Genomic DNA, 144,179 nt, shown 5'->3' with positions numbered 1-144,179 from the left:
CAGCGTCATTGAGATACTGTTGGAAGCTGAGCCCATGGTGTCTCGCTATCTCTCCCAGTAGCCTCCTATCAGTATTGAAAAGAAGATATAATATGCATCCCTGCCGCACCCCCAGGTGAAAGACCTCAGACAGGAGACCTTTCTCATCATAGGATATGACATATCTCATCAAAGGATATGATGTAACCATGCTATGATGTCAGCAGCACCAACCATCTGCTATCTAGCAGATTCATGACAGGTTGGTATTAAAAAGCAGAGCAGCCAGGTTAGCCTAGAGATGCTGGTATAAATTCATTCAAGCACTGGAAAGAGATCTACCTGGAAAGGATGGAGAAAAAGAGCATATGGACATTGGGGAGATAGATTGGAGCAAGAAAGTCAATGAAGAATCAAGCTGGAGGGACAGAGAACACTGAGAGATGATGCTTGGGGACAGTGGACACGAAGGGAATCATGCCAGAGGTTGGTAGATGCCAAATGATTGCATTCAGAAATGAAAAACAAGTGTGATGGAATATACCCCTATATTCACTCCCTATACGCTATTGTAAAAATCTTTGTGCAAAGTATGCCTTGTAAGGTATCATTTGAAAACTCATAAATTGCTAGTCAGTATTGTCCTGGTAAAATATGTGTGGCATGAATTTGTCAGATTCCCCTGTCAGTTTTTTTAAATGGAAAAAAAATAAGTTCTATTACATATAATTACCACATCATGAGCAATACCTGAATCCTGAACTTTCAGCACTGCAGTACAAATTGCTATCACATGAACTACAGGACTGACTACAGTAACTCCTCACTTAATGTCCTCACTTAATGTTGTTTCAAAGTTACATCACTGCTCCATTAAGGAACATGCTCGTTTAAAGTTGTGCAATGCTCCCTTAGAACGTTGTTTGGCTGCCTGCTCTGTCCCCTGCTTGTAAGATTCTGTGGAAGAGCAGCAACTTTACAAGGGAGCATTTCACAAGTTCCTTTTCTCTGCCTCCTCCCTCTTCCTCCCAGTGATTCCCCTGCTGCCAAACAGCTGTTTGGTGGCACTCAGGGCTTTCTGGGGGGGAGGGGAAGGAATGGGGACGAGGCGTGCTCTGGAGAGGAGGTGGAGTGGGGGTGGGAAGAGGTGGGCCTGGAGCATACCCCAGCAAAGTCAGCGCTTGTTCTTCTCCGGGGAAGCTGCTGCTATGCAAGGTGCTTCCTAGCGTCCTTGCCTGCAGCAGGCTGTGCCTGTGTGGAGTAAGCCAGGGGCACCTCCCAACCACAGTACAGTACTGTACAGTATATAATTCCTTTTGTCTGCCCCCCAAAATTTCCTTGGAACCTAACCCCCCACATTTGCATTAAATCTTATGGGAAAATTGGATTCGTTTAACATCATTTCACTTACAGTTGTATTTTTCAGGAACATAACTACAATGTTAAGTGAGGAGTTACTGTACATTAGTTCATAGCAGGACAAGGCTGTTACTGCAGAGCTGGGGGTGGTAGACTGCTGGGTCTGTAAGAAGAGTCTACAAAGGCAAGCACTCAAGGTAATGCTAGAAATAAGAATTAAGGTTGCTCGTACAATGAATGGACCTGTGTTTTTCCCAAGTACTGACTTGTAATACCTCATCACAAAGCAACTTTTTAATGCAAAATCACCTGAGATAGCACAAAGGGTTAATCCATGAATATATTATGTTCCCATTTTATTTTTGATTCCTATAAATTACTATAAATATCTTTCTTTCATGGATATATTGCTATATTTATAAAATCATAGAAATGTAGCTTTGGAAAAGACCTCTAGAGGTCATCAAGTCCAGTCCCCTGCACTGAGACAGGACTAAGTAAACCTAGATCATTCATGAGAGGTGTTTTTCTAACCTGTTCTTAAAAACTTCCAGTGATGGGGATTCCACAGCCTCCCTTGGCAGCCTATTCCAGAATTTAACTACTCTTATAGTTAGAAAGTTTTTCCTAATACATAACCTAAATCTCCCTTGCTGCAGATTAAGTCCGTTATTTCTTGTCCTACCTTTAGTGGACATGAAGAACAATTGAGTAACAGCCCTTAACATATTTGAAGACTGTGATGAGTCCCCTTCTCAGTCATCTTTTCTCATGACTAAACATAGTCAGGTTTTTTTAACTTTTCTTCATAGGTAATTTTTCCTAAACCTCTTAGAATTTTTGTTGCTTTTGTCTCAATTCTCACCAATTTGTGCACATCTTTCCTAAAGTTTGGTACCCAGTGCAAAGTGAAGTAGAACAATTGCCTGTTGTATCTTACAAACGATTCTCCTGTTAATACACCCCACACTGATATTTGCCTTTTTTTTGCAACTGCATCACATTGTTGACTGATATTCAATTAGTGATCCGCTATAACCCCCAGGTCCTTTTCAGCAGTATTATCACTTAGCCAATTACTTCTCATTTTGTACTTGTGCATTTGATTTTTCCTTCCAAAGTGTATTACTTTGCACTTGTCTTAACTGAACTTCATCTTGTTGATTTCAGACCAGTTCTTCAATTTCTCAAGATTATTTTGAATTCTAATACTGTCCTTCAAAGTGCTTGCAACCCCTCCCACTGTGGTGTCATCCAAAAATTTTATAAGCATACTCTCCACTCCATGATACAAGTAATTAATGAAAATATTGAACAGTAACAGACCCAGGACTGACCCCTGTGAGACCTCCACTAGATAGGTCTCCCAAATTTAATAGCAAACCATTGATAACTACTTTTTTAATACAATCTTAATCAGTTGTGGACCTGTTATGATAGGTTACATCCCTGTATTCATATCCTGCATACAACTGTAATAATCTTTCTACAAGGTATGCTTTGTGAGGTATCATTTGAAAACTCATAACTTGGTCAGCATTGTCATGGTGAAATATATGTAGCAACACTGTATGTGAAGTTATAAGATTTCCCTGTATGTTGTGATTAGCACACATTCCAAACCCAACAGCCTCACCAGGCAGAAATTGGCAAACAGATCTGCCCTAAACAAAGGGATGTATGCTTGTCTTACTTTGCATTTAAACAGTAAACAGCAACATAAAGCAGAAAAGGGGAAGGGGAAAAACAAAAAAAAATGCTCTCATGGGTGAAAAAAAACAGCAGGGAACATCCTTCCACACAGACTGTTTGCCTCCTGGTTCTCAGCTGGAAATGTTTTTCAAGAGGGCAACTTTTCAAGGGGGGAACAAGACAAACTTTCCTCGCTGCCCATCTCATTCTCTGTACCTCAGAAGACAAAGAAAACAGCTGTTGGACTATGGGGGAGGGATCCTGACCTGCAAGTTTGGTCAGTAATGCTGTTGGAAGCTTGTGGTAAGAAACTTTGCTTTATATCCAATATAGTTTGTTAAATTAGACACTAGTAAGCATTTTATCTTTATTTTTCTTGTAACCCTTTCAGAATTTTATGTTCTTATTGCTTAAAACTCACTCTTTGTAGTAAATACATTTGTTTTATTGTTTTTTCTAATTCAGTGTGTTTAAGTTAAGGTGTCTGAGTAACTCTATTTGAGGTAATAAACTGGTGTATTATTCCCTGAAAGGAGTAATGGGTTTAATAAATTTGGACTGTTCAGAAGAGGTCTGGGCAGTACAAGACATACAATTCTGGGGGGAAATTCAGGACTGGGAGTATGTTGGGGTCATTCTGCAGTATAACCAAGGCTGGTGAGAGCCAGAATGTAACTCAAACATATCTGGCAGGCTGCAGCTACACACAGACATTCAGGATATGACTTGTATGCTAGATGGCTGTTTGTGACTGGCCTGGGGTGAGCTACTGCAGCAAAGCAAGGCATTCAAGATTGCAGGAGAAGGGTGACACAGCCCCCCCACTGGTCTGAATTGTACCCTGGTATGTCACATGCAGTTTATAGTAATATTATTTAGATCACATTTTCCTAGTTTGCTTCTGAGAATATTATGTGGGACTATATCAAAAGGCTTATTAATATCAAGATATATTATACCTACTGCTTCCCCTCTGGACCAGTAACTCTGTCAGATAAGGATATTAGGTTAGGTTGACAGGATTTGTTCTTTATCAATCCATGCTGACTATTCCTTATAAACCTTAAAGCCTTCAGGTGTTTACAAATTGATTGTTTAATAATTTGTTCCAGTGTCTTTGCAGATATCAGTTAGGGTTACTGGTCTATATTTCCATGATTTCTCTTTGTTCCCCTTTAAAAGATAGGTTTGTCCTCTTTTCTTCTGGGAACTCATCCATCCCTTCTTGAGGTCCTTAGTTATTAGATCTCCTTCCGTGCTAAGTATAGGATCAACATTATCCTTCAACTTTCTCTTGCCCCAATGTATTTAAAGAACCTCTTCTTATTGCTTTTTATATCCCTTGGCGTGTAACTCATTTTGTGCCCTAGTATTTCTGGTTTTGTCCCTACATGCTCGCACTATTCTTTTGTACTCCTCCTTAGCAATTTTTCCATGTTTCCACTTTTACTACTTTTCTGTAGTTTCCAGGGTATAAATTCATTTTAATTAATTTTCTCAATTCACTGTTTAATGATCATGTTCAAGTAGGGCATAGGCAACAGCTAAGATCCCAATGGTCAGATGCACCAGCAGTTGGTCTGCTCCCATTCACTTAGCCATGCTGTCATACTGTCAGAGATGCTTCTAAGGGCAACCAGACTAGGCAACATTGATACTTATATTAAAATGATAGGGAGCAGGGTACCTTCATTTCCCGTGTGGGAACTAAGTATGCTGTTCCAGAAATGTTTCAAAGGATGGAGTGCACTTCTCTGATGTGGGGGCAGATATTTTCTTGGAGGACCTCAAGTGGTGGGTGGAGTTCCTTTCTGGTTATCCAGCAGGCTGAGGGTGGCTGTCAAGCTGATTGCTGTTGTCCCCTGTGGCAGGTTCTAGTGCAGTTGGTGAGTTAGAAAGGGTCCAGCAAAGGGCCCTGTAACTTAATGGGCTCTATGAGCAATGGCCCTGAGCACTGCACTGCATGGTGAGGGGTGTGTCTCTCTGTATCATGCAGCTTGTGGCTCCCCTTGTCTGCTCTCTCCTACCTCTGTGTGTAAGAGGGGAGTAAATTGGGAGGGTGGCTTCTAGTCAGGGTCCATTGGCAATCATGAGGGTACAGCGTTAGAGTACACTGGGTCCACTGGTATCATGCTGGAACAACCCCGCTGGTAGTGTGAGGTAGTTATCCCAGCTACACAATACTTGTATATAAAATTGCAGGCTCCATATTTCACAATATTGTGGTATCTGCATCTCATTGTTTCTGTATGACATAACATAGAGGGAGGTGGATGCTCCTGCACTGTTTTAGCGAAAAAGCAAAATGAGCAAGGCCTCGTCTTTACTGGGGATATAAAAAGGTGTGTCCTTAACTTGAGTTAGCTAACATGAGGTAAAATCTTAATGAAGGCAAGGCAGTTTGTGGTTACACATGGGTTAGCAGGTTGAGTTAAAACTTAGCTCCCCCATAGGCTTTAAATCTGCGGGATGTGTAAAATGGCATAAGAGTAGGGCTGGCTGAGAAACTACCTGCTCACCTGCTGGGTTTCTGTCAAAAGTTTTGATGGAATCAACATGTTCTCACTGAATGTTTTGACTCTATTGAATCCTCATTTTCTGACAGAAATGTGTTCTGCTGGAAAAAATTGACCAGCTCTGTAGAAAAGTTCTTCTTTACCTCACAGGAGTGTTGTAAGCCTAAATACATTTAAGGTTATGAGGAGCTCAGATACTATAGTAATGGGGATCATATAGGTACCTTATATAGATGAGTAGGGTTGGCAGGAGGGTGTATGTAGTGTAGCCAGCAAGCAGTTCCATTCCATGACTGCTTAGGCCAGGCTAAACCTAGGTGTTAAGTGCTGCACAAAGGAAGCCACCTTCAGTGTACAAAAACAAATGTTTATTGGTACTACATAGAGCCTAGGAACTCTGAAACACATGCTTGAGTGCCATATACTGGCATATTAGCTCTTAACTGTTTACATATGTACAGATATAGATCACTCCTGTAAAATACAGTACTTGTGTGGAGCAGGGACTTCTTGTCTGTGTTGCAAGAGGACACAGAGTGGGTGACAAGCAGCCCAAATAGCATTTCCCCCAGAGTGGAGTGTCTCTATCCCTTCCTCTTGCCTAGTCCTGGGCATGCAGGAGGGAGATATAGGCAGTTCTAGTAGCAGCATCTCAGGCCTGGTCTACACTAGGCGTTTAAACCGGTTTTAGGAGCGTAAAACCGATTTAACGCCACACCCGTCCACGCTAAGAGGCCCTTTATATCGGTATAAAGGGCTCTTTAAACCGGTTTCTGTACTCCTCCCTAACGAGAGGAGTAGCGCTAATATCGGTATTACCATATCGGATTGGGGTTAGTGTGGCTGCAGATCGACGGTATTGGCCTCCGGGCGGTATCCCACAGTGCACCACTGACCGCTCTGGACAGCAATCTGAACTCGGATGCAGTGGCCAGGTAGACAGGAAAAGCCCCGCGAACTTTTGAATATTTCCTGTTTGCCCAGCGTGGAGCTCCGATCAGCACGGGTGGTGATGCAGTTAAAAATCAAAATAAAGAAAGAGCTCCCGCATGGACGATGCGGATGTGATCGCTGTAAGGGCAGGCAAATCTGTTCTATCAGCGCTCCGTTACAGAAGATGAAATTCAAAATCATTTTTAAAAAATCTCCAGACAGACGCCATAGCAGGGGCTCAGCGCACTACTGCATGACAAACATAACGGAAAGCCAAAGAATCAAATGGACGCTCATGGACTGGAGGACTCAAGCTATCCAACAGTTCCTGCAGTCTCTGAAAAGTATTTGCATTCTTGGCTGAGCTCCAAATGTTTCTAGGGTCAAACACAGTGTCCGCGGTGGGTCAGTGCATAGCTCGGCAATTTACGCACCCCCCCACCCCCAGAAGTGAAAGGGAAAACAATCCTCTCTTGACTCTTTAACATGTCACCCTATCTTTACTGAATGCTGCAGATAGACCCGATGCTGCAGCACTCAACACCAACATCCTTGCTCCCCCCTGCCATGGGTGGCTGATGGTGCAATATGACTGGTATCCGTCCTCGTCATCAGCCTATTGGCACATGGGGCAGTGCAAAAGGGCTGGTAACCATGCATACTAGCATCGGTGAGGTCTATCAAGGGTGCCTGGCCCTAATTTTTCCTGTAGATGGTGCAGTATGGCTGATAACCATTGTTGTCATAGCAACAGGGGGCTGAGCTCTGTCAGCCCCCACCCTTCATGTGTAAAAAAAAGATTCAATTGCCCCTGGACTAGCAGAGGGATGCTGGGCTCCTCTCCTCCACACTCCTTACTGTCCTGTCTGGACTATCATAGCAGCTGGAGGCTGCCCTCCACTCATTTCTCACTAACAAGTCAATGTGTCTTATTCCTGCATTCTTTATTACTTCATCACACAAGTGGGGGGACAATGCTACAGTAGCCCAGGAAGGCTGGGGGAAGAACAGAATCAACAGGTGGGGTTGTTGCAGGAGCACCCCCTGTGAATAGCATACAGCTCATAATTTCTGCAGGATCTGACACAGAGCAGCTGTGCTCTCTGATACAGTGGTTCTCTAGTACACTTGCCCATATTCTAGGCAGGACTGATTCTATTTTTAGATACCAAAAAGGAGGGATTGACTCTGGGAGTCATTCCCAATTTTGGCTTTTGCGCCCCTGGCTAAGAGCAGCCAGGGGCACTTATGACAGCAGCAAATGGTGCAGTGCAAAAGGACTGGTAGCCATGATCATCTTTTTACCAATTTATGGATTGGTAGATGGTGCAGTATGGCTGGTAACCATCTCTGCTGTCATGCAAAAGCAAAAGCATGCTGCTGTGTAGCACTGCTGAATCGCCTCTGTGAGCGGCATCTAGTACACATACGGTGACAGTCACAAAAGGCAAAACAGGCTCCATGATTGCCATGCTATGGCATCTGCCAGGGCAATCCAGGGAAAAAAGGCGTGAAATGCTTGTCTGCCGTTGCTTTCCCAGAGGAAGGAGTGACTGACGACATTTACCCAGAACCACCCGCGACAATGATTTTTGCCCCATCAGGCACTGGGATCTCAACCCGGAAATTCCAAGGGGCAGGGGAGGCTGCGGGAACTATGGGATAGCTACGGAATAGCTACCCACAGTGCAATGCTCCAGAAGTCGATGCTAGCCTCGGACCGTGGACGCACACCACCGATTTAATGTGTTTAGTGTGGCCGCGCGCACTCGATTTTATACAATCTGTTTTACAAAACCGGTTTATGCAAATTCGGAATAATCCCGTAGTGTAGACATGTCCACAATAAGGGCATGAGGGAATTAGTATCTGCAATGAGAGGGCAGCCATGAGAACAAATCAGTAGCTACAGTGCATCACTTCCAAAGGTGGGGCAGCAACTGATCCTTCTTCCTCGCAGGACACTTGAGCAACCAGCACTTATGTCAATTCCAGGGATGAAACCAGCCATGAGGGAAGTAGCAGGGTGTGTCTCCTTTCAGGGCTGTAGAGCAGCATGACTAGGATGCCCGCTCTAGGGTATTAAGGTAAGTCTCACGGTTCCTCGGGAGCAGCATCAGCAGAGCAGCTGCAGCCATTTGTCTCCCTTCCTGCTGCTCTATTTACCAGCCCAACAGTGAGATTAATGCTGAGTTTGGAGCTAGGCCTCATGGTCACTCTGCAGCAATAGGAGACCATCTAGAGCTGTGTTTTGGGCCAGCAGTGATGTCAGTAGTGGGTGGAACCAGGGCTTGGTGTTCCCCTGGCAGAGCTAGCAGGACTCCTCTCCCTGCAGGGCTATAGAGCAACCCAGAAAGAGCATCAGTTGGGGGATGCAGTGAGGACTCATGTGTCCCCAGCAGCAGCAAATTGTCTCTTCCTGCAGGCGATAGAACAGCCTGGCCAGGTACTAATTCTGGGATGGAGCAGGTCCCGAGGAAAAGAGGCAACAGCAGCAGCAGCAGTGTCCTTCTTGCAAGTTGCAGAACAGCCTGGCAATTATGTTAAATTGGGGGCTGGAGCCAGGCCTCGGGTATCCTCAGCTGCAGAGTGTGTCCCCATGCAGAGCTCTGCAGCACACTTGTGTTAGTGCTGAGCCTGGGGCTGCAGGCAGGGTCCCTGATGTGCACTGTCATCTAGTCCATCCCCTTTAAATACACTGGCACAAGTCTGTGTGCAGAGAAGGCCTTAGATTCACTTCTGAACTTGAACAATTGCACATTATTTACTAAAAGTGTCTAACTAGTTTGGTTTGCAGATGCTGTTGCTTGATAACTGTAACATTTAAGCTGATCTAGTTAAGCTTTTCAATGAACACGTTGAGGCTGTGTATTAGTGTCTGTGAGAAACTGAGCTGCTGCTGTTCCACTGCAGCTCTTTTTTTGCAGGGCGGGTCAAGCAAGATAACACATTTATTAAGTTGCGACAGTTCTTTGCAACGGAAGTCTCTATAGTCAAACCCACTTGGTAGCCACTATCTTAATGGAAAATCTCACTTCAGTGGGGGGCTGGGAAACCTCTGCACCCATTTTGCACAAACTGTGTACAGTTACGCCAATTTTAGATTACCACTAAACATTTTCCTGTTTACTGTCAATTGAACTGCCTTTATTGCCTGCTACAAATAGTGATATTAATATTGATTACCCAGTAGAGTGGAAACAGAAAAAAAAAATCTGTTTCTTTTCTTTCAGATAGATACACTATGTGATTCTATGTTCTCAGATTAGTTTCATGGTTTATTTCAGTTTTATAGAGTTACTGTATATACTATGCCATGGGGAGATGGGAACAAAAACTTGATCTTCTTTTGTAGAATTGAATGAAAACTACATCCACTTTGCTTATTATATTTTCACCTAGAGGAAAGTCAAATCACTTTAGAAAACAATGGTTAATGTTAATTCTAAGTCAAATAAACTAAAATAGAAGTAATTCTCTTTCTCTCTCTCTCCCCCTCTCTCTTTCTCTGATTTGTTAATTAGATCTGGTCAAAATAACAATTATTGTCTGTAAAACAATTTGAAGGAAATTAAATAATGTTCCCAATATTTTTGGTAGTATGGATTTTTTTTGTTTTCATTTATTTAAATAAAATTCAGTTTCCTTTTGAAATGAAAACATGATTTCCCCCCCCCCCCCGTTTTCATTCTCCCCTTGTCAAGCACTTTCAGTGAAGAAAAGAGGGACAGGGAAGAGGGAAGGAAATTAATAATGAAAACCAAAAGTTTTCAATTCAATTTAAAATGACAAATTTCATTTTGAAATGAGAAATTTTGAATGATATTAATTTTTCATGAAAAATGTTTGTATTGTTTGAAATGGATTTGTAATTTAAAACTTTTTCAAAGAACAGACTTTGATCACTTCTACTTTTAGTCTTTAAAATGCTCTGTAAAAATTGGATCCAAATTTTAACGACAAGAAGAGCTGTGAGCGCAGTACTGAAAATCAGACCACTTGGTTAGATGGCCAACTTTAAGAAACCAAATTTGAAAATATTGACCTAAAATCTTCATAGAACAGAAACAATTGAGAAAGACCCTGGAGTAGATCTATTAAAGAAACTAAGCTTTGTCTACGCTTAAAATTTAGGTAAACATCACTATGGTCAGGGGTGTGAAAATCCACACCCCTGACTGACATAGCTATGTTGACATAATCACCAATGTAGATGTAGCTATATCAATGAAAGAATGATTCTGTCAACGTAGCCAACCTTGTTCAGGGAGATGATATTCCCATACTGACAGAAAAACCCTTTATGTCAGTGAAGGCTGTTAGGGGGCTTATTCCTTCACCCTCTCACTTCCCTGGTCCTTCTCGCATGAACAGAGAACAATACCCAAAGTCCAGAGGCGCAAACAATTCAATGTTTATTGGGGTGAACTTCCAGCAATCATGATTCCAGTTTCCTTCCCTAGTGTCCCCCTTCTGAGCTCTGACACCACAGAGCCTTGCCTGTGTCCCTGTTCCTGTTCCCATCCCTCCCTTTAGCAAAACATGATCCCAATTCCCCCTTCTCCATACCCAGTCCCTGTTCCCATCCCCCCTTACTTCCTGATTGACTGCAGACTATATAGTAAAACTTGAGTTCTGCTTAGCCATACCTTAACCAATCTTTTTACTGAAATGTAACTAACCAATCCTAACATATTATAACATGGTTATTTAACCAATTATATCCCACCATCTTAATTGGTAAGGGCACTTTCATGGAACTTTGTGACTTGCTTGCCCCTGCCCTGAAACGCCATAATACCAAGATGAGAGCAGTCCTCACAGTAGAGAAGCGAGTGGCGAGAGCCCTGTGGAAGCTTGCAACGCCAGACAGCTACCGGTCAGTTGGGAATCAATTTGGAGTTGGAAAATCTACTGTGGGGGCTGCTGTGATGCAAGTAGCCAAAGCAATCACTAAGCTGCTGCTACGAAAGGTTGTGACTCTGGGAAACGTGCAGGCCATAGTGGATGGCTTTGCTGCACTGGGATTCCCTAACTGTGGGGGGGCGATAGATGGAACCCATATCCCTATCTTGGCACTGCAGCGCCAGGGCACCCAGTACGTAAACCGGAAGGGGTACTTTTCAATGGTGCTGCAAGCACTGGTGGATCACAAGAGACGTTTCACAAACATCCACGTGGGATGGCCAGGGAGGGTTCATGACGCTCACGTTTTCAGAAGCACTACTCTGTTTAAACGGCTGCAGCAAGGGAATTACTTCCCAGACCAGAAATTAACAGTTGGGGATGTTGAAATGCCTGTCGTTATCCTGGGGGACCCAGCCTACCCCTTGATGCCATGGCTCATGAAGTCATACACAGGCAGCCTGGACAGTGGTCAGGATCAGTTCAATTACAGGCTGAGCAAGTGCAGAATGGTGGTGGAATGTGCATTTGGCCATTTAAAGGCGCGCTGGTGGACATTACTGACTCGCTCAGACCTCAGCCAAACCAATGTCCCCTATGTTATTGCTGCTTGCTGTATTCTCCACAATCTCTGTGAGAGTAAGGGGGAGACCTTTATGGCGGGGTGGGAGGCTGAGGCAAATCATGTGGCCGCTGATTACGTGCAGCCAGACACCAGGGAGATTAGAAGAGCACACCAGGAAGCGGTGCGCATCAGAGAAGCTTTGAAAACGAGCTTCATCAATGGCCAGGGTACAGTGTGACTGCTGTGTTTGTTGATGAACACCCAACCCCCTTGATTGACTCATTTCCTGTAATCAACTCACCCTCCCCCTTCGAGTACAGTTTATTTATGCAAATAAAGTCACTCTCGTTTAAAAATTATGAATTCTTTATTAATTCATTATAAAAACAGGGAGAGAAGTAAGGGTGTGGTTTGGGAGGAGGATAGGAAGGATGGAGAAGGCCATTAAAAAAATTTCACAGTAACAACAGCCTTCTGGTTGGGCTGTCCACGGGGGTGGAGTTGGCGGGTGCACGGAGCCTCCCCCCACGCGTTCTTACACGTCTGGGTGAGGGGGATATGGAACATGGTGAGGGTAGAGGGTGGTTATACAGGGGCTGCAGCGGCACTCTGTGATCCTGCTGCCGTTCCTGAAGCTCCACCAGACGCCGGAGCATGTCAGTTTGATCACGCAGCAGCCCCAGAGTTGCATCCCGCCACCGCTGATCTTCCTGCCGCCACCTCTGATTTTCCTGCTGGTCTTCCTGCCGCCACCTCTCATCTCGGGTGTCTCTCCTGTCCTCACGTTCACTGGCATCTTTCCTGTAATTTGAAACCACGTCCTTCCACTCATTCAGATGAGCTCTTTCATTGCGTGTAACTTCCATAATATCCGAGAACATTTCATCTCTCGTCTTCTTTTTCCTCCGCCTTATCTATGCTAGCCTTTGGGATGGAGGAGGCACACTTGAAAAATTTGCAGCTGCATGAGGGAGAGAAATATTTTAAAAGATAAATTTTACAGAACAATGGTTATACTCTTTCACAGTGAACAGCACTATTCACCTTACATAGCACATGTGATTTCCCTACAAGGTCGCATTTTTTATCTTAATAGTGAGTGCCTGCAGCTCTGGAGTTACAGATCTCACAGACACAGGTCCAGGCATCAGAATTCAGCTTGCATGCGGCCATGGTAAGCCACTGTCTTTCGGCTTCTGCAGTGATTTACCCCTCCCCCCAATGCATGGCTAATACCACGCTAGCTCCCTGCTAATCAACACCCTTCCTACCCCCCCACCCACTGCGTGGCTGGTAGCTTGGGGAAGATCTCCGGTGACCAAACACAAAAAAGATCATAGGCATTTCACTCCTCCCCTCCCCCCGCTTGGCTACGTGCAGGAAAGGTTTTTTTTTTAAGCTGCTGCAGTCCATGAACCCAGTAGGAAAATGGCCATCCCCCTTACTTAAATTCCTGATTTGTAACCAGGTTATCCTGAACGATATCACTTTGCTGAGGATCACACAGCGAGATAAAGAATGGATGCTTCTTGAATGCCAGCAATCACCAGGACCATACCCTGCTATGCTTTGCCATGCAATGATACCTGATTACTTGCTACATGCATAGCGTGGGAAAGTGTCCTACCATGGTGGGCGGAACAAGGCTGCCTTGCCCAGAAACCTTCTGCAAAGGCTTCTGGAGTACCTACAGGAGCGCTTCATTGAGATGTCCCTGGAGGATTTCCTCTCAATCCCCGGACATGTTAACAAACTTTTCTAAGTAACTATACTGTCTGCGAATGCATCCCAAGTCATCAGGGCAAATCAATCATTAAAAAACGCTTGCTTAAAAAACAATGTTTGCTATTTGCAAAGGTACACTCACCAGAGCTCCCTTCCATGGCGTCATTGTCTGGGATAGTTGCTTGGGAGAGCTGGGAGGAGGGTAATTCCTTCAGGGTGAGAAAAAGCTCCTGGCTGCTGGGGTTCACGGAGTGCTGTGTGCTCTCTGCTAGGTCTTCCTCCTCTTCTTCATCTTCATCTTCCCCGTCCGCATAATCCTCAGCCATGGCAGAGATTACAACCCCCACCTCGGAATCTACGATCAGGGGTGGGGTACTTGTGGCGCAGCCCCCTAAAATTGCATGCAGCTCAGCATAGAAGCGGCATGTTTTTCGACCTGCCCTGGACCTTCCGTTTGCTTCTTTGGTTTTCTGGTAGGCTTGTCTGAGCTCCTTAACTTTCACTCTGCACTGCACTGAGTCCCTGCTGTGGCCTTTATCCGTCATAGCCTTAGAAATTCTTTCAAATACTTTTTCATTTAGTCTTTTGGAACACAGTTCTGTTAGCACTGAATCCTCTCCCCATATAGCGATCAGATCCAGTACCTCCCGTGCAGTCCATGCTGGGGCTCTTTTTCGATTCTCAGGAGACTGCATTGTTACCTGTGCAGATGAGATGTGCGTGGTCACCTGTGCTCTCTACGCTGGGGAAGCAGGAAATGAATTTCAAAAGTTCGCGGGGCTTTTCCTGTCTACCTGGCCAGTGCATCCGAGTTCAGAATGCTGTCCAGAGCGGTCAGTGGTGCACTGTGGGATACCGCCCGGAGGCCAATACCGTCGATTTGCGTCCACACTAACCCTATTCCAATATGTTAATCCCGATATTAGCGCTACTCCTCTCGTCGGGGAGGAGTACAGAAACCGATTTAAAGAGCCATTAAAATCGATATAAGGTGCCTCCTAGTGTGGACGGGTGTGACGTTAAATCGGTTTTACGCTCCTAAAACCGGTTTAAACGCCTAGTGTAGACCAGGCCTAAGAGAAGGCCATTACACAGACAGACAGTGATTTTGATTCTTTCTTTTATACCTCTATAACTAGCTAAGTGATAAGAATACACCTGAATTCTTAAAGTATAGGCCTTCGTAGACAGGCCTGAATATCTATATCCTAACATAGGCTGTCTCCATAGTGTAGACACAGTCTAAGACACCACAACTTTCAGTGTTGCAGCACTAAACTTTTAAGGTTCCTTGCCAGCTAGTGGAATCCACATCGTCAAGTTAGATGTCCAGGCTCTCTATGCAATGTGTATGGAGAGTTAGGCACCTAAGAATGGGATCCACAAAAGCCAAAACACTGACTGGGAAGCTAACCAATAGGAAATGCTGAGAAGAGGGGTGTGGCCTAAATCACATCCGTGAAAGGACTTTAGGAACCTACAGAATTAGGAGGCAGCTGAGCAGGGATTTTGAGGATCTCAGTGTGATCTAAATGTTGGACTTAGGTGCCTAAAATAGTAGGTAGGTGTCTAGGGCCTAGATTTATAAAGTTATTTAGGCATTGCTGCTCTCAGCATTTAGGAGTCTACATTCCATTGAGAGTTCATGGTATTTAGACTCTTAAATCCCTGAATCCCTTTTGAAATGAGATTTAGACTACTAAATCAGTTAGGTATTAAAAATCTTGGCCTATGTCTTTTTGTGGACCTAGCCCTCCTACACTATTTAATCTCACTGCTTTGCATTAATGCCCTCTTATCAATTTTGACAGGTGCATTAGTAAGCACGGCTCTGATCCAAGCCAGCTGAAGTCAGTGGGCTTCTTTCTATTGACTTCAGTGAGTCTTGGGTGAAGCCTGAAGTGAACAAACTAGAAAAGCAGTGATGATGCATTAAATGAACAACATACAATCTTTACTCAACTAGTTACCATTATTTATAGTAATACTTCATGATAAATGTTCTAGAGAGGCCCCAGTTTGTTTAAGCCCTGAAAGATAATCTATTTCTTGGGGAGGTCTTTTGCACCAGAAGGCACCACAATCCTTTTGAGAGATACTGGAGAATCTGGGCAAAAACACAGTGCTTGCCTAGTAGAGCAGCCTGTAATTTATCAGGGAGGTTACATAAACATAGATCATTATCATGCCTAGATATTTCTGGGCTGGAATTCTCCCAGGTCAAGGTTTCTTGGGAAGTTTCCTGCACTAGGCTGGGAACCCCTCAAGTAACTTGTCTCCCTTTATTTACTTTTCTTGCTGAAATCAGGAAGTTCAGGAACTGCCAAATTAAATGAAATAAATGGCACTTGATCAGAATCAATGTTTGGTTAACGCTTTATAATTCAGTGACTGTAGTAACACAGCTTGTGTTTTATGATACCTGTATCTGTCACTAATTAATAAGAACCTAGCCAAGTAAATACAATACACTGTAGCTAATAGAACTGTACTCTAAATGTGTATATGTTACATATGAAACCAAAGGGATAATAGATATTTCAGTGATGTTATTAACTGCCTGTTATATAGCACAGTAATTAGCTTAAAAACATAACTACAGTGTAATTACATAGTACTGGCACCCTATGTACTGTGTAATTACAGTGTAGTGAGTCGGTGTGGCTTCCCTCCTGCCAGAGGAGCTGAGTCCCCCAGTCCGGTCCAGTCCCCCGGAAGGCAGGGGGCGGGAAAGGAGTCTCAGTCAGTCAGTCAGGAGCCAAGCCGAGCCGAGCACGCGAGGCGCCCCGAGCAGAGCTCGGGGAGCCTGGGAGGGCCCGGTAGCTGCCCTGCCTGGCCCCCTAGCTCCCCTGCCTGCCAGAGAGGAGCCGAGGAGCCCTACTGGAGGCGGCGGGGAGGAGGGGCGGGCCCCAGGGGCCCCAGCTAGGCGCCCCCACCCCAGGCTTGCCGCCCCCCGCGGCGGCGCCCGCGCCCCTCGGCCTGCCCGTTACCCAGAGGAGCCGCAGCCAGCCCTGGCCGCCCTTCCCTTCCGGAGGAGGACCTGCTGCCGCCAAGCCTCCCGCCACCATGCAGACATACCCTGGCCCCCAGGAAGGTGCGACTGGAGGCAGAGGCCCCTGAGGCGGGAGATGGAGTAGCGGGGCAGCCGACCCCTGTCGGCTGAGGGCACTGATGTGCTCATGTCAGTTTGTGCGGCCAGGATCCCCACAGACTGCAGCGGATCCACGCCGCTGCTACTCTGAAACCTGTGTATGGGCCCTCTCCCCTCAGCTCAGGAGGCCTAGCCTGCCTGCTGCTCTGTGGGGGGGCTCAGCTCCCTGCTCGGATCTGCGCCCCCCTGCTATTGTTTTTGCTGCCACCCTGATCTAGGGCTTAGGCTATTGACTTGGTTGCTGCTCAGCCTTGTCAAAAGGACCTGAGCCATTACATATAGTCACTGGTGTAAACAAAAGATTGGCTTGAGTTTGTGTTTTGGCAAAGTTCCAAGCATTAAAATAAATAAATAGATAAATGCATAAATAAAAACAACGAGGAGTCCATGGCACCTTAAAGACTAACAGATTTATTTGGGCATAAGCTTTTGTGGGTAAAAAAACCTACTTCTTCAGATTCATGGAGTGAAAATTACAGATACAGGCATAAATATACTGGCAGATGAAGAGAAGAGAGTTTCCTTACAAGTGGAGAACCAGAGTTCACAGGGCCAATTCCATCAGGGTGGATGTGGTCCACCCCCAATAATTGATGAGGAAGTATCAATACCAAGAGAGGGAAAATTGTTTTAGTAGTGAGCCAGACACTCCCAGTCTCTATTCAAGCCCAAATTAATGGTGTTAAGTTTGCAAATGTATTGTAGCTCTGCAGTTTCTCTTTGAAGTCTGTGTTTGAAGATTTTTGGTGGATGATGGCTACTTTTAAATCTGTTATTAAATGTCCAGGGAGAGTGAAGTGTTATCCTACTGGCTTTTGTATGTTACCATTCCTGATGTCTGATTTGTGTCTGTTTATTCTTTTACATAGAGACTGTCCGGTTTGGCCAATGTACACAGCAAAGGGGCATATGGTGGCATATATCACATTAGTAGATGTGCAGGTGAATGAGCCCCTGATGGTGTGGCTGATGTGGTTGGGTCCTCTGATGGTGTCACTAGAGTAGATATGGGGACAGAGAAGGCAATGGGTTTGTTACAGGGATAGGTTCCTGGCTTAGTGTTTCTGTGGTGTGGTGTGTAGTTGCTGGTGAGTATTTGCTTCAGGTTGGAGGGCTGTCTGTAAGCTAGGACTGGCCTGCCTTCCAAAGTCTGTGAGAGTGACGGATCATTTTCCAGGGTAGGTTGTAGATCATTGATGATGTGCTGATGAGGTTTTAGCTGGGGGTTGTACATGATGGCCAGTGGTGTTCTGTTATTTTCCTTGTTGGGCCTGTCCTGTAGTAGCTGACTTCTGGGTACCCGTCTCGCTCTGTCAATCTTTTTCCTCACTTCCCCAGGTGGGTATTGTAGTATTAAGACTGCTTGATAAAGACCTTATAGGTATTTGTCTCTGTCTGAGGGATTGGAGCAAATGCGGTTGTATCTTAGGACTTGGCTGTAGACAATAGATTGTGTGATATGTCCTGGATGGAAGCTGGAGGCACGTAGGTAAGTATAGCAGTCAGTAGGTTTCCAGTATAGGGTGGTGTTTATGTGACCATCACTTATTTGCACTGTACTGTCCATAAAGTGGATCTCTTGTGTGGACTGGTCCAGGCTGAGTTTGATGGTGGGGTGGATATTGTTGAAATCCATGTGGAATACATCAAGGCCTCCTTCCCGTGGGTCCATATGATGAAGATGTCATCAGTGTAGCACAAGTAGAGGAGGTGTCTAAGACACGAGAGCTGAGGAAGCGTTGTTCTAAATCAGCCATAAAAATGTTGGCATACTGTGGGGCCATGCGGATACCCATAGCAGTGCCGCTGACTTGAAGGTATAAGTTGTCCCCAAATCTGAAATTGTTGTGGATGAGGACAAAGTCAGAAAGCTCAGCCATCAAGTGTGCTGTGGCCTCATCAGGGATACTGTTCCTGACAGCTTGTAGTCCATCCTCATGTGGAATATAGGTGTAAAGAGCTTCTACATCCATGATGGCCAGGATGGTCTTTTCAGGAAGATCATCAAGGCATTGTAGTTTCCTCAGGAAGTCGGTGGTGTCTCGAAGATAGCAAGGGGTGCTGGTAGAGTAGGGTCTGAAGAGAGAATCTAAATAGCCAGATAATCCTGCTGTAAGAGTGCCAATGCCTGAGGTGATGGGACATCCAGGATTTCCAGGTTTATGGATCTTGGGTAGCAGATAGAATACCCCTGGTCGGGGCTCTAGGGGTGTGTCTGTGTAGATTTGTTCCTGTGCTATAGCAGGGAGTTTCTTGAGCAGATGGTGTAGTTTATTTTGGTGCTCCTCAGTGGGATTGGAGGATAGTGGCCTGTAGAATATGGTGTTGGATAGTTGCCTGACAGCCTCTTGTTCATAATCCAACCTGTTCATGATGACTACTGCATCTCCTTTGTCAGCCCCTTTGATTATAATGTCAGAGTTGTTTCTCAGGCTGTGGATGGCATTGCGTTCTGTACAGCTGAGGTTATGGGGCAAGTGAAGCTGTTTGTTCACAATCTCAGCCTGTGCAAGTCTGCGGAAGCACTCTGTGAGGAAGTCCAGTCTGTCATTTTGACCATCAAGAGGAGTCCATGCAGAATTCTTCTTCTTCTTGTTGTGTTAGTAGGAAGGTTCCTGTGGGTCAGTGCACTGTTCAGTGGTGTGTTGCAAATATTCCTTGAGTCGGAGATGGTGAAAGTAGGCTTCCAGATCATGGCAGACCTGTATCATGCACATGGGGGTGGTGGGGCAGAAAGAGAGTCTCCGAGATAGGACAGACTCTTCTGCCGGGCTAAGTGTTTGGTTGGATAGATTAACAATATTGTTGTGTGAGTTAAGGGTAGTACCCTGTTGTAGCCCCTGTGGCATGTAGTAATTTAGATAATTTACTGTTCTTTTTCCTCTGTAGAGAAGTAAAGTGTGCATTGTAAATGGCTTGTCTCATTTTTGTAAAGTCCACCCACGTGGAAGTTTGTGTGGAAGGCTGGTTTTGTATGAGGGACTTGAGAGCTCACTCTTCAGATGTGTTTGCTCCTAGGGTAACACCCACCAGGTAGTTTGCATCCAGTCTAACCAGCACATTGTGACTGGACAATTCAAGTTGATGGCCCATTAATGAACACAGTGAGCCATAGAAGAATCCCTGCTTAGTGAGACTTCCTGTGGATATCTTAGACAGAATAGGGGTAATGGCTGCCTCTATGACTCATCAAAGCATGCATGGGCATGTGACTTGCTCATGTGACCCTGGACTCCATCTTGTACCAGTACTTTTCCACAAACAGACTGAGAGCATTCCCTCCACATGAGAGAAATTATAAAAGGCCCTGGAAGCATCTCCATTTTGCCTCTTTCTTGCTCTGATCTCTGGACTACAGACTTACACTAAAAGGAACATTCCAACCAATGGACTGAGGACTTTCCAATCTTTTGGAAGTTAAGTTACTGGAGACATTACGAGCCAGCAGTTTATTCCATCACTGTTTCAAACTTGATACAAGAACTTTGCAATGAGTGTATGCATTTGTTTTCCTTGACCATTATAACTTTACCCTCTTTCTTTTCTCTTATAAATAAACCTTTATATATTAGATACTAAAGGATTGGCAATGACATGATTATTGAGTAAGATCTGAGTTATATATTGGCCTGGCTTGTGTGGATGATCTATTGGGATTAGAAGAAACCTTTGTTTGGATCATTGGTTTTAGATAGCCACTCATCATTAAATCCAGTGTCTGGGTGGTGAAACAAGGGCTGGGATTTGGAGGCTGCATTTCTGAATTCTTGTTACCCAGTGTGATGACATAGAAGTTTACTTTTGTTATTGACCTGGTATATTTTATGGAAGAATAACCACGAGTTTGGGATGGATGTGACCTATTTTTCAGCAGTTTGCCCTGAATCTGGTATTCTCATCTGGGAACCACTGAGGCACAGCGACTGTTTGCAATGCCATATGGGGCAGGTACAGCATCACATGATGAAGGCTTCTCAATCCCATCATTCCATGGGCATCCTACTAGATTACCAGCCACTTTTAAACTGTCCTAGTAACCTGCAACCCAGCCATCTCTGTCTGAAAGCATGGCTCCTGCACTGCTGTTCAGTATTGTGCTGTGCGTTATGAACACAAGGCTGTAAAAGGAGCCCAGTGGGGGACTACTTGGCTGGGGGTTGCCTTGAAGGAGCATATTAACATTAAGGCACAGTGATGTGTGTTGCTGTTGTGTGCTGAGCCTGGCATTGCTTGTTTGCACCATGCTATGGACTTTATAATGATTGCTGTGTGTGCCCGAAAAGTAACACATTTGAAATCACTTTTTAAAATAGCACTTGGCAATATGACCAGTGATTTCCCTACACCCCCCCTGAATTTTCCCAACACCCCCCCCCCAGTTTTGTGAGCTAGTTACATACCAATTTAGTGACTGTTTGGAAATCTGAATTTAAACTGAAACATTAATACACACTTTAAAAGCTTATACAGTATATGATAAAATATGTGTATCTGAAAAAGTATAATAGATTTGAAAAGTATGAACATAGACTAGCTTCCTTGCTTCCTTATACAGCTGTTTTTTATGATGTCAGTGCATTCATTTTGGTGATGTTGGCCAACCTAATAATTTCAAATGATGATTTGTAAGCAAAGTCTAAATGAGTTCTCCTGACAGCTAGTGATGAGCTGGGGCTAGCTTCAGGGGCAGGCGGCTCTAGGCACCAGCAATGCCTGGGGCAGCCTATTTTCTAGAGCCGCCCCTGGCTTCAGGGCCAGATTATATTTACATTCACACCTAATCTACCTAGGTATCCAGCAAACAGAGCTGTGTTGTGATAGATTTTGGCTGGGGTTGGGTTACAAACCACTTGAATGTGGGGAAGGAGGATGAAATGTTGTTCTTATTGTATGAGTAAAGGGCAGTAGAACTGTACTTAGCCTGTGATGATCTGAAGGCATCAAGAGAGTCTCTCCAGGACCCTGTCCTCTCCACTGTTTAAAGACAGAGCTGATTAGGCTCCATAGATAGTCTTTTGTTCTGTTAAGTGATAAGAAGTGGGTATTCACCGCTCATGCTGCAAAACGTCTGTTAGTCTATAAGGTGCCACAGGATTCTTTGCTGCTACTGCAGCTGAAATCACTGACAATCAGGTCTAAGTGCTTAGTCCTGTTGTGGGGACAGTGTTCCTGTGGGGACAGTGTTTTTGTGTAAGAGAATGCCCAGACTGCACTAGCAGCGAGGTTCCCGCACTGAGAGCTCAGCTGAAATCACTGAGAGCTGGGTGGAACCTCAAGAGACCAACTCGCAGAGGTCACAGTGGTAGGTGACAGCAGAAGGTGACTGTGCAGGGCCATTGGCAACAGAGTGGTGGAGTGAACGGTGGCACAATGAACAGCTGTGGCCAGAGCAAACTGTGCCTTTTTGTCCCCCACCTGGAAGGTGTACTCACGTGAAAGCACCTCTGAACTCTGAGTCTCCACTGACCAAGGACAACACCGGTGAGTGGAGCACGTTAAATAAACATTTGTTTGTTGGACTATATTTTAGTCACTTTGCTTCAGGATGCTAGATTTGTGACTAGGAATGGAAACTTATATAAATATGTTTCCCAGTAGGCCAAGGTTTTTAAAATGCAGTATTTGCCAAGGTTGTTATCTCACATTGTTGCTAGCTTGGGAGGTCATGATGTTGGGGAGTTTCTGTACTAAACATTTTTATTATAATCAGACCAATGGTCCATATAGCCCAGTACCCTGTCTTACAACAGTGGTCAAGGCCAGGTGCTTCAGAGGGAATGAACAGAACAGGGAGTCATCAAGTGATCCATCCCCTGTTGCCCATTCCCAGCTTCTAGCAAACAGGCTAGGGACACTCAGAGCATGGTGTTGCATCCCTCTCATCCTGGCTAATAGCCACAGATAGACCTGGTCTCCAGGAATTTATCTAGTTCTTTTTAAAATCCTGTTATAGTTTTGGTCTTCACAGCATCCCCCCAAAGAAGAGTTCTGTTGACTTTATATTATGCGAAGAAATACTTCCTTTTTTTTTTTTAAACCTGCTTCCTATTAATTTTATTGGGTGACTGCTAGTTCTTGTGTTATGTGAAGGATTAAATAAAATTTCCTTATTCACTAGTCAAGATTTTATAGACGCTGAAAATTCCCAGCCACTTTAATCTCTCCTCCTGTTTCATACCCCTCATCATTTTAGTTGCCCATCTCTGTACCTTTTCCAATACCAATATATATTTTTTAGGATGGGTGACCAGATCTGCACACAGTATTCAAGGTGTGCACATACCATGGATTTATATAGAGGCAATATGATATTTTCTGTCTTATTATCTATCCCTTTCTTAATGATTCCCAACATTGTTTGCTTTTGTGACTGTTGCTGCACATGGAGTGGATGTTTTCAGAGATCTATCCACAATGACTCCAAGATCTCTTCCTTGAGTGTTAACAGCTAATTCAGATGCCATCATTTTGTATGTATAGTTGAGATTGTTTTCCAATGTGCATTACTTTGCATTTATCAACACTGAATTTAATTTGCCATTTTGTTGCCCAATCACCCAGTTTTGGCCTGGTCAGCTCTTCACAGTCTGCCTGGGACTTAACTATCTTGAATAGTTTTGTATCATCTGCAAATTTTGCCACCTCACTGTTTACCCATTTTTCCAGATGAATATGTTGAATAGGACTGGTCCCAGTACTGACCCCTCAAGGATACCACTATTTATCTCTCTCCATTCTGAAAACTGATAATTTATTCCTACTCTTTGTTTCCCATCTTTTAACCAGTTACTGATTCATGAGAGGACCTTCCCTCTTACCCCATGATGACTTAGTTTTCAAAAGTCAATTTAAATTAAATACATTTTTTTAAATTATATATATTTTTTTAGAAATCTAGATCTGTTATGTATTTTGGTGTAACTTGCATTTTCCTTATGTTAAATTTGCATTATCCTAACAAAACATTTACTTTCTTCACTTTCTTCACACCAGTCAAGATTTTATAGACCTCTAGCATATCCTCCCTTAGTCGTCTCTTTTCTAAGCTGAAAATTCCCAGTCATTTTAATTTCTTCTCCTGTTTTACCTCATCATTTTTTTTAGTTGCTCCCATCTCTTTTTTTTTTTTCAGTATATGTTTTTTTTGGATGGGGGTAACAGAGCTGCACACATTATTCAAGGTGTACATGTGCCATGCATTTATATAGAGGCAATATGATATTTTCTGTCTTCTTATCTATCCTTTCTTAAAAAGCAAAGATTTCAGCTCAAATACATTTGTTAGTCTCTAAGGTGCCACAAGTGCTCCTGTTCTTTTTAGAAAAGCAAACAGAATGTTGGGAATCACTGACTGCTGCTGCACACTGAGTGGATGTTTTCAGAGAACTATCCACAATGACTGCAAGATCTTTCTTGAGTGTTAACAGCTAATTCAGACTCCTTCATTTTGTAAGCATAGTTGAGATTGTTTTCCAATGTACATTACTTTGCATTTATCAACATTAAATTTCATCTGCCATTTTTGTTGCCCAGTCACCCAGTTTTATGAGATCCAGTCTGCCTGGGACTTAACTATCTTAAATAGTTTTGTATCATCTGCAAATTTTGCCACCTCACTGTTTACCCATTTTTCCAGATGAATATGTTGAATAGGACTGGTCCCAGTACTGACCCCTCAAGGATACCACTATTTATCTCTCTCCATTCTGAAAACTGATAATTTATTCCTACCCTTTGTTTCCCATGTTTTAACCAGTTACTGATTCATGAAGTCAATTTAAATACTTTTTTTTAAATGTATATTTTTTTAGAAATCTAGACCTGTTATGTGTTTTGGTGTAACTTGCATTATTCTTATGTTAAATTTGCATTATCCTAACAAAACATTTACTTTATTCATATCTCTTTTATATATCTCATTGGTTCTGAAACCACTGAATATGACCAAACCGACATCTCTGAACAGTAACACAAGAAGCCCACAGAAGTGTGTGTGTATTGAGGGGGAGAGTGTGTGACAAGGAGTGTGTGCGTGAGAAGGAGATGGAGATGGAGTGGCTGTGGCGGGTAGAGTAAGTGTGTCAGCACACTGTTTCAAGTTCAGACAGCAGCCGAAAACAACCAATCCTGACACAGAATCTGGTGCAGGGCAGTTTTGTTTGTGGCAGGAGCACTGTAGTGTGTACACTGCGAGTTTTATTGACAAAAGTTGCCTTTTGCTGACAAAACTGTGTAGAGCAGACAAGGCTGAACTCTAAGATTCCTCCATTTTAAGAGCACTGTGGTGGCTGGGTTGGATTCCTGCCAGAGGTGAAAGTAGGCTGGTACGAGCTGGTACAGCAAGGTAAGAAGTGGCTGCTGGTCCAGGCCCGTACACAGCCAATGTTAAAGTGCTGCTCCTTTTGCCCCATCGCAGAGGGGAGGGGGCAAAAGGGGCAGCTGCCTCAGGGCCCAGCAATGTAAAAGGCGCCGCAACCGCAGCAGCGGCTGGAGCACCGGGCCCTTTAAATCACTGCAGGAGCCCCATGCGGTGTGGACTGGGCAGCGCAGAAGGGCTGGCTGGGAGAGGCTGACCACATACCTCCGCCCCTTCTGCCCGAGGCCCCGCCCCTTTTGGGGTCCTGAAGCAGGTCTTGTACCAGAAAGTCCTCTATGTTACTTTCACCCCTGGTTCCTGCTTTTATTATCATGTCACATTCTAGCAGAATTTCCCACCATCTGCCCACTGACCCAAGTCAGAAACGGGCTTTGTCCAGCACCTGTTTCTGCTCTTGACCTAGGCACTAAAGTGACTAGTAAAAGGAATAAAAGAGACTATGAGGCTGCTGATACTGAAGCCATTAGTTTCAAAGGCTTTTCTGATGTTGATTCTGATTTTGCTGACACCAGTGCTGCTCCCACTGGTTCTTCTAGTGACAATGTTATAGCTTTTGTTATAGGGTTCTGATATGGAGGGTTCTGACAGAGACTAGGGAAAATTCAAAAGATGAAGCAGCAGAGAGGTTCCCCTATCTCCTTCTGTGCAGTCAATATGTTACAGAAGTCTATTTTAGAGAACAGTTTGGCAAAGAGCCCAACCTGAGGGAGAATAAAACTATTCTAAAAAATGTTTGGACACCAGCTAAGTCTTTGGTAGACACAATTGTTTACAGCAGAAGTTCAAGCATCTCAGTGCCTCCAACCAGGCATTGAAATTAACATCATCGGCCTCATTAGTGATGCTTTAACCCAAACAACTGAAAGTCCCTTTGTACTGATCGCCTTGTGCAGGGGCATTGCACTTCACGTTAGCACAGTGAGAGCTTCCTGTGCAGATGCAGCTGGAAAATCGCAGAGTAAAGAATTCTCCCTGTCTCTGCTCACATTGACCATCTTCTCAGAGGATAGACTCTCAACTCTCTTCTTTCCCTGAGGCCATCTATGTAGGACTGACTACACAAGTGAACCTCTTAAAGTTCTATTCCAGAAATCCACTTGAACATATACAGACCCCTGGACATATACATAGGTATTGCCACCAAGTGGTCTTTGGTCTTCCTTGTTAAATTAGATAATTGGTGTAGCTGTGATTTGCCTCTCCTGTCCTGTTCATGATATGAGTGGTAATTGAATTCAATGCATTGATAACTTCTATATTTTTTTAATTCTGGTAAAACAAGTGACAAACATGTTTGGGATGTAATATTTTGAGCAGTCCCTATAGCATTTTGCTTCTGCATTTATTGCTATGTGTTCTATGTCATTCTATTACAAATATACAAGATCACTACCAACCAGGGAAGGAAAGGAAAGGTATACATATATTAATTTCAGAAAACTCTTTGGTAAAAAGTCTCAAGAAATCTTATTGTAAAGTTAATTCAAGTTGTCTTAGAAATCAACATTGTCTCTTGGACTGAAAGTTTGTAGAGGGACCAGGAACAAAAGCTAACAAATACAGTATATTGAATGCAGGGTATTCAGCTAATGGGGTGGTGGCGGGGGGCGGCTTTACAAGAAATTGGTGATAAGTTTTGTCATTATTTATGTGGAAGAGGGTGTAACTAGCATGTTAATAACACTTTCAAATGATGTTAAAAGAAAAGGTGTTCTCTAGAGGAGTCGGAGAAGTCACATAAAAGGGTTAGAAGTATAGATTGGGCCCAACAAAATGAAATCAAGACAAATATTTTATTCCTATACAAAATATGTGCACCTGAAATCTTGCTGACAGTCTTTACATATGAATTGTGGAGAACACAGGCTAGGTATTTTTTGTGTAGAGTTCTTGTCCTCTCGCTCAAAGCCTGAATTTGTTGACTATTATGGCATGAGGAAAAACCCACCTGAGCTGTTTAGGGTCTGCAGAGTGAGCAAGAGTAAAAAGTATGAAACTTTTTTTGGTAATTAAAGACAACAGATAAATACACACAACAGAATGAATTGGTTGAGTAAGTGTCATTTTTACACATTTTTTGAGAGTGCGATCATCCTTTACAGTTGTGTTTTTTGGTGGGGTGTTGTAAGGAATCAGATTGCTTTATTTCAGTTTTCTTAAGGTTTGTTTGGCTTTAACTATTGACATGTTCTAACAACTTTTCTTTTCAGTTTAACTAAGTTTTCTGGAAGCAGACAAAAATAATAAGAATTGCCTACTGAACTTCCTGTTCAATATGAAATTTTAATTCATCCCGATATTCTGGCTCCCATAGACCAATCTATTAGGGCATAATAAAGGTTATGGTTTATTTATTTGTTTGCGCTCTGTGTCAGAAATACACAGCTCTGTCATGCCAATTCCTCATTCAACCCCATCACTCACCTCAGTCCACCAAAGAAAAGTTTAAATTTTCTATCCTATATCCCCCCAGGATGAGCGAGCAGGAGGTGACCTATTTAGAACTGAAATTTCACACTCCTACTCAACAGCAAAGCAGACAAAGAGCTGAGATCACCAAGAACAAAGGTAGCTTGCATTACAAGCTATTGACTGTATACATGCCGGCGTTTTACTTAGGACCACATTAAGACATAGGCACTAGAGGCCCATGACTAGGACCCCATCTCCTAGAGTCATGTGATTACACTGGAATCCCAGCTTTAATTTTAAAAAAAACTAGCCCTCATGTTTGTGAAAAAAAGAAAAAGGCTTAAAAATTTGAATTGGCCATAACCACTGCATTTACACCTGCCGGAATCTGCAAAGAGCTTGAAACAATGGCTCTGAGATGTGTGAGCTGCCCTATTCATTTCAATGGGGTGTTAACATCTGTCTGAGAAGGGAGTGGATTGTCCTGCCACTGCTACTCCAAATGGGCAGTGACACCTGGGGGTGGGAAATTGGAGCTGGAGAGGGGCCCTATGTTGTGGTCTGGACGTACTGACCATGGTCAAAGTTCTTCATCAACTATCTGTTGATTGTTTCTAATGGGGTATTTCAGGAGGTGGAAAATTCTATGTTTGCTTTCTATTGTGCTTGCTAATGTCATGGTACTGGGAGACTTGGGATCCAAATGCAGGAAATAATCATGCAGATGTGGAGAGTTCACAGACTTACTGGCCAAAAAGGAAGTCTGTTTTCCCCAACCACTCATTGGTTGTCAGAATTATTGAGCATCTAATCAAAAAAAGGGGAGAGGGATTGCTCAGTGGTTTGAGCATTGGCCTGCTAAACCCAGGGTTGTGAGTTCAATCCTTGAGGGGGCCATTTGGGGAACTGGGGCAAAAAATCTGTCTGGGGATTGGTCCTGCTTTGAGCAGGGAGTTGGACTAGATGACCTCCTGAGGTCCCTTCCAACCCTGATACTCTATGAAAAGAAGTTCTTATTTTGCAGGTTGCTGTATTTCACATCCTCCTCAATGTTTCACGGCATAAGCCAACTGCTGGGGGTTAGGACAAAACTTCCTATATGGGCAGGCTATTCCATAGTTATCCATAATTGGGAACTTACACTGTCCTCTGAAGAACTGATATGGGCTACTCCTGAAGGCAAGACAGTGGACTAGAAGGACTGTTTGTCTGATATTCTAAGGGAATTGCTGGGTGGGTTCTGGCTTGGAGAATCTGCTGCAGTCTGGACAAGCCCCAGTCTGACCCCAGGTTCTAAGGAGAGGGACTCGGTTTGCCTGTCTTTGTTCTTGCTCTCTTTATTAGATTGTCCTTCTCCTCTGTGAAGGCTCTTTGCATTAATCCTTAGAATCCTCTGCTTGGCTTTGCTGGTAACATCAGGCTTTGGGGTGTTCTGGGTAAGTATTATAGAGAAAACACTAAAACCCAAGTTTCAAAAGCAGCCACAGATTTTGGGGGGGCTCAGTTTTTGAGTGACCAATTTGATACACCTAGGGCCTGATATTTCAGTTGTGCTGAAACTCATCTCTCCCATTGGCTTATGACACTGGTAATGAAATAGATTTTAATCTCTGGGTCAGAAATTCAAATCCAGGTCACTCCAAGAGATTAAAAGCACATTTTTTTGCCATCTGCTGGCACCTGGATGTGAAATGAATTATTTATTATTAGCATTGCAGTAGCACCTAGAGACCCCACTTCATTTTGCTAGGCACTATACAACTATATAACAAAAAGACAGGCTCTGCCCCAACAAACTTACAGACCAAGTATAAGACTATACACAGCAGGTGGATACCAATGAGCAGGTGTCCATCTCAACAGCCAGCACCACAGCTGGGGGTGATTATCTCCATGGTTCACAGTCTCTGCAGGAAGATTAAAATGTGAATAGGTCAGGAAACAACTCATCTCTCATACCAAAACAAAGAGGAGGCACATCCATGGGGCAATGTAGTGAAGCCAGCAGCGTCAGTACCAGTGCTTTACCTGTGCCACAAATAAACCATGATAACCCATGCTGTTCAGGTTGGCAGTTTGTCATCTTTCAGTTACACTACATTTACAGAAGGCCAATTCAGACAAAGCTACTAAACCTACAGTGGCACAGGGGTCCCTGGAGATCCCATCTAAGCGATGGAAAATACTAGTGTGCTGATTACTGCTCATGCTATGCTACTCCATACTGTGTAGTATGAAAATCTTTGTGGTGTCTGAGAACTCTGTAGTAACAATTTGAGCCCCTAGGGAACTGGGATGGCTTCCCCTTTATCGTGGCCCTTACTGGGGCACTTTGTTGCTTGTTAGCCTCTCTTACTTAAAAGGAAACCTTTATCCAGTATTCCCTTAACTCTCTCCACAAATAGACACAGCATGTCTGAAATCATTTCCTATTCTCCCTACAAATGGCAAGGTATGGAAGTTTGGGGTAGGTGTGTCAGGGGAGATTGCACACTGAATATTGGCATTTGCATTCAGGGTGCCCAAGCATATGGCTTTACAGGAGACTCCAGATTTCCTAGAACAGGCCTTGAACATTAAAAACATTTTTAAAATGAAAGAAGAATCTTCTTAGTGTAATTTTTAAAATTATTTCTTTAACATCAAAAATAATTGGAACTGGAAATAATAAACTTACATCTCTTTGTCTTTCTATGGGATGTTATTTTCTGATTTTATATCTAGTATGCAGATGGCAGCAAAACTTCAGCCAGCAGCAGGGAATTCTGGAAAATCTTACCAGCCAGCAAATTATTTTGGAAAACCAAACTCATGAGCTACAGGAAGTCCTAGAAAACCTCACATGGGAGAGAGATCATCTTCAAATCCAGAATACTAATTTCTTGAAAACTTTGCAGTCAAAAGGTACAGGACCTTGCCTTTGGCAGACAACTGTGTTTCTTGTATTTAACTTTAGTCTTGGTAATTTTTAACAGAACTTCTGAAATTGCATGGAAAAAGTGGAAAAATTAGGTTTTTTGTTTCTAAATTTCCCTCATTTTTTAAATTCAATTTTTTTTAAAAATCAACTAGCTCTAATGCTAGAAGCTCTATTTCTAACCAGAGAAATATAACTCAGATCACCCAACCCCCAAGTCTCTGCTGGATTTGGTGGTGGTGATCAGGAGCCAGTTACAGCTCCCTAGTCCCAGTGCTGGTTTTACACAGACCCCAGCCCTGGGGGCGTTAAGGGCATCTGGGGTTCTGTGGCCCTTCCCACTCTCTCTCCAAATATGTACCCTGTGCCAGGTTTTTGCACATGGTGTTTGCCAGCAGGAAATCCCCCACTCCAAGGATATCCCTAGAAGCCAGTTTCCACCCTCTTGCACTACCAGAGTGGCAAAAGAGAGCAGCGTCTGCACCATGGTCTGATTCTAATAGCTTCCAGCACTTCTGTAGTCCAGGTGATGAGATTTTACATTAATTAGAATGCTTTACTTTTGTATAGGAACAAGGAGAATCTGACAATGTGCTCCTTGTGTACACTTTCTTCAAGGAAAGGGTGAAACAACTGATAACATACATAAGGGCCTACATTTTCTGTTGGCATAACTCTATTGAAGTCAATGGTATTTTGCCAGCAGAGAATTATCCCATTATGTGTTGCAGGAAGAGAATTGGATGAAAATGAAGAAAAATATGGTTTTTTTTAAATATTATTAAAACTCTTGAATTAATTTTTCAATTAATATTATTCTACCTACTCCATACAGGAACATTAAATCCTATCTCAACACAGAATATGGTTCTGAATCAACATCAGCTGCTAATGAACAAAGAGATTGAGGGGCATTATGCGAATTAACTCACCAGCTGTTCACCTCTGGAGAGCAGCATTCAAATGCTGGATTTCTAGTCACAAGTAATATGAGTTTGTTGCAAATAGTTTCTCAGTCATTATAGCCCTTATTAAACAAAGCACTTGAACATGTGGGTCAGTCCCATTAATTTCAGTGCAATGTAAGCATGTGCTTAGGAGCTTTGCTGCATTGGGGCCAAAATAACTAAGGGTATGTCCACACTTAAAATGCTACAGCAGCACAGCTGTGCCACTGAAGTTCTTCAATGAAGACACTGCCTCTGCCAATGAGAGGGGTTCTCCCATCAATGGCGGTAATCCACCTCCCCATGAGATGGTAACTAGGTTCTTTCACTGACCTAGTGCTGTCTACAGTGGGGGTTAGGTCAGCTTAACTATGCTGCTCAGGGATGTGGATTTTTCATACCCTGAGTTACATAGTTAAACTGACTTAATTTTCTAATTGTAGACCAGGTCTAAGAATGCTGTAAAATGTTCAGCTTTGCTGAACTGGGGACTCTTCATGCAGTAAGCCTCTGTGTGCTTCAGTCAGCTATCTGTACATGCAATTTCAGCCAGTTCAACAGTTCCCAGAGTAAACTGATTTTTGGGGAATTTTCCATCACCTATTTCAATGGATAATTCCAAACCAGCTCTACAACTTGCCTTATATAACGTTGGCATATTGACCAGCTCACAGTTTGTCTCTCTCGCTAGAAAGGGAGTGAAAACTTGTAAGGGCAGCCTGGCATGCTGGAGGAGTGGGCAATTTAAGCTTCCACTCTTTCTGCTTCAGCCCCTCACTCCTCCCCTTCCAGCACACCCAACTGCTTCTCTTCACTTCCCATAGCCACAGGATGCCTCCTGTGACAGGGTAGCTGGTCCCGGTCAATAGACCAGGCCTAGTGCCCCTGTGACACAGTAGGTGAGCCTAATCCAGCCAGTTAGAAGGGGTTGGGATACATCTGGGACTATAAAGGACTGCTAGAGGCCAAGCAAAGGAGAGAGTGATTGGGTGAGGCAGTGCCTATGGATGGAAAGGCAGGGTAGTGTGGTGCTAGCTCCTGTGGTGAGTCCCAAAGGAAAGCACTAAGTGCTCAGGGAGGCAGCCCTGAGTCTACTGCTCCAAGAAGGGAACTGAGCTGACTAGAGCTGGGAAGCTGCCTGGTGCAAGGTGCTGGAGACTCTGGGAAGGGTGGCACAAAAGCCTGAGAACGAAGAGTGATTTTCTGTTTGTTTACTCACTTGTGCAAGAGAACAAACCTGCTTGGAAGAGACCTGGCATAGCTGAACATATTTAGCTGGTAGCTGGAGAGGGTGGGAGAAGTTTCTCATGCTAACATCCTCCCATTAACTTTCCACCCCTTTACTCGTGTTATGGGGCAGGGACTGGTTTTGTACTTAAGCAGTGTTGTAGGAAGCACTGTGATGCTGGAGGGAGCATCTTCACATGCTGCTAGGAGAACAAATACTCCTGAGGTCTCCTGAAACAGAACCAGACCCATTTTCCCCAAACCTGATAAACAGGAATATTGTTCTAGTATCCTGCGAGGTTAACATTTGGCTAAAAAATATTAACTAACTACATTGTGCCTAACTTGATACAATTTATTCTTTACAGTCTCACATAAGCAAATTCTCATTCTCAAAAATAGTTATTTCACTCATTTTACCTTTATAAAAATGTAATGAGCAGTTTGAGATCTTTGTTTGGAAATTGTAAATGTCAGTAAAGAGAGTAGCAGACACCTTGAGAGCACTGTCTGCCATAAAGTACATGAGGGCATATGGTTTCTAGACTGTACCTGTTCCCGGTGTATAGTGTGCTAAGCAATTTTCCAAGGAAAATGACACAATCTTAGCTAAGTACTAATGACTAAAGCTGATCAACAAATTTCCCTCCACCATTCTGTGATGGATAATTGCCTCTCTTCTTAACCGTTTGCAGTACCGTAGCTATGTTGGTCCCAAGATATTACAATGACAAGGTGGGTGAGGTAACATCTTTTACATAGGTAACACATGAGTCTTCTATTTGGGGAGGCTACATCCAGGAGTGCCAGAAGCCCTCTAGAACTGGGGGGCCCACTGGCGCCCAGACCATTGCCCTGTCCCCCTCTGCCCTTCCTCCAAGCCACGCCCAGGCTTCCTTCTCCATCGTCCAGACCCACCTGCCACTCACTCAGGGAGCAACAGAGAGCTGGGGGCAGGTGGGTTTGGCATGGGAAGCAGCAACAACTGCAGGAGGGAGGAAATCCCATAGGGGAAATATGGGGAGGAGCAGAGAACAGCCAGGGTGCAGGACATGACCAAACAATGGGGTGAAGACAGAGAACTGCACCAGGGGTGTGTGGAAAGGCAGGTAGAGGGATGAGAAGGCCCACCAGCCCAGGGCAGGCTGATGTAGGAAGAGGAAGGACCTCCGAGGGAGAGCACGTGTGCACAGGTCTACATGCACATGGGCAGGGGGGAAAACTTTGCAGATGAAGGGCAGGGGAAGGCAGGCAGGCAGTGCAGCACCAGGGGTGCCAGGAGGACTTCATGCCACTCAACCCTCCCCCCGCAGCAGGGGAGGGGCAGATTGGGGGTGGCAGAGCCATGGTCCAGGTGCTGGTGTCCCCACCGTCACACCCCCCCCACACACTTTCAGGTAGCTTCTGGCACTCCTGCTCACAGGATGCAAAGGTGGCGGGCCAATGCACCTCCAAAGGGAGGTAACCCACATCTGGCATTTACCTCCTACATGGCCAGCCTTTTTTATTTTGAGAAGGCTTAACCTCTTATACGTTCTGCCCATAATCTTTTATTGGACCAACTCCTTTTGGTGAAAGATGCAAGGTTTCGAGTTACAAAGAGCTGCTAGTTAAGGAGAAGAAGAAACTGTGTAGCTCAAAAGCTTGTCTCTTTCACCAATAGAAGTTGGTCCAGTAAAAGATGATACCTCATCTACCGTCTCTCTCTCTCATTAACAGTTTTCTCAGAATTAGATTTATTTGAAATGTTTCATTTCTGATGAAGAGTTATAAACTTTATTTTTTAAAATGTGCAATCATTTCCCTAATCTTGCTATCTCTTTGTTTACCCACTCATTTTCCCTTTTAATATTTTTGCCTCTAAAAATGTGGGAGAGAAGGGGAATGGGAGAGGGGGAAATAAAAAAATCTCAGGAAATTTTGAAAAACGATTTTTAAAATTTCTAAGGAAAATAAATTGGTACTTTTGGACTATTAATACTAGACATTGTAGAGTCAGAGGGTGGAGTATCAGTATCAGCTCTCAGGTGAATTTGTTGGAAAGAGAACCCAATTTCTAACTGACTCTGACTCAGATCTGACCCTCTGTACATATATTTTCTCCTGAAGGAGACAAATGCATTATTTGTCCAAAGAACTGGATACAGCATGGGAAGGACTGTTACAAACTTTCGTCTGGTATAAATTCTTGGTCTGTGTGTAAAGAATATTGCTCTTCCCTGGCCTCCAGACTGCTGAAGATAGACAGCAAGGAAGAGCTGGTAAAGTCTATTTCATTTCCTTAGAATTCCTGTATATCCCAAACTACAAATAACTGATTTGTCAAAGATGGGAGAGGAAGAGGTTATATAATGCATTGATGTGTCTGATTGCCATATTATTTTATGTGGAAAATACATACCAAATCTACAAATTTGACTGATACAAACAATAAAATTGCCCTAACCTCTCAGGGCTATTAACTTATCACTCTCCATTCATCCCTTCTTCATAGCCTTGGAAAATAAGATTTGTCTTGATAACAGTACCTTTTCTACTCATGATATGGACATTGGCATGATATGAGTCCCTCATCCATACCAGCTGTATTCTCAGTTCCAAAGGGACCCTTAGCTAATCTTGTGTATTGGAGATGTGGAAAGAATTTAGAATTATCACTGATTTAAACAGTTAAAGGAATTGAGAGTATGGCTTCACTGCGCTTTTAACACAAGTTATCTACACTTGAGTTATTTCTCTTGAGTTAGCGTAGCTGGAGTAAGAACAGACACAGTGTGAAATAACACTGAAGCTGCTGTGTCCACACTAGCACTGAACTCCTCTATATGTACCACCAAGACTTCTGGGGGTGTATCCCATGATTCTTAGCACTGCAGTAAGCTGAGTTGCTCTGAGTTCTTTCCCAGTGAATTGTGGGAGAACTTCTCTGTTATTTCTAGGCACATGGGGATAATTGTTCTGTAATGCCTTCCCACTAGCAGCACACAGGTGGAGCTAGCCTGCATCCAAACTATAGAATCATCATGTTAGCAGCAGATGAGTTGTGTTAACTCAAGCTTTAGCCTATGCACCCTGGCAGACCTACAACTCAAGTTAAAAGCAGTGCAATTAAGGATTCTTGTTTGTGGATGGGAACCTAGCTCCCATGCAGCCCCCTCAGTTGGAATCACTGTACCTTTAATGGAGAGGAGGGGAGGTAAAAAACAACCCCTACACACACATTATGGTCCCTTTTCTGGGTGTAAGGAATTCTGTGATTGACCAGCTGGCAGTCGGACCTACATAGAACGTTAGCCATATTCCTTTCCTTCAAATCCATATAACTATAGGAAGGGCAGAAGACTGAGTTGTGTTATTTTTTTAAGAGATGGTAAAAAATTATTTCCAAATTTTTGAATTAAAGTATTTTGTTTGAAACCTTTTTTTTAAACACAACAAAAATCAAATTTTCAGTGTTCTGGTTTTATAGGCTTTCTGCTCTCTTCTCCCCCCCCCCCTCCCCTTACCTCAATCTATTTTCCAACTTGAAAAGTGGGGAGTAAAGCAAAAAAAGTGGTACTGCAGGGGAGAGTTTTTTCATTGCTTCTCCCCCTTTCTTTCTCTCTCCATCTCACTTCTTCCCCACTTTTTACATGGGAGAATAGAAGGAAAATAATATAGTGCTGAGGGAGAAAGAGAAGAGATGGGGGGGGAAGATAAAAATCTGGAAACCAAATCAAAAACCAAACTTTTCAGTTGTCAAAAACTAAAATGGAAAATGAAAAAAAAATGTAGCTAGTATTGAAGAATCCATGGGAAACATTTTGATTTTGGTGAAACTGCATATTTTATGGAAAAAAATAGCCGTCAAAGTACTGCCAGTTCTACCATATTTTTGTCTCTTTTTTTTTTCTCCATAGGACTTCATAAAACCACTGACATATTTTCCTTTCTGGATGGGATTATTGTATAATGAAACCAAAGGCTACTGGCAGTGGGAAGATGGTACTGCTCTCACCACTGACGTGTAAGACTTTGCTACTATTTCCCTGTGTATTTATTGCAGAATCTTTACAGGATGCAAACAACAAGGGGAGAGCCAGTTCTGAAGTGTGACTTCAGAAACGTGTGTGTGTGATTCACTGGATCAGGACTGCAATCTAGCATAACTCATCCTGCTTCCCAATTTGTGCCTAGTAGCAGAGAAGGGTAGAATATGTCCTGGACAGAACTGGCTGAATGAAAAACTTTTAATCTAAAATGACCTTTTAAAACATTTTTTTTCTTTTTCGTCTGCCAATAATTTCTAAGGAAAAGAAAACAATTGTAGGTACAATTCCACATAATTTTCTACATTATTTCTGAGCTGAACACTGAAAGGTTGTGCAGGTCAGGTCTTTGAAGTGTTGGAAAAAAGCACTGTTGAATACCAGGGCCCAAATAACTGGGGATGCTGGAGGTCAGGAATAAGAAGCATTAGTATCCCTCTGCCCTGTACTTCACTCTAGTCAACATTACTAGCTTACTGTTCTCATAACCTCACTTCCTTTTTTTTAAAAAAAGCTACTCTATTATCACAATTATACCTGTGTTATCATGGTAACTATTTATGATTTTTGATATGTGACTTGTCTGACTGACAGTAAAATGTCTCTTCATCCCAGGTTTCCAAGTCTGAAACGTTACCGTGGTCCATATTGTGCAACACTGAAAAACGGAAAAGCCTTGGGGTATTCTTGTGAAAGCATATACTACTCTATGTGTGAAAAGGGTCTGTTTAGCTGAAGTCTTCTGTAATGGCACAAGAACTAACATAGAAAGTATGAGGTCCTATTTTGGAGGATTCAGTTGCTACTGTTGCCTATATTTATAAGGCTCCATTTTGTATGGAGTCCAACTTAAGTCATCCAACTCTGACATAAGTTATTTAAGTTCTGAGCACTCTAGTCCTGTTTCGGCAGAGCACAAAACAGGACAGGGTTCCTATTATGCTGTTAAAATTCTCTGCTGTGCTCACAGAAAGTGCTTGTAGGCTATTAAAAAAGGAGATGGCTCCTCTTTCAGTAGGAGGAGCAATAACCACACTCCACTTCACCAACCAGCCTTCTGTTCTTGGCCCTTGCATCTGTTCCGAAATCCAGACCAGCCTCCAGAGTGTGACACTGCTGTGGAGCCAGCTTGAGGATGCCCCCAGGATTCATCCATCTCACATGGAGAACTCTTTTATCTCCAAAAAAACCAGGAGTACTTGTGGCACCTTAAAGACTAACAAATTTATTTTAGCATGAGCTTTCGTGATCTGCAGCTCACTTCTTCGGATGCATAGAATGGAACACACAGACAGGGGATATTTATACATACAGAGAACATGAAAAGGTGGAAGTATGCATACCAACAGGCAGAGTCTAATCAATTGAGATGAGCTATTTTTTTTCCTCCTGATGACGATAGCTCATCTCAATTGATTAGACTCTGCCTGTTGGTATGCATACTTCCACCTTTTCATGTTCTCTGTATGTATAAATATCCCCTGTCTGTGTGTTCCATTCTATGCATCCGAAGAAGTGAGCTGCAGATCACAAAAGCTCATGCTAAAATAAATTTGTTAGTCTTTAAGGTGCCACAAGTACTCCTGTTCTTTTTGCGGATACAGACTAACACGGCTGCTACTCTGAAACCTGTCTTTTATCTCCTGTTGCCTAGATATCATTTTTTATACAAAACTCTTTTTTGTTTTTGTTTTTTGCTTCTAAATGTGATTTTTTTCCCTTGTCCCGTGCCAATAATATTTTTTTTTACCTGTAATGTCCATATTTGATGACTTACTATTAAACAACTGAAACAATGTTCTAATTCTTTGGTAACTACTACTTTGTCTTTGAGAGATCCTCTTTAACCCCCTCTCCCCAAAATCATTATGCCACCTAACAAGAATCAGAATGAAAACCATGGAGCAGATTTAGATCACTTCTTACTAGAGACCTTACTCTGATGCAGTGGTTCTCAACCCACGGCCTGTGGGCCACTTGCGGCCTAATCAGCACACAGCTGCAGCCCATGTGTCATCCTCAGGGCCATACAGGTAGTGTATATATATTGTGTGGATGTGGCCCATGTAACAAAGAGAGCTGCATATGCAGCCCACAGTGGTAAATAGGTTGAGAACCACTGCTCTGGTGAAATTGGAAGAGAGCTCTTACTGGAAAATGGGGGCTCTTACCCAGCCCTTCCTTTGGCTACAAATGGAGAGAAGACTCCATCAAGGCAGAGTTTCCCCACAATCACTTTAAAGAGTTCCAAGTGTAAGCCAGGATCACTCAGTGTGGTGCTGTCCCCCTCTGGTAGTGGCTAAACCAGCTGGAGATTGATGATCCTGCTATGGCCTGCTCAAACAGAGCTGAGTCTTTTAGGTTAGACACTGGAGGCTCATGGATTAAGATCCACCCATCCTAGACTTGATTCTTACTGCCAACAATCCACCCCAAGGAATAATTCAAATAAACAAAAAATGTATGTACTTGTCTCAGACCAGGGTCATATAAGTACATGTGTGCAGCAGTACCATTTAATTGTTTCATTGGAGCCAGTAGTTTCCCCTGACTCCTTGGACAAAGATGAGTTGAATGAAAGAGAGTGGGGGGAAAACAAGGAAAGTAAAGCATGTACAGGGGTGAACTGATTGCTACTGGTTTATTTCATACAGATCCTGGCTTAGATTTCCTCCACACCTTGAGTGGAAAACAGGCAAAAGTTTCCAGGAATTGAAAGAACACAATTCTGTCCAACCCTTAAAAAACCAGCACTCAACCCAGAAAACCTCTGCAACACTCACCATGTCTCAGATCTCCCAGTGTGAGACCAGCATCATTACCCCCATTTTACAGATAGGGAACTGAGACACACATGCCCAGATCCACGAAGGGACTTGGGTGCTGTGATGCTGAGCACCATAGCACCAAACTTTAAAGTGTCTAGAAAAAACACAGAAACAACACTGGGATCCATAAAGCCTGAGCTAGGCAACTAGACTCCCTATACAATGAATGGGGAGAGACAGACAGCTAAGAATGCAATCTACGGAAGCCAGCATGGTAGGCAGGGAGCAACCTAAGCTCCCCAATGGGAGATCTTGATAAGTGGGGTGTGTGCTATGTTCTGCCCCTCTTAAAGAGATAGATGCTTAAATCCTGGCTTCAGAGAGGTGCTGATCTCTGCTAGAGATCGACACATAGAAACCCCTCTCCTGAAATTAGGTGGCTTAGGTGCCTAAGTAATTTCTTGTGCAAATGAGTCAGGTGCCTGCTTCATTTCACACCAAATGGTTAGAGGAAAAGACCTTATAACTTTTATCCCAGGGGTCAGAGTACTCACTGGGATGTGGGAGATCCACATCCAATTCCTCCCTTTGGCAAAGTGGGAGAAAGGATTTGAACAGGTGGTCTCCCAGTTGTGGGGCAAGTGCTGTAACCAGAGCTGTGGAATATGCTAATATAGAGCTCCCTCATTGTCTCCTGCTGAAGCTGTTTCACTTTGGCTAAATAGTGAAAATATCTTTGGGCCAAAACAAGAGTGTGAGAAAGACTGTAGTCCTGTAGTAAGGGACTCACATAGAGGGTGAGAGACCCTGGGTCCAATCCCCCTGCTCCAATTGCGTGTTCATTATTTTGCTGCCGTTAAAAACTTCAACACAAGAGAATGAGGTGTAGGAACAGATTTTTGATAGCCCAGAGCTCAGTAACATGTTTAAACCACTGCCAGCAGCTGGAATACCAATCGTTATGCCTATTGCTGAAAGCAGCTAAAAGGAGGCCTTTCTGAAACCTTAGCACAACTAACAGACCCAAGAGGGGAGGGGGACATAAGTGACCTAGAGGAGTAAACATGACCCTGTGCCCTCCTGACTCGAGTTGTTTTCCCAAAGCATGAGGTTTTGTAAGATGGAAAGTCTGGCAATAGTTGACTGTTGCTATAAACCTGGTTAACTGATAGAAAGTTCCCTCCCTGACAGATGGTAAACTGCCCACCTGACAGGCTGGAAATCTCCACACTTAACTTAGCTTCTATTCAGCCATTTTGATAATGAACAAGTTATGCAGTACTAACAAGTTGGCTATAAAAAGAAAAGAAAATCTGTGCTTGATGGATGCTTGAATACCTCTCAAGTTTCCCAGCAGATGGCCGGCTGCCCACTGGATGCCTGCAGTTATCCACTTGAGATCTCCTCAAGAGCCTGGAATTTTTTGTGGTGTTTTACTAATCTGTGTGGACATGTGTAAGTGCTTGAGACTAAGTAAAGTATAGCTTTAAATGAGAGCACTCTTGTATTGTCCTGTTTGTGCCAGCCATCTATCGGTCGGACAGCTATGTCTCCATTGATTTATTTCCTGACACCTCCTCACACAAAGTTACCAAGAGCTTTGGATTGAAAGAACCCAGGTAACAGAGGGACCTTCCTCCACATCAGAATATTCCATAACTCAGTGGTTTGAGTACTCTCTTGAGAAATGGAGATCCCATGTTCAAGCCCTTTTACCCACCTCTGCAGAGATAGGACACTTGAACCAGGGGACACCAGCATCCGAGATCAGTACTTTAACCACTGGTCTAAAAGTTATGAGGCACATAGCACCACTACCTCCACCTCTAGCCATAGTATGAATGGGTCCTGGTCCAGTAAGCAACCTCTGAAAACAGGTGAGGTCTACAGAGGATTTGGACACCATTCCATAGAGACTGAGAAAGGTAAATCCTCCCAAAGGCTGTATGTGTGAATGCATACTTATATTTTCATATGAACTTGTGATAGTAATAAGTACTGAAACTTGGGGAACTCCCCCCTGAAAGTGTTGTCATTGAACAAGGAATGTTGATGATATTCATGATTGGTTTAAGGGTTATAAACACAGTTGCCAACTTTCACGCAGTAAATAAGCACCCCGACTTTCACAATAAGTCAAAAATCTAGCTAATCCCATTTCAAAACGAGGCCAAAACAAGCCAATCCCTAAGAATCCCAAACTGCTTGCCCCTTGCCCCTGCTCCCCCCCACACCCCCTGTTACCCTGCTTGCCGGGAGCTGATAAAAAAAAAAGAAGCAACAAGCTACAAGCCCAACAAGCTAAAATCCAAAAACTAGCCAACAAGCAACTCACAAGCCAATTAAGCCAAAACCAAGCCCAATTTCTGCTTTTTTTTTTTCATGGGTTTGGCATGTCTGGTTATAAATAAACATATGCATGTATAGAGTGAGAGAGAGAGCAAAATAGAGAAATTTAGTAAAGGTTTTTCTTTAGTGATTTTTTTCCACTCTCTTTCTTGCAGAGATTTGACTCTATAACAGGGGTTGGCAATCTTCGGCATGTGGCCCATCAGGCTAATCCGCCGGCAAGACATTTTGTTTATGTTGACCATCCACAGGCCCGGCCCCCTGCAGCTGCCAGTGGCCACGGTTCACCGTTCCTGGCCAATGGGAGCTGTAGGAAGAAGCGGTCAGCACATCCCTGCCTAGGGATGAAGCTCTTTCCCCATTCTCCAGATTATCTGAATTTTTGCTTATCCGATCTGGCCCCAGTCCTAGTCCCAATTAGATCAGACAAACAGGAATCCACTGTAGTTAATATGTGTTTTTATTTTTTCCCATGGAAAATGGATCACTAGGATCCCTGTTTTTCATTTTTGCTAACTTAATATATCAGTTACCATAGTGCTTCACTTATGGGGAAAACATACTGGGCAGAATTTGCCAAACTTCTGATATGCTGTGAACATGTGCTATTTCTCTGAGAAAGCAGCAGACTGTAGCCTGGATGCCCTGCATGCATGTTCCCATGTATTTATGGTGCCTGCATCTGTGTGCATTTCTTGCAAGGAATCTGGTATGAGATCTGTCAGGATGTTAACTAATTAATTAGCCCCGCATCAGGCAGTGTCAGCAGCTTCATCCTTACCCATAGCATCCAGAATACAACAAAACAAAACTCTTTGAAAATGACTCTGGGGGTATACAGAAAATAACCCACTCCCAGCTCTTCACTAGTTATAATTATCTTGCAAATGGCAAAGTCAAAAAGTAAAGTATGAGAAATGAACAGTTCTACAAGCAGGTCTCAGGAGGTTTTGTGGATCAGAAGACCCTGGTCTCAAATTGCATCACACTCAGCAACACGGAAATCTGATCTACCTGATATATCTAAATAGGTATTTTCTTCTGAAGCAAGAAGAGTGCACACTTTACCCAAAGAACTGGATACAGCATGGAAAGGACTGTTACCAAATAAAACCTTGGCTTTCACATAAAGTGTATTGCTTTTCCCTTGGTTCCAGACTTCTGAAGATAGACAGCAAGGTTGTAGAGTCTATTATTCTTTTCCTTTTGTTTCTGTATATCCCAAACTGCAAATACTGTCTACTCCTTTTCACATGGACTCAAGGTACAAGTAGCCTATCAGTTTAAGGGAATTTCTTACTCTTTCATAGTTAGAATAGGTTGGAAATATTTCACCATAAGTTTTTCATGGTAACTGAATTTTCTTATTTTTTATAAAACTTTTGCTGGGAAGTTTTACATGTCTAGGAAGGAACATCTGATGAGAAAGAGCATGAGTTACCCCAGAATGGCCAATAGCCCAGTGGTTGTCTAGGTTATGTGAGATCCAGATCCAAGTCCCTGATTTGCCTGATTCAGAAAAGGGACTTGAACCTGTCTCCTGGATCAGAAGTGAGTATCCTCATAGCCAGGCTATAGCCTATTATGGGGGAAGGGGGATGGTGCAAGCATATATCTGTGTCATGGGCAGTGTGGTGCATTGTTTTTTCATGAATAATTTAGAAAGACCTCTGTTTCTTCCTGAGGTAAAATGATAAAATATTTAAAATTGCAAGAAGTTTCACAGATGGGAAGCCATTTCCCGCCCAGCTCTACTTGTATTCCCTTGCACGGGAACAGAGGTCCACTTATGACTCACACTAATGTAGAAACATGACTAATTGATTGAAGGAGTAAAAGGAAGAGCGTTTGAGAAGAACACTATAGCCAGCCTAGGTGTAGGTTGGTTTTTCCCATGACTGGTTCCCAGTTTAATGCTCAATAGTAGCAGCTCGGTGTGGGAGTTTTTTGTAGGTTCAGCATCTCTATGGCTAGTGGTTTTTGTTGATATGTGTGAAATCTAGGTTTAATTTTCTGTTGTGATCTCAGGGCTGGCTGCTGCTGGCATAATGTGCTTCAGTGCTGAGGGAAAGAATCTCTTGTGTCTCTTAGAAAGGACTGTTCTGACTAATATAGGAGCATAGACTGGCTCTCAAAGAAATCATGCACAGTCCTTTAAAGCTGGAATAATGATGACTTTTTCATCTGTCTCTTCATGCAGAAGTGTAGTAGTTAAATGGGAAAATGGTTCTAAAAGAAACTGATCAAGTTTATTGGAGGAAAAAATGGAGACAGTCGTGTGACTGTCCAGTAAGAGAGCTGATCTCTTTAGGTGCTTCATTAGCCAAGTTCCCTTCCTTCCTATCCATCCAAGGGCAGGAGTGGGAGACTGAATAAGCCTGGTCTACAATTAAAAGTTTTACCATGTAAGTATGTTGGTTAGGAATATAATTTTTACCATTATGTTTATACCAGTCAAAGTCCTAGTGTGGATGCAGTTATATTGGTATAAAGGTGACGAATACTAATATATAATAACTTATTCTTCTAATAGGGGTTTGCCACTAACTAAGTAAATATAGTTAAAGCAGCAAAACTTTCTAATGTAGACTAGCCCTTAGATGACATATTTGTGCTTGTTCCCGATGGGATTCACTTTCTCTTTCTGCTTCCTCTTGGCATATGCGCAATGTGCCCAGCCATTTAATAGTGTCCTCTTCAGCCAGGTGGAGAGCCGGCACCCGCCATCTAAATAAGTCAGCAGGCATGCATCAAGAACATGCACATAGTTTGAAGTTGGCAGCAGCTGCATCATGGATGATTTGAAAAACCTCATTTGAAGAAGTTTGCCACACAAGTGCCGTGATCTGTTTTGAACCAGTTCAGAGATGACCACAGGTGCCTTGGCAGGTCAAAACCCAGTGGGCAGATGGTTGGGTTGGTGATGAGAGAGTGATTAATGACTGTTGTGTTGCCCAACTAAATTATCCCAGCCAGAGCTTTGTCAAGCTGGGCCTTAATAACCTCTAAGGATAGAGATTCCACCATGTCCCTAGGTAACCCATTCCAGTGCTTCACCACCCTCCTAGTGAAAAAGTTTTTCCTAATATCCAACCTAAACCTCCCCCACTGCAACTTGAGACCATTACTCCTTGTTCTGCCATCTGCCACCACTGAGAACAGCCTAGCTCCATCCTTTTTGGAACCCCCTTTCAGCTAGTTGAAAGCAGCTATCAAAGCAGCCCCTCATTCTTTTCTTCTGCAGACTAAATAATCCCAGTTCCCTCAGCCTCTCTTCATAAGTCATGTGCTCCATCCCCATTTTTGTTGCCCTCCACTGGACTTTTCCCAATTTTTCCACATCCTTCTTGTAGTGTGGGGCCCAAAACTGGACACAGTACTTCAGATGAGGCCTCACCAATATTGAATAGAGAGAATGATCATATCCCTAGATCCACTGGCTATGCTCCTACTTATACAGCCCAAAATGCCATTAGCCTTCTTGGCAACAAGAAGATCCCACTGTCATATCCTGTGATGGCATGAATGACCATGAACGACATCTAGAAGAGAGGTGAGCTTGCAGGTGGTTGAAGTGATCTGCATACAAAGGTAGGTCACTATTCTCCCAGATCTTGGCCAGCAGTGTGAGGGAGGCTTCCTTATGGAGAATATGGGGTAGTGCTATGCTAATAAGTATTGGCAGCCACGGCAACGGAGTGGCATGTAAAGTCCTGATAACAATACGTATAGCTTTATTAAGCTCTACATCGACCAGCCTCATATGAGACAAGTGACACGAGATAGGAAAGCAGTACGATGCTATTGAGTAGCAGAGGGCAAGGGCTGTTGTTCTAAGTGCCTTTCTGTTTTACTGAATGAGATTATCCTATAATGAAGTCAAAAAGTCTTGCCACTGAGAAGTTGGCACAGCTTCCTCCACTACTGTGTAAGTTCTGTCACTGACCTAGACCCGCTCAATTCCCTGTATATCTATTGCAGAAAAACAAGGAGCACAGATGAGAATCAAATGGAGAGGGAAGAACTGAACCTTGAGATCAGAAGTGTTTTTGATTTGGTGAGGACTGCAGTTTAGTGTAAATCTCCAAGCCTCCTAATGCAGTCCATGTGAAAACCACATGTTTATTAATTATTGATGAGGCTTATTTAGTTACAATTCACATTCTTCATCCTATGTGTTCTATTTCATTCATTACTGTTATTGGGCAGGTGCATGTCTCTTCAGATTATTTTCTTCCATTTAGTATTATTCATTTTTCCCAGTAAATGTGAATTTGATTTATATTTATCATCCCCATTAGTCTGTGTCTGAAAATAAGCACGAGATGCTTAGGGCAGAGACTGCTATTTATACCTAGAGTGGAACAGGAAGATGTGCATGTAAAGTCTATGGAGTATTGACAAAAGGTCAGTGGTGACCCAGGACTAGAATAGCAGAAGGGCTGCTGGGCAGGATTGAGGGGCATTGGCAGAGCTATATGGGGAGACCAAGACTGGAATAGTAGGGGGTGTAAATCAGGATTGAGAAACAACAGTATCTGTCTGCACTATAACTCATTCTAACCAACTCTAGTTATAGTTAAGGTCAGAAGGGACCATTATGATCATCTAGTCTGACCTCCTGCACCATGCAGGTCACAGAATCTCACCCACCCACTCCTGTAATAAACCTGTGTCTGAGCCATTGAAGTCCTCAAATCATAGTTTAAAGACTTCAAGGTGCAGAGAATCTTCCAGCAAGTGACCCGTGCCCCGCGCTGCAGAGGAAGGTGAAAAAACTCCAGGGCTTCTACTAATCTGCCCTGGAGGAAAATTCCTTCCCGACCCCAAACCCTGAGCATGTGGGCAAGATTCACCAGCCAGACACCGAGGAAAGAATTGTGTGTAGTAACTCAGATCCCACCCCATCTAACATCCCATCACAAGCCATTGGGCATATTTACCACTAGTAGTTAAAGACAAAATAATTGCCAAAATTAGGTTATCCCATTATACCATCCCCTCCATTTCAAGTCTAAACTTCCTGATAGCCAGTTTATGGCCATTTGTTCTTGTGTCCACATTGGTACTAAGCTTAAATAATTCCTCTCCCTCCCTGGTATTTATTCCTCTGATATATTTATAGAGAGCAATCATATCTCCCCTCAGCCTTCTTTTGGTTAGGCTAAACAAGCCAAGCTCTTTGAGTCTCCTTTCATAAGACAGGTTTTCCATTCCTCCGATCATCCTAGTAGCCCGTCTTCATGAGTACTAGTTAATATTTATCAATTTACCTGCTCTCCACAATGATCTCAATGTTAATAACATAATGACTTGTCAGGCAGTCAAAGATATGTGTCTTTCCATCCCAAGGTATCACAAGTGTTTGGTTACTATATTGCTTACTGTACAATTTTGGCAAATGGAGATGCCCATGCATATATTTATGCAAATTGAGTAGCTATATTTGTGATAAGAGGATTGTTTGCTGAAGTCTTTGGAATGGGAACAAGAAGGTACATAAAAAGAAGAATTATAACAGAGATGTCCCAAACAAAAAGAGAACTCAGAATAATCACTACCTTTTGACTTTGGTGGAATTGATTTGTTGCTTTTATACTATTCATCAAAACTACCTTCATATTCTGTGCTGCAATCACTCTACTTTCAGTGAGTTTATGAAGGAGGATTTGGGAATTAACTCTTCTAGTGAGGAACTAGAGCCACGCCCACTGCCAAACATCATCAATCAGCTTTCTGCTCTTGGCCTTTGCTTCCTGGAACATCGTTTCCTAGGAGATGGGCTAAATCTGGAGCCTTAGGGAGAGTGACTATTGCTTTGCATCTGGTTCTCAATTCAGCCTGCCTTCATCAAACAATTTAACTGTTTCCATCCTGTTGTCTAGATATTTTTACTATACAGAAACTTTGTTTTGCCTCTAAGAATTCTTTACTCTTGTCCTCTGAGTGAGGTCCCCTTTACTTAAACATTTTCTGTTTAAAGGAAATAATGCTTTTTAGTCTCTTTTAATAGTTATCTTGGCTTTAGGGATTAATTCTATTTTATTCCTCTTCCTGCCCATTATTCAAACACTATTTAAGAAAGAGAAAAAGATAAAGCAGGAGCAGTTTTAAATACATCTCTTACCGTAGACTTTACCATGATTTCCAGAGAAGCAATGAGTGCAGAAAGTAGATTTGTTCTTTCTACTTCTCAGTCCATTGTATAATCTCAACTGGTTTTAGAATAATTTAGGTGAGCAGAACAAGAATCTGATTTTTAGTTCTTCACTGAAAATATACTGAAAATTTACATCATATATGGTTGGAAGCTCTTTAGTTTTAATGTTAGTAAAACTATTATTGCCATTTTGACAGCACATGATAATGAAGTTTGGGAACAGAAAAGTAACTTCTGATGTGCACTGAGTCAATTTCTGGTCTTTGGCCCTGATCTGCCAATCCTTTCATGGAAAAAGCTCCAGTTACCTTTATGACAGGTATGGCAATTTCCTGCTATATCCTTGGGAGATTGTATTGAATTAAGTTTAAATATCTTTGTGATCCACTGTATTAAATGAATGGTTTATGTGGTGTTGTGGGCTTGGAATATATGTCTCATGGCGGGAGCTGTAACAGATATGAGATGTGGGGGTTTAAGGGACTATATTGAACAATGTGCCAGGCAAGAATAGACTTTTGGAACAAAAAGTGTTAAATGTTTTTCTTGGGAAAGATGTAGGGGGAGGTGAATGCCAACTCCCCACCTCCAGGTATGCAAAAACCCAGCCTGTTGAAGCTGTGCCCTGAGAAGGGGTTTCATAGTCTCTTGATCACCTGTTATGTAAGATTAAGTACAAAGGCTTATGCTGTATAAAGGAAAGACTGAATTATTCACTGTTGTTCTGGTTCTGAATCTGAAAAATGTATGAACTTGTAAATCCGGGGAGAACCCAGCTGTGGGTCTTAAAGGACTGATACCTAGCAGAGTCCGAGGTTGGAGTTGGGATGAACTCTAGTAAGATTTTAGCATGTGTATAGGGTCACTTTTTGTTTTTAATATGTTTTTATTTGTATCCTCAGAATAAGTGTGCTTGCTTATAAAGAGCTGTGTGGTAACTTGTAACTGCTGGCAATACACTTGTCATAACTTCTGAGAGAAAGAAAAGCACAGATATTGGCCTCTTTGGGTGGAGTGACTGGCTGGGAATGTCACAGTGAACTCAGGCAACTGTACAATCTGAAAAAACCCTGGTCAGTAGAAAGAGACATGCAGGCCTTTTCCCCAGAGGTGATAGCTGTGAGATAGAAATCTTTAAGAGGATGCTCTTGGTCTACTGTGGATGGGGAATAGATGTGCAATTACCCTGAACTGTGACAACCTTAAATATCTCTTCCTCTGTGACCATGACTACTTTTGACAGCTAAATTCTACAGGAAAAATGGAGTTCTCAATCATGTGAGTAACACCAGAGAACACTGGAGATAGATATCTCAGTAGCTGTTCAGAAACATGAAGCTCCCTCCTAGAACTAAGTCATCAAGGCCACAAATGTTTCACCTTCAAAATGAAATTGAAAATCTCACCTCTGACAGCCACCCATACAAACAAAGAATGTATATTTCCTTCGAGCTGGTGGATGGAGAGGCAAAAATGTGTCCTGTGTCTTTCTGTTAAAATATATCTGCTGATTAGGGCTGTCAATTAATCACAGTTAACTCATTCAATTAACTCAAAAAATTAATCACGATTAAAAAAATTAATCGTGATTCATCGCTGTTTTAATCACACTGTTAAACAATAGAATACCAATTGAAATGTGTTAAATATTTTGGATGTTCTTCTATATTTTCATCTATATTGTATTGTAAGAACATAAGACCGGCCATACTGGGTCAGACCAAAGGTCCATTTAGCCCAGTATCCGGTCTAGTACATGTCTGGCTCTGTACCCAGAAGCCTCCTACTACAAGACAAACCCAAGAAAGAAACCAACAGAACTCCACTGGCCAACACATACAGTCCCCAGTTAAAACCCCTCCATCCTGGACAATGATCCCTCTCTTTCACAGGCCTTGGGTGGCAGGCCAGTCCTCGCCCACAGACAACCTGCCAACCTGAAGCATATTCTCACCAGTAACTGCACACTGCACCATAGTAACTCTAACTCAGGAACCAATCCATGCAACAAACCTCGATGCCAACTCTGCCCACATATCTACACCAGTGACACCATCACAGGACCTAACCTGATCAGCCACACCATCACCGGTTCATTCACCTGCACGTCCACCAGTGTAATATACGCCATCATATGCCAGCAATGCCCCTCTGCTATGTACATCAGCCAAACTGGACAGTCCCTACGGAAAAGGATAAATGGACACAAATCGGATATTAAGAATGGCAATATACAAAAACCTGTAGGAGAACACTTCAACCTCCCTGGCCACACAAAAGCAGATTTAAAGGTAGCTATCGTGCAGCAAAAAAACTTCAGGGCCAGACTTCAAAGAGAAACTGCTAAGCTTCAGTTCATCTGCAAATTTGACACCATCAGCTCAGGCTTAACCAAAGATTGTGAATGGCTAGCCAACTACAAAAGCAGTTTCTCCTCCCTTGGTTTTCACACCTCAACTGCTAGAAGAGGGCCTCATCCTCTCTGATTGAACTAACCTCGTTATCTCTAGCCTGCTTCTTGCTTGCATATATATACCTGCCCCTGGATATTTCCACTACATGCATCCGACGAAGTGGGTATTCACCTACGAAAGCTCATGCTCCAATACGTCTATTAGTCTATAAGGTGCCACAGAACTCTTTGCTGCTTTTACAGATCCAGACTAACACGGCTACCCCTCTGATATGTGTTAATTAAAGTTGTGATTAAACTCCTTAGAGGAGAATTGTATTTAACCCTGTTTTGCCTGTATCCTGCCATATATTTCATGTTATAGGAGTCTCAGATGATGACCCAGCACATGTTGTTCATTGTAAGAACACTTTCACTGCAGAGTTGACAAAACACAAAGATACCAATGTGAGATTTCTAAAGATAGCTACAGTATTTAATCCAAGGTTTAAGAATCTGAAGTGTCTTCCAAAATCTGAGCCACTCCGATGAGGAAACTACAGAACCTGAACCACCAAAAAGGAAAATCAGCATTCTGCTAGTGGCATCTGACTCAGATAATGAAAATGAACACACATTGGTCTGCACTGCTTTGGATCATTATCTAGCAGAACCTGTCATTAGCATAGATGCATGTTCCCTGGAATGGTGGTTGAAGCATGAAGCGAGATATGAATCTTTAGCACATCTGGCATGCAAATATCTTGTTACTCCGGCTACAACAGTACCATGTGAACACCTGTTCTCACTTTCAGGTGACATTGTAAACAAGAAGTGGGCAGCATTATCTCTTGAAAATGTAAACACGTTTGTTTGTCTGAGCGATTGGCTGAACAAGAATTAGGACAGTGGAGTTGCAGGCTCTAAAATGTTACAATGTTTTATATTTTTGAATGCAGTTTTTTGTACATAATTCTACATTTGTAAGTTCAACTCTCATGATAAAGAGATTTGACTACAGTACTTGTATGAGGTGAATTGAAAAATACTATTTCTTTTGGTTTTTTTAAGTGCAAACACTTGTAATAAAAAATAAATATAAAGTGATCAGTGCAGTTTGTATTCTGTGTTGTAATTGAAATCAATATATTCATGATTATTTTTTTTAATTGCTCGACAGCTCTAGTGCTGATCAAATATTATGGTGGTGAGCACAGCATTAAATTTGGAGAAAGAGAAATTACATGCAATTTTTAAGAAAAAACTAGGTTGGATTTTAGAGGTGTTAATCTTAACAGTGTAACTTTAACTTGTAAAGACAAAAGTCTCTTGCTCTTAACACTTTGCTAAGAGAAGGACATCTCAAACTATCTGTCTGGACTTCCCATGTATGGTTTCAGTTTCTATCTTCAAACAGAATAACATTTCCTCTCAAGGTCACTGCTGGTCCTATTCTAACAGGCAATTATACTGTGTGTCTGTCCATGGTATTATATCTCAGAAGGTGGTGGCAGCAGAGAAGTGGATATGGAGGATGAGGATGGATACACCATTTTAAATTTTCGTTCTAGGAATCCAGCCTTTACCCATGAACCTTCAGGAACAAACAAAGGTATCACACCACCTAAAGCTCCTGATGTTCCCAGTGGTAAGATATTCGCTAGGGATTTTAGTGAAAGCAATGCTTTTCTTAATCTTGAGACTAATCTACTGTTTAACAACCAATTTTTCTAAATGCTCTTGAATCAGAACGTGTACTCAGATTGCCTTGAAATTTGCGGAGCCTTACAAGGGCTCTGCATAGCGCTAGTGAATCAAATTTGGGGGCATTTGGAGAAGGGGTTCCTAAGATATGGCATTCCTTTAAAAACATCAGGTCACATCACCATTTTATAGTTCTTATAACTTCTTTGCACGCTGCTGCGACTTCTTCCCAGTCATGTGCCCTCTAAGTGTTTTGTTGCACTTTGGCCTTTAAACAGCCCCAGTAACTGATCTGAGAGTAAAGAATTAGGCCTGGTCTATGCTTAAAGGTTTTGCTGGCATAACAAGATCGGTTAGGAATGTGGAAAAATCACAACCCTACTAGTAGGGATATGCTGGCAAAAAAGTCCTTATGCCAGTAGGGTTGCCATCTCTCTGAGATACAGAAAGACCAGCTACTGGCCACCCCTGCATCAACAAAAAGGGTGCTAGTGCTGGCTATAACTAATTATTACTAAAAGGTTTTAGAAAACCATGTTACACACACAAAATAACTGTGTAATTTGATGGGGGTTTTTTCCTTACTTTATTCTAACACCATATTCTGGACTATGGGGCTGTGAATTGTAGAGTGCTCCAACATGTCCTAAGTGTGTGGGGGGAGGAGATGTGGGGGAGGGGACCCAAAACACAAACAAATGAAGAAAGGGCACATGAAATCTTTTAACTGACAAGGCAATATAAAATCAGGCTAGGGCAATCACCTTGGTATAAATTCTGACAAAAGGACTCTTTTACTGGTTTAGCTACATCTACACTAAGAGGATTTGCCAGTATAGTTGTACCAGGAAACCTTTTCTAGTGTAGACAAGGACTCAGATGCTGGAAAGGTCACATCAGTGCTTCAGGAAAGAAACTGAAATGTAAAGTAAACTAGTGTCACCATACGCACAATCTGATTGCTCAGAAACAACGCAACGCTCAGATCTAGAACTGGAAGTTTAGAAAATGGAGATTCTTAAGTCTAAATTTGTAAGAGGAGATGTAAAATGAAATGAAGATGTCCTTGAACAGTCTTATATATCATAGTAAGATTAGTGTTTTGTGATCTGTATCATTTGAATTGTGCAGGGCTGATTGGCTCTTTGTCTGGAGATTTGAGTTGTGTAGTTAATGAGGTGATCTGTTACAGGATGTTCCTTCTCTTAGGAGCACTCCTATTTTGCCTCAATGCATAAATCATGTTGGATTTGTGTTTAAAAAAAAATCTACTCTCAAGCTCCAATTAAACTAGATGTATGAACAAAATAATCTAAACCAGGTTGTATTGTTTGTTAGGGTCATGATTTCCATGACAAAATCTTAAAAATATCTTGGGTTTTTCACTTCAAAAAAGGGAATGATGATCTCTGTCACCTCAGTTAACCTGGTTCTAAGCAAGCTCTCTGTACGTATCATGAAGTATAGGGGAATAACGTGAAAAAAACAACAACTGATTTTAAACTACAGCATTGGTTAAATATTAAATAAAAGTTGAAAATGTTGTATCTTTTACTCATGTCCATGCATACTTTCTGTTTACTGCAACAGACAACCAACCCTATTTATGTTTTACTATATTGTTGTCCCAAACTATCTGTAAGAGCTATGTATCACTTTTCTAATGAAGAATAAACTTCATAATAATTAAAATATTGTTCATCATAACTTTTCCCTTATTGTCTCTCAAGTACAATTATTACTTTTTTATTTTTGGCCATGACAAAAACAAAAGTGTCTATTTTTTGCCATGTACAGTAACCAATGTTAAATGTAAGGTTTGTCAACAAATATTTTGATCATCTGAAATTGTTTTATCCCAGGAGAATTTCTACTTTTTGTCATAAACTCCATCAGAAAACGGAATGGTTCCAACAGAAAATCAAAATAAAATATTTAGTTTTTAATTGGCTAATCAATGTTAGAATATTTTAGTTTGCTAAACCAAAACAAAATGTTTCGAAACTTTCAGGTTGAAAACTTCAGTTTTCAGCTAATAATATTACACCAAAATTTTCAGCTGAGTATTTTTGATTGTCAGTAGATCTGGGCAGTTTTCCCGTGAGTTTTCAAGATGTTAACATTTTTCCTCTCTCAAAACAAGATGACAAAGTGGAAATATTTCTTCAACTGATAATCCAGAAAAAATCTAATTTGTTCAAATGCAACATTTAATTTGAATAATCTTGGAACATTTTGTTTTGACTTTGACTTTTTAAAAAATGTTAAACTTTTTATAGTATAAACTTTTTAGTATACAATAAATATAGTGTCGTATTTTGACAATTTCAAAACTTTTTTTCAGATTTGTTTGTTTAGTTAGATTAATCAAAACTTACCCTTTCTTGTGAACAGGTTCAATTAAATAACACTTTCTAATGGAAAAAATGTTTAATTGGCTGATATTAGAACTAGTTGGGAATTTTCCAATCTCCCCATGATGTTTCAGTTTTTGAGTGTTCTGTTTTTTGATGTAAGGTTGAAGTTTTTCATGGAAAATAAGAATTTTACCTCTATTTAGTAGAAAACCCAAATTTCCATCTTAAAAAAAAAAGTATGCATTTTTCAACCTCCCATACTCATTTGGCTAATGGCCCAAATTCATTTTTGCTATAACTGTATTGAAGACAAGGGCATTAAGCCAAAGAGAAGAGTGGTGCAGAAGATAGACCAGTGGGTGGGGAGATAGGAGATGAGAGTTATATTCCCAGCTCTGCCACTGACCTGATGTATGACCTTGGGCAAATCACTTCACCTGTTTCCCCTCTCATACTTTGTTAAATTTAGATTCTAATGTCTTCATGGACTGCCTCCTACTTTGTGTTTGTACAGGGCCTAGCATGGTAGGGCTCTGATTTTGGTTGGGGGCCTCCTGTTGCTGGTTTAGTTCAAATAATAATAAATGGTATGTTGTGATTGGCCTGTTTACTCCTGATAGGGAGGAGGGTGAGCAACGTAGCCAAATCTCATGGGAAATGGGGTTGGTAGGTACTGATATTTGATCATTGACAATCATTTGGGCTCCTAGCTTAGACAGGTACAACACAAATATACTCCAGAGTGACACGATTCTTGTCTTTCTGTCCACATCTCACTTTTCTTTGTTAGAATCCATCCCTTTGCCTTCCAAATGGCAATGCACAGCACTGATTTTGGGGATCCTCTGCCTGACACTCCTGGTAACAGCAGGGATTTTGGGTATCCAGGGTAAGTATTTGAAAGGAAAAAAATCTTCATGGACAGATTCTGCACTCACTGACACAAATTTCAAGTTAATAATTGGAGATATACCAATCTCCTAGAACTGGAAGGGACCTTGAAAGGTCATTGAGTCCAGCCCCCTACCTTCACTAGCAGGACCAATTTTTGCCCCAGATCCCTAAGTGGCCTCCTCAAGGATTGAACTCACAACCCTGGGTTTAGTAGGCTATCCCTCCCCCCACTGACTACAGGAGAGAAATTCCATATTGACTCTAGTGTAACTGAGAGACATTCTCCTTATAAAACTATTTAATATAGTTCAGTGATAAGTAGAAATGCACATGCAGAGGGGGTGACTTTCACCCTAAATAAATATGGTTATATTTTATTATACAATGATCCTCTGAGCCACCCAAAGGGAGTGGAAACTATCTATATCTGCCCAGCTGGGAATTCCACTAGCATAGGGTAGCGTCCGTCATAGCTCTTCCTTGCAGACCTCATGAAAGGATTTGTCATGGGCAGGCCAGCTGTTCCTAGATGTCAGATGTTCTCTCATGGGCCTTTCCCAGCTGAAGGAGTTTAGATAACCCCTGCAGGGTGCATGTCTGGCATAAAGCTAGCTGGAGAACAGGGCAGCTGTGAACAGCTCCTGGGCAGCAGATGGCATTGGCAGAGAATATGGGCCCAGGTATAGTGGTTTATCAAAAATATTTCATAATAACACATTTTTATTTTAAGAATGCTGCAGTTGTTTTAAAGTCCTTTAGGCAGCAAAAAGAATATGAAATAAACGTCTGTTTCTCATTCCTCTATAATGCTAAAGTTTGTATACCTACTGTATTTTTAAGATCAATATTGTATTTTCTTATTCTGCTTTTAAGTGACTCAGGCATCGCATTTAGCAAGTGCATCACTGAAAAATCTCTCACAGCAGCTAGAATTACTCCAAGCCAAAAATGCAAACCTCTCAGAGATTCTCCAGCATCTGACAAGTGACAGAGGTAACCATGTGGTGGGAGCAGACTAACCTGAGATCTTCCTTGATCAGATAGCTGTTTTTAGACAAGGGCAATGCGGTAGAGCTAATCTATCTAGACTTCATCAAAACAAGATGAGTGAGGTAATATCTTTTTTACTGGACCAGTTTCCTCAGTGAGAGAGAGAAGATCTGTTAACTCTTTGTTACAACCTTTCACTCTATGAGGACAGCAAGGACTAAGTACTTCAGGGGGCATATACATCTTCTGGGAGGAAGCAATCACTTATCTTTCTTAGCCGTGATTGCTTGGAGAATTTTGGAGCAGCACTGGCAAATTCCCAAGGGAATCCTCTCTAGTAATATTGAGATAAAAAAAGATCTGAAAGTTGGGTAAAGGAGGAGTGGGTGGGGAATGTTGTCAACATAAAATCTACAGCCAAAATTCTTAGAGAAAATCAAGAATGTGACTGGTCTGGCCAATATGGGTTCTGAACCACCAGAGAAGCTTCAGTCCACAGGACTTGTTGACCACATCACCTTACTTGATATCCAGACATCCACGAAACAGAACAGTTGAGAAGCTCATTATAATTTGATATTATTCTTGCACTGGATTTTTTAAATCCACTGACAACTTTTCATTGGATAAGACTATCCCATGACAAAATCTGCATGTCCTGCATGGGAGAGGCAGCACAGCTTTGTGTCTACAGACCTAGAAGGCCCTGGCACATCTAGAAACTTAGATGGGGTGTCTAACCTTGAAGGTACATCAGATGTCCCAAGATACTGAGGTCAGAGGTCTAGTATATCCAAATTATCCCTCATCTCAGTCCTTCCTTGTATCAGCAGTGACTGAAAAATAATCTGTGCTATATAGATAAAATTCTACTGCTGCTTCTAGATTATCTATGACTTCATTTATTATTCCTTTGCAACATTTACGTCTTTTTACGCAATTGTTCTTTTAATAGTAAAATGATTTGGCCTGGCCACATACCACAGCTCTTAGATTTCAGAGTAATTAGATACCATTGGGAAACTGAGATAGTGATATAGATATGAGTGCTACATTTAGAAATGAACAATCAAATGGGGGAATAACTGACTTGTCAGTAGTACTGCTGGAAAGGATTTAGCAGTTATAAGTTATGTCTACACTGTGATAAAAGACCTACGGGACGGCTGTGGCTGGCCCACGTCAATGAACTCAGACTCATGGACCTTGGGCTGAGGGGTTATAAAATTTCAGTGCAGACATTTGGACTCCTGGATGGCAATGGGAACATATAAGTCTAATTCTAACCAAGAGAGGGCAGTTGTACACACCCACACTCACCCACCCACTCATATTTGGTGGGATATAAGGCCTCATGGTAGAGCAGTGGTGACACAGAACAGCCAGTACGTTACACAATATTCAGTATTAATCAGCATCAGTCATGAGTAAAAAATATTTATTCTCTTTTCAAGGCCAGAAATGCAGCCTTTGCCCAGAGAATTGGTTCTGGTATGGAGAAGTCTGTTACCACCTGTCTACTGAATGGAAAACATGGCAAGGAAGTAAAGATTATTGTTCTTCCCATGATTCCAGACTTCTTAAGATAGAAAGCAAGGAAGAACTGGTAATGTCTTTTCCTTCTTGACTTACTGTAGATGCCAAACCAGGAATGAATGCAGCAATGGGTGTAGGTTTTATATTGCATGTTCATATTGCCACTGATAAAATGACACCACCTATGCATTGTATTCTTGGCCAGTATCAAGGGGAACTTGGTAGTCAGTGCATTAAATTAGAGAAAGTAATAAAAGAAATTTAAAAACTGACTGAAGGAATTAATGGCAATGCTATGTGAAAGGTGCTACAGACCAGTGCTTTCCACTGCCACATAATAGATGTGGGTATCTCACTCTCCTATGACCAGCAAAGGCTAAGAGTGCTCAAGCCTTGTGGCTGCTTATTATCATTAACCAGGGAAAATACATCCAGTTGTCAGGTATCCATAGGTAGAAGGGCTGTAACTGTAATGTGAGCTCTTAAATTCCTTGCATCGGTCTTCGTGGTTGAGGATGTGAGGGAGATTCCCAAACCTGAGCCATTCTTTTTAGGTGACAAATCTAAGGAACAGTCCCAAACTGAGGTTTCATTAGAGGAGGTTTTGGAACAAATTGACAAACTAAATAGTAATAATTCACCAGGACCAGATGGTATTCACCAGGGGTGATGCTAGGAAGGGGCATGAATGGTCACATGCCCCTCCCCAGATGCCTTGGGAGGGAGGGGGCACATTCCAGAGGGGCCAGGGGTGAAGCGGTCCCTCTCCTGTCCTGTCCTGTCCTGCCCACCAGCTGTGCTCAGGTATGTGTTTGCCTGCTTGAACTTGCTGGAATAGCTCTGCCTGCCGCTGCCGGTGAGTAAGAAGGGGAGCTTCTTTCTTGCACTGATGGGGCAAAATGGGAGAGCTCACAGGAGGGAGGAGGGGGAGCAGGGAGGAAGGGAGGGCCTTCAGGGACACTGGGGATGATCACGGGGATCATGGGGGGCAGGGAGGCAGGATAGGCCAGGGCTGGGAGTCTGGTGATGGGGAGGGGCAAAGAAGGAGCCATGTGGCTGTCCTGGATGGGCGTCTGGCAGGGGTGAGCAGCAGTGCCGGGGACTTCTGCAGAGCCAGGGGCTAGCGATGGTGGGTGAGTATTTGGAGGAGGCAAAACCCATGGGGGATGGGGGATTTCTGTGGGAGAGAGAAGTTTATTGGCCTGGATTCCTCCGGCCACCCAATAAGCTAAACAGAAATCCCTGATGTGCTTTTGACAATGAACAGGATTCCTTTAAAGCCATAAGGGTAGGAAACAGGTATTTTACTTTAAATAAGGCCATGTCTGAGTTCCTACTATTGCATGAGTGCAGAATCAGACTCATATTTCATAAAAGAAACCAAACTTCTTGTGTGATCTGGGCCAGCCTACTAGTAACTTGTGAGCACTTAAAACTCCAGTGCATCCTCCAAATGTTTGTTGCATGTTGATATGAAATTCAAAGGCGGGAAAGGATAGTCTTGTGGTTAAAACACTGGCTTCTCTTGATAAGACCTAAATATTACTATTATTTTGCCACAAACGTCCTTTAGGCAATTTGCTTAATTTCTCCCTGCCTTAGTTTTCCTATCTGTAAAATGGGGATAATTCTTAGCTAAGAAGAGCATGTGATGATGAATTTGTCTGTGAAACTTTGGAAGAATGTGCTATAGAAGGACAGAGTATTTATTAAAATATTAGGAATGAGACTTTAAAGAATGGGTGCTTAAGTTAGGCACATAGGGCATTATCTTGTATCACTGAACTCAAGGATACTATTACCATTGATCTCAATAGGAACAGGATCAGAGCCCTAAATCCTTATTGAGGTTCTTAAGTAAGTGGTTGGTTTTTCAAAGTACCCATCAGTTTCATTTTTTTAAAAATTGGGTCATGTATTTTGGAGCCTAACTGGGGCACATATTTAAAGGGAAAAATAAACTCTTAGTCTGTGTGTCTGGAGGATATTGCCTTCTTTGAGGCAACAATTATTGCTCTTAGGGCATTTTAAAAAAGGTCTGCAGCCAACACTTGTAGAAACATTTACAAGCAATTATCATGCAAGGGTATGGAACTGAGTAACTGACATGCGAGCGATATCAAGGTAACTTGGTGCAAGTTACTCATTCTTGCTTGACTATGAATACCTTTTGCATGTGAGTCATGCTTGCAAAATTGTTATGAAATTTACCAGCAGAGGCACACATTCTACTAACCTGAATTTACAATATTTTAATGAAAGCAATATTTTATTTGCTTGTTCCCCCCCCCCCCAAAAAAATTATTTACTATGCATGTGTGGAGTTTTGCAAGGTAAAATCAAGTCAGACTATGAGAAATGCTTCAGTAATGAGTGCTGATTAAGTTAGCAGTTCCAGAGTTTTGTGACTGATAATGCGACAGTCCCTAAATTAGTAGATTAGGGCCTAATCCTTCAAACATTTCCACACATGTGCAACATTATTTACACAAGTAGCCTTATTGAAATCAATTACAGTAGTGATGTGGAATAAAGCTAATGTTGGTACATTGATTACTTATGTGAGTACTATTTGCACTGTTTGTACAATATGGTTTCAATCCAAGGACCCAATTCTGCACTTAATGGAGGAGTAAAATCTTTAGCAGAAGCCATGAAGAAGACTCTGCTGTCTTCCTCTTTAACTGCAATATAGCAAGGTTTCTCCTGAGAGAAATAACTGCTTTGCCTGCTAGTTCATAACTACACTGAAGTGCCCTTATCACAACTCAATTAAGTTGTATAAAGTAGGCACACTGTGTGATGGATTCAGTCACCGAGACTGCCTTGGGACTCTCACCTGATGTGCTGAAACTACCTCTGAGCTCATTTTCCCTGCCAGCTTTGGACTCCAGAACACTGCCTTGTTGAGCCAAACATGCTAGGGGGGTTGGGTCCACACCCTCAAAGCTGCAGGCTTTAACTGAAAACCATTCCACAGGTTACTTATCTCCAGCACCCAGACACCCAGTTCTCAATGGGATCCAAACCTCAAATGAATCCCTTTTACTCTGTTTAAAGCTTATACAGGGTAAACTCATAAATTGTCCACCCTCTATAACACTGATAGAGAGATGTGCACAGCTGTTTGCTCCCCCAGGTATTAATCACTTACTCTAGGTATATCAATAAATAAAAGTGATTTTATTAAGTAGAAAAAGTAGAATTTAAGTCGTTTCAGGTAATAACAGACAGAACAAAGTAAGTTACCAAGCAAAATAAAACAAAACACACAAGTCTCAACATTAAGAAACTGATTACAGGTAAATCTCACCCTCAGAGATGTTCCAATAAGCTTCTTTCACAGACTAGATTCCTTCCTAGTCTAGGCCCAGTCCTTTCCCCTGGTACAGTCCTTGTCCAGCAGACATTTTAGGTGAAAAGCAGGGGCTTTCTCATAACTGGGCCCCCCCTTTGTTCTTCTCCACCCCTTTTTATAGCTTTGGCACAAGGTGGGAATCTTTTGTCTCCCTGGCTCTCCACTCCTCCTTCTAAATGGAAGAGCACCTGGTCACTGTAAGACCTCATTCTTCATTACCCATGGGCTGGCCTACAAGTACATAGGAAGACTTTCAGGTAAATAGAGCCATTTGCAACCAATTGTCCTAGTCAATGGGAGCCATCAAGATTCTAAACCACCATTAATGGCCCACACTTTACATAATTATAATAGGACCTCAGAGTTATATTTCGTATTCCTAGTTTCAGATACAAGAATTATACATTCATACAAACAGGAGGAATATATTCAGTAGGTTATAACCTTTGAAATGATACCTTAAAAGAGACCTTTTGTATAAAGCATATTCCAGTTCCATCATATTCACACTTATAAAAGTATTTCCATAAAACATATGGAGTGCAACATCACACACATTTTGATCTAACACAGGGGCGGCTCTAGGTATTTTGCGGCCCCAAGCACGGCAGGCAGGCTGCCTTCGGCAGCTTGCCTGCGGGAGGTCCCTGGTCCCGCAGATTTGGTGGCACACCTGTGGGAGGTCCGCCGAAGCCGCGTGACCAGCGGACCCTCCACAGGCATGCCACTGAAGGCAACCTGCCTGCCGCCCTCGCAGAAACTGGCAAAACGTCACCCGTGGCTTGCCGCCCCAAGCACACGTTTGGCGTACTGGTGCCTAGAGCTGCCCCTGATCTAACATGTATTTAAACACCCATATTTTAGCCAAGCTTTATACCAAAGATTTTTTTTCATAATTCATGAAGTAGTTTCATCTAGTTATATACCTAAGTGCATTCTGTATGAACAGGAAAAAGAGAAGAACATTACATTACTGCAGCCAGCTCAGGGAAGACCTCCACTCACTGTGCAGCCACAGGGGTTGAAAAGCAAGCAAACTGTTAGGATACGGTCTTTTGAGACGGTCTCTCACAGTATTTTTGCCAGCAAATTAAAGTCGTATGGGCTGGATGAAAGGACTATAAGATGGATAGAAAGCTGGCTAGATCATCGGGCTCAAAAGGTACTGATCAATGGCTCCATGTCTAGTTGGCAGCTGGTATCAAGCAGAGTGCCCCAAGGGTCGGTCCTGGGGCTGATTTTGTTCAATATCTTCATTAATGATCTGGAGGATCATAGAATATCATGGTTGGAAGGGACCTCAGGAGGTCATCTAGTCCAACCCCCTGCTTAAAGCAGGACCAATTCCCAACTAAATCATCCCAGCCAGGGCTTTGTCAAGCCTGACCTTAAAAACCTCTAAGGAAGGAGATTTCCACCTACTCCCTAGGTAACCAATTCCAGTGCTTCACCACTCTCTGAGTGAAAAAGTTTTTCCTAATATCCAACCTAAACCTCCCCCACTGCAACTTTAGATCATTACCCCTTGTTCTGTCATCTGCTACCACTGAGAACAGTCTAGATCCATCCTCTTTGGAACCCCCATTCAGGTAGTTGAAAGCAGCTATCAAATCCCCCCTCATTCTTCTCTTCTGCACATTAAACAATCCCAGTTCTCTCAGCCTATCCTCATAAGTCATGTGCTACAGCCCCCTACTCATTTTTGTTGCCCTCCGCTGGACTCTTTCCAATTTTTCCACATCCTCCCTGTAGTGTGGGGCCCAAAACTGGACACAGTACTCCAGATGAGGCCTCACCAATGTCGAATAGAGGGGAATGATCACGTCCCTCGATCTGCTGGATGGTGTGGACTGCACCCTCAGCAAGTTTTAAAATGACACTTAACTGGGAGGAGTGGTAGATATGCTGGAGGGTAGGGATAGGATACAGAGGGACCTAGACAAATTCGAGGATTTTGCCAAAAGAAACCTGATGAAGTTCATCAAGGACAAGTGCAGAGTCCTGCACTTAGGACGAAAGAATCCCATGCACTGCTACAGACTAGGGGCCAAATGGCTGGGCAGCAGTTCTTCAGAAAAGGACCTAGAGGTTACAGTGGACAAGAATATGGATATGAGTCAATAGTGTGCCCTTGTTGCCAAGAAGGTTAACTGCATTTTGAGCTGTATAAATAGGGGCATTGCCAGCAGATCGCGGATTGTGATCATTCCCCTGTATTCGACGTTGGTGACGCCTCATTTTATTACAAAACAAAAGCTCAGGAGTTAGTGGGATATTCATGGTTAACAGCAGGCTACATCTTTCTATATTGTTCAAGTATGTTGCTCGCTTTAAGCCTTTTAAGGTATGGGTCCTCAACCTCATTATAGACTCACCCCACTAGTGTGAAGGAATATAGGCCTCTAAGGTTTAACTATGGTTTGATGCATTCTTATGTTCTGTGTATGAAAGAGCCATTGAGCTTCCTTATGCTACTCAGAACAGTTCTGTGCACTCGAGTTCTCTTGTGCATCTAGCTATCCCTTCCAATTAACAGGAGGATAGACTGAACATGAGAGTTCCATCACGCCTGAGCTCAATAGAACCTTGTTTGATCTCAGGAGCTCTACAGAATAATTTTCCAGTTCTAGGTGGTGTTCCCTGAATGCCTGTCAGCTTTGTTTTCCTCTTGTCAAAGCATCTGACACAAGGAAAAAAGGAAAGCGGTAGAACAGAGACCCTGGACTTCAGAAAAGCAGACTTTGACTCCCTCAGGGAACTGATGGGCAAGGTCCCCTGGGAGAATAACATGACGGGGAAAGGAGTCGAGGAAAGCTGGCTGTATTTTAAAGAAACCTTATTCAGGTTGCAGGATGTGTAGGAAGAAAAGTAAAATATGGCAGGCGACCAGCTTGGCTTAACAGTGCAATCCTTGCTCGTCTTAAACACAAAAAAAACAGCTTACAAAAAGTGGAAGATTGGACAAATAACCAGGGAGGAGTATAAAAGTATTGCTCAGGCATGCAGGAGTGACATTAGGAAGGCCAAGTCACACTTGGAGTTGCAGCTAGCCGGAGATGTTAGGAGTAACAAGAAGGGTTTCTTTAGGTATGTTAGCAACAAGAAGAAAGTCAAGGAAAGCGTGGGCCCCTTGCTGAATGAGGGAGGGAACCTAGTGACAGAGGATGTGGAGAAAGCTAGTGTACTCAATGCTTTTTTTGCCTCTGTCTTCACAGACAAGGTCAGCTCCCAGACAGCTGCACTCTGCAGCACGGTATGGGGAGGAGGTGACCAGCTCTCTGTGGAGAAAGAAGTAGTTCGGGACTATTTAGGAAAGCTGGATGAGCACAAGTCCATGGGGCCGGATGCGCTGCATCCGAGGGTGCTAAAGGAGTTGGCCGATGAGATTGCAGAGCCATTGGCCATTATCTTTGAAAAATCATGGCGATCGGGGGAGGTCCCGGATGACTGGAAAAAAGCTAATGTAGTGCCCATCTTTAAAAAAGGGAAGAAGGAAGATCCAGGGAACTACAGGCCAGTCAGTCTCACCTCAGTGGAATCAATCCTGAACCACTTAAAGGAGGGGAAAGTGATCAGGAACAGTCAGCATGGATTCACCAAGGGCAAGTCATGCCTGACTAACCTAATTGCCTTCTATGATGAGATAACCGGCTCTGTGGATGAGGGGAAAGCAGTGGATGTGCTATTTCTGGACTTTAGCAAAGCTTTTGATACAATCTCCCACAGTATTCTTGCCAGCAAGTTAAAGAAGTCTGGGCTGGATGAATGGACGGTAAGGTGGATAGAAAACTGGCTAGATGGTCGGGCTCAATGGGTAGTGATCAATGATTCCATGTCTAGCTGGCAGCCGGTATCAAGTGGAGTGCCCCAAGAGTCGGTGCTGGGGTCGGTTTTATTCAATATCTTCATTAACGATCTGGAGGATGGTGTGGACTGCACCCTTAGCAAGTTTGCAGATGACACTAAACTGGGAGGAGTGGTTGATACACTGGAGGGTAGGGATAGGATACAGAGGGACCTAGACAAATTAGAGGAATGGGCCAAAAGAAATATGATGAGGTTCAACAAGGACAAGTGCAGAGTCCTGCACTTAGGATGGAAGAATCCCATGCACTGCTACAGACTAGGGACCGAATGGCTGGGCAGCAGTTCTGCAGAAAAGGACCTAGGGGTTACGGTGGATGAAAAGCTGAATATGAGTCAACATAGCCTTGTTGCCAAGAAGGCTAATGGCATTTTGGGTTGTATAAATAGGGGCATTTCCAGCAGATCGAGGGATGTGATCTTTCCCCTCTACTCAGCACTGGTGAGGCCTCATTTGGAGTACTGTGTCTAGTTTTGGGCCCCACACTACAAGAAGGATGTGGATAAATTGGAGAGAGTCCAGCGGAGGGCAACAAAAATGATTAGGGGGCTGGAGCACATGACTTATGAGGAGAGGCTGAGGGAACTGGGATTGTTTAGTCTGCAGAAGAGAAGAATGAGGGGGGATTTGATAGCTGATTTCAACTACTTGAAAGGGGGTTCCAAAGAGGATGGATCTAGACTGTTCTCAGTGGTAGAAGATGACAGAACAAGGAGTAATGGTCTCAAGTTGCAGAGGGGGAGGTTTAGGTTAGACATTAGGAAAAACTTTTTCACTAGTAGGGTGGTGAAGAACTGGAATGGGTTACCTAGGGAGGCAGTGGAATCTCCTTCCTTAGAGGTTTTTAAGGTCAGGCTTGACAAAGCCCTGGCTGGGATGATTTAGTTGGGTTTGGTCCTGCTTTGAGCAGGGGATTGGACTAGATGATCTCCTGAGGTCCCTTCCAACCCTGAGATTCTATGATTCTATGATTCTATGATCTGCTACAGGGGTAATTGTTCCAACTTAAAAATAAACTATACAAATTCCTCCTACAACTAATAGCAGGGAGTATGTCTACAGACATTTTTCCACCAGATGCTCTTTTTAGGTGTTTCTATGTCTGACAACACAATTTCCCAAATAAGGAGAGAGAGGAATAAATTACTTTTGTATCCCCTGCTTGTGTATGGACCAGATCACTTGCCGCGATTCTGGAAACATACTTTCTCCTGGGGTCTTTCTGGAGCACAAACTGCTTGATCGATAATGATTTGTCCAGTTTCCAGTACTTACAAAAGATCTAAGATTGGCTGTAGAGTAGTATTTCCTGAAAGCAGGGTTGCAAAAGTGCTTAGACTTTTTATTAAGATGGCCACCATCAAAGTCTTGCTTTACACCAGGCCTGTGACAGTCAGTCTGGAATTCCCTACAGGTCTAGGAGTCCTGCATTCCTCTCCAGGTGGGCAAAAATGTAGGATCATGGCTAAGGGCACAATGTCAACTTGAAAATCACATTTCTGTCTGAAAACTGTATCTACGATAGTGACAAGCTAACAAGTAAGATTACGAAAACCAAAAGGGGGGGGGGGGGCTCCTCTACTTTTTTTTTCTCTTCAGTTTGTTTATTTTATGTATTGATAGCATTTTGTGTATAGTCAGTTTCACAGTGTCCGTGTAAGGTCTGTTAGCACTAAATTTGGGCAGTGCTGCAAGCACCATGTATGGGGCAATGCAATACCACCATAACCTTTAAATTGTTCTCTTTTACTATCAGCAGTTACTAGTTGCCTATGGTATTCACCCAAGAGTTAAGAAGGAATTCAAATGTGAAATTACAGGACTACTAACTGTAGTGTGTAACCTATCATTTAAATCAGCTTCTGTACCAAATGACTGGAGGAAGGCAAATGTGATGCCAACTTTTTAAAAGGCTCCAGAGGTGACTCAAGCAATTACAGGCTGGTAAGGCTGACTTCAGTACCAGGCAAAGTGGTTGAAAACATAGTAAGGAAAAAAATTGTCAGACACATAAATGAACATAATTTGTTGGGCAATAATCAACATGGTTTTTGTTAAGGGAAATCATGCTTCACCAATCTACTAGAATTTATTGAGGGGGTCACCAAGCATTGTGGACAAGGGGAATCCAGTGGATATGGTGTATTTAGATTTTCAGAACGCATTTGACAAGGTCCCTCACCAAAGTCTATTAAGCAAAGTAAGCAGTCATGGGATAAGAGGCATGATCCTCTCATTGGTTGGTAACAGGTTAAAAGGCAGGAAACAAAAGGTAGGAATAAATGGACAGTTTTCAGAATGAAGAGAGGTAAATAGTAGTGTCCCCAGGGGCCTGTACTGAGCCCAGTCTTATTCAATATATTCAAAAATTATCTGGAAAAAGGGGTAAAAAGTGAGGTGGCAAAATTTGCAAATGATACAAAACTACTCAAGATAGTTAAGTCCCACGCAGACTGCAAAGAGCTACAAAAGGATCTCTCAAAACTGGGTCATTGTGCAACAAAATGGCAGATGAAATTCAGTGTTGATAAATGCAAAGTAATGCACATTGGAAAACATAATCCCAACTATACATATAAAATGATGGAATCTAATTTATCTGTTGTCACTCAAGAAAGAGATCTTGGAGTCGTGAATAGTTCTCTGAAAACATCAACTCAATGTGCAACGACAGTTGAAAAAGCGAACAGAATGTTGGGAATCATTAAGAAAGGGATAGATAATAAGACAGAAAATATCATATTGCCTCTATAAAAATGCAGGGTCTGCCCACACCTCAAAAAAGATATATTGGAATTGGAAAAGATTCAGAAAAGGGCAACAAAAATTATTAAGGGTATGGAATGGCTGCCATATGAGAAGAGATTAATAAGACTGGGACTTTTCAGCTTGGAAAAGAGACAGCTAAGAGGGGATATGATAGAGGTCTATAAAATCATGACTGGTGTGGAGAAAGTAAATAAGGAAGTGTTATTTACTCCTCATAACACCAAAGGAAATAAATAGGCAACAGGTTTAAAACAAACAAAAGGAAGTATTTTTTTCACACAACACACAATCAACCTGTGCAATTCCTTGCCAGAGAATGTTGTGAAGGCCAAGACTATAACAGGGTTAAAAAAAGAACTAGATAAATTCATGGAGGATAGGTCCATCAGTGACTATTAGCTAGGATGGGCAGGGATGGTGTAAACTCTGTTGGCCAAAAGCTACGAATTGGCGACAGGAGATGGACCACTTGATGATTACCTGTTCTATTCATTCCCTCTGTGACACCTGGCCTTGTCCACTGTCAGAAGAGAGGATACTGAGCTAGATAGACCTTTGGTCTGACCCAGTATGGCCATTCCTATGTTCTTCAGGAAGTAGGTGCATCTTAAAATGATGGGAAAAAACCATGATTTCTAATAAGTCTCTTGGAAAATGTCTTGAGGGAAAAAACAAGTGTTTGGTCGGTTAGACATTTTAACACAGGAAATGACATAGGATGGAAATGAAGTGAAATAATTAGTATTTGTTCCCAAATAGGATTTCATATTATCATTGTCATGTCGCTTGTGGATTGGATTATCCCGTAATGCAGTGAATAGGACCTGGGTGTGGGAGGATGGTGCAGCACTTCCCACTGACTTGTAAGTCTCTAGCATATTTAGAAAGTTCATCTCTCTCTGTTTCTTACCCTATTTGCTACACAGATGGCAGGAGTGGGTGGGTGGGGGCGAATGAAGAGAGGAAATTCTGCTGCCCAAGATCAGAAATTTCTAACCTTTCACGAGGAACAAGTGAGTTTTGTGATCGCTCATACAATCCCAATGTATTTACACCAGAAAATGACTACACCATTTGACATGGCTTAGCAATGTGTGCACAAGAAGTACCCTGGGGCTGGAGTACAAGAGGGTCCTGCAGTTTAGAACTGATTATCAACGGCAAAGCTGTGTGGGGGTAACTTTCACAATGCTGCATATTCTATAGCTGATGCTAGCCATGCTGTTAGTACCTCATTTTCATAAACATCAACCTCAATCTCACATGGTTAAACAGCTCCTGGCTCCCAGCTCCAAATGGTTTGGCAATTTGTGCACAAGAGGTACAATGGGGTAGGAGTATAAGAAAGGTCTGCAGTTCAGAACTGATTTTCAGATGCAGAGCTCGGGTGGGGGTGCCTTCACAACATTGTGTATTCTATAGCTGACCCTATCTGTGCTATTATTTCCTTACTTTCAGAAATATCAACCTCACTCTCACATTGTTAAACAGCTCCCAGCTCCAAATGATCCCAATGTTAACACTCTGATTCTTACTTCATCAGCAAGTGATTTGCACAACTAAGTGTAAACTGTGTCTTTCAGGTTTCAAGTCAGTGAAAATTACTATGAAGGGGACTGTGTGGTTTTGGAAGATGGCAAAGCCCAATCCTATGGATGCATACATCATAATCGTTGTGTTTGTAAGAAAAAAATGCTTAGTTGGAATCTGATTAACCAGCACAAGAATTAACCTAGAAATGATGAATCATACTCTAGCAAGTCCTTTGCAGGAAATCTTGGAATAATCAATGTCCCTAGATTTTGATTAAGACACTAATTTACATCAGCTGAGAATCTTGCCCTATGTTTACTATTAGTATAGGTTACCTTTATTTTTTCCTTCATTACTTTGGTCAGAGAAAACTGTTGATGAGGTTGTTAGGGAAGGAAACAGGACTTGGCCATTCAAAGTGGGGAACAGTTTATGGGGATAAACCTCAACCATTTGCAACGTTCACCAGCCAGTTCAAGTGACTGAGAAATCTTTTAGATTAATGAGAGCAAATATGTCAAGTGGTTAGAGCAAGGGAAAGGGTTTAATTCCTTGCTCTGCCACTCTCTCATGGCCTTAGGAAAATTATTTAATTCTGTGCTTCATCTTCAAAATGGGGGTACATTATATTAATGCTAAACATTGTATAAACATACCACAGACCTGCTGACTCAAAAGGAGTAAAGGTCATTTTGTTGTCCCAAGGATCTGGCTAAGGTTGGATTTCCCCTTCATGGAATAGGGGAACCTAAAATGTGGGGTCTCACCTTCTTTACCTTTCCCTCAGGAGAGGAGGGGTTTAGTGCCAGCATTAGGGCATATCTCCTTTTAGAAAGGAAGAAGAGGTTAAGGAGCTCCTGTCTGGAACAATTCTTTTCACCCCAGCAGGTAGTGTGGCTGTTGCTTCTAAATGAAGATAGGTCACAGCCAATTTGCCTCACCAGGTGGAAAGATTGATTTAACTCATGTGACTAAACCCAGCCTCTGGATAGTCAAAGAGGGGTTGTGAAGTCTCCTGCAGTGAACCCTGAGGAAGGGAGTTGGGGCTTGGTAGAAAGGCCAAGCTTGAAGTCTTGTTTTCCTTTCCGGAAGTAGGCAAGCCAGGCCATGCATCTTCTTCAGCAGCTCAGAGGAAGTGAGAGTATCTCAGGGAAGAGGGGTTGTGTCCATCTTAAGGTTGGGTGGTGGAATTTTTGGGTTTATTTGGAATTTTATGTTAATAAAACCAGACCCCAGGAAGGGGTTATTGGACTTGCGAAAGCCTCTTTTAAAGTTATTGAGAAAACTAAAGCAGGGTGTCACAGAGCTACTGCTGGCCTACAGGGGTTGTTTGGGAGGCAGCCAACCCTGCTACACTCCTCTGATTGCAGGAAAGACTGGGATCCCCTGCAACTCCCTATACAGGCACCAGCTCCTTCTAACACTCACACTTCACATTCCTGGGTCTGGTGAGTCCTCACTGGTGAGTCCTCACTGCACAACCCCAGGATCACTATCCCAATCCAATGAGATGTGGAGCAAGCCCTCTGCTTTCAGCACAGTGCCATGTAGTCCACCAGGAGAGCCCACTGGCCCACAAGGGGAATGTAGCCACTATTAAAGTCTTCCTCCTCCCCAATTCCTTAAGGATGAAGTTCTCTTTTCTTAAAAATATCTGAAGGTAAGTGAGGTAACCAAGAGCTTTGACCCACCTTCTCTCCTGGGATTCCTAAATGGAGGGGCCACTCTCTTACTGACCTCACACACCCAATTTCATACACATTTTGCCAAAGTTAAAGTATAAATGCACATAGTAATCTATTAGTCTTCTCCCCTCAAACTCCATTGGACAATTTAAGCCTCAGACGTTCATTCATCTCTTGATTAAGTTTCCCTTTTCCCAACACAATATAATAGCTGTGGGACTGTCCACATCCTGACTTGATTACTAGAATAGAGGACAACACAAGGAGAGCATCCAGTCTTGTGCTGCTGCAGACTCTCAGAACTGGTTCCTGGACCAAACGCCAGCACTCACCCAGTCATTGAAGTAACTTTGTTACAAATGTTCCAGTATATGAATATATAAGGATGGTAATTTCTGTGAGAGAAATCGGAAACAGGGAGTTATGACCGGGGCATGGGTGGTCTGACCTAGCAGTGAAAGCAGGAGGCCAGGTCAGATATCAGGAGGGCAGAATCCAAAGCAAGCCAGAGGGCAAAACTTATTTAAGGGTGGAAGTTTCTTTGCCCAGAAAATTGGTTTCCCCATGGAAAGAAATGTTATCACTTTTCTACTGAATCCAAACCTTGGCTGCTCTTCTCCTGACTCCAGACTCCTCCTGATAGAAAACAAAGAAGAGCAGTAGAATATCTTTGTCTTTGGAGAGCTGCATATTCAAATATGACATTAGAAAATTTGTCAGTGAAAAGAGGATTGTGGAAAATGAGTTTTGACTTCATTTGGTACCTTGCTTTATGATTTTTTTTCTTGAAGGCTAATTACCTCACACCTCCTATTCTCTCCCCAGCACTAGAGCCATAACTGAACCCTAAATTAAATTAAAAGGCACCTGTTGCAAGGCAAAACCCCAATGTCCCCTGTATTTTTCATGTTCATGCTACAGTTATTACTGTAGTATAAGAAAAATATGTAATTCACTCCAGACATTTTTCACTCTCACTGAAGAGATCCAGAGGAGGTATTATCCTTCAGACAAGAGAGTGAAAAGAGATTAATGATCAGAGAATGCTGTCACAATTTCTATAAAATCTATAGCAAACATGCTTAGATCAAATGAAGAAATGATCTGTTTTGCCAATGGAGTTGATCAACCATGTGGCTGCCTCAGCATATAGGGACCTGTTAACCACATCACTGTACCTGATATCCATACACTCATGAAATGAGCAAATACCTGATGTACATTGTTGTGTATTTGGTTGTCATGGGTTTTGTTACTATGGCAACTGAGTTAGACTATTAAGGGATAGCTCAGCTGGTTTCAACCGGCTGAGTGAGCTCTCTGTCTCTGTAAATAAAATGGAGGTTTTGGTTAGCTGTCTGCTCTCTGGCCTCAAGTGATTGCTTCCTACACCGGCTGCCCCAAGGATACAACACTGGCGACGAGGGTGGGATCCTGTTGCTGCTCCAGTAACAGAAGGAAGTAGAAGTCAAGGTAAAGACCAAACAAAGAAAAAAAGCTGCTTGTTGCACTGACTGTGAAAGTGAAACTAAAAATCATGGCTACTCTGACCAGGCCCCTGGAGCCTTTTGATGAGAATACAGAGCAGTGACATGTGTATACTGAGCGTTTTGAGCTTTTTGGTATTGCAAATGACATTACAGAAGCGAAGAAGGTGCCAATATTCTTAACTGTTGTAGGGGCTAAAACCTACTCTCTGCTACGCAGCTTACTACACCCTGTTAAGCCTGAGACTAAATCTTACAGTGACATTGTGGAAATCCTGGGGTCCCATTTCTCCCCAAAACCACCGGTAATTGCTGAAAGATATAGGTTCCACAAAAGAGACCAAAAGGAAGATGAAACAGTTGTACAATTTGTAGCCATTTTAAAAAAGCTAGCAGAACACTGTGAATTTAAAGAGATGTTAAATGATGCCCTGCGTGACAGGTTAGTGTGTGGCCTCTGCAGTGAAGCTATATGGAAGCGCCTACTGACAGAGGCTCAGCTTACATTACAGAAGGCTGTTGATATTGCTGTCTCCATGGAACTGGCTACAAGGGAGGCACAATACATCGGTGCATCCCCTAGGGTGCAAAAAGTGTCACAAGAACTGACCCACAAAACGGTGCAGAGTCAAGAATGTTACCGCTGTGGTAAGCTGGGTCACCAGGCATCAGAATGCTGGTGTAAGGACCTGGTGTGTCGACACTGTGGCAAAATGGGACACATTGAGTATGCCTGTAAACAAAAGAAAAAGAGGCCTGTGGTCTGGCCGACAAAAAGAGGAACCTTGCATACCCTAGAGCAGATCCAGGATGATCAAGGTGACACCTCCTCACAAGAGGAAGTGCCACTGCATGTTTTGTCTTTGGCAGCGGGCTCACATGAATACTGGGTAACCCCCTTATTGGAGGGCAAACCTATACGCATGGAACTAGACACCGGTGCAGCTGTCTTGCTGGTTCCTGAGACTGTGTATAAGGAAAAGCTACAGCATCTTCTGCTTAAGGCAACAAAAACTGTTCTGAAGACGTATACAGGTGAAGCTGTGCCCATGTTGGGCACTATTGATGTTAAGGTGGAGCTCAATGGACAGGTGGCTAAATTGCCACTGTTTGTGGTGAGAGGTGACTACCCAGCCTTAATGGGTAGGTCTTGGCTTGGGAAGATTCAGCTGAACTGGGCAGAAGTGCACCGGATGACTAAAGAAGAAAGCAGTCTAACCCCTATACTAAGGAAACATGCTGCTGTTTTTGGAGATGATTTGGGAAGTATGAAGGGAATCACTGTGACATTGAACATTAAACCTGGCAGTCCACCAAAATATCTGAAAGCCCGAACTGTGCCATATGCCATCAGGCCAAAAGTTGAAGCAGACCTGGAGCGCCTGGTCACCAATGGAGTCCTAATACCAGTTACCCATAGCTCATGGGCCACTCCTATCGTTCCAATAGTGAAGAAAGATGGCTCTCTCCAGATTTGCGGTGATTTTAAAGTCACTGTCAACCCAGTGTTGTGTGCAGAGCAATACCCGCTTCCCCGCATCGATGACCTCTTCGCAGGCCTGGCTGGGGGACAAAAGTTCAGTAAGATTGATATGAGTCAAGCATATTTACAGATGCACGTCGATGAAAAGTCCCAAGAGCTGTTGACTATTGTGACTCATAAGGGGCTTTATCGATACTGTCGCCTACCCTTCGGAATCACATCGGCTCCCGCCCTGTTCCAGAGGGCTATGGACCAGATCTTGTGTGGCTTGTCAGGAGTTCAGTGCTATCTGGATGATATCCTGGTCACTGGAAGAAATGAAGAGGATCACTTAAAGAATTTAGAGGCTACCCTACAAAGACTGGAAGAGTATGGCCTACGAGTTCGCAAAGACAAGTGTGAATTCTTCAAGCCCTCTGTTGAATATTTGGGACACATCATCGATTCTGCAGGTCTTCATAAGGCCCCTGCAAAAGTTAAAGCTATTGTAGAGGCTCCCCCACCTTGAAATGTAAGCCAGCTACGCTCATTTCTAGGACTACTGAACTATTATGGAAAGTTCATCTCACAGTTAGCCACACTGCTAAAACCACTTCATGAGCTCCTTGGGCAGAACAAGGCCTGGAAGTGGACTGAAGCCTGTGATGTTGCATTTAACAAAGCTAAGGATGCATTGTTAAATTCTGAAGTTCTAACGCACTTTGATCCATCCTTACCCCTGCAATTGGCCTGCGATGCTTCCCCTTATGGAGTGGGAGCGGTCGTGTCACACATTATGCCTTCGGGAGAAGAAAGACCTATTGCTTTTGCTTCACGCACTCTAAGCAAAGCAGAAACTAACTACGCCCAAATCGAACATGAGGCATTAGGAATTGTTTTTGGAATTCGGAAGTTTCATCAGTACCTGTGTGGGCGAAAGTTTACTCTTCTTACAGACCATCGACCTCTGACATCAATTTTTGGACCCTACACAGGCATTCCCCCATTAGCTGCTAGTCGTATGCAACGTTGGGCATTGATACTTTCTGCACACACATATGAAATCAAATATCGGAAACCCACTCTGCACGGCAATGCAGATGGCCTCTCAAAGTTGCCTTTACCGGTCAAACATCAAGGTAGTGCCCAAAAGGAAATCTTCTACTTTGAACAGGTAGAGAATACACCCATCACTGCTACTCAGATAAAGAAGGCAACCCGCGTTGACCCAGTATTATCCCAAGTTATGGACCTGGTGATGCATGGAAAATCTCGACAAACCTCTCCGGTCTCACCCGACCTTGTTCCCTACATGTCCAGGCAGACGGAGTTATCGGTCCAATCTGGTTGTTTGTTGTGGGGGAGGCGTGTCATTATTCCACCACCCCTGAGATCACAGATGTTAGAACAGCTACATTCCGGTCACTGTGGAATAGTGCGCATGAAGGAAATTGCACAAAGCTATTTTTGGTGGCCTAGATTGGACAGTGCTATTGAAGAGAAGGCAAGCGCTTGTATGTCATGTCAGGGTGTAAGAAATGCACCCCAGTGGGCACCCCTACACCCATGGGACTGGCCTGAAAACCCGTGGCAACGTATTCACGTTGACTTTGCTGGCCCCCTTGAAGGAAGCATGTTCTTGGTGGCAGTAGATGCCCATTCTAAATGGCCAGAAGTCTCTATAATGCAGTCCACTACTGCAGAGAGTACTATCCAAAAACTACAAGGACTCTTTAGTCGTTTTGGTCTGCCAGAACAACTTGTGAGCGACAACGGACCGCAGTTCGTCTCTCAGGAGTTTCAAAATTTTATGAAGGCAAATGGGATACACCACATCACATCAGCACCATATCATCCGTCCACCAACGGATTAGCTGAAAGATTTGTGCAGACAATGAAAAACGCTTTGAAATCAGCAAAGGGACAACACTCCATTCAAAAGCGTCTGGATGCCTTCTTACTTTCCTATAGAAACACACCTCATGCTACGACCCAGGCTTCCCCAGCCTTTCTAATGATGGGACGACAGCTGCGCACTTGCTTTGATCTGCTGAAACCTTCTGAACCCAGACAAACTGTGCAACATCAGTAGCAATATCAAATCATCAGACGGGCACCCAGAGCAAAAGACCGAACCTTTAGCCCAGGGCAGCCAGTTTTGGCTCGGAATTATACTTCCAGAGCTAAATGGGTCCCGGCCACAGTCATCACTCAAACAGGACCTGTTTCCTATACAGTCCGGACTGCAGAGAATCTTACCTGGCAGCGACATGTAGATCAGCTGTTGCCAGGTCATGCCAGCCTTCAGGACCCATCTGCAGTTGAGGGGTCTGACTTCACCCCTCCTGGTGAGACACCAAATCATGAGTCACCTGTTCCTGACTGTTCTCCTCCATTACTGCCGGCAGCTGAGATACCCCTTTGCCCAACACGAGCTGATACCACCTCCTCACCTATTCGTGCTGCGGACCCCGAGCCCCTATTACTTTTGGGTGCAACAACACCAGAAGTTCGCCATAATCCACCTAGAGACAGAAGGCCTCCTCATCGGCTGGATCTTTAGTTAGGGTGAACCCACGGTTATGGGGCAAAATAATCCCCAGGGTTTAGCCGGGAATGGAGGCAGTCTACCCTCCTTCTCTAGTTTAGTGTGTGTTTTATTTAGGGGATGTTCTTATTGGGGGGGAGGAATATGTTGTGTATTTGGTTGTCATGGGTTTTGTTACTATGGCAACTGAGTTAGACTATTAAGGGATAGCTCAGCTGGTTTCAACCGGCTGAGTGAGCTCTCTGTCTCTGTAAATAAAATGGAGGTTTTGGTTAGCTGTCTGCTCTCTGGCCTCAAGTGATTGCTTCCTACACCGGTTGCCCCAAGGATACAACATACATACACCCAATAAATGAGCAGGGAAAGGAATGAATTGTCTTTGTCTTTGTGCAGGACTTTACAAGCCCCTGGCAACTTCTCACTGGATAGGATTATCACATGACAAGACCGTCAGACCCTGGATGTGGAGGAATGGCACAACTTTCTCCATCGACAGTGAGTTCCAGACACAGCTAGAAATTTCTCATTTCAATGAAGTGTATTGACAGTACTCTGACAGAGAGGAACTCAAGCCTGAATAACAAGGATTGCAATATATAATCACTGAAATGTATTTTTTTTTAATTTTATGGGGGCCCAAATCAGCAGAGGATGGTGCAAGTCAATGTTAAGATGTATTGATCAAAAGCTATGGGTGATGAAACACCAAAAGGAGAAGGGAAGGGGGTGCTGAAGGTCAAGAATAAAGTGCATTGGCTGAGTGGAGTAGGAACTCAAAAAAACATAATATAAAGAGAAGGTTATGTATCATGGCTGAGTTGCACTGGCCATTAAGTGAAAAGTTTACCAAGCATGTGATGCGTTAGTCCTCACTCTAGTCAATGCAGGTATTCCCTCACATTCATAATTGCCAAATTTACTCATGAATTGTTTAATAATGTCCCGTCTCATTCTCCACAATGGTTTTGTTATTATTAAAAATATTTATTTTTGCCCTATGTTTAAATTACAGACATGTTTACCTTTGAAAAAAATAAGGTAGTAATAGAGGTATACCTGGAATGGCTTGAAGTAACATTTTATTCTATCATAGGTTTGCAGTAAAAAAGTATACATTGATGGGAACTGTGAAGTTTTCATAGGTGGAGAGCTCCTTTCTGGTCCATGCAAAGATTCAAAGCGCTATATTTGTGAGCATCTGGTTCTTTTGCCAAAGCTTGCCATATTGGCATGAGATGGACCATGGAAACCGTAAAATCGGGGGCATCCCAAACACAGTGACAAATATCCCCCAATAAATACTGCCACTCTAACCTTTTCCTGTTCAGATGCTGTGTTCATACTGTAAAATTGTAACACACTTTGCTGTGACCACATAATGTTCATGAGTCTGATTCAAAAGGAGCTGGGAATGGCCAATCAGAGTAGAAAGAAATCTAATAAACCACGTCTTTTGGATACTCACAGCCAATCAGAGCTCCCCCAAAAGGCCAAGGTGCTTTCTTTTTATTTTTCCAGTTCAGTGATAATTTATTGTAAAATGGTAATTAGTTCATTATCTGATTAGAATAGTTTTTCAATAAATTGTTGAAAATTGAAAAATAAATGAATTTAGTTGCCATCTTTTATGATTTTTTTTTACTTTATTACATTTCAGTCAATCACAGAAGAAAATTCAAATATGAGGATAACATTGGTCAGACTAAAAATACCTTTTGGGGGAAATATTTTAAAGGTGTTCTTTAAAGGTATGTGGAATGGATTTAAATGGTTATCCTGGGGAATCACTATCCATGTCTTTGGGGCCAACACAGCAAAGGTAAAACCACCTGCCCCACCCACTCGTCCCCCCAGCTTCTCAAATCAGTAAGCAAACTACAGGTGCATCATGAACAAAATGAGAGCAACTGAGAAGCCCTGCTGTGAGCTGTTATAGTCACCAGGATAGAAGTTCTCATTGACATAATTGGCTAATTAACCATAATGTTACACAGAGGGCATAAACAGAAGAGATGATCCCACTTTTGTATCATACTGCATGGATTGGGCATGGTCAAAAGTTATGCTACATAACTTCACCACCTCAACTCCAGTACACTGTGCTTGGTGCCAAGCTGTCCTTATGCCTCATGACCCAGTCAGTTCCCCTTTGTCCTCATGAGAGAAATGTACCATGCAAAAAACACTATAGTCTCCCTAGCTCACAAGATACATACCTGATGTCCACTTACCAAAGTACTCCCAATGATTTACATTTATGTCAAATGCTACTGGTATTAGGCTTGCTTCCAACAGGGCTGTGACAAGATCCACGGGGTGTAACCTGGGGCCATGGGACCCCTGTGTGCCCTTATCTCCCCAGCCTGGGCTGTCTCTCACAGTGCTTTGCTAGTGATAAGCAGCAAACCCCTGCAGGCGCTGTCATCACTCAGCACAACCACATGTGGAGCCCCACGCCCAGCTAGATTGCATGCATGGTCCCAGAGCCACTCATGAATCACACAGAGAAAGGCACCAGCCAAATCCTCCCAGCTCCCAGCCTTGTACCTCAGGGATATACAGCCTGATGCTGCTCAAGATGAGCAGTGCAAGTTTAACTGGTTCACCATATCATCCATGGAAAGTGGGTATACCTCAGCCTTTGCAAACCTGAGCAGATTTACCAAACACTTCAGGCAAACTCACTGGTAAAGATAAACAATTAAACAAATTTATTGAATACAAAAGATAGATTTCAAGTGATTATAAATGGCAGGAAAAAAGTCAATTATTTATCAAAATAAAATAAAAGCACACAGTCTAACCTCTCAATCCTATTAGATTGGGCAACATCTAGATTAAGCAGTTTTTTTCACCCCACTGGATACTGTAGTTCATGGTACACAGGTTTCACCCTTGAGGCCAGGGCCAGTCTCCTCTGTTGGAGTCTTCATTCTTCTGAGTGTCCCTGTTGCTTGCAGCATAGGTGGGGAGAGAATAAAAGGCCAAGCATGGGGCCACTGTGTTTTGTTTTATACCTTTAGTCCATGTGCTTGGAGAGCACAATTCCAGGCATGTCTAGTGGGCATTGCTGAGTCACCAGGCAAGGTTGAACAATTCTCCTGGTGTGGCCTTGTGTAGATGAGTCATACCATTGTAGCTTTCTTGCTAGACAAAGGCTGTTGATGGTTGTTCCATGCCCACCTGGGCATTGGTTATCCCTTTGGTTACTGTCTTTGAGAAGCTAGTATCTGGGCACTTCCCAAATGCACAGCATATTTTAGTGACAACCCTATAACACAATTCTCATAACTTCATATGCATTAATGATATACATATGGGAAGCAGTGGGTTTCAGCAGATCATAACCTTTCCCATGACACCTTACCTGGCATACTTTATATGAAATATGACAACTATATACAATGATGAATATGGGGGTCACAGGATACTCCCCTGGGGTGTATATTGTCACAAGGGCTAAATACTGTGTGGTCCCACCCATTTCAGTCTGGATCATTTTAGAATAACTGTGGATAGGACTGGCTGAAATGGGTTAAGGAGCCCTCCCAATAATTTATTCTGCATGTCTCCAACCTCAGTAAGTGCAGGATGGACACAGTTTGAGGAAGAGGATTGTGAAAAGAAAGGATTTTCTCTTGTGAGTAAGGGATTCTGGGACTCGGGAGAGTGAGTGTTAGGGCTTGTCTACACTGCCAAGATTTTTTTGCAAAAAGGCAGTTTTTGGCGACAAAACAGTGGAGATGTACACACTGCAAAGCCACTTTCGGTGATGGAATGCCTCGGTTTCGGCACCATAATAAAACTACATTGATGAGAGTTGTAAGGGATTTTATGCAAAAGTTTTGTCGCAAAGGGCCAGCGTAGACAACGCACTTGATTTTATCGCTTCAATTTACCTCCAGATGGCATCTCACAATCCCCATCTTGATGGCTCTGGTCAGCAGTTTCAACTCCACTGCTCTGCAATCAGGTAAACACCTTCTTCCCCTCCCCCTTTAAAGCCCCAGGAATTTTTGAAATCCTACTTCCTGTTTCCTCAGCGTGGGAGCTCACATTGCATCCTTCCAGATGACCATGGCAGCATGGGGGGCATGTGAACTGCAGGCTCAGGGAGGCTACCCCCAGCCCTGCCCCTTCTGCCCAAAGCCCTGCCAGAGCAAAGCCCCCACCCCACCAGAGCCCAGAGCTGCCCCCTCCACTGGCCCAGTCCCACAGCTAGCCCCCCTGCTCCAAAGGAGGGCCAGGAAGGCAGGCGGTCCATGGATCCAGCCCTGGAGCATGGAATGGTGGGTGGCATGCGATCCCAGCCCCCCTGGTTCTGGAGCACAGGAAGGCGGGTGGCACACGGCCCCAGTCCCCCAGCTCCAGAGCACAGGAAGGAAAATGGCATGCGGCCCCAGAGCACAGGAAGATGAGCACTGTGTGGCCCCAGCACGAGCGTAAGAGAGGAGGGATAGCTCAGTGGTTTGAGCATTGGCTTGCTAAACCCAGTGTTGTGAGTTCAATCCTTGAGGGGACCATTTAGGGTTCTGGGGCAAAAATCTGTCTGGGGATTGATCCTGCTTTGAGCAGGGGGTTGGACTAGATGACCTCCTGAGGTCCCTTCCAGCCCTGATATTCTAAGAGTGCTTGTGGGGCTGGACATGGAGCTGGGAGGACTGGAGCCTCAGCTGCATGTAAGGAGCAGGCAGGGTCACACCTGGTTGTTGGGAAGGCAATGCAACCTGCCACCCATGCATGGTGACTCTACACAGCAACTACTTCCCACTTGGAGCACTGTGGATCTGCTCACTATTTGGGGAGAGGAGACTCAATACCTATGGCCAGATTGGCACAATTCTTAGGAAAAGGGCTATCATTGGAGCATGACGCAGTGCAGAGCAAAGGTGAAGGCGCTGAGGCACACATACCAGAAAGTGCGGGAGACAAACTGTGGCTCTGATGCTGCACCTCCAGACCTACCATTTTTGTAGGGCTTTGGATGCTGTCCTCAGCGGTAACCCCACCTCCATGGCCAAGAGCCCATGGATACTTCAATGGGGCTGGAGCTGACGGAAACTGCACCTAACCCAGAGGAGGAAGTCATTGATGAAGAGATGGAGGCAGAAGACAATGTGGAGCACATGATGGGGTCGCCTGGTAAGGCATGCAGTCAGGAGGTGTTATCCACTCCAGTGGTGTTTAGCCAATCTCGGCAGTTGCTCTCCGGCAAGCAAGAAGCAGGAGAGGAGACCCCAGTAAGTGGTTTGCTTTTGAAGTGTGGAGGTGGGTTGAGGGCAGAGAAGTGTACAAAGCTGGCTGTGTTTCTGTGTGCTGGGCATATCCTCATGCAGCTAGGCAGTACATTGGAACAGGGTGCTGATACACACTGAGATTTCACAGGAATCCACCAGAGAGCTCTGTAGGAAACTTTCCTGCAGGTTCTCTGCAAGCCTCTGCCAGAGGTTCCTTGGCAGAGCTGCTTTGTTCCTTCCCCCATTGAGGATAGGGTGACTAGATGTCCAGATTTTATAGGGACAGTCCCAATTTGGGGGGCTTTTTCTTATATAGGCACCTATTATCCTCCACCCCCATCCTGATTTTTCACACTTCCTATCTGGTCACCCTAATTGAGGTACACTTTCCAGTGCCATTCTGCCATCACTTGTGCAGAGACCAAAGGGGCACACAAGTGAGCAGCAGAGGGAATGGGGTGGAAGCCACAAGCATGTAGTAGATGCTTTCTTTCCTCCCTGCTTGCCCTGAGGAGTGAGATGTCTGCCACAATGACCCCTGCCTGTGGAAAACGGTGGGAAACTTTAGAGATTTGTCCCCTGAGAAGTGCCCCGTGACCCCTTTCACACTGCTTTTCTCCCACATACACTGTCCTCCACCCATGGGTACACTCACCAGGATTGGGGTGTTCACCAGCACCTGTGCTTCCCAAAGGTCAGCAGGAAAGTGATTGGTGTATTACCAATGGTATATTTTAATGTATCTTTTCAATGCTCAGAGGGGTAGCCGTGTTAGTCTGGTTCTGTAGAAGCAGCAAAGAATCCTGTGGCACCTTATAGACTAACAGATGTTTTGCAGCATGAGCTTTCGTGGGTGAATACCCACTTCTTCGGATGCAAGCAGCAAGCATGCAAGCAGATGACTGCGGCAGCTCAAGCGGAGCCGCCGGACCAGCGAACCGCCCGCAGCTGCGGGAGGTCCAGCTGAGCCGCGTGACCAGCGGACCGTCCGCAGTCATGCCCGCGGCAGTTCCGCTGCTCCCGCGGCTCGGGGGCGCCTCCCGGGCATGATTGCTTGGGGCGGCCAAATTTGTAGAGCCGCCCCTGGCATGGTGTTGTGGTTTTTTGGCAATAAAAGCACAATTATTTGAACTCTAAGCACTCTTTATTCTGCCTTTGTGGAGCAAAGTGGATGATGGGACCTGATAAATAACTGACATAACAGACATATGAATTTATTGTAACAAGCAAAGGACAATGTGACTTGTTTTATGGCATAATAGGTTGAATTAAAGAAACCTGTTTGAGGGTTAGCTAAATTTGGGATCAAAGTTATGATTATGTGTCAATAAATCAGTCAAGAAGAAGAATAAATAACCTTAAAAGGAATAAGTTGTATGAAAGCCATCTTTTAGAAAGGTAGGATTTTGTAATTTTAAGGAAATCCTAAAAAAAAAAACAGAAAGAAACAAACAATTTCAACTGCAGAGAGAAGATTCTCCAGACCTTCGAAGTATAGTTAAACTCTGAAAAATGACAAGGGCTTCTTCCTACACAGCATACTTGCTATCTATATTCAAAGTCTTAATTGTTAACCTTTCCTGTTTCCACTGCAGCTCCAATACAACTTAAAATGAGTTACCTGTATTTTTCTTTCTTCTTTGGCATCATCAACAGAATTGTTTATTAAGTTCTAATTGGTTACCCTGCAAACCCAATATAAACAAAAATCATAAAAATATCCTTCCTGCTGATGGCACTATCAATAAAATTCCTCGCTCAACTATTTTCTAGAGCCAGTCAAAAAAAATCAAATTTTGTGATGTGTCTATGAAAAATGGAGAGAATTTTTCAAGAAAATATACTTGTAAAATGAGTGGTTTTTTATTAATTTCTTTTTATGATTTTTTTTTAAATTGGCTATTGATGTGGCTGCAAATTTTCACCTTTTTCAACCAAAATATAACAAATGGATCATGAAAGTTTAAGCAACATTTTTCCCATTTTGAGACAGCTTTATTTATTATTCCTATACAGTGGTGTAATAGAAAGAAATAATTCAGAAACACTGTCTGAGACCCTTTCCTGTAAGAGACTCCCCTCAAGCTAAAACAAGCATGATAAAATTTACCTCTGCAACATGCCCCTATGGTCAATAAATGCAGTGTCATAAACAGATAGTTAAGGGTTAATGTCTCTTTTACCTGTAAAGGGTTAAGAAGCTCAGTAAACCTGGTTGACACCTGACCAGAGGACCAATAGGGGGACAAGATACTTTCAAATCTGGGTGGAGGGAAGTCTTTGTTTGTGCTCTTTGTTGTTGTTGTTGTTCGCTCTCAGGATTGAGAGGGACGGGACATCAATCCAGGCTCTCCAAATCTTTCTGAATCAGTCTTTCATGTTTCAAACTTGTAAGTAGCCAGGCAAGGCGGATTAGTTTTATTTTTGTTTTTCTCAACTTGTAAATGGTTCTTTTGCTGGAAGGATTTTTACCTCTGTTTGCTGTAACTTTGAACCTGAGGCTAGAGGGGGTTTCCTCTGGGCTATATTAATCTAAGTACCCTGTAAAGCATTTTCCATCCTGATTTTACAGAGATAATTTTTACCTTTTCTTTCTTTAATTAAAAGCCTTCTTTTTAATAACCTGATTGATTTTTCTTTGTTGTAAGATCCAGGGAATTGGGTCTAGACTCACCAGGGGTTGGTGGGGGAAAGGAGGGGGGGAATGGTTAATTTATCCTTGTGTTAAGATCTAAGGGGTTTGGATCTGTGTTCCCCAGGGAAGGTTTTGGGGGGACAGAAAGTGTGCCAGACACTGATTTCTGGCTGGTGGCAGCGTTACCAGATCTAAGCTAGGAATTAAGCTTAGAAGGGTCCATGCAGGTCCCCACATCTGTACCCTAAAGTTCAGAGTGGTGGAGGAAACCTTGACAGAGACCCTTTCCTGTAAGAGACTCCCCTCAAGCTAAAACAAGCATGATAAAATTTAGCTCTGCAACATGCCCCTATGGTCAATAAATGCAGGCTGTAGCAGAATTACAAGGGAAGCAACTTAGAGCTGAAGACCCTCTGCATAAATTGGCCTGCCTAGAGTCCCAGAGATAACTAGATAACATAAAAGACTGGAAACAGCTGATCTGAACTGTGGGCGTGTTTTTGTAAGGTGTTGCATTTGTCTAGATTTCATTTGGTCATTGGCCATGCATATTGCTAACATCTCTCTGTTTCCCTTATTTTGATAGGATTCAGAACAATTTAGAATCATTTCAAAATTTTATTAACATGTTGCTTACACTCTCTTCCAGATCATTAGTGCAGATATCATGTACGGTGGTCTCACTTAAAAAGAGTCTTCAATTTGGAAATATGGTCTCTCAAACCAGTAGAATATTTAAAAATGGAAGAAACTTTACACATGGATCCATACGTAAGAGAAAGTCTGAATCTTGGCAGCACTTGACCATATATAAATCCTATATTTAATATGCTGATGTTTATCTTTACCCCTTATTTATGGGGTCTCAAATAATTTTCATTCAAAATGACTATGCTCACTTCTAAGTCAATTAGAACATTTTTTTCAAATACAATCTCTTGGGACTTTGTACCAAATGCTTTACTAATATCATGACTTATCCCATCTTCTACCTTCCCTGGTTAGTGATAATCTTCTTAGACATAATGATTAAAAGCACACACAGCTACAAATGCAGAACCATATGCTACAGCATCGACACTAAATAATTGATTGCAAATAAATGATTTGATACTTGTACTACATTGTAGGAAACACATAGAAAATACAAGAGTTATAGTTGTATGCAAGATCTTTCAAAATAGATAAATGTGTCACACTTTTCCTGATTTAGACAAGTGAAGGAATCCTTCAAAATACAGTAATTATCAAAGTCCCCAAAAAGTGTTGATCTCTGTGCAGGTTTCTTGAAGTCGATGAGCTGGAACAGTGGAATAGAACATTAAGATTTGTATCAATTACTCAATAATTGCCCAGTTCTGTTCATTCCCTCTTAAGAATCTGGCACTAGGCACTGTCGGAAGACAGGATACTGGGCTAGAAGGCCCATTGGTCTGACACCATATGCCCATTCTTATGGTCTTATGAACCTTGTTCTGAGCAAAAATCTTTAGCATTGACTACTGATTTTCCTCTCAGAAAAAAGTTTCAGTGGAAAATTTTCAACAACCCACAATTGTCCCTTTAGGATTCAGCATCAACAGCCTGTTGAGATGAAGGGGCCAGTTAATACCTCATAGCTATTGCTGAAGGTGGTCTGCTAGCTCAGAAATATAACATTGAACTGGATACATTCAGTTCACAGTTTGAAGATCATCTGCACAACCCACAGCAGTAAAGGGTAGGCAAGGTATTGATTCTAGACCATCTGAATCAGCCACAGAACCATGGACTACACAGTCTTTTATATAAATGAACCACTCAAAAAAAATTAAGGTTACAAAGTCAAGCACTCAAGTGTCAAGAAAGGCCTCAATTAATGTTGCCTGTTCAAACTTGGCTATATTGTGCATATGCATTATGACACAGTTTTAGTCAGCATCATGTAGGAAATCTGTGGTAGAGTCAGGACTGAGGGTATGTCTATACTGGCAGAGTTTTTTCACTGAAAGTTTGGTCAACAACCAAAAAGCATTTAAAGAAAATCATTGTTGCATGTTCACACTGTTTTTCTCTTTCGTCTAGCATGTCCACACATGTGGCCGTCCCATCAACAGTGAGAGCAATGCACTGTGGGTAGCTATCCCACAATTCAGCTGTCCACTTTGTGCAGCTAGGTGTTGTGGGAAGGTGGACCAGATAGAAGTGCATCATGGGTCTGGGCTCAATGTCCCATGATGCTTTGCTTTCCATCCCAGCATTCCCTGTGCTTCCATCTCCAGTTTGTGACATTTTTCAACGTCCCTGCTTTCTGCTCACCCTGCCATCTCTGTATGCAGGAATGGATCCTGTGCTGCTCTCCACTGCTCTGCTAATTGTCAGTAGCACATCGTGAATGGTAATGAGGTTAATCTTGAACTTGTGAAGGCGACGGGAGTCACAGTTGCATGACACGCTGTCCAGCATGGATTATGTGGATAGCAGCAACATGAGATTGCTGTTGGCATTCACAGAACAGATGAACATGACGGAGGAATACTTCAGTGGTTTGAGCATTGGCCTACTAAACCCAAGGTTGTGAGTTCTATCCTTGACAGGGCCATTTAGGGAACTTGGGCAAAAAAATCTGTCTGGGGATTGGTCCTGCTTTAAAGAGGGGGTTTGGATTAGATGATCTTCTGAGGTTCCTTCCAACCCTGATATTTTGTGAATGTTGCTTCTGGGCTTGGAAAACTAGCACTGAGTGATGGGATTGCATCATTATGCAGGTTGGAATGATGAGCAGTGGCTGCAGAACTTTAGGATGTGGAAAGACACCTTCCTGGAACTGTTTGCTGAGCTTGCCCCAGCCCTGCAGCACAAGGACACCCAAATGATAGCTGCCCTCTTGGTGGAGAAGTGCATGGCGATAGCAATATGGAAGCTGGCAACTCCAGATGGGTACCAGTCAGTCACAAGTAAAGTTGGAAAATCGACCATTTGGGCTGCGTTAACACAAGTTTGCAGGGACATTAATCCATCTTGCTGCACGAGACCATGACTCTTGGCAACATACGTGAAATTGTGGATGGATTTGCAGCAGTGGGTTTCCCTAACTGTGGAGTGATGATGCACACACATTCCATGGCTCATTAAACCGTACTCAGGATACCTGGATTTCAGTAAGGAGTGTTTCAAGAGTAGGCTGAGTAGGTGCAGGATGACCATTGAATGCATTGAATGTGCATCACCCTAGTGATGCCTTTATGGTAGGTTAGATCTGAATGAGGAAAATATTCCCATGCTGTTAGCCACATGTTGCATAATAATTGTGAAGGGTAGGGCAAAAAGTTTACTCAGGGGTGGAGTGCTGAGGCAGAATGCCTGGCTGCTGATTTTGAGTAGCTAGATACCAGGGCTATCAGAGCTGCACAACGGGCAGGTTTGGGGGAAGGGATGGAGTGTGGGGGATGGGGTGGAGCAGGGGTGGGGCCTTGTGGGAAAGAGGTGTATTGGGGGCAGGGCCAGGGTTGGAGCGGGAAGTCGAGCACCCCCCAGGTAGAGGGGAAGTCGGCGCCTATGTGCTATGATAACTTGCATTGAATTAACCACTTCTGGGGTAACAGAGTTCAACAAATGGTCCTCAGGGTCCTCAGCCCCATCTCTGGGCCTGTTTAAATTCCAGACACTTTCTCAAGCTTTTAGTAAAGAGTCCTTTATTCACAAGAGAAAATCTTCTCTCTTCTTATAACCCGCTGTTTCAAATTATGTCCCTCCTGTACGCTGAGTGAAGCCAGAGACATGCAGCGTAAATTGTGATTATGTTTTTAAACACTGTAGGTAACATTTTCAAAAGCACGTAAGTGACTTAGGCCAAGATCTCAAAGGTATTTAGGTGCCTAACGCCATTTGAAGATCTGTGTCAGACTATTTTAACATGTTTGCCTAAGTACCCCACAATATTTTGATTAAAAAAATAGCACTATAGTGTATCAATGAAGCACACCCTAGATGAATTAAGACCTGGATAACTGACATTTCTCAAAAAGTAGATGTCGGGAGGGAATCATCCTTCAACAGGGGTGGTTCTAATGGGATTCCATAGGGTTTGGTTCTACTTGGTTTGAGTTTCAAGTGTATATGCACCAGAGCCTCTACTGCTTGCTTTATTAATTTAACAACCTCCTGGCTGCTCCAAATAATCTCCAACCAAAATTATCCCTGCTACTTCTGAGATGCAACCATCTCACTCAGATGCAACCATCTTACTCAGACATTGTTGGTTCCAATGTGCATCATCAGCAGGGGAGATTTGCAAGATTAATTCAGAATCCCATCCAATCTTGTAGATGAATCTCGTGTCTTTTCTTCAGGGAGACAGCACACCATCCTGCTGTCTTTGAGTCTCTTTGCTGAATTCTCTGTCCACTCTTTTTATTAAGGAGTTGCTAGTGATGATTGCCTGTCATTTTAGCACAGTTGAAGAATCTGAGGCAGGACCAAGGTATTTGTCTAGGCTGGTCTTAAAAATCTCCAATGACAGGGATTCCACAACTTCCCTTGGAAGCCTATTCCAGCACCTAACTGCCCTTGTACTCACAAAGTTTTTTCCCAATATCAAACCTAAACCTCCCTTACTGCAGATTACACCCGTTACTTCTTGGCCTAACTTCAAAGGACATGGAGAAAAATTGACCAGTGTCCAATAGCCCTTAACATATTTGAAGAATCTTATGAGGCCCCCCCTCAGTCTTCTTTTTTCAAGAGTAAGGATATCCAGTTATTTTAACCTTTCCTCGTAGCTCAGTTTTTCTAAACCTTTTATCATTTTTGTTACTTTCCTCTGATCTCTCTCCAATTTGTCCACATCTTCTTAAAGTGTGGCATGCAAAACTCAACACATTACTCTGGCTGAGGCCTCCTCAGTACCAAGTATAGCGTGATGATTACTTCCCATGCCTTACATATAACACTCCCATAATACACCCACCAATGATATTAGCCTTTTCAAAAGTGCATTACATTGTTGACTGATATTCGATTTGTGATTGACTATGACCCCAAGATGCTTTTCTGCAGTACTAACCCCTAGCTAATTATTCCCCATTAAGTAGCTGTACATTTGAACTTTCTTCTTTGTAAGTGCAGTACTTTGTATCTATGTTTACTGAATTTCATCTTGTTGATTTCAGACTAATTCTCCAATTTGTGAAGTCTAATCTTGTCCTCTACGATGCTTGCAACCCCTTCCTGTCATCCACAAATTAGTAAGTGTACTCTCCACTCCATCATCCAAGTCATTAATGAAAATGTTTCTGCTGTGTCCTGCCTGGTGCTCAGTACAAATGAAAGATCAGTGGCATCCCAGGAGTTTGCTGAGGGTAGATAAAGGTTTTATTGATCACTCCCACAAAATAGTATCTGAGGTAGAAGCCAAACTTGAACAGCTTAACGGTAGTAAATCAGGCAGCCCGGATAATCTTCATCCTAGAATATTAAAGGAATTGGCGAGTGAAATTGCAAGCCCGTTAGCGATAATTTTTAACGAATCTCTAAACTCGGGGGTTGTACCATTTGACGGGAGATTAGCTAATATAGTTCCTATTTTCAAGAAGGGGAAAAAAAGTGACCCGGGTAACTACAGGCCTGTTAGTTTAACATCTGTAGTATGTAAAGTCATGGAAAAAATATTAAAGGAGAGAGTAGTTACGGACCTTGAGGTCAATGGCAATTGGGACAAATTACAACATGGTTTTACGAAAGGTAGATCGTGCCAAACCAACCCGATCTCCTTCTTTGAGAAAGTAACAGATTTTTTAGACAAGGGAAATGTGGTGGATCTAATATATCTTGATTTCAGTAAGGCGTTTGATACGGTACCGCAGGAAGAATTACTGGTTAAATTGGAAAAGATGGGGGTCGAAATGAAAATCCAGAGGTGGATAAGGAGCTGGGTAAAGGGGAGACTGCAGCGGGTCATATTGAAAGGTGATCTGTCGGGTTGGAGGGAGGTTACCAGTGGAGTTCCTCAAGGTTCGGTTTTGGGTCCAATCTTATTCAATCTATTTATCACTGACCTTGGAACCAAAAGTAGGAGTGGGCTGATAAAGTTTGCGGATGACACGAAGTTGGGAGGTATTGCCAATTCGGAGAAGGATCGGGATATCCTCCAGGGAGATTTGGATGACCTTGTAAACTGGAGTATTAGTAATAGGATGAAATTCAATAGTGAGAAGTGTAAGGTTATGCATTTAGGGATGACTAACAGGAATTTTAGTTATAAGCTGGGGACGCACCAGTTGGAAGTAACGGAAGAGGAGAAGGACCTCGGAGTCCTGGTTGATCGCAGGATGACTATGGGTCGGCAATGTGATGTGGCCGTTAAAAAAGCTAATGCGGTCTTGGGATGCATAAGGCGAGGTATTTCTAGCAGAGATAAGGAGGTGCTAGTCCCGTTATACAAGGCGTTGGTGAGACCTCATTTGGAGTACTGTGTGCAGTTTTGGTCTCCCATGTTTAAGAAGGATGAATTCAAACTGGAACGGGTACAAAGAAGGGCCACTAGAATAATCCGAGGAATGGAAAGCCTGTCGTATGAAAGGAGACTTGAGGAGCTCGGTTTGTTTTCCTTGACCAAAAGAAGGTTGAGAGGAGTTATGATTGCTCTCTTTAAATATATCAGAGGGATAAATACTAGGGAGGGAGAGGAATTATTTCAGCTCAGTACTAATGTGGACACGAGAACAAATGGATATAAATTGGCAGTCGGGAAGTTTAGGCTTGAAATTAGACGAAGGTTTCTAACCATCAGGGGAGTGAAATTCTGGAACAGCCTACCGAGGGAAACAGTGGGGGCGAAGGACCTCTCTGGCTTTAAGATTAAGCTTGATAAGTTTATGGAGGGAATGGTTTGATAGGAGAACGTGATTTAGTCAATAGGTCAATAACGTGCGACCACTGGTATTTAGTACCGAGGGTCAATGTTGGGATATTGAAAGTCTTTTTCCTGAGTGTCTTGCTGGAGAGTCTTGCCTGCATGCTCGGGGTTCAGCTGATCGCCATATTTGGGGTCGGGAAGGAATTTTCCTCCAGGGTAGATTGGCAGTGGCCCTGGAGGTTTTTCGCCTTCCTCCGCAGCATGGGGCAAGGGTCACTTGCTGGAGGATTATCTGCTACTTGAAGTCTTTAAATCAGGATTTGGGGACTTCAACAGCTGAGTCAAGGGAGAGAATTATTTCAGGAGTGGGTGGGTCAGCTTTTGTGGCCTGCATCTTGCGGGAGGTCAGACTAGATGATCATAATGGTCCCTTCTGATCTTAAGTTCTATGATTCTATAATTCTATGAATAAAAGTTGAAGGCAAATTGATACTCAGTCAAGTTGTTCTCATGAAGAGAAAGTTATATTAATACAAACTTTCCCACACATAATCATGGTGGGATCCTTCTCTCTCAGATTGAGGCACTGAGCACCTTTGTCAGAATTAGAACTGAAACCTACTACTAGCTTTCACTATCCAGGAGGGATGTAGATCCACACCACAGATAATGGGCCTCAGACCAGAACGCTTTTCATGAATCTTAAAAAAAGAAACAGACTGAAGTTATCAACAGAGCCTGGATGTTTGCCTCATCATATTGCAACACTGTTATATTTGAGCTAATGTTTGGTGAGAAGAAAGATGTCAGAGTGAACATACATTATCTCTCACTCTCAGGCTGCAAACAATTCTGGTTCTGTTCCACTAATCCTTTCTGGTATTTAAATATCAAGAGGAGAGAGACCATCTGACTGTCCTCTTTTTCTAATGCCATCACCAGCAAACAGGAGAAAGAAAAATGCTGTTCAAAGGCACTGGCTTATGCCACACAGGAAGTGTCCACCAGAAGCCCTGCACTCTGACTAGCACACTCAGAACAAGCTACAGATAAGAAGGTGAAGAAGAGTAAAATTCTAAAGTTTTGTTTCCACATTAACTCATATTTGTTTACAAAATCAGTTCAATGTTTTAATGTCTGTGTGTTTGTGTAAGTTCAACAGCAAACATTAGAAAGCAGCAGGTGCAAAAATATCAGTTTGGAGGGCCTTTCGGCAGTGTTTTCTCCATTCCTCGGAGTCTAACTCTTCTTATACAAGAAAAAAACCAAAACAAACAAACAAACAAAAAATGAACCCCAACCAACCAATGCTTCCAATATAGTCATTTATAGCTATTTCATAGAATCATAGAATCATAGAATCTCAGGGTTGGAAGGGACCTCAGGAGGTCATCTAGTCCAACCCCCTGCTCAAAGCAGGACCAAACCCAACTAAATCATCCCAGCCAGGGCTTTGTCAAACCTGACCTTAAAAACCTCTAAGGAAGGAGATTCCACCACCTCCCTAGGTAACCCATTCCAGTTCTTCACCGCCCTACTAGTGAAAAAGTTTTTCCTAATATCCAACCTAAACCTCCCGCTCTGCAACTTGAGACCATAACTCCTGGTTCTGTCATCTTCTACCACTGAGAACAGTCTAGATCCATCCTCTTTGGAACCCCCTTTCAGGTAGGTGAAAGCAGCTATCTAATCCTCCCTCATTCTTCTCTTCTGCAGACTAAACAATCCCAGTTCCCTCAGCCTCTCCTCATAAGTCATGTGCTCCAGCCCCGTAGCATTTTTGTTGCCCTCCGCTGGACTCTCTCCAATTTATCCACATCCTTCTTGTAGTGTGGGGCCCAAAACTGGACACAGTACTCCAAATGAGGCCTCACCAGTGCTGAGTAGAGGGGAATGATCACATCCCTCGATCTGCTGGAAATGCCCCTATTTATACAACCCAAAATGCCATTAGCCTTCTTGGCAACAAGGGCACACTGTTGACTCATATTCAGCTTTTCATCCACTGTAACCCCTAGATCCTTTTCTGCAGAACTGCTGCACAGCCATTCGGTCCCTAGTCTGTAGCAGTGCATGGGATTCTTCCATCTTAAGTGCAGGACTCTGCACTTGTCCTTGTTGAACCTCATCATATTTCTTTTGCCCCAATCCTCTAATTTGTCTAGGTCCCTTTGTATCCTATCCCTACCCTCCAGCGTATCAACCACTCCTCCCAGTTTAGTGTCATCTGCAAACTTGCTAAGGGTGCAGTCCACACCATCCTCCAGATCGTTAATGAAGATATTGAAGAAAACCGGCCCCAGCACCGACCCTTGGGACACCCCACTTGATACCGGCTGCCAACTAGACATGGAACCATTGATCACTACCCATTGAGCCCGACCATCTAGTCAGTTTTCTATCCACCTTACCGTCCATTCATCCAGCCCATACTTATTTAACTTGCTGGCAAGAATACTGTGGGAGACTGTATCAAAAGCTTTGCTAAAGTCCAGAAATAGCACATCCACCGCTTTCCCCTCAGCCACAGAGCCGGTTATCTCATCATAGAAGGCAATTAGATTAGTCAGGCATGACTTGCCCTTGGTGAATCCATGCTGACTGTTCCTGATCACTTTCCCCTCCTTTAAGTGGTTCAGAATTGATTCTTTGAGGACCTGTTCCATGATTCTTCCAGGGACTGAGGTGAGACTGACTGGCCTGTAGTTCCCTGGATCTTCCTTCTTTCCTTTTTTAAAGATGGGCACTACATTAGCCTTTTTCCAGTCATCCGGGACCTCACCCGATCGCCATGATTTTTCAAAGATAATGGCCATTGGCTCTGCAATCTCATCGGCCAACTCCTTTAGCACCCTCGGATGCAGTGCATCCGGCCCCATGGACTTGTGCTCGTCCAGCTTTTCTAAATAGTCCCGAACTACTTCTTTCCCCACAGAGAGCTGGTCACCTCCTCCCCATACCGTGCTGCAGAGTGCAGCTGTCTGGGAGCTGACCTTCTCTGTGAAGACAGAGGCAAAAAAAGCATTGAGTGGAAGGCATGAGATGCACCGTCCTAGGGATGCATCCTCTGTCACTAGGTTCCCTCCCTCATTCAGCAAGGGGCCCACACTTTCCTTGACTTTCTTCTTGTTGCTAACATACCTGAAGAAACCCATCTTGTTACTCCTAACATCTCCAGCTAGCTGCAACTCCAAGTGTGATTTGGCCTTCCTAATTTCACTCCTGCATGCCTGAGCAATACTTTTATACTCCTCCCTGGATATTTGTCCAATCTTCCACTTCTTATAAGCTGTTTTTTTTTTGTTTAAGACGAGCAAGGATTTCACTGTTGAGCCAAGCTGGTCGCCTGCCATATTTACTTTTCTTCCTACACATCGGGATGGTTTGTTCCTGCAGCATCAATAAGGTTTCTTTAAAATACAGCCAGCTTTCCTCGACTCCTTTCCCTGTCATGTTATTCTCCCAGGGGACCTTGCCCATCAGTTCCCTGAGGGAGTCGAAGTCTGCTTTTCTGAAGTCCAGGGTCTCTGTTCTACTGCTCTCCTTTCTTCCTTGTGTCAGGATCCTGAACTCGACCATCTCATGGTCACTGCCTCCCAGGTTCCCATCCACTATTGCTTCCTCTACTATTTCTTCCCTGTTTGTGAGCAGCAGGTCAAGAAGAGCTTTTCCCCTAGTTGGTTCCTCCAGCACTTGCACCAGGAAATTGTCCTCTACACTTTCCAGAAACTTCCTGGATTGCCTGTGCACTGCTGTATTGCTCTCCCAGCAGATATCAGGGTGATTAAAGTCACCCATGAGAACCAGGGCCTGTGATCTAGCAACTTCTGTTAGTTGCTGGAAGAAAGCCTCGTCCACCTCATCCCCCTGGTCCGGTGGTCTGTAGCAGACTTCCACCAGGACATTACCCTTGTTGTTCATACTTCTAAATTTAATCCAGAGACTCTCAGGTTTTTCTGCAGTTTCATACTGGAGCTCTGAGCAGTCATACTGCTCTCTTACATACAACGCAACTCCCCCACCTTTTCTGCCCTGCCTATCCTTCCTGAACAGTTTATATCCATCCATGACAGTACTCCAATCATGTGAGTTATCCCACCAAGTCTCTGTTATTCCAATTACATCATAATTCCTTGACTGTGCCAGGACTTCTAGTTCTCCCTGCTTGTTCCCCAGGCTTCTTGCATTTGTGTATAGGCACTTAAGATAACTCGCTGATTGTCCTGCTTTCTTGGTCTGAGACAGGAGTCCTCCCCTCTTGCACTCTACTGCTCATGCTTCCTCCTGGTATCCCATATCCCCATTTACCTCAGGGCTTTGGTCTCCTTCCCCCGGTGAACCTAGTTTAAAGCCCTCCTCACTAGGTTAGCCAGCCTGCTTGCAAAGATGCTCTTCCCTCTCTTCGTGAGGTGGAGCCCGTCTCTTCCTAACAAGCCTTCTTCTTGGAAGACCATCCCATGGTCAAAGAAACCAAACCCTTCTCTCCGACACCATCTGCATAGCCATTCATTGATTTCCACGATTCAACGGTCTCTACCCTGGCCTTTTCCTGGCACAGGGAGGATAGACGAGAACACCACTTGCACCTCAAACTCCTTTATCCTTCTTCCCAGAGCCATGTAGTCTGCAGTGATAAGCTCAAGGTCATTCTTGGCAATATCATTGGTGCCCACGTGGAGAAGCAGGAAGGGGTAGCGATCTGAGGGCTTGATGAGTCTCGGCAGTCTCTCCGTCACATCGTGAATCCTAGCCCCTGGCAAGCAGCACACCTCTCGGTTTTCCCGGTCAGGGCAGCAGATAGATGACTCAGTCCCCCTGAGGAGAGAGTCCCCGACCACCACCACCATCCTCCTCCTCTTGGGAGTGGTGGTCGTGGAACCCCCATCCCTAGGACGGTGCATCTCATGCCTTCCAGTCAGTGGAGTCTCCTTCTGCTCTGTTCCCTCAGGTGTATCATCCACTCCACTCTCTGCACTAGTACCTGCGGAGAGAATATGAAAACAGTTGCTCACCTGCATCTGTGTTTCTGGTACATGGATGTTTCTGGTACTCTTTCCCCTTCTGGAAGTCACATGCCGCCAATTATCCTCGCTTCACAGTGTAACTGATGCTTTTATCCTGGTCATCAGGGCCGGCTCCAGCATTTTTGCCGCCCCAAGTGGCAAAGAGGAAAAAAAAAAAAGATAAAGCTGCGATCAGCAGCACTTCAGCAGCTGCTCTGCCGTGCCACTTCATTCTTTGGCGGCAATTCAGTGGCCGGTCCTTCCCTCCAAGAGGGACTGAGGGTCCCACCACCGAATTCCCGCCGAAGACCCAGACATGCCACCCCTTTCCATTGGCTGCCCCAAGCACCTACTTCCTGTGCTGGTGCCTGGAGCCGGCCCTGCTAGTCACCCCACCTTACAGGAAACTGGAAACATCCCAACAGCAATAACTGAGAGGATCAGCTCCATTATACACAGACAATATTTCATAAAAACACAGCTGTGTTTGCACTTTGGAAATGAGCCATTAGTTATCAAATGGGTAGGGTAGAAATAGTTTAAAAACAAATGGTTCAACATCTCTACTACATCCATGCTGCTGCAATCTGTTTGCAAGTTTGTCCTTCATCTCCAGGACCACTGCTGTAAATTCTGTAAGTTGCAGTTCCCTGTGGGTACATATTCCATCTTTCCCAGTGCAAAACTGAGAAGCAGAGGATTCTGGGAGATTTTGAAGGGCCATTCTTGTGCAGTAGAAATTATTGGGAGGGCTCCTTGACCCTCAGATTGTCCACAGTGATTCTAAAATCATTCAAATTGGAATTGTTTGAGACCACATGGCATTCAGTGCTGTTGAAAGCAAGTCTATTCCCAACAGCATTAGGCATAAATGTAAACCATTGGCAGCACTTAGGTAAGCAGACATGAGGTTTGCAGCAAGTGGGCTAAGGAGACCATAATGTTCTTGGCATGGAACGTTTTCCCAATGGGGACAAAGGGGGACTGACTGGGTCATGAGGTGGTGAAGTTAAGGAACATCCCTTTTGACCATGCCGAGTCCATAGAATATGGTACAGTAGTGGGATCCTCTCCCTAATTGTGTACTTTGTGTAACAGCATCTTTAATTATCCAACAATGTCAATGAGAACCTCTTCCTTGGTAACTACTACAGTTCACTGCAGGGCTTCTCCATTGCTCTCATCCTGTTCGTGATGCACCTGTAACTTTCCTTAGTGATTTTAGAAGCTGGGATGGATTGGGGAGTGGCAGTACATGAATTTGCCTTTGCTGTGTTGGCCCCTGTGACATGGATATTGATTGCCCATGACGGCCAGCTCAGTCCACCCCACCACACTATTAAAGAAAACCTATAAACTATTTTTCCCCAAAGGTACTTTTAGTTTAATCAACATTATCTTTGTTTTTGTACTGCTTCATCATGGCAATTCTTCTGGGATTGAATGCAAAGCAATGAAGTAAAAGCAAAAAACAAAAGCTGACAATTAAATCAGATTTTTTTTTACCAATTTATTGAAAAAAAACTATTTGAACCAGATAGTGAACTAATTATTGTTTTAAAATAAACTATCAATGAACTGGAAAAGGAAAAAGAAACCAGGTTCGGCTGGTTGGAGGGCAAATTTGTGTGTTTTATCAGATTTAACCATGTGGTTTATACTCTGATTGGCCATTCCCAGCTCCTTTTGACACAGACTCATAAACAATATGTGGTCACAGCAAAGTGTGTTACAATTTTACAACATAAAGGCAGCCTCTGAAGAGGAAAAGATGAGAGCAATAGTATTTATTGGGGATATTTGTCACAGTGTTTGTGATGCCCCAGATTTTGTGGTTTCCATGATCCATCTCATGTTGATATGTCAGGCTTTGGCAAAAGAACCAGCTGCTCACAAATATAGCGCTTTGACTCTTTGCATGGACCAGAGTAGAGCTCTCCACCTGTGACAAGTGCACAGTTCCCATCAACGTATCCTTTCTTTACTACAAACCTATGATAGAATAAAATGTTACTTAAAGTCATTCTGGTTATATCTCTATTACTACCTTATTTTTTCAACGTAAACATGTCAGTAACTTAAACATATGGCAAAAACAAATAATTTTAATAATAACAAAACAATTGTGGAGAAGCACAGGGTCCATTATTGAAAAAATCATGAATAAATTTGGTATTTATGAATGTCAGGGAATAACTGCTTTGGCTACAATCAGGAGTAGAGTATCTCATGGTGTGCACACTTCTCACTTAACTGCCAGTGCACCTCAGCCATGACATATAACCTCCTCTCTAAATTACTTTTTTTGAGTCACTATTCCCCTCTGTTGTGCCAATGCACTTTATTCTTGACCTGCAGCACCCACTTCACTTCCACTTTTGGTGTTTCATCACCTATAGCTTTTGATCGATAGATCTTAACTTTAACTTACATCATCCTCTGCTGATTTGGGCCCCCATAGAATTTTAAAATACATTTCAGTGACTACATAATGCACTCCTTGTTACTGAAGCTTGGGTTTCTCCCCTCATTGCACTGTCAATGCACTTTATTGAAATGAGAAGTTTCTAGCTGTGGCTGGAACTCACTGGTCTGTGGAGAAAGCTGTGCCATTCACCCACATCCAGGGCCTGTCGGTCTTGTCACGTGATAATCCTATCCAGCGAAAAGTTGCGAGAGGGCTTATGAAATCCTGTACAAAGACAAAGACAGTTAATTCTTCACCCTGCTCATTTCATGGATGTATGTGCATCAGGTGTTTGTTGGTTTCACAAGTGTATGGATATTGGGTACAATGATGTGGCTAACAACGATGTGGTTAATATGCCGAGGCAGCCTCATGGGTGATCAACTCATTGGCCAGACTGATCACAGTCTTCATTTCCTCCAAGCATGTTTGCTGTAGAAATTGTGACAGCTTCCTCTGTTGGTTAATCTCTATTCACTCTCATATCTAGAGGACAATATCTCTCCTAGATCACTTCTGAGACAGAGAAAAATGCCTGGAGTGATGTACAGGTTTTTCTTATGCTATAGTAATAGATGTACCTTGAATATTAAAAGTACTGATGACACTGGGGTTTTGCCTTGCAATAGGTGCCTTTTAATTTAATTTAGGGTTCAGTTATGCCTCTAATGGTGGGGAGAGAAGAGGAGGTGTGAGGTAATTAGCCTTCAAGAAAAAAAAACATAAAGCAAGATACCAAATGAAGCCAAATCTCATTGTCCAATCCTCTTTTCACTGACAAATCTTCTGTTGGCTGTTTTGAATATACAGCTTTCCAAAGACAAAGATACTCTACCAGCTCTTCTTTGTTTTCTATCAGGAGGAGTCTGGAGTCATGAGAAGAGCAGGCCTTTTGACTCTCCAGCCAAGGTTTGGATTCAGTAGAAAATTGGTAACATTTCTCTCCATGGGGAAACCAATTTTCTGGACAAAGAAACTTCCACCCTTAAAAAGAAATACAGTTTACTTTTCTTCTGTTGCTGTTACCCTTGTCCTCCCTCCCTCGTTTCATTGTTTCATCCACTTATTGTGTCTTGTCTGTATTAAATTTGTCACTTCTCTCACATAGGGACTGTCTCTTATGGTGTGTTTGTACACCACCTAATATGAGTGAGGCCCATAACTGATTGGGACCTCTAGATGTTACTTTATTAGAAGTATTAAGGTCAAGTTGTGACAATCAATTTTCTGTTGTAATTTGATTTTGCATTAAGTGCATCACAAACCATCTTTAGAGTCACAAGCATTAACATGGTTGCTCATATTTTGATGCTGGCATGAGGACTCTTGTTCTATAGAAAATAAAGTAATTATTATTATGCCTACATCACTTTCCTTTTATACGCAATCACATTTGTTTGTTTTTCCCCAGGGGAATTTTGTATATTTTATGGATTCTGTACATCAAGTGTGAGTGCTATTGTAATTAATTGGCTGTTTCTTTGTTAGTAATTATTGAGCAGGATTCTTGCACAATGGGTAAAATTCAGTGATCTGTAAGTGAGGCTCCTTCACACAGAGTTAGTCTCCATTTATCACTCACTTACTGATGTGTAAGTGTCATGGAATCTAAGACTGTGAAAACTACATGCTGAGAATCACCAGAGATGAGATGGAAAACATTAAATTGGGAGGTTGACTAGTTTATCTTACAGCTTCTTAACAGAGAACTGGTAGGTAAGGATGAAAATCTAAGGGAATAAGAAGTTTAGGAAAGCTGTCAGTTTCTCAGAGAGACAATATTAAAGGCACAGCAGCAAATCATCACAATGTGAAGGTTCTTTCTGTGGTCTTTCAGGAGGTCTCTGTTGGGACTGGTTCTCTTTGTTTAGCCTATAGTAATGGCAGTTCTTGGCCCCTGGCTCTAGTTAGGCTCAGTGATCCGCTTCAGCCCCTTCGGGCTGTGTTTCTGGAGGCAGCCAGGTGCAGGAGTGTCACCCCTTTGCTTTCCCAGGCCTTTCTCCCTCCCTTCCTAATTTTAACTCTTTCTTTTTATAGCAGTCCCTGCATCCTCCATTGGCTGCAGCTGTGGCTCCCTGACTCGATGACGGGCAGTTGTGGTAGCTGCATGGGGGTGTGGTCAGGCTGATTGCCGCTTGGCAGGAGAGACTCCCCTCCCCCTTCTGCCTGCGCTCAATGTGGGCTTTGATAGGAAAGATAGGAAAAATAACAGGAGACCAGCATGGCCCCATCAAGAGCTCTTTAACAAACTGAATATCAAGAAGGAATCCAACAAAAAGTGGAACATGGACAAATTGTGCAGGTTAAGTACAAAATAATGGCAGAAGCATGTAGGAACAAAATCAGAAACGGCAAGGCACAACATGAATTACACCTAGCAAAGGACATAAAAGGTAATAAAAAGTGTTTCTGTAAATGCATTAGGTGCTAGAGAAAGGTGAAGGAAAATGCAGCTAATAATGAATTATAACAAGGGTGAGGTGTTTAATGCGTTCACTAAATAGGTAAATGTATCAAATATTTAAACACAATTAATACTAACAGCAAGGGAGAAGAAACACAAGCCAAAACAGGGAAAGAACAGGATAAAAAATAGTTAGATAAGTTACATGTGTTCAAGTGAGCAGGGCCTGAGGAAATTCACCCTAGAATACTTAAGGAACTAACTAAAGCAATCTTGGAACCATTAGGAAATATCTTTGAGAACTCCTGGGGAAGTCCAGAGGACTGGAGAAGGGCAAACATAGTACTGATCTTCAAAAAGGGAACAAAGAAGACCAATCAGCCTAACTTTGATACCTGGAAAGATACTGGAAAAATTATTAAACACTCAATTTGTAAGCACCTAGAGGATAATAGGGTGATACATAATAGACAACATAGATTGATCAAGAAAAAATCATGCCAAACCAACTTAATTTCTTCCTTTGACATGGCTATTGATCTAGTGGATAGAAGGGAAGCTGTAGACATTATATATCTTGATTTTAGTAAGTCTCTTGACAGAGTCCCACATGACATTATCATAAACAAGCTAAGGTAATATGGTGTAAATGAAATTAATATAAGGTGGGTACAAAACTGGTTGAAAGACCTTACTTAAAGATTAGTTATCAGGGTCCTGGGTCCAGTATATTAATATTTTCACTGGTGATGTAGATAATGGAGTAAAAAGTATGCTTATAAAAGTTGTAGATAACACCAAACTCAGGGGGGGGGGGTGCTAGCATTTTGGAGGACAGGTTTAGTATTCAAATTAGAGAATTGGTTTTAAATCAACAAGATGAAAATCACTAAAGAAAAGTTCAAAGTACTACACTTAGGGTACATCTACACTACCCGCTGGATTGTCGGGTAGCAATTGATCTACGAGGGAACAATTTATCGTGTATAGTGTAGACACGATAAATTAATCCCCAATCCCTCTCCCGTTGACTGCTGAACTCCAGCTCGGCGAGAGGCGGAAGCAAAGTCGACGGGGGAGCGGTGGCCTGAGGATGCGAAGTGATTCTAAGTTGATCTAAGCTACATCAACTTCATCTATTCTATTCTCATACCTAAGTTGTGTATCTTAGATCAATCCCCCCCACACACCCCCGGTGTATAGCAGGCCTTAGGAAAGAAAAATTAAACGCACAACTACAGAATGGAGAATAGCTGGCTAGGCAGTGATACTGCTGAAAAGGATTTGGAGTTTATAGTGGATCACAAATTGAATATGAGCCCCCAGTGTGATGGAGTTACAAAAAAGTCTAATATCATTTTTGGGTGTATTAACAGGAGTGTCATATGTAATACATCAGAGATAACTATCCCTCTATTCAGCACTGGTGAGGCCTCAGCTTGAGTTCTGTGTCCATTTCTAGGTGCTACATTTAGGAAAGATATGGACATATTGGAGGGAGTCCAGAGGAGAGCATAAAAAATGATAACCTGACATATGAGGAAAGTTGAAAAGACTATGCCTGATGAGCGTAGAGAAGAGAAGACTGAGAGACGACAGAAGTAATCAAATTAATGTACAACAAGGGAGAATTGGGTTAGATATTAGAAAAAATAACTTTCCAAGTATAAGGATTTTTAAGCACTACAATAGTCTTCCAGGAGAGGTTGTGGAATCCTCATCTTTAGAGGTTTTTAAGAACAGTTTAGACCAGTGGTCCCCAACGTGCTGCCCGTGGGTGCCATGGCGCCCGCCAGGGCATTTATGTGTGCCCGCCTAGCACCCAGCAGGGGAGAGAAGCCGCGACCCCGAGCCTGTTGGGGACAGAGAACTCCGGGGCTGCAGGCTGCGGGCACCAGTGTTCTCAGTCCCTGGCAGGCGCGGGGCCATGGCTTAAACTAGAGAGAAGCCGCGGCCCCACACCTGCTGGGGACAGAGAACTCCGGAGCTGCAGGCTGCAGGCGCTGGTGTTCTCTGTCCCCGGCAGGCGCCAGGCCGCAGACCTGCCCCTGCCAGGGACAGAGAACTCCAGGGCTGCGGGTGCCGGTCCTTGGCAGGCACAGGGCCGTGGCTTAAGCCGGAGAGAAGTTGCGGCCCTGAGCCTGCCGGGGACAGAGAACTCTGGGGCTGCAGGCTTCATTCTATGTTAAAGTAAGAATAATAAATATATTTGGACCAGCAGTTCAACAATGTTTTACTTTTTAAAAATAAATATGATGAAAACTGCTTATGATATTTATTTTGTAAAAACTCCTTAATTTTTCTTACAGGTAGATAAAAAAGAGCAAATTCACATGGTAAGGTGAAAGAGTAATTGCCGAATAATTTAATTAATACCTTTTACATGTAAAATTACCCTTTTTAGCTTATGGATTCATATATTATGTAATATTAAATATGATGTTTTTCATATTATTTAATGTACAAATACAAAATAAACCTTGAAAAATTGTTGGTGCCCGCCACACTCTTCTGAAAACATGAATGTGCTACTGGCCACGAAAAGGTTGGGGACCACTGGTTTAGACAAACACCAGTCAGGGATGATCTAGGTATGTTTGGACCTGCCTCAGTGCAGGTGACTGGACTAAATGGCCTTTTGAGGTCCTTCCGCGATCTACATTTCTGTGATTGTATTATTCCCTCCTGTTAACTGTTTTTTCTTCCTACCGTCCTCTCTGATGGTCTTTCAACATGTGACTTAAACCAGCTTAGCCTCCCTTATGTTCTCTTAAGACTCACTTCTGAGTTTCTCAGTTAATGTAAAATTTTGGTAAATAAGGATAAAAAGAACTGGAATCTAATTAACCAAAATGTCATACTCTGATATCCATCACTGTAGCAACAGTGTTGGGAATTCAATATAAAATTATTTCAGTCTAAAGTCACAACACATAGAAGAAAAAAATTGCCCTCCTGAAGCCAATTGACCTGTATCTTTCCTGTTTAAAGCCATTGGCTGGTTTCCGTTCTTATCTTGGGTAATTTCCCAGTGCTGGGTGAGGTTATCTTGCTGTCTACACGGTACAAGGGAAATCTGAAAAACTTAAAACCAAAGTAATATAACAATATAATGTACCACTTAAAAATAAATTGCAGCACAGTTTTAGAGATCAATGCCTTATAGGGAAACAAAGGGCCAAGTTCTACCCATGGTTATACCATTGGGAAGAGTGTCTATTATATTGTTAGAACACCATGATATGTTATATGTACTTTTTCTTGTTAAAAGTCATCTTTAAAATAACATTTTGTACATAAAACCCCTGAGAAAAAACTGTGTGGCTGAAAATCTTGACTGTCTAAAAATTCACCTAAAATAGCAATGGAAAACCTCCATTATCTGGGTTGAACACAAGTGATGTTTGCAGTGACCACAAAGCAGAAAAATCCCATTTTCCAAGTTAGACTCCAAAACAGAAAAATCAGATACTCAGGAAGAAAGTGGTAAGTGGAAAGCCCTGGAATTTTTGCAAGGAAGACAAGGACAAGAAATTCAATGAGCGTATCAGCCCAGAGGAATGCTCACATAAGGGGATGTGTATTGTTCCTTGAGGCTGAAGCCAGTGATTTAGACACCAACTTCATGATTCTGCAGGGGTCCACAGAAAGTCTGTGCTTCATATTTGTTCTGGAGGACCCTACACCCCTTCTGGCTCTTGGGTGAGGTGGACAGTTGGAGTTGTTATGCCAGAGGCTTGTCAGCTGCAGTTGTCCCGGGAAACTCTGCAAAGGGGGGCGGCGGGGAGAGAATCTGACAGAATCCAGCTGCTCTCCATTCCAAGCCCCCTAAAGCCATAATTAGGCATCTAAATAATTGGCCTGATTTTCAGAGGAGCTAAGGATTACAGCTCTTCACTGGCTTACACCTTGTGAGATTTACCCTCCAGCAATAACACAAGGAGTACGCCAGCACAGAGCTTGTCTCTCAGTATCTACTTTGCTCATGCTTACCATTTGCAGCCAAGACCCCCACTGCTATGAGCAAAGCCAAACAGAAGATCCCCCAAAACCCTACTATGAGCCTCCATGCAGGAGCCGGAGCAGAAGAATCTGAGAGAGAGAAAAAGGAGAAGTACAGAATTATGGGGGGGAAAGCTTTTAAACCCTAAATGAGCCATAGGCCATTCATATTCTCTGTATTAGTGAAATGCAGCTCAACCGCACACAAGTATTCATTCTCCTTCCCCTACCCTCACACATATTCAGCCGTGTCAGAACATGTTGTCAGGGCTCTTGAACTATGGTATGAAAACTCTCGCCCTGTTCAAAGTTATACAGGTCAAGATACCCGGAGAGCAGGATCTAGTCTTAACAAAGCCTTAGTAAGGAGGCAGACTGTTCTATGTGGGACTTGATAGCAACAGAACTGTGCTCTGGGGTCCTAGCAGAACACCATTAAGGGATATTCCTTCCACCTAAGCACTTATATGGAGCTTTTCAACTGTAGCACTTAAAAAGGTTGGAAACTATTATCCCCATTTTACAGATGGGAAAAATTGAAACAGAGAGAGGTGAAATGCTTTGTTCAGGCTAACCATGGGATTGAATTAAACCAACTCTACTGGCTGCTATTTAGAAGCCCTGTACAGTGGGCCAAATTGCTTCTGTGTAGCAATTTGTGAAAGAGGGGAAGCATTATATTAATTCACTGCTAGTATTGTGTGCACTTATAAAGGTGGGGTAAAGATAAGGAGGCTCAAGAATTACAGAGTATCATCTAGTCTATGCTCCTGCTCAAAGCAGGACTAATCCCCAGATAGATTTTTACCCCAGTTCCCTAAATGGCCTCCTCAAGGATTGAATTTATAACCTGGAGTTTAGTAGGCCAATGCTCATATCGCTGAGTTATTCCTCCCTCCACCATTAAGGCCTCAGCTGTGCCTTTTAGCAATTGCCTTGTGTTGGGCCAGTGTGGAGCCTCCCCAACAGGAGATCTGGGTGGGGATTGTGTCTCCTGAGGCACAGTCCCTCCCTAAGCTCTCAAGTGTGCAAGGGGAGAGCACTTACTGTGCCATCTTATAGGATGATGTAGCTGCTCCCCTGTGTTACCTAATGGGGGAGGCAGTGATGTTGCTAGTGTATTGTGGGCCCTAAGCAGAAATATTTTGTGCCCCTTAATTCTAGAACAGGAAAGTTTTTATATTAAAAAGCGAATGGGGGGGCCCATGGAGCTGGTCGGGGACCTAAGCAATGTCCTAGTCTGCTTATGTCTAGTGTTGGCTCTGGAGGCAGGGGGCCAGATAAGGCCATAGATGTATTTTCCCCTCCATCCACTTTGGGGTGGCCAATGTATGTTCTAGGAGGGAACAATCCCTGCAGCTAGGAAGAGAATATCTGGCCACTGCATTTGGGGGTAGAAGGCAGGGCACTCCTAGTACCCTCTGCTCCTCTCCCTGCAAACATTCATACAGCAGCTGAGAACAATCTGGCGCAGTTCCCTTTATTACATGGATACATAGCACTGCTCTGAATTTATTTTTAAGGATTAATTTTATATCTTAATAGAAAGAATGTGCAAGGAGGCTAGGTGGATAATGCTTGTGGCATCTTAGCCATCGAATGTCTTGATTTGGGGTATTTAAATCCTGATTCTTTATATGGAGTTTTGCTTTTAATGTTCTCATACAATTCAAGGAGGTGTTAGACTATGAACAGTTAAATAGTACAATGAGAGGAGTCAGAAGCATGTAGCACACAGTACCTTTGCCCTGGGGGTTTGTAGTCCTTCGCCTCTTCTGTTGCTCAGAAGCATTATGGCATTTCAGTTCTGTGTAGGTCACCACCTCCTCGTTTATTGCTAGTGGATTATAGCATAGAAACAGTGAATTTTATTCGTTGCACTGACAAGTTCGTGTGGCAAGGCACCTCTTTTCTCTTGCCAGGCTTAGCGTTTCTCCCCTCTGGCGATGGTGGGCCTGGTGTAATCAGTCCCACTCAGGCCTTCACCCTTCAGTGCTCACTTGCTTGAGTATCCAGGGTAGGCCTGAAGATAAGCTTAAGGGTTGCTCCTTCCTCAGTCAAAAAGGGGAAATATTCCCATAGACCTAAACAAAGTGTGATACCTTTCCCTGCCTCCTCGCTGGAATGGGGTGTTGTTTTGTTGTTTGTCCTGGGATGTCAGTCCTTCCTCTGGCCAGCAGTCGTGCTTGTCTGTTTCCCCTATGGGGAGGAACAGAGCCTTTCCTCCTGGAGAAGCTACTTCCCTGCTGCTACTAGCCTGGTAACAGCTAGTGTCTATCTCTCTTCCCGTTCTCTCACTGGAGGAGGGGTTTTAAAAGGTCTCAGGCAGCCCGTAATTGGATTCAGGTATCTCTAATTAACCACAGGTAACCCATTCTCAGTTTATAGGGAAAAGGGCCTTTAACATTCTAGGGCTAACATATCTGCCTTCCACTACCCTCTTGCACTGAGGAGCAGTGGGCACTGTCCGGGGTTCTCTGCTCAGTGTCCCCTTCTGGTTCTCTAGTTATGATCCTTTGACCCCCACACCTGTCCCGTTTTTTTCCCTTCATTGACCCACAACTTTAGTTGAGGTCTGGGCTCAGTAGCTCCTCCCCAGGCTGGGGGAGGGGCTTTTAGCTGTGGGCAGGCTTCCACCCATCCACTTCCCAGTACCCAATAGGACTACCCTCTTGCACTGAGGAGCAGTGGGCACTGTCCAGGGTTCTCTGCTCGGTGTCCCCTTCCGGTTTGCTAGTTTTGGACCTTTGACCTCCACACCTGTTACTGTTTTGTTTTCCTTCGTTGTCCCCCAACTTTAGTTGAGTTCTGGGCTCAGTAGCTCCTCCCCAGGCTGGGGAGGGGCTTTTAGCTGTGCTTCCCAGCACTTCCCAACACCCAATAGGACTACCCTCTTGCAGCCATCCAGCCTGACTTTATCACAGTGGACAGCTCTAATTACAGTCTATAGCCACATAAAACAGTCATTGTGGTACACAAGGCATGGCAGAACTTTGGTATTAAAAGGTTTTGTCCCACAAACACAATGGTCTGCAGTAGCCTGTCAGTGTACTGGGGTCAACGAACTAACATCTGTGAATTCAGCATATGCATCTTATCACCTTGTTTCCAATATCTGACTCCTATTTAGAGTCTTACCCAAAAGAGTTGTTACATTTAAAGTTATTCATGTGACTTATATAACCCTTTGCACATACACTATAATCAGAAAATTACAGTTTCAAAGCTAAGCATTAAAAGTTATGGAAATATCCAGTTAAGATAATGACAATCTTGCATTCTGCTAATGACAATCTTGAAATGTAAAATTTCACTTTACCTACTTCAAAACAAATTGAACTGTGATCTACTAAGAGTATTTATAAAGTCATTAAATATTTCCGGTGCTATTTCCTTGATTTAAAGCTTGCTTCTGCTCCCATTGAAGTCAAAGGCTGTTTTACTATTGATTTCAGAGGAAACATGGCACTTGGCATTATGCTCTTCTAGATGGAGCCCATTTTTTTTATTTTTTTAAAGAGCACTTTTAAATGTCATCTTCTCAAAAACTAACTGCTCAACTTCCGGGATGCTCAGTGGAAATCCTCTGTAGCTCAGGAAATTCTCTGCTGAACAGGAATGATCTTAAGGCTCTGGGATGGTAAATAAATATGGACAATTAAGGATCAGTCATGACTTCTTGATGTTGACTATCTCAATCAGGCAAAGCATAGAGAAAATGGTACTTTATTCACATATGAATAGGTTTCATAGAATCATAGATTTTAAGGTCAGAAGGGACCATTATGATCATCTAGTCTGACCTCCTGCACAACGCAGGCCACAGAATCTCACCCACCCACTCCTGTATCAAACCTGTGTCTGAGCCACTGGAGCCTTCAAATCAAGGTTTAAAGCCTTCAATGTGCAGAGAATCTTCCAGCAAGTGACCAGCGCCCCACACTGCAGAGGAAGGCGAAAAAACCCCAGGGTCTCTGCCAATCTACCGTGGAGGAAAATTCCTTCCCACCCCCAAGTATGGTGATCAGCTAAACCCCTGAGCATGTGGGCAAGACTCACCAGCTAGACACCAAGGAAAGAATTCTCTGTAGTAACCCACATCATCTAACATCCCATCACAGGCCATTGGGCATATTTACCACTAATAGTCAAAGACCAATTAATTGCCAAAATTAGGCTATCCCATTATACCATCCCCATCAGAAAGGAGAGAAGAATTCACAGGTCACCTCCTTTAATCTTCCAACCACAAGGCATGACTTAAAGAGACTGTGTCTCCTTGAACACAGGGCAAATCAACAACATCCATTGACATGGAATGGTTTGCGATAACACAATCACAGAACTGTGTTCCAGGACTCTGAAGGTATGATAACTTTTGATCCCCTTGCCCAGAATACAGTGTACCATTCCAGGAGCATTTCAGTGCCTGACAGATGTTAATAAGTTACTAAAATAACTGTGCCTGACACTGAAGAGAAATCTAATCATATAAACAACCAGGAGTCCAGTGGTGCCTTAAAGACTAACAGATTTATTTGGGCATAAGCTTTCATGGGTAAAAATCCTCACTTCTTCAGATGCATGGACATGCATGGACATGCATCTGAAGAAGTGAGGGTTTTTACCCACGAAAGCTTATGCCCAAATAAATCTGTTAGTCTTTCAGGTGCCACCGGATTCCTTGTTGTTTTTGTGGATACAGACTAACATGGCTACCCCCTGATACTTGACACTGATGATATAAGTAGATAAATGCATACAGGTACAGGTACAATGCATACAGCTTAAGAAAGAGATTTAACATGGACAATAAAATATCAGTAATAGCAGATATGTTCTCAGATGCTTACAAACATACCGCACCTTTGTCCCTGGTGTTCTTAGGTGTCTTTTTCTTCTGGTGCTTGGAAGGAGTTTGAAATTTCAGGTCTACATAGGTCACTGCCTGCTCACTCATTTCTGTTGCATTCTGGGATAGAAAGGTTGGGTACAGTAGACTGAGATGAAAAATGGGATCTGATGTAAACTGATACATGTACTAAGGAAGGAAAAACAGCAATTGTCAGGATCTAATAGCAGAATAACTGAGGGTTTGGAAGAATCACACCTCCTTCTCACCGCACCTGGAATGTGGCACCTAGTTCTGAATGTGGGACACATTAATAACACACTGACAAACTAGAGGGATTCAGAAAAGAAAAACAAACAAATAAATAATCCCCCCGGGGACAGATTTAGGAGTCTAAAAGATAGAGTTATGATTTCATTTGCTATGGCAGTGGAGAGAGGCTGGACACAATCTGGCTCCTAATACTGGAGAACTCAATAGTTAGTGGCAGCACCAGTAGCAAAAGAGCCCCCAGTCAGACAATTTCTGGGTAATGCGGGAACTGGACTGTGGCTCCCTCCTCTTGTTGACAGGGATGGCTGTCCTGGGGGAAATGCTTACAACATATGTCATACGTGCACAATATAACAAGGAATGCCCCTCTCTGCTCTCCCCTTAGGTTTCTAGAGGCTCTGGTTCTGATTCTTCACCTGTTTTATATTACTGACTTCAATAAGGATTATGTGCCTTAGGCACTTTTGTTAAAAATCCCACCTTAGGTACCTAAATATGAATTTAGGAACAGAAATTTAGACCCCAGTGCCTCCAAGAACTGACACTTGATTGATGCACCTCCTCCATCTGCTCCTCCCCTGAGTGATATCCTTTAGTACTATGCACATTGAGTTCCAGTACAGCGTCACGGGACCAAGTTATGCTCTGAGACACCCCTGTGTACATCTGGCACAATTCGACGGAAATCACTGGAGTTACTCCAGATTTACACAGTCCGAAAGAGGTCAGAAGGTGGTCTCATGCTGCAGAGATAGAAGTAAAAGTGTCAATCCCATATTAAGTATCAGAGGGGTAGCCGTGTTAGTCTGGTTCTGTAGAAGCAGCAAAGAATCCTGTGGCACCTTATAGACTAACAGACGTTTTGCAGCATGAGCTTTCGTGGGTGAATACATGCATCCGAAGAAGTGGGTATTCACCCACGAAAGCTCATGCTGCAAAACGTCTGTTAGTCTATAAGGTGCCACAGGATTCTTTGCTGCTTCTACAATCCCATATTAATGTCATCTATTTCATCCTTTGGGAGTCTGTAACAAGGATAATGCAGCAGACTGGAAGGGTTAAGGCATCCCTGACTCTCACAGGCCAGGGAAGAACAGGAATCAGGGTTCAGAAGGGTCACAGGGGAAAGGAGTCCTCTTTCCCATTGGCTGGTTGAAGCAGGGAAGCCTCTGGGGATTATGAGCAGTGTTTTCAGTTGTTATTTTTCTCATTTTTGTTTGTTCTCGTTGTTGTAAACAATAAAAGAAGGGGATGAAAAGGGACTTGGGCCTGGAGATTGCCTCCCTCCCCTAGCTGGTGAAACAGAGACCCTCTTCCCATCCCCACACGTGGCCTATACAACAATCCTGCACTGAACACAGACTGGGGCTTATACCTTCATATGTTTATTGTAGGATTCTGTCTAGAGCTTTATCCAGTCTAAGGTTAAATGTTTCCTGCAGAGGGATTTCCACCCCTCACCTTGGGAAACGTTTTTGTCTTACCTCCCTCCCTTCACCTCTAGCTCTACAGCCTCACACCACCCCAAACAGCCTGTTTCCCTCTTCGATGCTGATACACTTTCAATATTTCTAAACAGTTACTGTGCATCCCCTTATAGTCAGGGTTTGCACCAAGGTCATTATACACACGTCGTTCTTCCATTTCTTGTTTGTAACTCAATTCCTCCAGCCCCTTTAATAAAGTGCATGTCTTTTCTCTGAATTCCTCCAAAACTTCCAACCACTTTCTGCCTTTTAAAAAAAATTAAAACAAACAAAAAAACGCACATATATCTAAATCTTTGGATTAGGGTCCATGGCCAAAATGTTCAAAAATGGGCGCTAAACATTAGGCTTCCAAGTCTATGTGTTGGTGCCTATTTAAGCAGCCAGATTTTCAAAAGTGCTGAGCCCTCATTAGTAACCATAGAAAGGCTGATGAGTGCTCAATATTTTTTAACATTAATCTACTTTCAGATGCCTAGATATTAATTTAGGAACCTAACTTTAGGTCCATTTTTAAGAACATACCATAAGAACGGCCACACTGGGTCAGATCAAAGATCCATCTAACCCGGTATCCTATCTTCCAACAGTGGCCAATGCCAGGTGCTTCAGAGGGAAAGAAGAGAACAGCTAATCATCAAGTGATCCATCCCCTGTCACCCATTCCCAGTTTCTGGCAAACAGAGGCAAGGCACACCATTCCTGCCCATCCTACTTAATAGCCACTGATGGACCTATACTCCATGAATTTTTTGAAAATCTTGGGCCATCTCCTTTATATTCTGTACAGACAGCTACACACTAGGCATTCAACAAATAAATAATAAAATACTAATAATAATGACTCAAAATGGAAGTGCACAGAATTGAGTGTGGTATTCTAGGTATACTGTCATCAGAGCCATAGAGAGACACTCCTGTAATACAGCGCTTCTACCTCTGCAAAAATGTTATTTACCTTTTTGGAAACAACACATTGCAAGCACATGTTTAATCTGTTCTCTATTCTCAGTCCTGGGTTTCTTTCATCAGGACTGGCTTCCATTTCTCCCTACCACTGAATAGCCATGTGTTGGATTATTACATCAGATGTTATAGTTTTAATATCATTTTCTGCTTAATTTGCTAAACTTTCCAGATGTGTTTGGGTTATCTGTCTGATCTTGTTTGTGTTTGCAACAACCCTCCATTTAGCATCATCTGAGAATTACATCACATTAGTTTACATTACATTAACAGGCTATGTACTCCAGTTTCCAGACTATTTATGAAGCTGAAGATGATAAATTACAAAGACCATGACACTAAACTCAGTCTATTTCCATTTATCATAACATTTTTTTCACAGTACTTCAACCAGTTTTTAATTCAGTGATAATGTTCTTATCCAAGACTATTTGCTAAGTAAGATTTCTTGAGAAACACTGTCAAATTCCTTTCTAAAAATTAAGATATTAGGTCTCTGGTCTTCCCCAATTTATGCTGATCTGCTAGATTTGCCATATACATTTAGATAGTCTACATACTGCACCAGAGATGCATAAAGTACAGAAATGTAGAATTCTAATGCCTGTGATAATAAATTCTTTCACAGTCATTTAATACAAATAATAATAATGAAATTGTACTATATTTCATACTGTCTCTCTTAAAATGTAATCAGAAGAAAAATATTGTACAGGAGGCAGACATATGTCTATCCAACAATAACTAATTCCACTCATTTCTTGAAGTATATCAAAGTAATAACTATGCCTCTTACAACAACTACATGCTCTAACAATGAAGGTCCCTGAAGAATGTGGACTCATACCTTTGAAGCTCTTTGATAGGAGGCCGGCGTGCGGAAACTAGACCTTGAAGTGCCACAAATGATTTTGTCCTTCATGAAAATCCCTTGGGGATGGAGAAAAAGACAGTTTGGTATCACCCTGTCACTACCTTGTAAGGAGATGGACAACAGGAGCTGAGAGGGGAAGAATTATTCACTCTGTAATGCTCCATCTGAAACCGCACAGGAAATTCTCATTCTGCTAGCTTGAAGTGCGCTGCACCCGCACAAAGCGCTCACAGGATCTTCTCTCTTTGTAGGTTTATGCAAGGCCTAAGGTGTTAAATTTAACTTGCTTGAGCTCAGTTAAATATTGAATTTATTAAACGAGGTTGCTTAAGAAACTATTGATCAGCTAGTGTCTCTGCACTTCATTTCAATTCCATCCTGTCATTTCCTGTGTTAAAATGTCTAACTGACCAAACACTCATTTTTTTCCTCAAGAAATTTTCCAATAGATTTATTAAAAAACATGTTTCTTCCCCTTATTTTAAGATACACCTATTTCCTGAAGAGCTCTGTAATGATGCTGCCCTTTAGTAGGACACTTCTGAGAGTATCAGTTCAGGACAAATTGTTTAGAGCAGGGCAGTTACAGCCCAATGCTGGGTTTCCTTTACTAGTAAGGCAAACCAAACCAACCAGACAGAGAGGATTTTGGTTTTACTCCACTGGCTAACCACAAGCCACACAAGCAATTCCCTTAGACACTCCAGTTTCCCAGTATCACCACCAGTGCCACTGGTCATAGGCACTGACTTCTACTGGTGCCAGTGGGTGCTTGACCCCACTCTGGCCCCATCCCCGCCCTGACTCCACCCCTGCCCTGCCCCCTCTAACCTCCATTCCAACCCCTTTCCCAAAGTCCCCGCCCCAACTCTGCCTCCTCCCTGCCTCTATTCCAACTCCTTTCCCAAAGCCCTGCCTCCTCCCTTGAGTGTGCCATGTTCCCGTTCCTCCCCACTCCCTGCCGGAGCTTGCTACAGCTGTTTGGTGGCGGCAAGCACTGGGAGGTAGGCAGAGGAGTGGGGACGTGGCGCGCTAATGGGAGGAGGTGGAGGCCGAGGAGGAGGTGAGGTGGGGCGGGGCAGAGTGGGGAGCTTGGCTGTCAGTGGGCGCAGAGCACCCACTAATTTTTCCCCGTGGGTGCTCCAGCCTTGGAGCACCCCTGGAGTCGGTGCCTATGCCACTCGTTATAGGGACAAATGGTTATGAAAACCAGTGCCCTAGTAAAAGAAAAAAGGGTTCTCTCGATCCCAAAGGACAAAGCCCCAGACCCAGGTCAATATACAAATCAGATCTTACCCACAAATCACGCTGTTGCCAATCCTTTAGAATCTAAAATCTAGAGGTTTATTCATAAAAGGAAGAAGATATAGACGAGAGATAGAATTGGTTAAATGGAACAATTACATACAGTAATGGCAAAGTTCTTGGTTCAGGCTTGTAGCAGTGATGGAATAAATTGCAAGTTTAAATCAGGTCTCTGGAGTACATACACAGCTAGGATGGGTCATTCAGTCCTTTGTTCAGAGTTTTAGTTTGCCTCAAAGTTCCTCCAGAGGCAAGAAGCAGGGTTGAAGACAAAATGGAGGGGTTTCCAGGGCCTTTTATAGTCTCAGACTTGTGGAAGATCACAGCTGCAAGATGGAGTTTGGAGTCACATGGGCAAGTCACATGTCCATGCATGACTCAGTTCTTTACAGGCCGACGCCGTAGTTTACATGTTAGTTTGAACATTCCCGGGAAAGCTCATATGTGGATTGGAGTCTCCCAAAGTCCATTGCCAGTTAAGTGTTTCTTGACTGGGCACTTACTGAGTTCTCAAGAAGCTGACCAAATGCTTCACTGAGGCTACTTAGAAACAAAACACATTGAGATACAAGTACATAGCCAATATTCATAACTTCAACTACACAAATGATACACACATACAGATAGCATAATCATAACCAGCAAAGCATAACCTTTTTATAGACACCTCACACGACAAATTTGTACAATATTTGCTGCAAATATATAACAGTGGTTGCAACAATGACCTATATGGTCACAGTTTATGTCAATAACGTCACAAGCTCACATTACAGCTACAGCCCTTCTACCCATGGATACTTGAAGACTGGATGGGTTTCCCCCAGTTAATGATAGCAACCAGCCACAGGGCTTGACAGGCAGGATACAGCACCTCCATAGCATTCTTGGCCTTTGCTGGTCATATGAGTGAGGTACCCACATCTGTATGTGGCAGCACAAAGCACTGGCCTGCTGGACCTTTCAAATTGCTTTGATTCCTTCATTTAGTTTTTAAATGTCTGTTCATTTCCTTCTGTAATTTAATGCATTGTCTTCCTTTGATGATGACCAAGGGTCATCTTATCAATGCCAGCATGAAAATTCAGTGTAAAATCTAGACCCATTGCTGTGTTCATTCCTGGTTTGGTATCTACAGTAAGTGAAGAAGAAGAAGACATTACCAGTTCTTCCTTGCTTTCTATCTTAAGAAGTCTGGAGTCATGAGAAGAACAATAATCTCTATTTCCTTGTCATTTTTTCAATTCACTAGAGAAGTGGTAACAGACTTCTCCATACCAGAACCAATTATCTGGGCTGCATTTGTGGCCTTGAAAAAAGAATACATATTTCTGTGCTCATGGCTGATGCTGATAGATACTGAATATTCTGCAATGTCCTGGCTGCTCTGTGTTACCACTACTCTACCATGAGACCTCATACCCCACCAAATGTGGATGGGTGAGTATGAGTGGGTACAACTGCCCTCTCTTGGTTAGAATTAGACTTACATGTTTCCATTGCCATTCAGGAGACCAAATATCTTCACTTCAATTTTATAGCCCCGTAGCCCAAGCTCCGTGAGTCTTAGTCAGCTAACCTAGGCCAACCATGGTCATGCCATGGGTCTTTTACTGCAGTGTAGGCATCCCATATTAATATAACTCTTAAATATTTTCCTGCAGTACTACTGCCCAATCAGTTATTCCCCCATTTGATTCCTAAATGTAGTACTTAAATCTATATCACTTAGTTTTCCAAAGGTACCTAATCACTCTGGAATCTAAGAGCTGTGGTATATGTCGATGCCAAATCATTTTACTAATCACTAATCATTCTTTACTAATAAGAGAACAATTGCGAGAAGCATATAAATATCTCAGAAGAATAACAAATGAAATTGTGGGAAATCTAGAGACAAAAGTAGAATTATATCTATATAGCGCCTATTATCTTTCAGTCCCTTCTCACACAAGGAACTGACTGAGATGAGGAATAATTTGGATATACTAGACCTCTGATTCACATTAATAGAAATATTTTTTATCTCAGTATTTTGGCACATCCTATGTCTCTTGGCTTCAAGGTTAAACACCACATCAAACATCAGACACCTAGTGATGCCAGGAACCCTGAGATCTATAGACCAAGGTGTGCTGCCTCTCCACACCCAGGGCCTGTAGATCTTCTAGTAGGGTCAGGTTGTTGCTCCTCATCTCTGCTGCAACCTGCGCCGTCTTTCCTGACTCGTACATGGTCCTCACGTTCCATGTGCCGATGGTAATCCTCCTGGCTGCAAGAAGGGTGATCGGCTTAGTGGCTTCCTCGCGGCTTTCACCACCCAGCGTCATGCATCTTCGAGTTGAAGACCCTTCTTTTTCCAGGCTAAAAGTCTCTGTTAACTCTATTGTTGGCGTTTCTGTAGCAAGCTGATTTTTACAGGGTGGAGTTGCTAGCCCCACGCCCAACCCTCCTCCTTTACCCTGACTTGGGACAGGCAGATGGCCCCAAAGGACCTCTCTGGTGGAGTTCCTGTAGATCTTACCATGGAATAACTCCATCCAGTGAAAAGTTCTCAATTGGTTTATGAAATCCTGTGCAAAAACAATATCAAATCATAACTAGCATCCCAGCTTTGCTCTATAATGGATGTATGGATCTCAGGTAAAATTATGAATTTAACAAGTCCTGCTGGACTGAAAATTCTCCATGGCTGAGAAACCATATTGGTTAATCTCTCCTCAAGACTGAAAGTTTTCAGTATGCCCTCCCCCCGCACACTTCCTTTTGCGGGGCTTTTTACCAGGGAAGGGAGGGAAGCACAGCTGTGGAAACAAATGAGCTGTGTCCAATGTTCTGTTTTCTGCCATCAAAGAGAGGGGAAAAATAATAAAAACATTGCTTTTTTTTTTAAAGAAAGAAGCCACTTCTGATGCAGAAAGTTTTTGACCCAAGAATTTTGACCAGTTCTACTCATCAGTAGAGTAACAAGAAGGGTTTCTACAGGTATGTTAGCAACAAGAAAAAGGTCAGGGAAAGTGTGGGCCCCTTACTGAGTGGGGGAGGCAAACTAGTGACAGAAGATGTGGAAAAAACTAATGTACTCAATGCTTTTTCCTCCCTCTGTCTTCATGAACAAGGTCAGCTCCCAGACTACTGCACTGGGCAACACAGTATGGGGAGGAGGTGACCAGCCCTCTGTGGAGAAAGAAGTGGTTCAGGACTATTTAGAACCGCTGGACGAGCACAAGTCCTTGGGGCCGGATGCGCTGCATCTGAAGGTGCTAATGGAGTTGGCGGATGTAATTGCAGATGCAGATGCAGATCTGTGATGCAGATAATTGTCCATTATCTTTGAAAACTCATGGTGATTGGGGGAGGTGCCGGATGACTGGAAAAAGGCTAATGTAGTGCACATCTTTTAAAAAGGGAAGAAGGATGATCCAGGAAACTACAGGCCAGTGAGCCTCACCTCAGTTCCTGGAAAAATCATGGTGCAGGTCCTCAAGGAATCAATTTTGAAACACTTAGAGGAGAGGAAAGTGATCAGAAACAGTCAACATGAATTCACCAAGGGCAAGTCATGCCTGATTAACCGAATTGCCTTCTGTGATGAGATAACTGGCTCTGTCGATGAGGGAAGAGCAGTGGACATGTTATTCCTTGACTTTAGCAAAGCTTTTGATATGATGTCCCACAGTATTCTTGCTGTCAAGCTAAAGAAGTATGGGCTGGATGAATGGACTATAAGGTGGATAGAAAGCTGGCTAGATTGTCAGGCTCAACAGGTACTGATCAATGGCTGCATGTCTAGTTGGCAGCCAGTATCAAGTGGAGTGCCCCAAGGGTCGGTCCTGGGGCCGGTTTTGTTCAATATCTTCATTAATGATCTGGAGGATCATAGAATCATAGAATATCACGGTTGGAAGGGACCTCAGGAGGTCATCTAGTCCAACCCCCTGCTCAAAGCAGGACCAATCCCCAACTAAATCATCCCAGCCAGGGCTTTGTCAAGCCTGACTTTAAAAATCTCTAAGGAAGGAGATTCCACCTACTCCCTAGGTAACCCAGTGCTTCACCACTCTCTGAGTGAAAAAGTTTTTCCTAATATCCAACCTAAACCTCCCCCACTGCAACTTGAGACCATTACTCTCAGGTACCACTGAGAACAGTCTAGATCCATCCTCTTTGGAATCCCCTTTCAGGTAGTTGAAAGCAGCTATCAAATCTCCTTTCATTCTTCTCTTCTGCAGACTAAACAATCCCAGTTCCCTCAGCCTAAGTCATGTGCTCCAGCCCCCTACTCATTTTTGTTGCCCACCGCTGGACTCTTTCCAATTTTTCCACATCCTCCTTGTAGTGTGGGGCCCAAAACTGGACACAGTACTCCAGATGAGGACTCACCAATGTCGAATAGAGGGGAATGATCACGTCCCTCAACCTACTGGATGGTGTGGACTGCACCCTCAGCAAGTTTTCAGATGACACTTAACTGGGAGGAGTGGTAGATATGCTGGAGGGTAGGGATAGGATACAGAGGGACCTAGACAAATTCGAGGATTTCGCCAAAAGAAACCTGATGAGGTTCATCAAGGTCAAGTGCAGAGTCCTGCACTTAGGACGAAAGAATCCCATGCACTGCTACAGACTAGGGGCCAAATGGCGAGGCAGCAGTTCTTCAGAAAAGGACCTAGGGGTTACAGTGGACAAGAAGATGGATATGAGTCAACAGTGTGCCCTTGTTGCCAAGAAGGCTAACTGCATTTTGAGCTGTATAAATAGGGGCATTGCCAGCAGATCGAGGATTGTGATCATTCCCCTCTATTCGATATTGGTGAGGCCTCATTTTATTACAAGTCAAAAACTCAGGAGTTAGTGGGATATTCATGGTTAACAGCAGGCTACATCTTTCTATATTGTTCAAGTATGTTGCTCGCTTTGAGTCTATTAAGGTATGGGTCCTCAACCTCATTATAGACTCACCCCACTAGTGTGAAGGAATATAGGCCTCTAATGTTTAACTATGGTTTGATGCATTCTTATGTTCTGTGTATGAAAGAGCCATTGAGCTTCCTTATGCTACTCAGAACAGTTCTGTGCACTCGAGTTCTCTTGTGCATCTAGCTATCCCTTCCAATTAACAGGAGGATAGACTGAATATGAGAGTTCCATCAGGCCTGAGCTCAATAGAACCTTGTTTGATCTCAGGAGCGCTACAGAATAATTTTCCAGTTCTAGGTGATGTTCCCTGAATGCCTGTCAGCTTTATTTTCCTCATGTCAAAGCATCTGTTACAGGGGTAATTGTTCCAACTTAAAAATAAACTATACAAATTCCTCCTACAACTAACAGCAGGGAGTATGTCTACAGACATTTTTCCACCAGATGCTCTTTTTAGGTGTTTCTATGTCTGACAACACAATTTCCCAAATAAGGAGAGACAGGAATAGATTACTTTTGTATCCCCTGCTTGTGTATGGACCAGATCACTTGTCGCGATTCTGGAAACATACTTTCTCCTGGGGTCTTTCTGGAGCACAAACTGTTTCCAGTACGTACAAAAGATCTAAGGTTGGCTGTAGAGTAGTATTTCCTGAAAGCAGGGTTGCAAAAGTGCTTACACTTTTTATTAAGATGGCCACCATCAAAGTCTTGCTTTACACCAGGCCTGTGACAGTCAGTCTGGAATTCCCTACAGGTCTAGGAGTCCTGCATTTCTCTCCAGGTGGGCAAAAATGTAGGATCGTGGCTAAAGGCACAATGTCAACTTGAATATCACATTTCTGTCTGAAAACTGTATCTACGATAGTGACAAGCTAACAAGTAAGATTACGAAAACCAAAAGAGAACAGGGGGGGGGGTCTCTACTTTTTTTTTCTCTTCAGTTTGTTTATTTTATGTATTGATAGCATTTTGTGTATAGTCAGTTTCACAGTGTCCCTGTAAGGTCTGTTAGCACTAAATTTGGGCAGTGCTGCAAGCACCATGTATGGGGCAATGCAATACCACCATAACCTTTAAATTCTTCCCTTTTACTATCAGCAGTTACTAGTTGCCTATGGTATTCACTCAAGAGTTAAGAAGGAACTCAAATGTGAAATTACAGGACTACTAACTGTAGTCTGTAACCTATCATTTAAATCAGCTTCTGTACAAATGACTGGAGGAAGGCAAATGTGATGCCAACTTTTTAAAAGGCTCCAGAGATGACTCCAGCAATTACAGGCCGGTAAGCCTGACTTCAGTACCAGGCAAAGTGGTTGAAAACATAGTAAGGAAAAAAATTGTCAGACACATAAATGAACATAATTTGTTGGGCAATAATCAACATGGTTTTTGTTAAGGGAAATCATGCCTCACCAATCTACTAGAATTCGTTGAGGGGGTCACCCAGCATGTGGACAAGGGGAATCCAGTGGATATGGTGTATTTAGATTTTCAGAATGCATTTGACAAAGTCCCTCACCAAAGTCTATTAAGCAAAGTAAGCAGTCATGGGATAAGAGGCAAGGTCCTCTCATTGGTTGGTAACAGGTTAAAAGACAGGAAACAAAAGGTAGGAATAAATGGTCAGTTTTCAGAATGAAGTGGGTTTCCCTCCCCTTTACACACAGTTTTGCAGTTTTTACAGGTGCACCCTTAATTATCCTATCATGTCAGCAACAATCTCTATCATTATGAATACAAGAGCTCATAGCAGGACTCCTTCATAGCTCTCAATTTGTTCTTGATGCACCTGTAGTTCTGCTTATTGGTTTGAGAGCTTGGGATCATATTACAGCTTGCATTTTATTTTTTACATTGGCTGCCTCCTGTCATTAAACTAGCCCTACTGAGTTTTGAAGCTCTGGTAATTTTCAGCATACCCTGATGAGTATTTGTACTCCAGTTAAAAAAGCCCTTTAGGAATCCCACCACCATCATGTCTTAGAACTTAAATAACATGGCAATAGACACAAAAGGAGACAGAAAAAGGGTATACACCAGATAATTATGATTTTGCTTTGATGGGTCCTATGGCATGGAACTTAATTCCCTTTGATATCCATTTCAGTTCATCCTACTGAACTTCTAAACAACACTTTAAACTGATTTCCCCAGAAATGTGTTTTAGTGAGACTACTGGTATCTTCGTATTCGAATGCATTTGTCTGTGCTCTTTTTCTGTGTTTGGGTGAAGTATAACAAAGGAAGCAAAAAGGAAATAACTAAATTAGACATTTAAAAAAAAATCGGTTCTCATCTCTAGAGACTTATTATTATCAGTAGCACAGGTAGGAATTATTTATAAATTGTTTGTACCAGACATTTAACAAATTTCTGCCATGTGAACATCTGTTCTCACTTTCAGGTGATATTGTAAATAAGAAGCAGGCAGCATTATCTCCTGTAAATGCCAACAAACTTGTTTGTCTTAGCGACTGGCCAAACAAGAAATAGGACTGAGTGGACTTGTAGGCTCCAAAGCTTTTGTTGTTTTTATTTTTTTGTTCAGTTATGTAACAAAAAATCTGCATTTTTATGTTGCACTTTCATGATAAAAAGATTGCACTTCAGTTCTTGTATGAGGTGAATTGAAAAATACTATTTCTTTTGTTAATCTTTTTATAGTACAAATATTTGTAATAAAAAATATAATATACAGTGAGCACTGTACACTTTGTATTCTGTAATTTATATCAATATATTTGAAAATGTAGAAAACATCAAAAATATTTAAATAAATGATATTCTATTATTGTTTAACAGTGCAGTTAAAACGGTGATCAATTGCTATTAATTTTTAATCAAGTTAATCTGTTCTGAGTTAATTGCTTGAGTTTACTGTGATTAATTTACAGCCTTATTTATGATATAAATAGGTTTCACCAAGATAGCTGGCTGCTCACAAATATAGTGCTTTTCATCTTTGCAGTCATCAGAGAAGAGCTCTCCACCTCTGACAACTGCACACTCCCCATCCATGTATCCTTTCTTTACTGGAAACCTAAAATGGGTGGAAACGGGGGCAGTTATTTCAGCCATTCTAGTTATAGATACATCACAATTTTAGTTTTTTCTAAGGTGCCAAATCACTCTGGAATCTGAGTGCCATAGTATATGGCATTGCCAAATAGTTTTATTAATAACAGAACAATTGTGGAGAAGCAGAGGGAACATTATTAAAAGATTAATTAGTAATTTTGATGGTTGTGAATATAAGGGAATAACTACATTGGCTAGGCAGGAGTAGTGCCCCAGATATTATGTAAACTTTCTGTATAACTCTAGAATTGCACCTCTGCCATGACACACAACCTCCTGTCTTCATTTTTCAGTCCTGAGTCCACCTCTACTTTCAGCTCTGTCAAAGTGCTTCTGCTATTCCATTTCTGATGCTGCATCATCTATAGATTTCAGTGAGTAAATCAAAGTTTTGACTTGCACCCATCCTCTGCTGTCTTGGGCCCCTCCCAGAATTCTGAAAATACAGTTCAGTGATGATGTCCTGGTATTCCATACTGGGTTTTTCTCCCACACTATTCTGTCAATGATCTTGGTCATGACCTTCATGTACAGACATACAATGATAGGAAGAGTGGTATAAATCCTTAAATAGCTAGCTAAAGACTGGCATCACCCCTAACTATTCTAACCAGCCAGACATACCAAATTTTACATTGATTTTGAGATGCTGACTAATATAGAATAAGACAAGACATTATCTAACTCACATTTACTTCTTGAAAATCAAAATTAAAATTCAATAGTTTCAATAGCAGATGAACCCTGAGGAATCAAAGATCCAATTTTCATATAAATGGCCAATTGTAGAAAATGAATGAAGGGAAGGGAAATCTAGATTAGATCCGTAAATGAGACAGCAGTACAATTTAATCTATATACTGAACAGTATTTTTCATTCCTTAGTGTCGCTGGACACTGGTTGGAAAAAGGGGTAATTTGGTTCATACCAGAGTTCTGACTCACATGTGGAAGTAGTGAAAGAACTGACAGGGATTTGTAGGGGATCTTAATGCATGACAGTCTCTGTTAGCAAGAGTTAGGCTAACTGTAACCCTAATAACGCGAGATTTGTAGAAGCGAGGATTGTGTAAGGCGAGTGGAAAAGAACTGTGTGAGAAGTTTTTTTGACCTTGTGTAGATAATGTGTAGATAATACGAAATGTAGACTGGAGTCTCTTAAGTGAGAAAAACAAGATATCAGGATGACCTATGTATAAACAAAATGCAGCTGTTGCTTATTATTGTCTGTAACAAAAGTATAAATGCTTGCTGTAATTGTTTACCTGTTGAGAGACCTGTCCAGGACTGGGGCGATCCTGTGTCCTAGGGCACCCCCTCCCTCAATTGCAATTGCTTGAGAAATAATAAAGTATCTGACTCTGCTGCACCCAAACAAAAAGTGAGAACTGAGTTTTTTTCTGACACACATTATTGCAAACATTTCTGAGCTCAGGATTTGGGATCTCCTTTGTCTTTTGTTGGGCATGCTGCAAAATTAGACATGCTGCAAAATAATCCTCATAGAAACGAGAAGTTTGTAGAAGTGTCTGTGACTCACCAATCAGTGGAGAGAGCTGTGCCATCTCCCTACATCCAGGGTCTGCAGGTCTTGTCACGTGATAATCCTATCCAGTGAAAAGCTGCCAGTGGGTTTATGAAATCCTGAACAAGAACAAAACCAATTCATACAATTGCATTTGTTTCCCTGCTTCTTTCATGGGCAAATAGATACCAGGGGTACAGTAATGTGATTAACAAATCCTGATATGCTTAAGTAACCTCAGGCTGGAACAACTCTATTGGCCAAACTGATCATGTTCTTCCTTTTCTCCAAGAATGTAAGTTTCAGTCTTGTAGAAACTGTGTTAATAGTCTCTCTTCCCTTCTCAACCATATTTTAACACCTTTGTCTCCATCAAAACCCTCAGGAGACTGGAGAAGTTTCCACTGGAAACTGCCAATCCTGCTCCATTGATGCACTGCCTTGTCCCAGAGAATGAGTGCACCTCCTGAGCAATTCCCTGTACTTGCTGGCTCCAAGCAGTGAAAGGCTGGAAAGGGGATTCCAACCTTGATCTCTACCAGAGAAGTACAGTGCACTAATTCCTAAGACTCTAACCCTGGTGCTATTGCTTTTCCTTAAACTCTGTCAGTTCTTTCAACTACTTAATTTCTTCAGTGTTGATTAATCTCTATTCACTCTCTTATCTGGAGGACATTATCTGAGACAGAGAAAAGTACCCAGTGCAATGTACAGCTCCATCTTATACTACGGTAATAGCTGTACCTTGAATATGAATGTGAAAAGTACAGGTGACATTGGGTTACTGCCTTGCAGGAGATGTATTTCATTTGAATTTAGAATTTAGTGATAATTCTAATACTGGCAGGAGTGGAGAAAGCTCAAGGTAATTAGCCTTCAAGAAAAAATATATAATAAAGCAAATACCAAATAAAGCCAAATCTCATTCTCCCCAATCCTGTTTTCACTGACAAATCTTCTATTGGCAGATTTGAATATGCAGCTCTCCAAAAGAGGAAGATACTCTACCAGCTCTTCTTTGCCTTCTATCAGAAGGAGTCTGGAGCCATGAGAAGAGCAGGCCTCTCGACTCTCCAGCCAATGTTTGTATTCAGTAGAAAATTGGTAACATTTCTTTCCACATTGATACCAATGTTCTGTGCAAAGAGACTTCCATCCTTAAAAAGAAAATACAGTTTAGGGTTCCTATCACTGTTACACTCGTACAGGCATGTGAGTGTCAGGGAGTGTAAGATGGTGTAACTAATATGCTGAAAAGCCAGAACAAGGTGTAAGGTAAAGTGGGAGGTTGATGGGTTTATTTTACAGTTTCTTATTCTCTCCAGCTGATTGCTTTTCTTGCTGTACTTCTCTCTATGGCCTTTCAGCATGTCACTCAGATCAGTTTAGCTTCCCTGAACTTCCCTAAGGCTCACCTCTGAATTTTGCCTAGTGAGGATATTGGGGAGATTCTTTAGTAAATAGGGATAAAAAGACCAGTGTTCTAATTAACCCCAAATGTCATGATCTGTGTATTATTGATCAGTGCCGCTACAGCATTGGGGATTCATTTTGAAATTATTTTAGTCAACAGGTAAAGCACATATAAGAAACTTTTTTTTAAGGAAATTGACCTATAGCATTCCCATTCAAAACCTATGGTAGGTTTGCATTCTCACCTTGGATAATTTCCATTTCTTCCATTTTTTTCATGAGGTTTTCCAGCTGTCCACATGGCGGATTGGAGACCTTAAAAACTGAAAGCCAAAAACACTAGGGCTGTCAAGTGATTAAAAAAAAAATTAATCATGATTAATTGTGCTGCTAAACAAGAATAGAATATCATTTATTTAAATATTTTGGATGTTTAATACATTTTCAAATATATTAATTTCAATTACTACATAGAATACAAAGTTTACAGTGCTCACTTTATATTTATTTTTATTACAAATATTTGCGCTGTAAAAAACAAACAAAAAATATTTTTCAATTCACCTCATACAAGTACTGTAGAGAAATCTCTTTACCATGAAAGTTGAACTTACGAGTGTAGAATTATGCACAAAAAAACTACATTAAAAAATAAAACAATGTAAAACTTTAGAGCCTACAAGTCCACTCAGTCCTACTTCTTCATCAGCCAATCACTCAGATAAACAAGGTTAGTTACAATTTGCAGGAGATAATGCTGCCTGCTTCTTGTTTACAATGTCACTTGAAAGTGAAAACAGGTGTTCACATGGCACTGTTGTAGCTGGCGTTGCAAGATATTAACATGCCAGATGCGCTAAAGATTCATATGTTCCTTCATGCTTCAACCACCATTCCATAGGACATGCTTCCATGCTGATGGTGGGTTCTGCTTGATAACAATCCAAAGCAGTGTGAACTGATGCATGTTGATTTTCATCATCTGAGTCAGATGCCACCAGCAGAAGATTTATTTTCTTTTTTGGTAGTTTGGGTTCTGTGTTGCCCTTTTAAGACTTCTAAAAGCATGCTCCACAGTTCATCCCTCTCAGATATCGGATGGCACTTCAGATTCTTAAACCTTGGTTTGAGTGCTGTAGCTATCTTTAGAAATCTCACATCGGTACCTTCTTTGCGCTTTGTCAAATCTCCTGTTCTTAAAATGAACATGCATTCATGACTGAATGGACTTCTAGGCTCTAAAGTTTTAAACTGTTTTGCTTTTGAGTGCAGTTGTGTAACTAAACAAAATTTGCATTTGTAAGTTACACTTTCAGACAGAGAGATTGCACTTCAGTACTTGTATGAGGTAAATTGAAAAATACTACAGTAACTCCTCATTTAACATTGTAGTTATGTTCCTGAAAAATGTGACTTTAAGAAAAATGAATCCAGTTTCCCCATAAGAATTAACGTGAATGGGGGGTTAGGTTCCAGGGAAATTTTTTTCACCAGACAAAAAACTATATATTATATAGATATACACACAGTATACGTTTTAAACAAACAATTTAATACTGTTCACAGCTATGATGATTGTGAAGCTTGGTTGAGGTGGTTAAGTTATAGGGTGGAAGAGGGAGGGATATTTCCCAAGGAGTGCCTTACTGCTAAATGATGAACTAGCACTTGGCTGAGCCCTCAAGGATTAACACATTGTTGTTACTGTAGCCTCTCACACAAGGCAGCACAAACATGAGGGAGGGGAGACAGCATAGCAGACAGAGACAGGCACACATCTTGTGTGTGGGAGAGAGAGAGAGAGAGATGCACACTGCCCCTTTAAGTAAGCTGTCCCACTCTTAAGCGCATTGTCTTTTTAAGTGGGTCAGGAAGTTGAGACAGCAGCTGCTGCCCCAAGCTCTCTCGGTCTCTCTCCATCTGTGTCCCCTCCCTGCTCTATATGGAGAAGGGGTAAGAGGGGTGCAGGAACAGGTGGGAGGGGGACATCCTGACATTCCCCCCCCCCCCCGCAAAGCAAGCAGGAGTCTCTGGGAGCAGCTGCAAGGCAAAGGGGAGGAGCAGCACATGGCAGTGGGGAGAGGTACAGCTGAACTGCCTTGATAGCCTGCTGGGCGGCTGCAGCACAGGGAACTTAGGGGAGCAGGGAGCTGATGGGGGGCTGCTGGTCCACCCTGGTTCCAAGCCCCCACCAGCTCGCTGCAACAGGCTGCTCTTCCTGCAAGCAGTGGACAAAGCAGGTGGCTGCCAAACGACATTAAAAGGGAGCATTTCACAACTTTAAATGAGCATGTTCCGTAATTGATCAGCAACATAACAACGAAACAACATTAACCAGGACGACTTTAAGCGAGGAGTTACTGTATTTCTTTTGTTTATCATTTTTACAGTGCATATATGTGTAACCAACTATAGTATAAAGTGAACACTGTGCACTTTGTAGTCTGTATTGTAATAGAAGTCAATATTGAAAATGTATATACTTCAAAAGAGTTGGAGACCAAAAGCTGGGAGACCAAGGGAGTTAGCCTGCTGAGTTTGCCAGCAGAGGCAGATAGGTTTGTGTGTGTTTCTATTTCTGTTTGTTTGTTTTCATTCTGCTTCCTTAAATTTACAGATACTATACAAGGAAGAACCCACCAGGGCAGGGCATGTTTCCATCACCACTGCTATCTCTTTTTCTATCTACACTGGTGGGGGTCCTGACCAAACAAGCACCCTGATCCTAGAGGTTTCCATGCAGGTTCTGGTCTTGACTTGCTGGGAATGTGTCCAGAATTTCACTGCCAATGAAAACCAAGCAGGGGGAACAACCAGGTGTAAGAAGTGTCTGCTGGAGTCCCTTGGGAAGCAGATAAGAGAGCTGTAAGTGGCTTGTCTGTGTAGCACCTGGGAGCATGAGAATTTCATCAATTGGATGCACGTGGAGTCATCTGGGATGGAGGATGCTGTGGCTCTCTTCCTACTACAGACACTAGCCAACTACAGATGACTGCAGCAGCTGCAGAGACAATGGGAGAATGGGCAGCTCTTCAAGGAGGTGACAGACTAGTTGGCCACTTCAGTCAGTAGACAGTGCTCCACTCCCCACCCTGGATCCCTATCCATCAACGTCTAAAACTGGTATGCTGTATTGGCAACAGGAAGTGAGGAACAGATCCCAATGGCTGAGGAGGAGGAGCCATTTGCCCCAAGGCTGGAAGGCTCACCACCACCACGCATGAGAGGAGGACATGTAGGATGCTGGTGGTCGGAGACTCTCTTCTGGAATGAAGGCATCCATCTGCCAACCTGACATAATATCTTGGGGGGCGTGCTGCCTGCCTGGTGCCTCTGTCTGAAACATTATGGAAAGGTCTCCAATGCTCATCTGTCCCTCTGAGTGCTACCCTATGCTACTCATCCACCTGGGCACCAATGATACAGTCAGGTCTGAGCCAGCATGACTACAGGGATCTAGGAGCTAGGGTGAAGGAGTCAGGGCACAGGTTGTGTTCTCATCCATCCTCGCTGTTAAGAGTAAGGGTCCTGGCAGGGACACGAGCATCCTGGAGATTAATGCATGGCAGGATGGATGATGTCGATGATAGGGCTTTGGTTTCTTTAACCAGAGGATGTGGTTCTGGGAGGAAGGTCTGCTGGCTAGGATCATAGAACCATAGGACTGGAAGGGACCTCGAGAGGTCATCTAGTCCAGTGGTTTTCAACCTTTTTTTCTAGAGACCCAATTGAAGAAAATTATTGATGCACACTACCCCACAGAGCTGGGGATGAGGGGTTTGGGGTATGGTAGGAGGCTCTGGCCTGGGGTGGGGTTGGGGTGTGGGAGGGGTCAGGGCTCTGGGCTGGGGGTTCAGGCTCTGGGGTGGGGCTGGGGATGAGGGGTTTGGTGTGCAGGAAGGGGGTCCAGGTTGGGGGGGGCTCAGGGTTGGGGCAGGGGATTGGGGCACAGGCTTGGGGTGTGGACTTGCCTTGGGCACCAGTCAGCAGTGCAGTGGGGGTGATAAGGCAGGCTTTCTGCCTGTCCTGGTACCGTGGACTGCATTGCACCCCAGAAGTGGGCAGCAGCAGGTCTGGCTTCTAGGCGGAGGCATGCAAGCAGCTCCGTGTGGCTCTTGCCCGCAGGCACCATGCCCCCATGAGTTCCCATTGGCTGATTCCCAGTCAATGGGAGTGCGCAGCGGGTGCTCGGGGCAGGGGCTGTGCGTAGAGCCCCATGCCCCTCCCCCCTGACTAGGAGCCAGACCTGCTGCTGGCCACTTCTGGGGCACAACGCGGTGTCAGAACAGGTAGGAACTAGCCTGCCTTAGCCATGTAGCACTGCCGATGGGACTTTGAATGTCCTGGTCAGTGGTGCTGACCAGAGCCGCCACGACCGAGTGCCTTACATTCCGTGACCCAGTACTGGGTTGCGACCCACAGTTTGAGAACCACTGATCTAGTCCAGTCTCCTGCACTCAGGCAGGACTAAGTATTATCTAAACCATTCCCAACAGGTGTTTGTGTACCCTGCTCTTAAAAATCTCCAATTATGGGGATTCCACCACCTCCCTAGGCAATTTATTCCAGTGTTTAACCACTCTGACAGCTAGGAACTTTTTCCTAATGTCCAACCTAAACCTCCCTTGCTGCAATTTAAGCCCATTGTTTCTTGTCCTATCCTCACAGGTTAAGAAGAACATTTTTTCTCTGTTCTCTTTGTAAAAACCTTTTGTGTACTTGAAATATAATAGAGATGGGGTCCTCCTGACCAAGAAGAGGAAGATCATCTTTGTGCACTGTCATAGGTTTCACCCCCACTCTGGACTTTAGAGTACAGATATGAGGACCTGCATGTGAACCCCTAAACTGAATTACCAGCTTAGATCTTGTTTTGCTGCCAGCACTCCCAAGTACTAACTCCCTTCCCTGGGTAGTCTTGAGAGACTTCTTCACCAGTTTCCTGGTGAACACTGATCCAACCCCTTGGATCTTAACACAAGGATAATTTAACCACCACCCCTCTCCTTTCCCCCACCAATTCCTGGTGAGTCCAGATCCAATCCCCTTGGATCTTAACACAAGTAAAAAATCAATCAGGTTCTTAAAAATAAGACTTTTAATTATAGAAAAGAAAGGTAAAAGAAAAAAACCTCTGGGAGAGATTAGCATACCAGCTACTCTCACAGACAGATTCCAAACACAGAGGATGTTGCCCTGGGCAAAACTTAGTACACAAAAGAATTCCCAATTTGATTATTCCTCTAATTGCACAAAGACAAAGTCACAAAAAGAAAATAAACATAAACCTATTTATTCTTTTCTAAACTTACTACTCTGATAAGAGGCTGGTTCCTTGATCTTTTCCACTCCTGCTGAAACTAAAACTGACCAAGGCAAAGGGAACTTCCCTCCTTCCTTTTGAAACATCCTGTCCCCACATTGGTTCCTCTGGTCAGGTGTCAGCTAGGCTAGGTGAACTTCTTAACCCTTTAAGGGTTAATGTCTCTTTTACCTGTAACTATCTGTTTATGACATGCACTGACTCACCAACCTAGTGGGGAGGGTTTTAAATGAGGTTCTATTGGGGCAGGTGACAAAAGCCCAAAGGTAAGTATAAAAAGGAGACATTAACAGAGGGTTAGATGTTGTAGGGGGGACAGGACATGGAAAATTAGAGTAGGGTCAAAGGAGGAACAAAAAAGAAATCAGTGAGGCAATCGTATCAACATTTTAGATAACTAAACAAATGCAAGGAGTATGGGGAATAAACAGGAAGAACTGGATGCACTGGTACATAAGCTAAATTGTTATTTAATTGGCATCACACTGACTTCATGTGATAAGTTTCATGACTGGAATATTAATATTGAGGGATCTAGCTTGTTCAGAAAAGACAATTGGGGGGAAAAAAGGGAGGAGGGGTTGCATTATCCATAAAGGATATTGTAATGGAGCGCTTCCCTGCTTGTGCCAAAAATCAGCCGGAGACCACTTAATGTGCCAGCACCAGTGCCCTTTTATGCCTTATGTCAGTTTCCACCACCATTTATATACAGTCCATTACAGCCAGCTCCCTGGGTGACAGCTAGCTTCTTTGGCCAGCTGGGAATTACAGCCACAAGCTCCTCCCTTTCCTGCCCCCTCCCCCTGCTTCATTCCTGCCAGCTTTATATAGCCTCCTCACTAACAAGGCCCACAGGTGTTTTGCCTGAAACCCTTTGGAGAGCCACACCCAGCCAGTCCCAATTAATACCCCTTAATTAGAGCTGGGCTAATAGGGGCCTGGCCAGGATGTTTTTGGCCAGCACCGTGTTACAGATATGTACCATTGTTTAGAGGTCTATAAGGAAGTGTGAGGTAGACCGGTTGAGAGTCTCTGGGTAAAGATAATAGAGTTAAAAATAGGGGTTGATTCTCAGTGGAGGTCTGCTATAGACCACCAAATCAGGACCTGGTAGTAAAGGGGGACTTTAACTACCCATTCATCTGTCGGGAAAGTAATACATCAAAACACAAAATTTCCATTAAGTTCTTGGAATGTATCAGGGACAACTTTTTGTTCTATAAAGTGGAGGAAGTAACCAGGGGACAGCCATTTAGACTCGATTCTGATCAACAGGGAGGATTTGGTAGTAAAAGTGAATGGCAATTTGGGTGACAGTGATCATGAAATGGCAAATTTCATGATTCTAAGAAAAGGAAAAAGTGAGAGCAGTAGAATAAGGATAACAGACTTCAAAAAAGCAGACTAACAAACTCAGAGAACTAATAGGTGAGATCTCATGGGAGGAAAATCTAAGGGACAAGGGAGTTCAGGTTAGCTGGTAGTACCTCAAAGCAACAATATTAAAGCCACAGCTACAGACTATTCTGATGCAAAGAAAAGACACAAACAATAGTAAGAGGCCAATATGGCTCCATCAGGAGCTCTTTAATGACCTGAAAATCAAAAAGGAATCCTACAAAAAGTAGAAACATGGTCAAATTGAAAAGGAGTATAAAACAATAGAAACATTATGTAGGGATAAAATCAGAAAGGCTATGACACAAAATGAGTTAAAGCTGGCCAGAGACATAAAGGCAATAAGAAGTGATTATTTAAATACATTAAGAGCAAAAGAAATAAAAAGGAAAGTGTAGGACCTCTACTTAGCAGGGAAGCAGAGCTAATAACTTATGACATCAAGAAATCTGATGTGCTTAATGCCTATTTTTCTTCAGTCTTCACTAAAAAGGTTCATGATAACCAGATACTCAACATAATTAATATTGACAACCAGGGAGAAGGAATGCAAGTCAAAATAGGGAAAGAACAGGTTTAAAATATTTAGATAAGTTAGATGCATACAAGTTGACAGGGCCAGATGAAATTCATCCTAGGGTATTTAAAATACTAGCTGAAGCAATCTTGGAGCCATTAACAATTATCTTAGAGAACTCTTGGAGGACAGGAGGGGTTCCAGAAGATTGGAGGAGGGCAAACATAGTACCTAGCTTTAAAAAGGGAACAAGAACGAACCTGGGAAGTATAGACCAATCAGCCTAATTGTAATACCTGGAAAAATACCAGATCAAATTGTCAATTAATATGTAATTGACATATCCTAGAGGATAATAGGGTTATAAAGAATAGTCAGCATGGATTTGTCAAGAACAAATCATGCTTCACCAACTTAATTTCCTTCTTTGATAGGGTTACAGACCTAGTGGATGGGGGCGCAGAAGTAGACACGATATACTTTGATTTTAGTAACGCTTTTAACACACTTTTACATGACATTCTCATAAGTAAAGTAGGGAAACATAGTCTAGATGGAACTCCAGTAAGGTGGGTGCACAACTGGCTAAAAGACAATACTCAAAGAGTAGTTATCAATGGTTTGCTGTCAAACTGGGAGGGTGTATCTAGTGGCATCTTTCAGGGGTCAGTCCTGGATCTGGTTCTATTCAATAATGGCTTGGATAATGGAGTAGAGAGTACGCTTATAAAATTTGCAGATGACACCAAGCTGGTATGGGTTGAAAATAGTTTGGAGGACAGGTTTATAATTCAAAATAACCTTGACCAACTGGAGAATTGGTCTGAAGTCAATAAGATGAAATTCAATGAAGACAAGTGCAAAGTACTTCACTTAGGAAGGAAAAATCAAATGCACAACTATAAAATGGGGCCAAGGTAGGGGTGCTGATGAAAAGGATCTGAGGGCTTCAGTGGACCACAAACTGAATATGAGTCATCTATGTGCTGCAGCTGAAAAAAGGCTAATGTGATTGTGAAGTAATCAACAGGAGTGTTGGATGTAAGACACAGGAAGTAATGGTCAGCCTCTACTCAGCATTGCTAAGGCCCCAGCTGAAGTACTGTGTTCAGTTCTGAACATCACAATTTAGGAAGGATGTGGACAAATTAGAAAGTCCAGAAGACAGCAACAACAATTATAAAAGGTTTAGAAAACCTGACCAATGGGGAAAGACTGACAAAACTGGGCATGTTTAGTCTTGAGAAAAGAAGACTGAGTGGGGACCTGATAACAGTCTTCCAATATCTTAAGGGTTGCTATAAAGACTAGGGTGATCAATTGTTCTCCATGTCCACTGAAGATAGGACAAAAAGTAATGGGCTTAATCTGCAGCAAGGGAGATTTAGATTAGGTATTAGGAAGATCTTTCTTACTTTAAGGGTAGTTAAGCTCTGAAATAGGCTTCCAAGGGAGACCCCATTATCAGAAGACCCCATCATTGCAAGTATTGAAAAAAAGTTGGACAAACACCTGTCAGGGATGGGCAAGGTTTAGTTGGTCCTACCACATCACAGAGGGCTGAACTTGATGACTTCTCAAGTCCCTTCCAGCCCTACATTTCTATAATTCTAACACAAATTTAACTCTGATCTACAATACGCATTTATAAACTCATTCAACACATTTAGTGCTATTTCTTTAATTTAAAGCTTGCTTCTGCTGTCATTGAAGTCAATGGCTGTTTTACAATTGATTTCAGAGGAAACATGGCACTTGGCATTATGCTCTTCTTTATGGAGATGTTTTTCTTCTTTTTAAAAAAAGATTTTAAAATATCATCTTCTCAAAAACTAACTGCCCAGTGTCTTTGATGCTCATTGGAATTCCTCCATAGGTCAGAAAATCCTCTGCTGGACAGAAATGAGTTTAAAGCTCTGGGATGGTAAGTATAGTCAGAGCAGCAAAGAGTCTTGAGGCACCTTATAGACTAACAGACGTTTTGGAGCATGAGCTTGCATCTGACGAAGTGGGTATTCACCCACGAAAGCTCAAGCTCCAAAACATCTGTTAGTCTATAAGGTGCCACAAGACTCTTTGCTGCTTTTACAGATCCAGACTAACACGGCTACCCCTCTGATACTAAATATAGTCTGTTAAGGATGACTCATGACTTCATGATGTTGATCATCACAATCAGCCAAAGCAGAGGGAAGCTCATACTTTGAGTATGAGTATGTTTCAGAAGGGAAAGTAGAATTTAGACATCACATCCTTTAACCCTCCCACAATAAGGCATGACTTAAAGAGGCCATGTGTCCTTGAACATGGGGTAATTCAAACAACACTCTTTGACAAGGAATGATTTGCGAAAACATAATCACAGAACTGTATTCCAGTGTTCTGGAGGTTTGATGGCATCTACTCCCCACTCCTGAATACTGTGTACAATTCTAGAGGCATTTCAGTAGCTGAAAGATGTTAATAAATTACTAAAATAGCTGTGCCTGCCAATGAAGAAAAAGCTAATAATCTAAGTAGATAAGTCAGGTACAATGTGTACAGCTCACAGAAGAGATTTAACACAGACAAAATATCTAATAGCAGATATGGTCTCAGATGTTTATAAATATACCACACCTTTGTCCCTGGTGTTCTTAGGTCTCTGTTTCTTCTGTGTGACATTTCAAGTCTACATAGGATACTGCCTTCTCACTCATTTCTTGTGCATTCTGGGCTAGAAAGGTTGGATTTAGTATACTGAGATGAACAATAGGATCTGATAGACAGTGATACTTGTACTAAGGAACCATGACAGCAATCATCATTATCTAATAGCAGAATAACTGGGGGTTTTGGAAGAACAAAGCCTCTCTCTCATTGCCCTTGGAATATGGCACATAGTTCTGAGTCCAGAAATGTCACAAGGAAGAGGAGGCCCTCTTTCACACTGGCTGGCTGAGGTAGGGAAGCATCTGGGGATTAGGATCAGTGTTTTCAGTTGCATTATTTTCTCATTTTTATTTGATCCCTTTCATATGTTTATGGTATGATTCTTTCTAGTGTTTTATCCAGTCTAATTTTAAATGGTTCTTGGTGGATTTCCACCACTTGCCTTGGGAAACTTTCTTTTGCTTTAATTCCCTCCCTTTACACCAAGTTCTACAAACTCACACCACCCTAAACAACCAATTTTCCTCTTTGATGATGATACACTTTCACTATTTCTAGACAACCATCATTTCACTATTTCTAGACAACCCTTTTAGCCATGGTTTGCAAATTCATTACATATATTTAGTTCTTCAGTCTTTCTGTATAAATCAATCCCTCCAGCCCCTTTAATAAAGTAAGTGTCTTCTTTTCTGAATTCCTTCCAAACTGCCCACCACTTCCTGCTTTAAAAAAAAAAGATGTGTTTATCTAAATCTTTGGGTCAGAGACCATGACCAAAATGTTCAAAAATGGGTGCTAAAAATTAGGCTTCTAAGTCAATGTGAGGGTGCCTATTTATGCAGCCTGGTTTTCAAAAGTGCTGAGTATCCAGTAGCAACTATAGACTTCAGAGGGGCTGATGGGTGCTCAATGTTTTGAACATAAATCAGTTTTTAGTTCTATAGATATGAATTTAAGAGGCCAATTTTAGGCACCTATCAAGGCTGAATCCCCACACTGTCACTTTGAGTGCAGAAGGTGGGGGCCCGCAAGGATTCTAAAAATTAATACTGACCACTCCAGGCTTGTATTAAACTCCCAAGGTTACAGCTTTTTATCTGACCTTGGCTTGGTAAACACTGCCACTACCCAAATGCAAAAGTCCCCCTTTGACCCAGGAAGGAGCACTTGGGAATTCCTCCCTGTGTGGTACCCTCAAGCCCTTCCCCCCCAGAGAAAGAAAACAAAGGAAATTAGCTGTTGCCACCAGCTAATAAAACAGCATATGCACAAACCTCTTAGGATACCAAAAAATCTAATCCTATTCTTAAAAAAAGGTAAATTTTATTAAAAACAAAAGAAAATACATCTGGAATTTAGGCTTTTGCTAGATTTTAAAAGAACAATTCCAAAACATTAAGCACCCAAAATAGCTTTCTTGGGGGTTCAGTTTAATGGTTACAAGCAAACAAAAGCATCTGGGGTTAGCACAGAGTCCACAAGCCTTAAAAAATAAACAGAAATAAACCTAATTGTGTCTTCCTAAAATGCCCTGTCCAATGATTTTTTCTAGGTATGGAAGATGAACTTTTATACCTGGTTTAAGCATTACACAGCATTCCTGCTTATAGCATTGCTGTTCCATGTCTCCTTCTCCTGGGAACAACAGACAAAAGAAAAGTGTCTCCCCCCCCCCCATTTTAGAAAGTTCTACCTTCCCATTGGCTCTTTTGGTCAGATGCCCACTTTTTTTTTTTTTTTACCTGTGGGCTTGTTAACCCTTTACAGGTAAAGCAAGCAGAGAACAGACCAAGATGGGTTTTACAGCTAACTGGCTGGCTGAGTGTCCATCAAAGGGAGCTATTCCCCCACCACCACCTTCATGTATCACAGCACCCATTTTTTAAAACCTTGGCCCATCTCCCCTCTGTGCTATACAGTTAACTACACAGTAGATGTCCAACAAATAAATAATAAAATACTACTAATAATTAATCAAAATGGAAATGCACAGAACTGAATTCTAGGCAGGCTTTCATCAGAACCATAGAAAGAGAGATGGTCCTGTAGCAAGATGCACCTCCCTATGCACAAGATTTTAATAACTTTTTTGTTAACATACTGCATTGCAATAATATATCCAATCTGCTATCCACTCTCAGGGCAAGTCTACACTACAATGTTACATTAGTACAGGTGAACTGAGCCGCTGCACCGTGTCTGGTGAAGATGCACTACGCCGAAGGAAGAGCGCTCTCCCATTGTCATAATTACTCCATCTCAGCAAGAAATTAAGCTATGTTGGTGAGAGAGCATCTCCCACCGACATAGCATCGGTGCAGACTGTGTGAAACATGCATTGCTCAGGCCGAGGAGAGGTTTTTTTTTTCCCATACCTTTGAGTGACATAAGTCAGAACAACTTAGACTGTAATGTAGACCTGCCCTCAGTCCTAGGTTACCTTCTTTATTACTGCTTTCCATTTCTCCCCTCTATAAAATAGCCATGTGTTGGATTATTACAACAGATGTAGTAGTTTTAATTTTATTTTCAGATAATTTTGCTAAGCTTTCCAAACTGCTTTGGGTTTTGTATCCGATCTTGTTTGTGTTTGTAACACCCTTCCATTTAGCACTGGGGTGAGCAAACTACGGCTCAAGGGCCACATCCTCCCCGCCAGCTGATTTAATCTGGCCCCTGACTTCTTGCTGGGGAGCAGGGCTGGGGGCCACTCTGTGCATGTATTCAGCAGCTCCGTGTAGCTCCCAGAAGCAGCAGCATGTCCCCCCTCCGGCTCCTATGTGTACGGGCAGCATGCAGATTAGAGCCATCTGGCCATGCCTCTGTGTTGGAGCTGTAAGGGGAACATGTCACTTCTTCCGGGAGCTGCTTGACATAAGTGATACCCGGAGACTGCACCTCTGAGCCCCTTCCACATGCCAACCCCATGCCCCAGCCCTGATCCCCCTCTGAACCCCTTGGTGCCAGCCTGGAGCACCCTCCTACACTTAAAGCCCTCATCCCCAGCCACACCCCAGAGCCCACACCTCCAGCTGGAGCTCTCACCCACTCCCCCCCACCCACCCACCCCCACACCTCCCAACCCCCTGCCTCAGCCCAGAGCCCCCCTCCCACATCTTAAACTCCTCATTTCTGGCCCCACCCCCAAGCCTGCACCCTCAGACAGAGCCCTCACCCCCTCCTGCACCCCAACCTCAATTTTGTGAGCATTCATGACCCGCCATACAATTTCCATATCCAGCTGTGGCCCTTGGGCAAAAAAGTTTGCTCACCCTTGAATTATCATCTGAGAATTGAATGATGTAAACTTACAATATAACAGTCTAGTCACTGCAGTTTCCAGCCTATTTATGAAGATGATAAATAACAAAGAACCTAACTCAGCCCATTCCTATTTATCATTACCCTTGCTTCACAGTACTTCAGTTTTTTGTTCAGTGATAATGTTCTTATCCAAGACTATTTGAATTAATTACCCAAGAAAGATTTCTTGAGAAACTGTTAAATTTCTCACTAAAACCAGGATAGTATATTTCCTGTCTTTTCTGGCTTATGTTGATTTATAGAATTGGTGTATACAGTTATCAAGTATGCATACTGCACCAGAGTTGAAAAATATAGAATGTAAACTGCTAATGCTGGTTTGCTTAAGATTATAAATCCTTTCTTAGTCCCTTAAAAATAACAATGATAAAATACTGTATTTCATAGTGTCTCAAATTTTAATCAGAAGAAAAATATTGTACAGGATGCAGAAATAACTATTTCAGAATAACTAACTTCACTCATGTTTTGAATTATGCAGAAGCAATCACCTATCCCTTTTGTAACAACTATGTACTCTACCAATTTAAGCCCCAGAAAAATATGGAACTCATACCTTTGTAGCTTTTTGGTAGGAGGCTGGAGGGCAGGAACTAGACCTTTAAGTGCTAGAAATGTTTTTGTCCTTCTTAAAAATCTCTTGGGGATGGAGAGAGAGTCTGGTGTCACTCTGTCACTGCCTTGTAAGGAGATGGGCAACAGGGGCTGAGAGGGGAAGAATTATTCACTCTGCAATGCGCCATCTGAAACTGCACAGGAAGTTCTCACTCTGCTAGTTTGAGGTGCGCTGCGCCCGCACAAAATGCTCCCAGGATCTTCTCTTTGTAGGTTTACGCAAGGCCTAAGGTGTTAAATTTAACTTGCTTGAAGTCAGTTAAATATTGAATTTATTAAACAAAGTTGCTTAAGAAACTATCGATCAGCTAGTGTCTCTGCACTTCTTAAAACATGGGGTGAGATTCTTCTGTATTTTACACTGGTGTAAACCCATTGTAGCGCCATTGAAGTTAATACATTCACTCCCTATTTATAGTGATATAAACAAGATCAGAGTCTAGCCCATGGTCTCTGTGTTCACGCTCCTGACTTGCCTTACAAGAGAGGCAAATGTAACCAAATGGAGACCTGAGTGCACTTCCTGGCTCAACCCTGGATCTGTTCACTACAGCCATGTCACTTTACCTCTCTGGAACCTGGAGTGCAATGAAGTGGCTTGGGTAGAATAAGAACTATCCCCAATCTTTGACTGAATCATAGCCAAACATATATATAGGTACAGTGGATTTGGACAGGGAAAGAAATATTGACTTAACAGTGTTCTGGCAGAAATCATACAGGAAGTTCTCATACTCAAGTTGCTATTTTGAGAAGGGCTGCCACCAGCTAGAATGGTCAGAACTTGAAACACATACTTTGGAAAAGGGAGATAAATAGGGAATCTTTGTCAAGAGTAGATGCAGACATCAACCAGTGATCTTATGCTAGACTCAGGTGGTCTGCATAGCTTGTATTTTCAAAACACAATCTCTGCCCATACAGAGCTTGGAAAATTTTACAGGAAAAAATAAACTGGTCAACACTGAGCTCACAGTCTCCTTGGGCAGCCCTTCTCAAATTAGCAACACGCAGTTGGGTCTCAGCACTACGACACAATAATATCTGACATTGACTAACAGGAAGACACAGTAATAGGAGTAAACAAATTATCTAATTGGCTGGCAGAGATGTGAAGCTCTTACCCCTTTCCATGTCCCTTCCAGATAACCTTCATACATCCAAACACACATGTATTCAATGACAATTTCTCCAAATGTAGGTGACAGCAGACATGTGAAAAAGGGTAAAAAATTCAGTACCTCCATTTTTACAATCATCACTGAGGAAAAGACTGTTACAAACATTTGACATTATATATAGTTATACAGCAAAGAATTTGATAACTGCAGTACTATATAAAAATAACACAGCTCAGCAAAGCCAAGAAGCAGCAATTCTTTCTGAGTTTTTTTTCCTTCTGGGATGTTTCCAGATATGAATCTCAGAGTTACTATGTTTTTCCTCGTAACAGTGCAAGGGACTTCAACTCAACTACCTCCTTCTCACAAGCACACCTACGGGTGGTTGTACAAACACTGGAGCGTATTTGAGAGAGAGAGAAAGCTGCACATTCTTCATGGTAATTTTTCTGTACTACAGAGCTGGGAAGGAAAGACACATGACTATCAGTCATACCAATGACATGGCAAAATCATAAGTAGCTATTAACAGTGGGTCATTCTGATGGGCAGGAGAGTTGTTTAAAAATGATATTAATTAGTGGTTATGAAAGTGGGGAATACGACATCTGGTAAGAATCATGTGTGAGCAGGGAGAGCTTTAGTTTGTCTAAATTGTCATACTTCCACTGAAGTCAATGAAACAATGACAATTTGAATGAGCTGAGCATCTGCCCCATAGTGTGTGGTGCTACTAGTGCACCTGAAACTTGACCTGCCACACCATTTTCTATTCCTGTTCTAGGATCCCAAAGAGCTCTGCCAGGGCACCTCAGTCCTCACTACAGAACTGAATAAGGCCATTTGCATTTTTTTCCCCCATCAAAGTTGTTCTTCAATGGTTTTTGTTTAAACATTTATTTTTTTATTTTTGCAAAACTGAACTGCTTTCTGCCAAAAACTTCTATCTTTCATTCAAAGAATGAAGACCACAACCCCAAATTGTTACTCTTCTAATTAGCTGTGAAAAACAAATTTTCTTCAGCAAAAAACATCATTCAGGTCTACTCCTAATTGATGGCCAATTGTGTGCTGATTTTCAGATGTAGAGAAGTGAGGGTGAGCATGGCAGGCCACCAAACTTACATTTATTCATGAAAAGTCAAAATAAGTATCAGGAGGAGATGGGCTTTGAAGAAAGATTCTGTTTCATGCAAATACCTTTTAATAAGAAAGAATGAAGAAATACAGAAACTAGAATGAAGTAGCAGAATTCTATCTAAGTAGGTTTTCCATGTGTCTGTTTACTAGTTAAGATTAGGATTTTCAGAGGACACTAAGGAAGTTAAGTGCCCATACACTGCTGAAATTCAGTGTGATATGGACATGTAACTCCCATAGACTCCTTTGAAAAATACAGACTAAGGAATCTGCTTTTTTTCTGGATTTCAGGTTATATTACACTCAACTCCACCACACCCTACTCTTTGCTGCCTATGGCACTGACTTGGAAGCAAGGAGATTACTAAACAAAGATCCTAACCCACATAGTCATACACATTACTGAGTTCAGGCCATTGGAGCCTCCTTCTCCCATTTGTTTCATGCCAGCTTTTATATAAATGTAGAGGGAACTGAACAGGTTCACACTGTGGCTTACACATCAATGGAGAGAGCTGTGCTGTCCTCCCATAGCCAGGGTCCATCTGCTCCATTACGGGATAATCCAATCCAGTAAGAGGAATAATCCAGTTTTTGTAGGGAATCCTTGGGTTGGGGGGAACCACAAAAGAAAGAAAAGGAAAAGATTAACACAATCCATGTTTCATCCTCCTTCTCTGTCCTTTCCATGGCCATACGGCTGTGAGGGAAGGGAATGTGAATCTTGTGCTGAGGCATCTATGGAGACTAGTTGTCTCATTATTACTATTTATTTGCAATATGAGCATGCCTAGAGGACCCATTCAGGACTGGGGCTCTGTTATGTACGGAACAAGAACAAGATCAGGATGAAAACAAATATTGAAATATCAGAATGTCCCAAGAGATCAAAATCTTGTCTAAACAGCTCTGTTATGCACATTTTTACTGTCGCACAACAATAAAAAGAAAATAATTGTGGTACAGGGTCTGCGTGGAGTTATGGCAGGCTTACATTCAATATAAATGACCATCATAAATACTTTGTAACCTTTTGTTAACACATTGATAAAAAAAGCCAAAACAAAACGAGTGAAAAACATTTGAAACTTAGAAGATATGTAAAATTTATTTGAACAATTTGCAATTTTTTGACTTAGAGAGTTTTCCAAGGTAAAATCCCTTGCTTGCTTGTTCTGTAGATATTAAAAGCACTTGGAACAAGAGGGATAATTATAGGTGATAGCTTTTTATTTTGCTGTAGTTGAAGTCCGATCCTATTTCTTCCCAAGAGAAAACAAGAAAAAAACTCTCAGACAGGGAGAAAGGAATGACTTGTAAAGATAAGGAGACATAGCTTCTTTCTCTCTGTGATTGCCACTTGCAGTTTAGTTCCTGGATAGATATCTCAGGAATGTCACACAGTTCCCACAACTGTATTAGCCACTTTAAGATCTGGCAAAATGTTTCCAGGATCAGGCTAACTGGTTGTTTATTGTTTTTTTGTTTTGTCACAGCAGTGATGCAAAGGTAAACAGAAAACATTAGGTTCACACTCCAGGTCTTGCTGAGGATTTAGCCAAACCTGATGAATGTGGTGATGTCATGTTCAGAGCTGCAAACCCGATACCGTCAGATTAGGCCTGAATAAAGACTGGGAGTGGTTGGGTCATTACAAAACTTAATTTCCTCAATTCTAATTTCTCCCTGCTGTTACTCAGACCTTCTTGTCAACTGCTGTAATGGGCCACTCTTATCACTTCAAAAGTTATTTTTCCTCCCTTGGTATCCTGCTGTTAATTGATTTCTCGTTAGACTGACCTCACACTTGGTAAAGCAACCCCCATCCTTTCATGTATTTATACCTGCTCCTGTATTTTTCACTTCATGCATCTGATGAAGTGGGTTCTAGCCCACGAAAGCATATGCTCAAATGAATTTGTTAGTCTCTAAGGTGCCACAAAGACTCCTCATTTTTTGTGATGTCATGTGTTTGCCTTTTCTCCCCAGTCTGGTCAGGACTTCTTGTAGATTCATGATATTAATGTAATGTTAAAGTTAGGAGTGTATGTTAATATTCCTGAGGATTGGAATAATAATACATAAACTCCTAACTTTAAAATTACATTATTATTTCTTGCCACTTCCCTTATTTGGAGTCAGTGACTTTTATAGCCTTCTTCCAAAACTCATGATTGTATCATAGAATATCAGGGTTGGAAGGAACCTCAG

General features: G+C 42.7%; 1 protein-coding gene and 3 long non-coding RNA genes across 4 annotated transcripts; 2 read left to right on the top strand and 2 right to left on the bottom strand.

The window, feature by feature from the left end:
• Positions 1–27,040: 27,040 nt before the first annotated feature.
• LOC120395163 lies at positions 27,041–66,564 on the bottom strand. Its single transcript, XR_005592502.1, has 3 exons — positions 66,382–66,564; positions 29,416–29,521; positions 27,041–27,166 (listed from the first exon to the last, which is right to left on the bottom strand). It is a non-coding gene; the product is annotated as an uncharacterized LOC120395163 (long non-coding RNA).
• On the top strand, positions 57,875–69,568 carry LOC120395162. The gene is made up of 3 exons (XR_005592501.1): positions 57,875–57,953; positions 68,635–68,738; positions 69,459–69,568. It is a non-coding gene; the product is annotated as an uncharacterized LOC120395162 (long non-coding RNA).
• A 2,946-nt stretch (positions 69,569–72,514) lies between these two features.
• Positions 72,515–81,136, top strand: LOC120395161. The gene is made up of 4 exons (XR_005592500.1): positions 72,515–72,566; positions 76,984–77,085; positions 78,248–78,338; positions 80,496–81,136. It is a non-coding gene; the product is annotated as an uncharacterized LOC120395161 (long non-coding RNA).
• Positions 81,137–98,150: 17,014 nt separating this feature from the next.
• Positions 98,151–113,673, bottom strand: LOC120370756 (natural killer cells antigen CD94-like). Its single transcript, XM_039485929.1, has 7 exons — positions 113,599–113,673; positions 110,040–110,145; positions 105,165–105,263; positions 104,142–104,255; positions 99,603–99,751; positions 98,889–98,992; positions 98,151–98,292 (listed from the first exon to the last, which is right to left on the bottom strand). Exons 1-7 carry the CDS (start codon positions 113,671–113,673, stop codon positions 98,151–98,153), a joined length of 789 nt encoding a protein of 262 aa, XP_039341863.1.
• Positions 113,674–144,179: the final 30,506 nt, after the last annotated feature.

This window comes from Mauremys reevesii, linkage group 1 (assembly GCF_016161935.1).
Source record: "Mauremys reevesii isolate NIE-2019 linkage group 1, ASM1616193v1, whole genome shotgun sequence".
NCBI classification, from domain to species: Eukaryota; Metazoa; Chordata; order Testudines; family Geoemydidae; genus Mauremys; species Mauremys reevesii.
Note: the sequence above shows the minus strand (reverse complement) of the source record. Positions and strands in the feature narration are given on the sequence as shown.

What these genes read in the sequence shown, in the direction of transcription:
- LOC120370756 (XM_039485929.1), bottom strand. Translation starts at nt 113,673, where the DNA reads ATGAAGGACAAAATCATTTGTGGCACTTCAAGGTCTAGTTTCCGCACG. An exon ending in TTTAAACAGGAAAGATACAG is followed by an intron (nt 99,752 to 104,141) that starts GTCAATTGGCTT and finishes TTTCTTTTTAAG; the next exon opens with GGTGGAAGTTTCTTTGTCCA. An exon ending in TAGAAAACAAAGAAGAGCTG is followed by an intron (nt 98,993 to 99,602) that starts GTAGAGTATCTT and finishes GTCTTTGTACAG; the next exon opens with GATTTCATAAGCCCTCTCGC.